Here is a 112,195-nt window from a genome sequence, read left to right as displayed (position 1 = left end):
CCGATGGTCCAAATTTTCGATGACGCTGAGGCATAATGGTGGTTCTATGCCGTTAATGTGTCGAATTATCTCATCCTTTAGCTCTTGAATTGTTGCTGGCTTATCGACGTACACCTTTTCTTTCAAATAACGCCAAAGAAAAAAGTGCAACGGTATCAAATCCCATGATCTTGGCGGCCATTTGACATCGCCATTACGTGAGATAACACGGCCATTAAATTTGTTGCGCAAAAGAGCCATTGTTTCGTTAGCTGTGTGGCAAGTGGCACCGTCCTGCTGAAACCACATATCGTCCACATCCATATCTTCCAATTCGGGTCATAAAAAGTTCGTTATCATCTCACGATAGCGAACACCATTCACAGTAACTGTCTGAGCGGCCTCATTTTGGAAAAAATACGCCCGATGATGCCGCCAGCCCACACCCTCAAAAAAAATCGCTTCTTTAACATATGTTCCAAACATATTTTGCAGGAAGCACATATATAATTGCATACTGCCGAAACATTAATATGTTTGTTTTATGTGAACATATTATATGTTTGGAAGCATTTTGAGCCAAAAATATTATATGCTTGGAAGAATTTTTCCCAAACACGATTGTGCTCATTCCCTAACATACTCGTAATTTTCACTTCCACGAAATTTTTTAGTTATTGGCACCTTTCTCTGTAATACAAATAATGTTGAAGAAATTATTCACTTTTATAATTTTTTTAAATTTTACCTTTCGCCTGCACGGAGAATCGAACCGAGGACCATACAGTTTGTAAGCCAACACACTATCCACTGGGCTACGTAGCTGTTATAGTCACCAGTAGATAATTATCGTTTTAAGTTACATTTATATAGCATAGTTTGCAGCGCCCACAAGCCCATGCAAACATAACATTATTTAACAGAAACATACATTTGTTTGCCACGTGGAGCAGTGGTTAGCATGTCTGCCTTGCATGCAAAGGGTCGTGGGTTCAATCCCTGCTCCGACCGAACATTTTTTTTTTTTTTTAATTTACACATTTATATTTATACTATATTAATTTTTTTAAATGAAACATCGAAATGTGCGTTATTAAAGATTTATAGTCAGTAACAGTGCTTGATATAAACGAAATTGAATGATTTTTGGATAAAATATAATTTTTTATTGCAAAAATAACAATCTTTAATAAAAAACTGTTTTTGTACAAAACTTTAAAATTTGGAAGGAATTCAAAAACTAACAAAAGAAGAACGTGGAGTCGAGTATAAACATACATACATAATTTTATAATATAAACATAAATTTATTTAGGAGTGAACAGTTTTTTACTAGCATTTAACACCATCGCTCTAAAATTCCTTTTATTTTTCTTTAATAATTCATTTTAAAGAAAATAAACTTTTTAAATTGTTTTAGCTGTAAAAGTCGAACTTTATGCCCGCTTTTATATTTGATGGTGTCCGTCAACTCCTCGTGGACTACTTTTTAATAAAGAGAAACTAAACTTTGTTTTTTTTACATTTTACTGTGTAATTTTTCACTATTTCCTCCTTATTTCATTTTACCGTCCCAACTCTAAAAAGAGTATAGTGCCCTTTCGTTATTTTTATGAAGACCCCTGATCTCTTTTAACGAACCAAGAAAAAAATAATGCCAAAATGATAAACAAAACACATGTCCACACATACATAAAATGCTGCTCTCAAAGTGAAAACATAAGCTGTTTGTTTTTCAAATGTCTATTCTCTTGGTTCAGAATGTATATTCTCTTTATTCAAATTAAATAATATTTAGACTTAAACATATCAAATTTTTGGCCTTATCATAAAACAGTTTTCCGAAACAACATACAAGCGATTTCACAGAAATTGTTCTCTTTTGACTCTTTTGCTGTGTTATATTGATATCTTTCGTCAACTCTCCCGGTTTCCATCTCTATTTCTCTCTATACTCTCTCTGTCGCTTTGAATAAAATATCACAACATATGTATGTTTAGTTGAAATTTGTAAATTTATATATGTTTGTATTCACACATATGATTTTTATGAAACATTCATGCCCCAAACATAATATATTCTAACATATTAACATAGATGTCCCAAACATTTAGTGTTAGTTTAGGAAAATTACATGTTCGCACTTAAATATATTGTGGTTTAAAATCGTGCCCGAAACACATTTTGTTTATATCGGAACATATGAAAAACATATTTTTCTAACAGTGCATAAACCGCACCAAACAGTCACTCTTTGTGGGTGCATTGGTTTTTCCACAATCACTCTTGGATTCTCATTCGCCCAAATGCGGCAATTCTGTTTTTTGACGAATCCAATGAGGTGAAAATGTGCCTCATCACTGAAGAAGATTTTCTTCGAAAATTGATCATCCACTGTTGCCATTTCTTGGAACCATTTAACAAGTTGTTGGATTGTGTATCTCTCCATGGTTCCAATTGAATAAGTCTGAAATAGAGAAATGTCAAATAAAATTCGGAAAAAAATTTGGCGTTTAGGTGTGGTTCACATTCAACATCGACCCTTTATAACTTCGGGAACTGTACCATTTGAACCTATGTCCTTACAGGAGTATGTTTATTCAAACCAACCTGAAATGCCACATATTTTCATTTAATCTGCTATGACGAGGTGTTCTCAAAGGAATATATTATATGTGATCCATATTGGAGGGAATTTAAAATTCCCTTTTATACTTTTTATTGGTACATTTCAGATATTAAATTGCTTTTGTAAATAACGGTAAGTCATTGTTTTTTAAAGCTTTGGTAATACTACGGGTAGTAAAATTTTTATTACTGGTATTAATAAAAGTAATACATACTGTGTAGATAACACAGTCTTACACAAGTTTACATACGGTTTAAGAAATTGTATTTTCTTTAATTAATAAAATATAATAAAATATGCATATATATGCTTTAGATTTTGTAAATTAATTTGAAAAACAAAGTGTCTGTCAATTTTCAAGAAGATTTTTTTAGTCCGGATTATAAACAACAACAAGAAACCTGTTTAGTTATAAGGTAAAAACCTCAAGGGTATGTAAACTTATGTGAGACTGTGTACATAGATAAGTTATTATTTTTATATCCCATGTAATACTGCAACTAGTAAGTTTTTGATTACCGGTATTACTGCAAGAATCACTAGTGCTTACCCAGTTTTTGCGCGATGTGACGAATGGTTGGAATTGGTTATTTTTTCCCTAAAAACTTTCAAATATAAACCTACATTTTCTTTCTTGTTTCGTTTAAATTATTTATTGTTTATTCGTGAAAATGTTAATACTCACCTTTAATTTAATTAATTGTTTTTGTAGATTAATTCCGTATATAGTAGATTTTGTCATTTTGCAAGTTTCTTATAGTTTTTCTCTATACATTTGCATTCAATCAAGCAATATGGCGATTTCAACCAATCACAAATCAGATATTATACAGCTTCATACGATTGGTCAACGGCAATTGGGGGTTAAACAATGGAGACTATTGTTGATGTTTTGTGAGTGTGCATACGTGTATGTGTGTTCTTTTCAAAATATTGTAACAATAACAAATGTAGAATCTTCGTGTTTATGCCGTATTCTTTCAGAGCAACAAGAATTTAGTATTGAAACGAAACTTGTTCAAATACAGACGTTCAACGGATTGCGGGAACATAATGAGAAATTAAAGTGAAGTGGAGAATATATCAGTGCAACATTACAGTTTTTTACCATATATATAATAAAAGAAAATTAAGCATAATAATAGTCTAAAAATGTCTAAATACGAAACACAAATATGCCGTGATCCATCGCCGTTTTATCAAAATGATAACATTTTTTATAACAACACAAGTTATCGAATAATGGATATGAATACAATGGAACGTACGTCAGAAATATTTCATCGTCTGTATATATTTTTGTAACTTGAATTTGAAATAAATTTATTAAATTAATTAATATGCATAAAGTGTTATTGACAGCAATTATGAAATCAAATATCAGATTTTTTTTTTTAAATATTTCCCATTGATGACAATTTTGACCGAACAGTGAAAAATTGGAAATTGTTCCAAAAACATTATTTTTTAAGTTTTTTTCCAGGGACTATCTATTCGACTATTTTCTCTATAAATTTCTTTGGAAGAAATATTAGAAAATTCACATTTGGTTTTTCAATAAAAAATGACACAAAATAAAAAAATTGGAGATGTGTACCGTCGCTGGAAATAAAAACTGCCATAATTTTGCCCATATTTGGGAGGTCTTTACCTATAAGAGGTTACATTTACGCCCATTTTCATGTAGCTCCATTAGGCTTTAACTGCCAGTTGACAGAAAGTAAATTACAAATATCTTTTCTCCGGTTAATTGTAACTGAAACCTCTTTAGCAGTTACGTTTCAAACGGGTATATGGAATATAGATATATAAAAGATGACAGATATGTCAATAGTTCGGGTTAAAAATTCGTTAGCTCACGTAGCACTAACGGAGCTTCATAAAAATGGGGGTTAATGTGTTAATACACACAAAAAAATTCACGAAGTTTTTTCCGATTAAAGTCTTAATTGAGTTTTAAAAAATATTCAATTCAATATTTAATTGACTCAACAAATTTTTTAATTGAAACAAAAATCAGTCACAAAAATTAAGAGTATCAATTAATTTTTAATTGACTTTCAATTAATTTTTTAATTGATACTATAATTTCTGTGATTGAAGACATTTCAATTAAAAAATTAATGGGTCAATTAATTTCGTGATTGAATCAGAAAAAAATTTTTTGTGCATGTTATTTTCCATTGGGTGGTCTTATAAGTGCTTAGCCTCAGCGACTTATTCAAGAGGTATTTATTACCGAGTATTTTTGTTTTTACCGCGTGGACAATCGGAAGTGTCCCCGAAGAATTCTTGTTTTGCTGACCACCTATCTACCTTGAATATATAAATTTAAAAATCCGCAGCTGCATCCTCAAATTATTTCCAGATCATCATATAGTACAATTTGAAGAGCGAAATCGCCCCTTTGGAACATATTAATTTACGGCTCTAAAAAACTAAAATTGGATGTTGACTGCGTCTTCTAAATACTCAAGAAATTAATTGTAAAAATTTTTTTGGGCATTAGCACAATGCACTTAATAGTCAAAGTGAGCCTTAAAATAAATCGGGCTGACTCTTTTTTTGTGCATAACATATTCGAAAATTGGATCAACACCGATCGTCTTCAGTACATATTTTTATTGCACCGAAAGAATTAAATTTTCCAAGTTAGATCAAATAAGTAATCAATATTGACCATATTTACGATGCCATTTTATTTGCAGGCTGTTGGTATTAATATAGCGACTTCAATTAGTAAAATAGTGAGATTGAGATTGGAGTCGGAATCTTAAAATTTTGCTGGAGTCCTAATCCGACCAAACCAAAATTTTAAAATCCTTTTATATTTTTTTGTTAAACAATTTTAGGCAATTTTGATTTTTCAGTTCAGTTTTTCTATCACCCAAAAAAAGTGACCCCACCGTGGAAGAAAATGTAGGTTTATTTTAGAAAAATTTAACTAAAATAGTTTTCTAATTGCAACATGTTACAAATAAGTTAATACTTTTTGTCAAATTGAAGAAATTTTTTTAAAAATGATTAATTTTTTTCTGCTGTTTAAGAAAATTTCATATGTTGGAAGAAAAAGTTGGATTTAAAAATTGTTAAAATGTCTTTAGCGCTGTACGAAGTTCGAGACAGGTACAATTTTAGTAAAATTTACTCATTTGAGAGACTTATAAACTCAATTTAAGCAAACTTCTGCCATTTTAGGAAAATATGAACTATTTTATTTTTTAGTAAAATTGTGCACTATATTTGTATACAACTTTTTTTCTTATTTATAGTTCACGTCATTAAAGTTAGCAAAAAATTATTCAAATAAGGAACATTTACTCATATTGTGCAAAATTTAACTAAAATCAACTAATCTTCAAGAACTAAAATAAAGTTCGGTTGGCATTAGAGCCCCTTTTTTCTGGGTGATCGAACAATGAAGTCGTGGTCTAAAGCTACTGCCCGGCGATATAAAAACGACGGTTTGACCATAATTGTGGTGCAACTTCCAATAATGTAGATTATTCTAGAAGGTTAGACAACATAGAATATTGGCTGAATCGATCCATTTTAATACCCACCACCATAAAATTCTATTTGTAACAGTTCGAAATATCGTTTTAAGACGATATAAACCTCTCAAAAGTGGAGTGTCACGGTCGCCATAATTTTGCCCATATTTAGGAGGTTTTCACCTATAAGAGGTTACATTTACGCCCATTTTCATGTAGCTCCATTAGGCTTTAACTGTCAGTTAACAGAAAGTAAATTACAAATATCTTTTCTCCGGTTAGCTGTAACTGAAACATTTTCAGCAGTTACGTTTCAAACGGGTATATGGAATATAGATATATAAAAGATGACAGATATATCAATAGTTCGGGTTAAAAATTCGTTAGCTCACGTAGCACTAACGGAGCTTCATAAAAATGGGGGTTAATGTGTTAATACACACAAAAAAAAATTCACGAAGTTTTTTCCAATTAAAGTCTTAATTAAATTTTAAGAAATATTCAATCAAATATTTATTGATTCCACAAATTTTTTAATTGAAACAAAAATCAGTCACAAAAATTAACAGTATCAATTAATTTTTTAATTGGATCAATTAATTTTTAATTGACTTTCAAATAATTTTTTAATTGGTACTATCATTTCTGTGATTGAAGACATTTCAATTTAAATATTAATTGGATCAATTAATTTCGTGATTGAATCAGAAAAAAATTTTGTGTGCATAACACTCAAAATACAGTTTACTTTGATCCAAAGATTTGATCCAACGTTCGCTTAGGGATTTTGGTATTGATTCCGAGCCAAATATGTGACTTATTTAAGAGACATTTTTAGCGACCTATCTGGCCTTAACTCTAGGATAAATAAAATTAAAATTAGGATACAGATCTCATTTATCGAATTTCCATTCTAGTTTCGAGGATATTAATAAAGCTATTCACGTACAAAGAAATGCTGGTTTAACAATACAAATTATAACGGATACTTCAAAGTAATTTTTTTTTTCTTAATTCCAAAAACAAAACTTTATACCAAAGATGCAAAATCCTCAAAATAAGTCTTAGCCTTTATTTGAAGCGTTTTTATCTTAAATATATTTAGTTAAATCAAATAAATTAAAAAATACCTTAGTTCAAAAACATACGACTTTAACGGAGGGATAGAAATTTCCAAAATTGATGTCCTAAATTTAATAAAAAAAATTTAAATTAATGATTATAAACTTTATAATATTTAATAAAAATTTTTTGAAGCAATGATTATAAACTTTATATTAATTAAAATGACATTTTTTCAATGAAAATTTTCCTTAATATTTTGTAAATTGGGCATTCTAAAATTTAGTTTATGTAATCTTTAATATCACTTAAATATTTTTTCAGTGTAGCAAACGTCTCTCAGTGTAGCAAACATCTCACGAGGTGTCAAAGTTTGACAGGCTTCACTTTATATCTGCCACTGTCAGTAGACTTCACGCTCGAAGATAGGTCACACCGGATATAGCACTCACATATAAACCGATCTTCCGATTCGGCTTCTTGAGCGTTTAGGTTTGTCTGTTTTGCCAAAAGGTCTAGTATTTTTACCAACCTTAAATTTTCATACGATTAGCCGGAATTTGCACCGTATGTGCTAGAAGTAAAGTAAATTTTCCTTAAATTATACATCTTTGATGCAAATTTTATTACGATTCCAGCAAAAAAAAAGAGCTTCCAAAAAAGTAGTTTAGATACCCAATTTGTGAATCATCTCCAATGAATTTTACATGGGCTTGTCGTAGGATGGAGGTACTCCATTTTATTGCTTTATAAGTTGTGCCTTGGAAGTTAATTTGGATGAAGAAATTAAAAAAAAACTAAAAAACAAATTTTTTCCCATTTCACTATTTTATTTTTATCAGTATTTTTGTTAGGGCCAGTTTCTCAATGTCTTGTTATTAATTATCGTGTCGATAAAACAGCTGATCCCATACAAAAATTTTACTAACCGGAGGTCTATCCACCGGTTAAAATTAATCGGAGGATGAGAAACTGGCCATTAGACTTTTATTTTCTAATTATTTAATTTTTACAAAATGAAAAACTTCATCGCTTCTAGAACGTATTAGCTCACTCAGCCACAAACGCCATTGAATACGATGCGTCAAAATGTATATTCAAATGTTTGTGATATCAACCTAATGTGACACCACGGCATGACGTTCTAACTACTTCCTTAGATGTTCTTTATTATTATGAATGGAAAAATAAAGAACACTGGTTCAAATCTCACCAGCGGCAATTTTTTATTAAATATTTTTTCTACAAAAATATTTTTCTAATTTTTTTTATGTTATACTTTTATTTTATTTTGTTTTTTTTTTGTGGCATATATTTTTTCCATTAAAAATTAACAAAAAATTAAAAATTATCGTAACCTTTTGAGAAGGTATTGCAAATCCCAGAGGGCATATATTTTTTTATTTTTTATTATTTTAATTTACTTTTTTTGATTGATTTTCTATTGTTTTTTTGCGAAATTTAATTGTCCAAAACTTAAATTTTCACTTAAAAGAGCCTAATTCCGTACTTTCCGAGACTTGTCTAAAAGGACTGCATCGGAAGTGGAAAAAATTGGTAGGGGATCCCGGGATACGATTTAAAAGAAATCTTTGTGTACTTGTCCAAAATGACTGCATCGAAAGTAGAAAAAAGTTAATGGGGTATTTTGGGATGCGCTTTAAAAGAAATATTTGTGGAACAACTTCCATTTTTTTGCTGAGAATGTAGTCACTATATTAAATCTATTTTAGAGAAAATTAATTTCTCAAAAACATATTTTTAGGAGTATATACATAATCCGTTATTTGCATTTGTCATCACGCAGATACATGGAATACACCATCTTATTGTGCCGATACAAAACATCATAACTCTCATCATCATAATATTCATCAGCAACAGTCCCCACAGGACTGTTGTCAACCTGTCACATCGGCGACGACAACCACTTGTACATTGACAGCTAACATAAATGCAAACAATTATTATCGATCGCCTAGTTATTGCCCAGCATCTTCGTCCGATTTAGAAGGTATGTAATGCCCCAAGTATAAATGGGAATGTTTTTCAGTTGGATTGGACTATTAATTTCCAATATCATTATTTTCATTTCAATTTTGTATATTTTAATCCAAGTGGTAATTTTTCTATTGTTTTAAGATGTGGAAAGCCAATTTCATGATAGTTTGTTTACAAATGATTCACCAAAATCCCATACTATTTCTGTTCCTCCACCAGTTCGTGTTGTAAAGAAAAGGAATACAGCGAACAAAAAAGAGCGACGACGTACACAGAGCATAAATAATGCATTCTCATGTTTACGTGATAAAATACCCAATGTACCATCGGACACGAAATTATCAAAGGTAAGTGAATTCCATTGTAAACAATTGAATTTTGAGATGTTCTTTCTTTCCTTGTAACAACCCAGTACAGAACCTAATGTCTTTCTTATTTAGATAGGTCTAAGGTTTGTATTGTTGACCTTGGTTTTGGAAAATAGATGTACTCATATAATGATTAAAAAATATACCAAAGAAATCAAAAAAAAATGAATAATTGAATTTTAATTGAATTTAAAAAATAACAATTAAAAATATTTAATGACAACAAAACTAAATCACATCGACTAATTGAATCAATTAAAATTTTAAGTGGATTAATATTTTTTTTTTTGCGTCGTAATCTGTGATTTTTATATCCACAACCATAGAATGGTGACGGGGGTAAATAAGTTTGTCGTTTCGTTTGTAATACATCGAAATATCGATTCCCGACTATATAAACTATATATATTCTTGCTCAGGGAGAAATTCTAAGAAGATATAACCAGGTCCGCACCGAAAAAAAAGTGAACTGTTTTATAAGAAGAATGATCTACCACGCACGAAAATTGAACTAAATTTTACTCCACATTTTGAGATTTCTACAAAGCGTTGTTAAAACCAGAAAATTTTAATGCCCTGTTGTACTTTTTAACTACAGTTCACGAAATTACATCATCTCATAGAAGAAAAAATTAACTAAAAGTTAAGAAGAAAATCATTGGCGCCTAATCATGACCATTTTAACCATACAGTAGTTCATTCTTACTATTTTTGGGAATCGTACGAAAATTTTCATTTGTTTTAGTTCATATTGAACTTATGTGTATGGCCATTGAACTTTATACTCACGTTTAGTTCATAAAATTTTTGAGACATACTTAAAAAAAGTAAGATTTCATTAAGCTGTGGAAAATTTCGATAAAAACAATAAAATTGAACTACAAACAAATATTTTTTTTCCAATAAAAATAATTTAAATTTAGCGTTAGTTTAACTACGGAAATTTTTTCTGTGCGTCTTTCTGGCTGTCTGTCTGTTGTAATCTCGCTACAGTCTTCAATAACGAAGCAATCGTGCTGAAATTTTGCACAAACTCGTCTTTTGTCTGCAGGCCAAGTTCGAAAATGGGAAGAGGTTTTGATATAGTCCCCATATAAACCGGCCTCCCGATTTTGGGTCTTGGGCTAATAAAAACCTTAGTTTTTATCCAATTCACCTAAAATTGGAAATCTATAGGTATTTTAGGACCATAAAGAGGTGTACCAAATATAGACCGATCTACCGATTTTACTTCTTGGTCTTCTAGAATCACTAGAATCCAATTTGCCTGAAATTGGAAATCTAGAGGTATTTTAGAACCATAAAGAGGTGTGTCAAAAACGGTGAGTATCGGCCATTTTTTGGCTCACATATTGGTCCACATATACCGATCTCCCGATTTTACTTCTTGGGCTTATAGAAACCGTAGTTTTTATCCAATTTGCCTGAAATTGGAAAACCAGAGGTTATTTAGGACCATAAAGAGGTGTGTCAAATATAGTGAGTATCGGTCCATGTTTTGGTATAGCCGATCTCCCAATTTTACTTCTTGCGCTTATAGAAACCGTAGTTTTCATCCAATATGCCTCAAATTAAAAATCTAGTGGTATTTTAGGACCATAAAAAGGTGTGCCGAAATTGGTGAGTATCGGTCCATGTTTTGATGTAGCCCCTATATGGACCAATCTCCATATTTTACTTCTTGGGCTTATAGAAACCGTAATTTTTATCCTATTTGCATGAAGAATTATTTTAGGACCATAAAGAGGTACGTTGAAAATGATGAGAATCGGTCAATATGTTAGTATAGCTCACGTATAGACCGATCTAACTCCTAGAAAGCGTAGTTTTTATCCGATTTGCCTGAAATTGTAAATATACTGGTATTTTAGACTCACAAAAACGTGTATCGGATTTAGTTTTTATCGGTCCATTTGGTAAGGCCTACGTATAGACCGATTTCACTTCTGGAGGGTATAGAAGGCGCACTGATCATGAAAATTGCTTGAAACTGAATGTAAAATTTCCAGATGTTACTTCTCGTAATCATTTAAATAATGGGGGTGAAAATCTACAGATTCTAGATTTTAAATCTCTCTAACTTCTTTTTCTTGCACACTTACAAGCGATGTTTATGATTCACCTAAAACTCAAACAAAAATTGTTCTTATAAATCCATAATCTGATCTAGTTTTCATAGGTAAAATCTTTAAATTTATCTTCGGGAAGCGTATCGGTTGAACTAATCTGCTTGAGAGAATATCTGTCATCGAACCCTCCTGAAATTTTCAAAGGAAACTATTATATTTGATTCATGGTGGTGGGTATTTAAGATTCGGCCCGACCGAACATACTGCTGTATATGTTATACTTGTTATATCTAATTTGAGCACCATATTAATTAACATCCAAACTGTTCATAGAAAAAATATCTTTTTGTTTCAATTACGAAATTAATTGATACGAATTAATTGAACCAATGGTTCAATTCGTATCCAGATTTAATCTGGAATTGGATCTAGTCAAATCTCCAATTTGGTCCTTATCTAATAATATCTAATCTGATATCTGATCTGTGAGATCAAGCATACAAAGGAGGTGCAGGTTGTCGGCTGACATACATCTAACATAAGCCAGTATTCGACTTGCTGTGCGCTCTAACTTCTTCTTTCCATCGTACACTCCTTTTATTCCAGCAACTCTGCACATCTAATGCAATACTTTATCACCTTTTCATCAATATGGTTAACTCTTTAACAAGTAAAGGCAGGACAATGACAAAGGTAGTGGAACGATTATACGTTAATCTAAACCATACTTCCATTACCATCTTATTGGCATTAGAATATCACACTCTGCAGCTGCATCGATGTCCACCAGATAACAAAAAATCGGATATCAAAAAAGCAAACATTGCTGGAGGTAGAGAATACAAAAAATTCGTCCCGGCCGAACTGTTGGCCGTATTTCATTTCTTTATTAAATTCAATACAACAAGATTAAAATCTTATAATTCTAGTATAGGATTATTAATTTGAATAATACATTTGATTATCGTAATAGTTTTAAAATAAATACAATTAAAGTAAAGTAAAAGCTATTTAACAAAGGGAGAGAACAGAAGTGGCAAATAAGAAAAATATATTTGTGATATATTAACATTATGAGAAAAATAAAAAGATAAAAATAAAATATAAAAAAAGAAATAAATAATTAAAAAAATTAACAATAAGAAAATTATAGTAAATCAAAACACATATTTTTAACTTCAATTATTCTGAAAATATTCTGTAATCAGTCTTTTGAAACTGAAAGAGTTGGTGCTAATTTGCAGTTTGTTTGGCAGTCTATTCCAGAGACGTATGACCCATATGTGATAGTGCCATTCTGATACCAACGTTCGATAACTTATATGAATAATCTTTTTCCCCTGTTGGACCTGGCAAAAAGTAACCTCTCAAATAGGTATATTGGTAACTTTAAGTTTATTGTCTTGTGTAATAAAACGAGTGCCCTTGTATTATATAAGTTACCTAGTATCAACCCAATGTGGTATCACAATGGACTGAATAGTCTAAGTGAGCCTGATACATCGGGCTGCCACCTAACCTAACCTAACTTAACCTAGTGTCAACCCATATAGACGAGTACTGTACCTGGAAATATGATCAAATCGTCGGATACCATAGACATAACTAGTTATGTTATTATAAAACAATACATTAAGTTTCCGCATACTGACACTGTCACAATGGGAGAACAATTCACAGCCATATAATAAAGATGGCATGAGGTAGGTCTTTGCTTATAAAGTTCTTACACCCAGAAAAAAGTGACCCATTCTTTAAGTTAAAATGAACAAATTGTGAAGAAAGTTGAACTTCGTATAGCGCCAAAGAAATTTTTATTTTTTTGAACGATGTGAATTTCGTTTAAATTAGGTAGAATGCATTCCATATATTAGTTAACTTTTTCCTATATTTATGTACCACTATACTACAGAATGAAAAAATTTAACTGAATTGAATTCATATATGGAATGATTTTATTGAAATTTTTTCATTCATTGGGACAAATCTTACATATTTGCGGTAAACCTTTTTACTTCAAACTTAGAACTGCTTACCTTCGTTTTTAAATACAATTTTATTTATTTATATAAGCAATTTTTTTTCTATAAAATACACGTTTTATAAATATATTAAGTATACTTATTTGAAATCAACAGCATCGACTGGCCTTGAAATATTAGTTTATTATTCCACTATTTTCAATTTCCATGTAATGTCATCAACTGTAAACCGCATTTTTCCTTCTTCTTGTACATTTCACTTTTAATAAGTTGCTGCGTAACGAGTTTGTCCTCCTTTTACAATTTCAATACCTACAAATAAAAAAAATCATAAACCAATTTTTTCACAAAAGGTTAGTGTCACTGAATGTTACTTGTTAATTGAAGATTCCAAAATGAAGACGAATGAAGGGGTTTTTATTCTGTTTTCTTTGTTCATACACCATCACGAACATAGTTTTTTCTCACTAATTTAAAATAACAAATATTTTATATATTTTATTTATTTTACTATATTATTTTTTAACAATCCCTCCGTATACCATAACAACGCGATTCCAACTAAAAAACCAACCCACGCGCAAACATACCGATTACATCGATGACAGTTATAGATTACAGGTAGATAAAAGAAATATAGGAAAATTTCCTATATTCTAACAAGTGTGTCTCCTTAAGTTTTAAAAGGATTGAATACTTCTTAGTACGAATGAACTAAAATATTTTTCTATGCCAAGTGTTATTCGTATGTATGATAAGCTTTCTATAATAAAGGAAGTCAGAATTGTCATTTTATAAGAAATTTTACTAAATTTGAGGAAACTTGGTTTTAGTTCATATTTTGTTTATTTTTACGAATACTTTGTTATCAGTGAATAAAATTTTCTTGTTCATTAGTAAATTCTTATACCCAGCGAAGAAAACAGTATTAGTAAAATTCCATGCCTTATTCTAGTTAATGAACTTGTAATGAACTTTTTTTGACGTGACCTTCATGATAAATGTTTTCACCGAAATATCCAAAATAAATTAATAATACATAAAATTCATATTTATTTCTCAAAAATCCACAAAAAAATTTTGGCTTTGGTAAACTGGCTTATGGAAATAAAATTGTTTTGAATTGGTTTTGGCATCATTTATTTCAACCCTTTTGATTAGATTGAATGCATAATCGATAGCTTAAATTATCGATGGAATATTCCAATTAATTTGACAGTTAAATATACGCCTCTCCTTCTAGTTACGCTCTTGATAGGTTTCTTGCTTCGTTTAATTTCAATAAACTTCCTTTTTCTTTCACATTCTGAAGCGAACGCATCGAAGACAAATCGTGAAGTTTAGAAATATTTTTCAAATAAATTTTAAATTAATTTTTTTGGAGACAACTCGAGATCATAAGTCAATTGAAATTTATTAAGCAATTATCAGCAGTGACTGGGAATAATAAAATCACAGGTAAAGCTTAGTAGAAAAGAAAGTATGAATGAAATTTTCCTAATAAGAAAAATAATTTTTAGAAATACTTCATCCAAATTTCTGGACGGATTCTGTCCGAAGGATTTTTGCTTTGGATTAGTCCATATTGGATGAGGACATAACTACCTTGTGATTCTTGTTGGGAAATCCTCATAACATTGGGGGAGAAAGATACATGTACTGCAACACGTGGTGAAAACAACCCGAAATATACACCAAAAACATCCAACGAAGGCATTTACATCATTGCAAATTTACATCAAGAAAAGTGAACGAGCTTCTGCTTCTAAATTTCGATATAAATTTGCTGAAATTCCCGGCTTAAATTGATTTCCATCAACTGAAAATATTTTTTTTTGCGATTTTGCCAGAATCCCGCTAAATTTCCTGCGTTACCATATAGGCCATTGCAGCATAAGTATAAATTTTATATCCTACATAATTAACTAGTATTGAGAAGGGCAATTTTATTAGTATTTTTGTCATAAATTTTGAGCTAAGCCTCCTAACTATGCTAAAATTTCTTAATTAAAATTTTGCTTAATCTCCATAATCATAAACTAAAAATGTAAAACCCTAATATCCATGTTGCAATTGATCAAACATGCTGCAATCATAATGCACATTTATATGGAATATAATTCGTTGTAACATGTTTGATACCATTTGATATCTTTGCATTGATTTACACCTCTTAGAAATTGCAACATTATCGAAAATAACAACAACAAATAGTATATGTAAAGCAAAAATTGATAGAATGACAGAAAGAACATGGTCCATTTCACTTTTGATGATCTCCATTTTTGTTTTGGCATTACAGTCTTGGTTTGACTTTGAAGAGTAAGGAAGAAAGATTGATAATTTGTAAATTGAAAAAAAAAAAAACATAAAAACAACAAAGTTTAAAACAAAATGGAGAAAGTGCAAATTGATCATGTTGAAATATCTGAAGTGTCCAGGAAAATTTATTAAGAAAATATTATACACAAATTTAAATGAATTAAATTTTTTTAAACTAGAAAATGCAAAATGTGAGTAAAATTGTGTAAAAAAAAAAAAAGAAAAAAACATATATTGAATAACATAACGAAGTAAAGTGATTAAAGCCCTAATAGTAGCCAGATTAATTATTAGTGATCTTGTATGATAAACACTATTTTTTCATTAATCTTGGCTCCACAGCAAAAAAGTTAAGCAGCCCAGCATCAAACGACGTTGAAAAGGCCTCTTCAATCGACAGCAGATGTTCTGGGGTAAGTGAATTGTTTTTTGTAAATTCTTTCCACCTGTGTAAAGTGTAAAAGAAGATTAGAAAATTTAGAGAGCTAGGCTTGGTGAAAGTGTTGTAATTTTTTTGCATATTTCTTTTCGTGGAGTTTTGTACCGGTGTTCAATGATTTTGTTGTCGCACATGCATACTGGCAGTGTTCACCCTACTAAATCTAGGGACATGTATTTGATACACTAATTATTAAGGAAAACACATAATGACAGAATAAATGTTAATCGTTTCAATGAAATAATCACAATACGAGATTATTTAATAATATGCAAGAAATTTAAAATTTTTAATTCAATTTTTTCTGGCTTTAATTATTTTCCCTTCTAAGATATCATTTTCTTTATTTGATTTTTTTTGCATCTGTTCGTAAATCTAACGGTTTAAAACCAATTGAACATTTAAGTATTATATTTTGAAGTTTTGCCACATATTTTTTTTATTTCTCTGTTATTTAGATTTAAATTTATATTTAATAATTATGATTTGAAATAAACAAAATTGTATATATTTGAAAATATGGAGTTCTAAACTTAATTTTTGAGTTTTCCTATACAGATGATGGTGATGATAAAATAGTTATTTTGTTTTAGATTTTAACATGGGGGTTTTACAAAATGTACATGCACGTAAAACTCAGGAAGGGTGGGGAAATTATGCATGGAGATCCTAAAAACATCTAGGATCCGCCATTGTTTAAAGTTATTAAGCCAATACCAATTGTTGTAAATTTTCTCATTTGTTACTAAATTTATTGGGGTATTTTGTTTTTGTTACAATTTAGTAACACGGACCATTTTTCTTCTTTTAATTATTTTTTAGTCTATTTAAAAAATAGGGAGTCTTAAAATTTATTATTGGAATGTTTGAACAGGCAAACATTGAGGAAGGACGAGAACCCCCCAACCGACTGCCTAGCTAGCCTTTGTGATGACTCCCGTAGTCCTAGCTTTTGGTGTTTGTCAAAAATGAGTTTCCTGACAGGATTCTCAAAAAAGGACATTTTTCCTAAAAATGTTTTATAACACTGCAAAGTGTCATTACAATAATTGGCGCCCAACGTGGGGCCTGGAAAGAGTCCTGTATTCTTCTCGGCTCAAAACCCTTTGATTTTTGTTTTTTTTTTTTTCAAGTAGAGTAGATTTCAAAAAATTGACATTATTATGTTGTCTTCTTTTCGTAATATTTACTTCAAAATATCTTATAACGCTTCATAGGATTCTTTTAGCTATTTGAGGTTTCAGGTTCGAATAGGCTAACCATTTAGAAAGTTGTAATTTTGTTTTGTTGTTTATTGACCGAAATGGGGATTTCAGATTTTTGTCAAAGTTTAATTTCAGTATCGTTAAGATTACTATATTTGTCTTAGTTATCAGTAACCCAAGTATTTCAGGATTACTAGAATTTAGCTGCTTGCATTTTCTAGTCCGTTTTACTTATGATGTATCCTCAGAAAAAAAAAGGATTCTACTGGTTTGATAATTATTTGCTAGTTTTATGATGCAATTGTTTTAGGTTCCATAGACCGATTTGTTGAAAAGTATTGGCTTGATATAGTTTTTTTTTTGCTATTTTCTTTATCCCATCATCTGGAAGGAAACTCAATTTAAATGCATAAATTTGTTTTTGTAATATAATTTTTTTATTATTTTCGAATTTCGAATATTTTCGAAAAGTTAATCAAAACGTATAGTTTTGAAATTTTGTTGTGAAATTTTGGAGATTTTGTTTTCAACACATAAAATATTAATTGTGTACGATGTCGGTTAATCGCACACCTACTCGCGGTAATCCTTCACAGGATTCTGGTGCTGTCGGTGGCTCTGAAAATAATTTTAATTGTCCTATTTGCGGAGAATTAATGAAAGAGGGGCAAGACTGTTTGATTTTGAACGAATGTTCACATGTTTTCCATCGTCCCTGTATCGAGACTTCTTTGGCAAATTCGGCAGAATGTCCCGTTTGTAAAAAGGCTTGTGAGCTCGTAGCGCTCAAGAAATACATTTTTCTTACAGAATCTATTGTCGATGTTCCTAACACTTCTGGTACATATCAAAATGTTGGTAAATCCTTCGGGAGAGGTAAACCTCGGGGAAGCAAAGGTATGCATTATAATACGCGAAGTAGTGCTAGAGTTTTTTATCAGGACCCAAATAATTCATATAATTTTCCAACACAAGATACTCAGAACACGCCTGTTAAAAATACTTCTCAAATACCATCTCAAAATATTCCTTCAAATCCTATAAGTGTAGACTATGATCACATTAATAAGATGATAGAGCAGAATTTGACTCGAATATTAGGATCTTTAAATATTGGTTCACAACCCATACGAAATTCACATCAAGATACGGAAAATGTCAATACAACTCCTGTCAGAAGGGATGTATGCCCTCAACAGGATAATGTTTCATTTGTAAGGACATCGAATCCTGGTGGTTCTAATGGGGTTTCCCATTTATCTACACCTTCTTCGTCGTCATATTCGACCGATAAAATTAGTGCTGTCATACATAGTTGGCATTTAACGTTCGATGGCTCTCCGACTGGATTAACTGTCGAAGAATTTTTATATCGATTAGAGGCTTTAACTATGGATAACTTTAATGGCGATTTTTCTTTGATATGTAAACATTTACAAATCCTTTTAGCTGGTAAAGCCAAAAACTGGTATTGGCGATACCGGAAACAAGTTTTGTCAATAGAATGGGAAGATTTTTGCGATGCAATTCGTTCCCAATATAAGGATTTCAAAACCTCATTCGATATACGTGAAGAATTGAGGAATCGAAAACAGCGACCTGGTGAAACTTTCGACGTATTTTTCGAATCAATTTCCACAATTGTCGACCGTTTAAGTTCACCTATGGCTGAGACAGAGCTCGTTGAAATAGTCGTTAGAAATCTTCGCCCGGAAATTCGGCAAGATTTATTATATACACCTGTCAATTCTGTATCCCATTTGAGGAAATTAGTGCAAAAGAGGGAAAACTTTCTCAGTGACGAGTATGTCAGACGCAATCTATTTAGCAGAAATAATCCCATTGCACATCATCGAAGGCAAATTGCTGAACTTGGTGTTCAGGAAAATTTTTCCAATAACGATCAACCGGATTGTGATGATGTCATTCATGCAGTAGGAAACTTACCCACAAATGGCCAATGTTGGAATTGTGGTGAAGTAGACCACCATTGGGAGGATTGCCTCCAGGAAAGAAATGTTTTTTGTTACGGCTGCGGAGCCAAGAATGTTTATAAACCGCAATGTTCATACTGTTTAACAAAAAAGGCCCAGTCGTCAAAAAACTTTCGGAACAATGTTCCCAAAGTGGAACCGTAAAGTATGTTAATTTTCAACCAAAATTTTCAGATAATAGCACCCAGACTTACATTTTTCCTGAAGTAGATAATTTGACAGATTCTAAAACCATTCTAAAAAGACCTGAGGAAATAGACTTATACTCTGAAAATAAACATGAAAGAATTCTTTACCCTGTATTGCCTTATCACGTCAGATGGCAAAAGTATATGGAAAAACGTAATCAGATTTTCGGCATAGAATCTATTTCACTCATATCCACGAGAAAACCGAAACGTTCGACTCTGCGACTTCGTAGATATTGGAAATTACGAAAACTATGCAGACGTTTCTTAATCTCTGCTATAGTAACCAACCCAAAAGATAAACGGTATTATGCTAAAGTTTCATTTTTACAATTTGTGGAATTTGGACTTTTAGATACTGGGGCCAGCATCAGCTGTATAGGCTCAGATCTTGCAAATTATGAATTCCAAAAATACCAGAATTTTACAAAATGTAACTCTCTTGTAAAAACTGCAGACAACACACCCTTAAAAGTCAATGGATGGTTGGATGTCGAAATTACATTCAAGGACCGCAAGAGAAATATTAAATTATTCATAATTCCTTCTATTTCGCAAAAGTTAATTTTGGGAATAGACTTTTTTAAGGCTTTTGGCTTACTCAATGATATGATTAATTGTGTTGATATGATTGCTAGCGAAAACCCGGATCATTTACTCGAACTTGATGAACATCAAAAAATATCAAATGAGGATGATCAGGGTAATGACCCTGATAATACCAAATATCCACTTTCTGATGCTCAACAGCAACAGCTGGATATGGTGATAAAATTATTTCCGGATTTTGAGTTACAAGGATTGGGACGAACTCCGTTGATTAAACACTCAATCAACGTGGGGGATGCAAGTCCAATCAAACAAAGATTTTATCCCGTGTCACCCGCAGTGGAGAAAGTTATTTCAAGGAAGTAGATAAAATGCTATCTCTTGGTGTGATTGAACCTTCTTCATCTGCGTGGAGTTCACCGATGAGGCTTGTATTGAAACCGGGTAAAGTCAGATTGTGTTTGGACGCTAGGAAATTAAACCTAGTCACCAAAAAGGATGCATATCCGCTTCCGTCTATTGAGGGAATATTTGCAAGATTGCCTAAAGCAAACTTAATTTCCAAACTGGATTTGAAGGATGCTTATTGGCAAGTGGCACTTGATGACGAGTCAAAACCCCTTACGGCTTTTACTGTCCCAGGCCGGCCACTTTATCAATTCGTCGTAATGCCATTTGGGCTTTGTAACGCGCCCCAAACGATGTGTCGGCTAGTCGATGAAATTATTCCAGCTGACCTTCGTTACTGCGTATTTGGTTATTTAGACGATTTGATAATAGTGTCCGAGGACTTTGAAAGTCATATGGGTGTTTTGATTCGCATCGCATCTCAGTTTAGGAAAGCAAATGTTACTCTCAATATCGGTAAGAGCAAATTTTGTGTGACTAGGGTTAATTACCTAGGGTACGTGATTGGAGACGGCGGAATCACCACCGATCCAGAAAAGGTAAAGGCGATACGAGACTGGCCAGTTCCAAAGAATCTCAAACAAGTGAGAGGTTTTCTTGGATTGGCTGGCTGGTATCGTAGATTTATCGAAAATTTTTCTTCAGAAGTTTTTCCAATTACAGAGGTTCTTTCGACGAAGAAACGGTTTGTGTGGACGCCTGAAGCTCAAAGAGCTTTTGAGCGTGTCAAAGATCTTCTTACAACAACCCCGGTTCTGGCAAATCCAGACTTTTCGAAAAAGTTCTATATTCACTGTGATGCCAGTGATTATGGAATTGGAGCTGTCTTAGTTCAACTGGACAGTGACAACCAAGAACGTCCTGTAGCATTCATGAGCAGGAAGCTGAATTCCGCACAGCGGAATTACAGCGTTACTGAACGTGAATGTCTCGCTGCAATTGAAGCTATTAAGCGTTTTAGATGCTATATAGAGATGCAGGACTTCGAGGTTGTCACTGACCATTCTAGCTTGGTTTGGCTCATGAAACAACCAAATTTAACTGGAAGATTGGCCAGATGGGTACTGCAACTCCAATCTTACCGATTTAGTGTGAGCCACAGGAAAGGCAAAGAGAACACTGTGCCAGATGCGCTCTCCCGTATTCCTTGTGACGAAATTAATGACATTGAGCTAATTGAACCGGAAGTGGATCTTGACTCGCCACATTTTAATGATGATGACTATACCGAATTGAAAAGTCGTGTTAATGAAAAATTGGAAAAATTTCCTGATATTAGAATCATGGATGGGTACGTATATATACGAACTGAACATTATTCAGGCGATACTGACCAAGAGAAGAGTGCCTGGAAGTTATGGATACCAAAAGGTCTCCGAAACTCAGTAATTTCCAGAGCTCACGATTGTCCTATTTCATCCCATGGTGGAATAGTGAAAACTTTGGAGATTATTCGGCGAAACTTTTATTGGCCAGGTTTATTACGAGACGTTCGATTATACATACAATCCTGTGAAATTTGTAAGACTACCAAGGCTCCGAATTTCATTATGAAGCCTCCTATGGGAAAACAAGCGACCTCAGTACGTCCTTTTCAAAGATTGTATGTAGATATTTTAGGTCCGTATCCCAGAAGTAAGAATGGTAGTATTGGTTTGCTTATCGTCCTGGATCACCTGACGAAATTCCATTTTTTATGTCCACTAAGGAAGTTTACTTCGTCATCTATCCTTGATTTTCTTGAAAAACACATTTTTCACGTATTTGGTGTACCGGAAACGCTCGTAAGTGACAACGGAAGTCAATTTAAAGCTAATGATTTTAACGCTTTCTTGACAAGCTACGGCATTTCACATATTTACACAGCATATTACTCGCCACAATCAAACGCATCAGAGCGCGTTAATCGTTCTCTGATTGCAGGAATTAGAGCTTACTTGAAAAAGGATCACAACTTATGGGATCAACATCTGAGTTCCATAAGTTGTGCCCTCCGTAATTCTTACCATCAGGCAATCGGAACATCGCCTTACAAGGCACTATTTGGACTTGATATGATGACGCATGGGTCGTCATACAAGTTATTGAGAAATTTAGACTTGCTTGAGGAACCCTGTGTAAAATTATCTAGGGATGACCATTTACAGGTAATTCGTCAGGATTTAAGGAAACATATAAAGGATGCTTACGAGCAAAATAAGATTCGATATGACCTGCGAACTAGGTTACAGACTTACAACGTTGGCCAGGAAGTTTTCCGTAGAAATTTCGCCCAAAGTAATCAAGAGAAAAAGTTTAATGCCAAATTGGCACCAATATTTATAAAAGCGAAAGTTCGGGAAAGACTTGGAAGCCATTATTATATATTGGAGGATCTTGATGGCAAACTAGTTGGCACTTTTCATGCCAAAGATATCAGGCTTTAATTTTATTTTCCAACTAATTCTGTTGCTCAAGGAGCCAGAATTATTTGGTTTTGTAATGAACTTTTTTTGACGTGACCTTCATGATAAATGTTTTCACCGAAATATCCAAAATAAATTAATAATACATAAAATTCATATTTATTTCTCAAAAATCCACAAAAAAATTTTGGCTTTGGTAAACTGGCTTATGGAAATAAAATTGTTTTGAATTGGTTTTGGCATCATTTATTTCAACCCTTTTGATTAGATTGAATGCATAATCGATAGCTTAAATTATCGATGGAATATTCCAATTAATTTGACAGTTAAATATACGCCTCTCCTTCTAGTTACGCTCTTGATAGGTTTCTTGCTTCGTTTAATTTCAATAAACTTCCTTTTTCTTTCACATTCTGAAGCGAACGCATCGAAGACAAATCGTGAAGTTTAAGAAATATTTTTCAAATAAATTTTAAATTAATTTTTTTGGAGACAACTCGAGATCATAAGTCAATTGAAATTTATTAAGCAATTATCAGCAGTGACTGGGAATAATAAAATCACAGGTAAAGCTTAGTAGAAAAGAAAGTATGAATGAAATTTTCCTAATAAGAAAAATAATTTTTAGAAATACTTCATCCAAATTTCTGGACGGATTCTGTCCGAAGGATTTTTGCTTTGGATTAGTCCATATTGGATGAGGACATAACTACCTTGTGATTCTTGTTGGGAAATCCTCATAACATTGGGGGAGAAAGATACATGTACTGCAACACGTGGTGAAAACAACCCGAAATATACACCAAAAACATCCAACGAAGGCATTTACATCATTGCAAATTTACATCAAGAAAAGTGAACGAGCTTCTGCTTCTAAATTTCGATATAAATTTGCTGAAATTCCCGGCTTAAATTGATTTCCATCAACTGAAAATATTTTTTTTGCGATTTTGCCAGAATCCCGCTAAATTTCCTGCGTTACCATATAGGCCATTGCAGCATAAGTATAAATTTTATATCCTACATAATTAACTAGTATTGAGAAGGGCAATTTTATTAGTATTTTTGTCATAAATTTTGAGCTAAGCCTCCTAACTATGCTAAAATTTCTTAATTAAAATTTTGCTTAATCTCCATAATCATAAACTAAAAATGTAAAACCCTAATATCCATGTTGCAATTGATCAAACATGCTGCAATCATAATGCACATTTATATGGAATATAATTCGTTGTAACATGTTTGATACCATTTGATATCTTTGCATTGATTTACACCTCTTAGAAATTGCAACATTATCGAAAATAACAACAACAAATAGTATATGTAAAGCAAAAATTGATAGAATGACAGAAAGAACATGGTCCATTTCACTTTTGATGATCTCCATTTTTGTTTTGGCATTACAGTCTTGGTTTGACTTTGAAGAGTAAGGAAGAAAGATTGATAATTTGTAAATTGAAAAAAAAAAAAAAACATAAAAACAACAAAGTTTAAAACAAAATGGAGAAAGTGCAAATTGATCATGTTGAAATATCTGAAGTGTCCAGGAAAATTTATTAAGAAAATATTATACACAAATTTAAATGAATTAAATTTTTTTAAACTAGAAAATGCAAAATGTGAGTAAAATTGTGTAAAAAAAAAAAAAAAGAAAAAAACATATATTGAATAACATAACGAAGTAAAGTGATTAAAGCCCTAATAGTAGCCAGATTAATTATTAGTGATCTTGTATGATAAACACTATTTTTTCATTAATCTTGGCTCCACAGCAAAAAAGTTAAGCAGCCCAGCATCAAACGACGTTGAAAAGGCCTCTTCAATCGACAGCAGATGTTCTGGGGTAAGTGAATTGTTTTTTGTAAATTCTTTCCACCTGTGTAAAGTGTAAAAGAAGATTAGAAAATTTAGAGAGCTAGGCTTGGTGAAAGTGTTGTAATTTTTTTGCATATTTCTTTTCGTGGAGTTTTGTACCGGTGTTCAATGATTTTGTTGTCGCACATGCATACTGGCAGTGTTCACCCTACTAAATCTAGGGACATGTACTTGATACACTAATTATTAAGGAAAACACATAATGAGAGAATAAATTTTAATCGTTTCAATGAAATAATCACAATACGAGATTATTTAATAATATGCAAGAAATTTAAAATTTTTAATTCAATTTTTTCTGGCTTTAATTATTTTCCCTTCTAAGATATCATTTTCTTTATTTGATTTTTTTTTGCATCTGTTCGTAAATCTAACGGGTTAAAACCAATTGAACATTTAAGTATTATATTTTGAAGTTTTGCCACATATTTTTTTTATTTCTCTGTTATTTAGATTTAAATTTATATTATAATTTATAATAATTATGATTTGAAATAAACAAAATTGTATATATTTGAAAATATGGAGTTCTAAACTTAATTTTTGAGTTTTCCTATACAGATGATGGTGATGATAAAATAGTTATTTTGTTTTAGATTTTAACATGGGGGTTTTACAAAATGTACATGCACGTAAAACTCAGGAAGGGTGGGGAAATTATGCATGGAGATCCTAAAAACATCTAGGATCCGCCATTGTTTAAAGTTATTAAGCCAATACCAATTGTTGTAAATTTTCTCATTTGTTACTAAATTTATTGGGGTATTTTGTTTTTGTTACAATTTAGTAACACGGACCATTTTTCTTCTTTTAATTATTTTTTAGTCTATTTAAAAAATAGGGAGTCTTAAAATTTATTATTGGAATGTTTGAACAGGCAAACATTGAGGAAGGACGAGAACCCCCCAACCGACTGCCTAGCTAGCCTTTGTGATGACTCCCGTAGTCCTAGCTTTTGGTGTTTGTCAAAAATGAGTTTCCTGACAGGATTCTCAAAAAAGGACATTTTTCCTAAAAATGTTTTATAACACTGCAAAGTGTCATTACAAACTATTCCTAACTGCTTTAAGTTTAGGATTTTTTTACTGAAGCAAGTAAATTTTATTATTTTAAACAAAAATTCAACTTAATGGAAATAAATTGGCTAAACTAAATTGATGAACATATTTCCTTCAGTTCCGAAGGCACTTTTTTCTTGGTGTATATTCTGTGGAGTGACGCCCAGAGTGTTCTTAATTTGTTATATGTTATTTCAGTTACACTATTAATATGATTCGACCAAGTTAGATTTTCATTAAATATTACTCCCAGGTTCTTGCAAGACTTAACAATTTAAATCCTGTGACCATTGAGGATAATGTTGGGTTCTGCAATTTGGTGCCTGGTTCGCCCCTTAATAACAAGACACTTAGATTTATCTGAGTTCAGACACAAACCATTGGATGATGCCCATTTATGAACAGTGAGAGGGTCATCATTCACCATCTTGACCGCATCTTCAAATAGGGGTCTATCCGGACCCAAATAAATCTGCACGTCATCTGCATATAGATGAATTTTGCAATACCTTAGGTACTGTGGAAGATCATTTATGTAGCATGTAAATTAAAGTGGTCCCAATACTGAATACTGTGCAGCGGAAGAGGTTTCGAAATTTCTTTACTTAAGTATACAGTCCCCATGTTCTGAAATTCGGAATCGCAAATCGCAAGAAATTGAGATACTTTCGGACCCCAATAAATTTTAGTTTGAAATTCTCATTAAAGAGAACTATATTACCATGATTTAAGTTTAAAAATTTCAGGGTCAAGAAAATATGGCCAAACTAAAATTTTGCGATTCCGAATTTCGGAACATGGGGGAGTATAACTTATTGTTAAATAGCGTGTTTGCTTTTTATTGAAGACGACTGGCAGAACTCAAATTTGGAAAAAAATTAAACATTATTTAAATAAGAAATAAAAACAATTTTCTTATAAAAAATTTAGGTTAATTTAGGTTAAGAATCGAGTTAACCTTTTTTTATATTAAACCATAGAGTTAGACCTTTTTTATATTAAGGCATCGATATATAAATGGTGTCGCCTCACAGTTATTTATTAATTTAGCAACAATACCCAATCGAGTTAAACATTTTTAAAATTAAACCATCTATATATAAGTATGTGGGACAAATATACTTTTTTAAATTTAGGTTTTGTGGCTCCACAGATATTTTTTAAATTAGCCACAATCACCAATTAAGCTAAACGTTTTTATATTAAACCATCGATATATAAGTTGTGTTGCCTCACAAATATATACATACATATTTTTTTTAATTTAGCAACAATATCATATCGTATAAAAATTTGATTCTTAATCTCTTATATTTCAGATTAAAACGCTGAAGTTGGCAATACTTTACATACGTTATCTAGTAGATGTCCTAGATGGCGATCAAGATCCCAATAGTGGTTTTCGGGCGGACTTAAAGCCATTACATCGAAAAAATTCCCACGAAAAAAGAGCGTATATAAGAAATGAAACCAAGGTAAGTCATTGTATACCAAACTCGTAAATTGCAAACTGCAATAAACATAATAATCTACTTAGCCAAATTATTAAACAATACCGAATGCCATAAAGAATTATGGACCTGTCGGTTGTTTTTTTTTTTTTTTTTTTGAGGAATACAAAAATGTATACAAACATTTTACGAAGGATTAATGTAATGTGGGATATAAACAAACAAAAGCCATGCCATGTTTTGACACAAAACAGAGGTAACGAAATTTATTCTGAACACGGGAGGTGGGGACAGCATCAGGGAAAATTCTGCTTGATGCAAGGGGTGGTGGTAGTGGTGCATGCGGATGTTCTTGTGAATAACCGAGAGGGCAGAAACGAGATGGCTCATTAAACGACACTTAAGTAAATTGTATTGTCTAATTTATGAGCAATCCAGCAAAATGGATATCCACAATAAAAACCGCAACACTTAAATAATAATTTTCAAAGTTTAAGTAGATAAGTGTGTAATATGTTTTCAACCAAATATTAACGAGAGTTTGTGTTGTTGGGTGTCTGACATACAATAGAGAAAGTCGGAAAGTCCACATCAAATCACCAATAGGGGTTGCATTTCAGAAATCTCGAAAAATAATCGAGGGATTTGTGAGAATTCTTTTAGTTCTTTTTTTAATATTTGTATGCATTTAAACGTTGCTGCTGGTGAAATTGAAACAAACACAATGAAATTTATTTACAGGACACATCAGGATAAAAAACTGCTAAAATGAAAGAGGTAGAAAACTGGAAAGCGGTTACAGTTAACTCCATTCTCCCAAATTAATTTATTTGAAACAGAAAAAAAATGTAGGAACTACTGCAGAATTTACATTTTGAGAATATAACTTGATTTTTTTAAGAAATCTAAATTTGTTTTAAATTATAGCATAGCAGCACGCAAATAATTTTTTTCTGTTCTGGGAAATTCAAAGTTTTCTTTGGTTGTTAAAGTTGCTTCTTTCAGACTAAACAAAATTCGTTGGAAATGGAAATGTAATGGGCGTCATTTTTTGTGAAAAATTTATTCCTATAGAAAATGTTGTGAAAATTTTATTTCTATAGAAAATGTTACCAAAATTTTATTCATATAGAAAATTTTATTTCTATAGAAAATTTTACCAAAATTTTATTTCTATAGAAAATTTTGTCAAAATTTTATTTCTGTAGAAAATTTTACCAAAATTTTATTTCTATAGAAAATTTTGTCAAAATTTTATTTCTATAGAAAATTCTGTCAAAATTTTATATCTATAGAGAATTTTATACCTATAGAAAATTTTGTCAAAATTTTATTTCTATAGAAAATTTTACCAAAATTTTATTTCTATAGAAAATGTTGTCAAAATTTTATTTCTTTAGAAAATTTTACCAAAATTTTAGTTTTATAGAAAATTTTGTAGAAATATTTTTTTTTAAGAAAATTTTGTCAAAATTTTATTTTTATAGAAAATTTTGTCAAAATTTTATTTCTATAGAAAATTTTGTCAAAATTTTATTTCTTTAGAAAATTTTACCAACATTTTAGTTTTATAGAAAATTTTGTCAAAATTTTATTTCTATAGAAAATTTTGTCAAAATTTTATATCTATAGAGAATTTTATACCTATAGAAAATTTTGTCAAAATTTTATTTCTATAGAAAATTTTTCCAAAATTTTATTTCTATAGAAAATTTTACCGAAATTTTATTTCTATAGAAAATTTTGTCAAAATTTTATTTCTATAGAAAATTTTGTCAAAATTTTATTTCTTTAGAAAATTTTACCAACATTTTATTTCTATAGAAAATTTTGTCAAAATTTTATTTCTATAGAAAATTTTGTCAAAATTTTATTTCTTTAGAAAATTTTACCAACATTTTATTTCTATAGAAAATTTTGTCGAAATTTTATTTCTATAGAAAGTTTTGTCAAAATTTTATTTCTATAGAAAATTTTGCCAAAAATTTGAATCTATAAACATTTTATGAAGTCCCATGAATTCTACCAATCTACAAAACAGTAAAAAAAAACATTTTTGGTAGATTTCTTCCAAAACCTATAAAAAATGTTTAAAATGGAGGAGTTGACAAACAAAATTTTAATTTCTTTAAAATTCATTCTAAGGGAGCTCTTGACAATAATCTTTTGTTGAAATGTAGTAAAAAGTACTTTTTTGCTCAAAAAATATACTTTTTGTACTTACTTAAAAATTGTCCCTGCTGACACATCAGTCCAGGAGTATGGCATTGGAAATTCAAAGTTTTCAATTTCTATAGAAAATTTTGTCAAAATTTTATTTCTGTAGAAAATTTTACCAAAATTTTATTTCTATAGAAAATTTTACCAAAATTTTATTTCTATAGAAAATGTTGTCAAAATTTTATTTCTTTAGAAAATTTTACCAACATTTTAGTTTTATAGAAAATTTTGTAGAAATATTTTTTTTTAAGAAAATTTTGTCAAAATTTTATTTTTATAGAAAATTTTGTCAAAATTTTATTTCTATAGAAAATTTTGTCAAAATTTTATTTCTTTAGAAAATTTTACCAACATTTTAGTTTTATAGAAAATTTTGTAGAAATATTTTTTTTTAAGAAAATTTTGTCAAAATTTTATTTTTATAGAAAATTTTGTCAAAATTTTATTTCTATAGAAAATTTTGTCAAAATTTTATTTCTATAGAAAATTTTGTCAAAATTTTATTTCTATATAAAATTTGGTCAAAATTTTATTTCTATAGAAAATTTTGTCAAAATTTTATATCTATAGAGAATTTTATACCTATAGAAAATTTTGTCAAAATTTTATTTCTATAGAAAATTTTACCAAAATTTTATTTCTATAGAAAATTTTACCGAAATTTTATTTCTATAGAAAAATTTACCAAAATTTTATTTCTATAGAAAATTTTGTCAAAATTTTATTTCTTTAGAAAATTTTACCAACATTTTATTTCTATAGAAAATTTTGTCGAAATTTTATTTCTATAGAAAATTTTGTCAAAATTTTATTTCTATAGAAAATTTTGCCAAAAATTTGAATCTATAAACATTTTATGAAGTCCCATGAATTCTACCAATCTACAAAACAGTAAAAAAAAAAATACCATTTTTGGTAGATTTCTTCCAAAACCTATAAAAAATGTTTAAAATGGAGGAGTTGACAAACAAAATTTTAATTTCTTTAAAATTCATTCTAAGGGAGCTCTTGACAATAATCTTTTGTTGAAATGTAGTAAAAAGTACTTTTTTGCTCAAAAAATACACTTTTTGTACTTACTTAAAAATTGTATTTTCCATCCCTGCTGGCACATCAGTCCAGGAGTATGGCATTTTCTACAAGAATGAGATTCCATTTAGCTGCCTCAAATGGCATCTCTTGAACTTCAATTCTGCATTTCTAATGCTTCCCTACTTTCTGTTAATAACTCAATTGTACATGGTGGTGGGACATCAAGAGAGGATGAAGGGTATTTTCGTTACTCCAGCCATATATCCGTAACGGTGTTAAGTGCGTTTAGCTGTTGTTGTGTTATTTGCTGGTGTGGCCAATATCAAGTGGTACACGCCTGTTAAACGACTTAATCCAACAGCAAGTGTTTTTATCCCGACCCTCAGACAGACGTCATAATCATAAAATCCCGCAAAAACAAAAGGCATTGGTGGTGTAATTGATTCAATATCAGAGAATTATATTCAAAGTTAAAAAGCATTTTTATCAACATCAATTTAGAGACTATTTGTGCATGTGGAAATATGGATTTGGTACAAGTGCACGAGAAGACAGTTTGCCCTCTGTGCACATAAAAACACATGGCCTTTTCGAAAAATCGAATTGTTTGAAAAATCTATTTCCCTTTTCATGTGATGCTGCATTAAATGTTATCTCTGTGAACTCAAATGGTTTCTATTTGGAAATACTCCCCCTTTTTTAAAAAAGTTTGCTCTTATATATAAATACATAATCTCTCGTGTTTTACGTCAAAAATCAAGTTTTCACAGAGTTATAGTGGCGTGTGCCAAAATATTACACCATGGGAAAAGGCTTGATTGTAAGTAAATTTTGTGTACACTCAAAAAAAAAGTATACTTGAATTCAAAGATTTCGACCTTCCCTTAAGGATTTTGGTAATGATTCCGAGCCAAACATGCGGCTTCTTTAAAATATAGAGTTTTTTTGCGACATGTCTGGCTTTAAATCTAGGATTAATAAAGCTATTCACGACAAACAAGCGCCAATTTAAAAATCCAAATTATATCGCATACTTCAAAGTAAAAACTATTTGCTTAATTCCACAAACACTTTAAACCAAAGATGCTAAATCCTCAAAATAAGTCTTAGCCTATATTTAAAGCGTTTTTATCTTTAATCGAATAATTGAATATTTCAGTTAATTTAAGGACGATTCTTTAAATCAAAAATTTGTTTCTTTATCTTGACGAAAATTTGCCTCAGTTCAAGGACATACGACTCTAACGGAGAGATGTAAATTTCCATTATTTGTGTCCTAAATGTAATAAAAAAAATTTGAAACAGCGATTATAAACATTATTTTAATTAAAATTTCATTATTTTAAAGAAATTGGTCCTTTCTGTTGTGTAAATTGCGCATCCTAAAATTTAGTTTGCGCATTCTAAATATTTTTTCGGTGTAGATTCTACAATAAAGCTAATGAGAAAATGCTAAAGAAGCTTTATTAAAGAATATTTTGTGCTAAATTTTAAGATTTTAAGTGAACCCAAATTTATACTGAAAAAATATTGATCTAATTTGCAAGATTTAAGGTTAAGCAATTTACATAATTTTATGAACAATTTGTTTAATAATATAATTTTCATTACAAGAAAGTTTATATCTTTGCTTTAATTTTTTCATTGAATTTAAATTTTATTTATCCAAGATTTAAAGCTAGATAGGTCCCTTAACCCTAGACAGTCATCCTTCGTCAAAATGGCGACGAGTAATTTAATTTTCGATCTAAAATGCGTTATTGACGACTGGGAAATGATAAATTTTAGTTATACTAATTCAACCATTTTTGTTTTATACTGATTTAAAGAAATTAAATAAGAAAATAAAGTTTTGGTTCTCATTTTTGATCACAAGAGAAATTAAAAAAGGCCGTAGTCAAAATAACGAAGGATGACGTTAGTGTACAAAAAATAAGGATGACTTTCCAGGGTTAATAATGTCTCTATTTTAAAGCCGCATCTTTGGGTCGTAATCGATATCAAAATACTTACGAAAAATCAAAATCTTTGGATCCAAGTACATTTTTTTTAGTGTAATAAAATTTACTCATTTTAAAAAGTATGAACTGTTTTGTGCGAAGTTCGAATTTAGTAAAATGGTGTATTTCATTTGTATAAAACTTTTTTTCTTATTTTTGTTCACGCTATTTATTTATTTAATACAAAACAATTAATTATCATGAACTAAAATAAAGTTAAATTAGCTTTCGAAATGTTCGTTGACTTTGTCTACACTTATTGAAAAAAGTCTGCTAAAAACAGCGGTCAATGATTGTTGTTATATTTTAGGTTCAATGCTGGGGTGCCCTCCTAAAAAATCTTACATACCACCGTAAAAAAATTATATGTGCAACGTGTAAATTTAGTGTCCTAGTCTTATAAAGAACTGTTATTGAAAACATTTTTTTCTTATTTTTTTACACTTTTGTACGTTACTAAAATACATAAACTAAATCTTTACTTAACGTTGGCATTGACAGAAAATATATACTCATATAGTCATAGAAAATATTTATATGTGCAAAATTATATTTTAGCTATATGTCAAAATAAAATTAAGATAGTTTAATTAACTAATACAATATAGTACTGCCCTTGCTGTAATCGGTGAGTCATAGAACATACCAAGTTTTTCAGAGTTGCCATATCGAATTTATCCCATTCTGCCGTAATTGCAGACTTCAGTTCTTTGAGTGTTGTATATTGCTTGGACTTCGCAAATACCTTAGCGGATAATATGTCCCAGAGATCATCTATAGGATTTAGATCGGGTCTTAGCGCTTAAAAAGTTTTTTGTGAGGCGTGCAACATGGATGGGAGCATTATCATGTTGGAAAGTCCAAACTTCACCATATAACTCATCTGCAAAATCTATTAAATTGTTCTTCCATAAATCGACATATATCTCTGCGTTCATTTTAGTGGGGACAAAACATATTTTAGATTTTCCTCGTGCTCTAAAAGCTGCCCATACCATAAGAGATCCACCCCCGTGGTTGCGTTTATACCAAGTTTGACGAGGGTACCGAGAATCTCGCCAATATTTGTGATGGCCATCAGGGCCATCCAAATTGAATTTCTTTTCGTCGCTAAATATAATCGTTTCGAACCCTTCGTCACAAAACTTATATTTTCAGCAAATAAATACGAGCATTTTATGGTGCTGTGTTAACCACGGTTTAAGCATATTATTTTCGTATTTTAGCCCTATATCGTGCTTGATAATTTTCTGAATTCGTTGTCTAGTCACATTCAGACCCAATTCTGCTTTTATTTCTCTGCAGCTCATATTTTCATTGGCAGCAAGTTGGCGAATATGTCGCTTTATCCTTTGGTCAACGATTGGAATGCGCCCGCTGCGTTTAGCACAACCATAGTTTGTGGGATTTTTCCTCTGAAAGTTCACTTCCTCGAGTCATTTTTCACTAAAGATTAAAAATTTGCACTAAATTTCTTCTGAATACAAAAAAAAAAAACATAAATGTAACTATCCCACAATCTATATTTATTATTCACAACGAAACTGTAATGAGCCTCTGCACTCTTCAGCGAAAAAAATGTAAATTATGTACAATGCACCTATAACTATTTGCTATTGAACTTCTAACTTTCATTACAAATTTCATATAACGGTACATCGAATTGATGTATAGCGACAAAATCGCTAATGATAATCGTAGCATAGAGGGTGATAAACATCGTTCAAATTTTAAGTACCGTTATTCTCCAAAAGAGAAATGAAATATTTTATATATTTTATTTGTTATTTATTATATTATTTTACTATATTATTTTTTAACAATCTCTCCGAAAGGAAGTCGGAATTATCATTTTATAAGAAATTTTACTAAATTTGAGGAAACTTGGTTTTAGTTCGGTTTTTGTTTATTTTTACGAATGCTTTGTAATCAGTGAATAAAATTTTCTTGTTCAGTATACTGAAAAAATATTCTCGTGAGACCAAAGATTTTATTTCTTTAAAATACGAATGCAAATTTTGCTTAACATAGAAGACGCATTTCTCTAATATAAAGTTTTTTTCCTTGTCCAAAAGCCGATAAACTTTTCAATGAAGTCGTATTGTCCTTATAATTAAGTGATTTCACTTAAAAATGGGTATCATAACATGAAAGAAAAAATGTTTGGGCTAAGGTCCACTTGACTTTAATAATTCATAAAAATTCTTTAAATCTAATGAAATTGTCTTTAAATTTATTGTTTTTTTGCATCTTGACTATAAAGCAAAAAAAAAATCGTTCAAATATAGGACAAGTTTTCTAACACTTTTTTAAAGACGTTTTTTACTTGAAACATAGCATAATTTTTACTGGAAGTCGAGTCTTAATTTGGAAAATAAAGTTGTCGTTACCTCGTTTTTAAAAGACTTTGATAGCATATGAAGAAAAAAAGCTGAAAAGGCGAAAAATTGCTTCCTAGAAGCAAGTACACAAAACCCAAATTAAAAAGACAATTGTGTCTTAAAAGTATCCTTACTTGTATTCTCCGCTTCTTTGGCTCGGTATCAATACCAACATTTTGAAAGTAAAGACAAAATCTTTGGAACCGGGCATGATTTTTTTTTTCAGTGTAGTAAATTCTTATACCCAGTGAAGAAAACATTATTAGTAAAATTCCATGGCTTATTCTAGTTAATGAACTATTCCTAACTGCTTTCATTTTAGGATTTTTTTTTACTGAAACACAAAAATTTAACCTAATGGAAATAAAATGGCTAAACTAAATTGATCAATATTTTTCCTTTACTTTCGAAGACACTTTTTTCTGAGTGTATAACTTTATATATGCAAAAGCCTTTATTTACCGTTAAAAAAAATCTTGGATTTTTAAAGAACGGGCGAAAAAAAATAAAATTTGAGATACTTGAATTTGTGAATCGAAATAAGATTCAGATATATAAACCTGAGAGATATATATACGTGAGGAATTCATTAAATATTATCCGATGAGAACCGTTATAATTATTCTTTGAAGCCAAACAAAGTTCATTCAGGGTAAACGGGTACCATAAACAAAGATGTGCCCATACGTCCCTGTGCCTCGGTCGCGGCTTCAAGTCCTTTGAAATGATTTTGCCATTTTTCTTTCTTTCTCCTTTATTTATTCCCACATTTTTGTCCAAAAATTAAGTACACTGTAAAAATATCTTTACAGTTCAATGATTGGACTTAAAAATGGCGATCTTTACATGAAAACAAAATTTGTTGGACTAAGCACAACTTGGCTTTAGCAATTCAGAAAAAATCGTCAAAAATTAATGAAATCATCACATGAAGAAAAAATCAGAAAAAGGAGTTCATATTGGTCTCCTAATAACATGAATTCAAAACTCAAATTTAAATGTGTCATAATTGTATTCTTGCTTCAATTATCTTCCTCTCGAACTGGGAAAAATGCCAACATATTAGTGTAAAGATAAAATGTTTAGAACTGGACGAGCTTTTTTGTGTTTATAATTTTATTAATCACTGCTTTCATTTTAAGTCGAAAAATTTTATTCACTTGTCTAATATATTAAAACTATATATTCTTGGTTTTATAAGATTTACTCATTTTTGTATACTTGCAGTCTGGAAATCGGCAAACAAAAGGACGTACTGGCTGGCCACAAGATGTATGGGCTTCTGAGCTAATTCCAGAACAAGAATGAAATAAATTTGAACGTTAATTTTAAACACCGCATACATTATGTAACTTATAAAAACCTATGGATTCCTTAATTTATTATTCCGCAAAAATAAAAACCAAATCTCGTAGTTTTAAAAAAGCAAACATGCCAAATAAATAATAAAAACAACTATTTATTTACCCACTTATTCACTGATATAACCGTGTAAGTATAAGGGTAACTTTACCCTTCAGAGAAAAAATATCTCCCAACTATTTCTATTTAAAAAGTTGATTGAGGTTGAAAACGTAATCAATTAAAATTTTAATTTAGTTAATAAAATGATTGAAATGAAAATCGTAATCGTATTTTAATTTTATTTATTTATTTGAAAAAAAACCAGCGCAAATACAAGAATTTTTTTAAATCCAAAGATGAAATAATTATAAATTAATAAAAATACAATAATTATTTGATTCCTCAATTAAAATTGTTTTTTCAGTTTTGCTATAAAAACCAAGTATATCTTTAATTGAATAAATTAAAAAAATGTATTGAAATTCCGAAGAAATCAATTAATTTTTTGATCAAGTATATTTTTTATTTCTAATTAATTTTCGTTTTCAATTAAGTGGAGCAATTCATATTGTGATTAAATTAGAAAATAACTTCTGTGTTGTGCCACGTTTTTGAACTTTCTAATTATCCCTTCAAAGTGTAAAGATAACCATGTCGAATAGTGATCAAAATTAGTTTTTTTGTTTTTTCTTGTTTCCGTGTAGAAACAAAAACAGAGGAAAATTGACAGAAAAAACAAGTATATACAGCAGTAAGGCCGGGCCGAATCTTAAATACCCACCACCATGAACCAAATATTAGGGTTTCCTTTGAATTTGACCCGAACATACCTCTAGATTTCCAATTTCAGGCAAATTGGATAAAAACTTCGGATCATAGAAGCCCAAGAAGTAAAATCGGGAGATCGGTCTATATGGGGGCTATACCAAAACCTGGACTGATACTCACCATTTTTGGCACACCTATTTATGGTCCTAAAATACCTATAAATTTCCAATTTCAGGCAAATTGTATATAAACTACGGATTCTATAAACCCAAAATATAAAATCGGGAGATCGGTCTATATGGGGGCTATACAAAAACATGGAACGATACGGACCATTTTCGGCACATCTTTTGATGGTCCTCAAGTACCTCTAGATTTTCAATTTCAGGCAAATTGGATAAAAACTACGGTTTCTATAAGCCCAAGACCGCAAATCGGGAGGTCGGTTTATATGGGGACCTTACCAAAACAAGGACCGATGCTCACCATTTTTGGCGCACCTCTTTACGGTTCTGAAGTACCTCTCGATTTCCAATTTCAGGTAAATTGAATAAAAACTGCGGTTTCTATAAGCCCAAGAAGTAAAATCGGGAGATCGGTCTATATGGGGGCTATACCAAAACATGGACCGATACTCACCATTTTTGGCACACCTCTTTATGGTCATAAAATACCTCTAGATTTCAAATTTCAGGCAATTGGGATAAAAACTACGATTTCTATAAGCCCAAGACCCCAAATCGGGAGGTCGGTTTATATGGGGACTATATCAATACCTGGACCGACATAGCCCATCTTCGAACTTGACCTGCCTGCATACAAAAGACGAGTTTGTGCAAAATTCAGCACGATTGCTTCATTATTGAAGACTGTAGCGTGATTACAACAGACAGACAGACAGACAGACAGACAGACAGACGGACATCGTTATATCGTCTTAGAATTTCTCCCTGATCAAGAATATATATACTTTATATAGTCGGAAATCGATATTTCGATGTGTTACAAACGGAATGACAAACTTATTATACCCCCGTCACCATTCTATGGTGGTGGGTATAATAAAGTAACGGCCAATACATAAAAGCCAGCCAGACCGAATTTTATCCTCCACCATAGACTGAGTAAATATTGTCATCCATCCAGAGCCAAATTTCAAGCGGATCAGATGAAATTTGATTCTCCATGAGGCTCTAGAAGTCACATTTTGGGGGCTGTATATAATTATGAACCGCTCTGAACCAATTTTTGAATAATTAGCAGAAAGACAATACATTACGTACCAAATTTCAATCGGTTCGGAGCTTAAGATGATCGGTTTATATGGGGCTATTTATAATTATAGACCGATAAGGACTAATTTGTGCATGGTTCTTAGAGGCCATATATTGACATCACGTACCAAATTTCAACCGGATCAGAGTAAATTTGTACCCACGTAATCCAGTGGATAGTGTGTTGGCTTACAAATTGTATGGTTCGCGGTTCGATTCTCCGTCCTGGCGAAAGGTAAAATTTTAAATATCAATCGGATTGGATGAAATTTACTCTTCCTGGAGGCTCCGTAAGGAAAATCTGGGAAACGGGTTCTTGTGTACACATCTTTTGTATGTATAGTTAGAAGATTTTTAACACAAATAAATAACAGATTCTGAAACTTTAATGTATTTTTTTCCTGCTATAAATTTATTTTATAGAGCAAAATCGCTTGCGTATGGCACGAAATAGGATTAAAAAATATCTAAAACACGTTCTTCTTCAGAAAAAATTTTGGAATTTTAACAACAATTTCTTCAATAGTCTATGGTAATTTTTACCGAAAAATAGGTTTCGTGTGCAAATAAAATGTATTGCAAAATAAAATCAGTTGTTTTTAAATATGACGACGTGTGAGTCAGAACAACTAACTTTTTGAGACGTGTTAAGAATGTGCGTTGTGTGGTGTAAAGTGCCAAGTTTCAAGTCGATAGCTTGTTTCGTTCGGAAATTTGTGTGACTTCCACAGACGGACGGAAGGAAATCGCTATATCAGCTCAGAATTTCACCACAATCCAGAATATAAATACAGTGCACTCGCGGTAATGAACTAATTAAAACCAAGCGAGTTCACGTTAGCGAACTTCAGCAACAAAATATAGCCATATTCGGGAGTTGTACACGTTCTAGCGTGATAGTCTTTTATTTTAGTTATTAGTAACATTAAAAACTTAATTTCATGAAAAAAAAGAGATCGGAAAAAATATCAGTGGGTATGGAATTATAAAGCAATTTAAATTAATAATTACAATTCACGAAAAAAAGCCAAACTAGATCACTAAAAAATTCCGTATGTGTATTTGAAATTGTACTTGTCATTGTGAACCTGCTTTTAACGTCAAATTTCATGTTTTCAGCGTTACGGAGTAGTTAGTGTATGAAAAAGCGTGTTCACGTTATGCGGTGTTCACGTTACCGCGAGTGCACTGTATATACTTTATGGGATCTGAGACAAATATTTCGATGTGTTTAAACGGAATGACAAAAAAGTTATGGCATGTTTTGATTTTGTTTGTACACACAAAAAACTAATTCATTTATTTTATGAATAGTGTTCAGAAAAATTTTCCTATGATGGAATTGCGTGAACAAAATCATAAATTAAAAAATACAGATTTTGAATGATTACGAATGCATACATAATGTTAACGATTTTTTAATTATAAACGAATTATACATATTCTTCGACAACGGAAAAATAGATTCTTCTACATAATATCTACAAAAATACGTACTCTTGTATTGTTTGTATGGTATACACACAAAAAAATTTCACGAAAATGTTTCCAATTAAAAATTTAATTGATTCAACGATTTTTTTAATTAAAAAAAATCAATCACAAAAATGAATAGTATCAATTAATTTTTTAATTGGACCAATTAATTGTTTAATTGGCTTTCAATTAATTTTTTAATTGATCCTATCATTTCTGTGATTGAAGATATTTCAATTAAAAAATTAATTGGAACAATTAAGTTCGTGATTGAATCAAATTTTTTTGTGTGTGTACACATGAGAGTAACACTATGTGGCGCTCTCACGCTAAGAGAATACCAGTATTTGTGGAACACTATATTTGATGGCTCTCTCATACCAATGATTTATATGCAAATTTTTAGAAAACAATATATTATGTAAATGTTCATATACTCTATGAAAAGGTTCATAAATTTATAATAATATGCAAATTTATGTAAAAATTTCATATTTTATTTTATCTTTGCAAGATATTCTCGTAAAACATTTTCCTCGGCAACTTCCCAGTCATCCGGAGGCTCGCTATATGATATCTTTATTTGTTTCTGGAAAATTTCCTTTGATGGTTTGTTCCGCATCATCTGAGCTACCATTTTCTGTCTTTTTCTGTCGATGTTGAATGCTTTCTCCAATTCTTGAAAAGAGAATGGATAGTGAGCCCTACACAATATTTTGGATTTTTTCAGATTTTGTTTATAGGAAGAACGTTTATCAATTCATATAATATTTTGCTTAATAAGAAGACAATTGTGTGATATCACTTCATTGAAAAAGTTGTTAACATCGTAATACCTTTTTGGTGAAGAATTATCTATTTCTCCCAATGTGTTAGTGCCGTTGATCGATTTTTGTGCACATTCATATACTTATATTTTCTTTCTTTCTCAATCAATTTTATATTGAGTTCACCTTTTCCTTAAAGAAGATATAAGATCGTCTCCTTAGATATACAGAGTAAATTTGTTCATGGATGTAAACAAAAGACTTTATTGTTCGTGATCTTTGTTATTGTACGTTTTCCAATTAACAACAACTTCATCTCTTAATGGGAATGTATTTTACTGCTGCCTACAAATATACAATATTGAGTTTTTAGAGTAGAAATAAAAAATGTCGAAATGTTTAAAAATACTTAGAAATTTCATTTGTTTATATTAGAGCCGCTTGTACGTCGCCCCTTTGCCTATGCTGAATCTATATATTAGGTATTTATTCAGATTCTGAGTTGTAATGTTCATCTGATTGTGTGAACGATATGTGTTTGTTCCCCATGACAGTGGTTCATTTCTATCCAAAAGGCAAATGCATCACAATAAACACAATTATGAAAAATTTTAAAATGCAACACCATTCCAATTAGAGATAAAATTCATTCACAATATAAATTCAACTGGACTTTCAGGTTCTTTGTGTTCTAATCAAATTGGTGATTATCTGAAAATTTCACTGAAAATATGCAGCACATAAAAAACCATGGTTCAAATCTCACCAGCGGCAATTTTTTTTATCAAATATTTTTCTAAAAAATTATATTTTTTATGCTTTACACTGTTTTTATACCAACACCACAGAATGGTGAGGAGGGTTTAATATGTTTGTCATTCCGTTTGTAACACATCGAAATATCGATTTCCGACTATATAAAGTATATATATTCTTGCTCAGGGAGAAATTCTAAGACGATATAGCCATGTCCGCACCCCCAAAAAAAAATCGCTTCTTTAACATATGTTCCAAACATATTTTGCAGGAAGCACATATATAATTGCATACTGCCGAAACATTAATATGTTTGTTTTATGTGAACATATTATATGTTTGGAAGCATTTTGAGCCAAAAATATTATATGCTTGGAAGAATTTTTCCCAAACACGATTGTGCTCATTCCCTAACATACTCGTAATTTTCACTTCCACGAAATTTTTTAGTTATTGGCACCTTTTTCTGTAATACAAATAATGTTGAAGAAATTATTCACTTTTATAAATTTTTTAAATTTTACCTTTCGCCTGCACGGAGAATCGAACCGAGGACCATAAAGTTTGTAAGCCAACACACTATCCATTGGGCTACGTAGCTGTTATAGTCACCAGTAGATAATTATCGTTATAAGTTACATTTATATAGCATAGTTTGCAGCGCCCACGAGCCCATGCAAACATAACTTTATTTAACAGAAACATACATTTGTTTGCCACGTGGAGCAGTGGTTAGCATGTCTGCCATGCAAAAATATTATTTTTTTATTGCAAAAATAACAATTTTGTAACAAAAAACTGTTTTTGGTACAAAACTTTAAAATTTGGAAGGGATTCAAAAACTCTAACAAAAGAAGAACGTGGAGTCGAGTATAAACATACATAAATAATTTTATAATATAAACATAAATTTATTTAGGCGTGAACAGTTTTTTACTAGCATTTAACACCATCGCTCTAAAATGCCTTTTATTTTTCTTTAATAATTCATTTTAAAGAAAATAAACTTTTTAAATTGTTTTAGCTGCAAAACTCGAACTTAATGCCCGCTTTTATATTTGAAGGTGTCCGTCAACTCCTCGTGGACTACTTATTAATAAAGAGGAACTAAACTTTGTTTCTATACATTTTACTGTGTAATTTTTCACTATTTCCTCCTTATTTTATTTTACTGTCCCAACTCTAAAAAGAGTATAGTGCCCTTTCGTTATTTTTATGAAGACCCCTGATTTCTTTTAACGAACCAAGAAAAAAATTGTGCCCATAATGCCAAAATGATAAACAAAAAACATGTCCACACATACATAAAATGCTGCTCTCAAGGCGAAAACATAAGCTGTTTGTTTTTTAAATGTCTATTCTCTTGGTTCAGAATGTATATTCTCTTTATTCAAATTAAATAATATTTAGACTTAAACATATCAAATTTTTGGCCTTATCATAAAACAATTTTCCGAAACAACATACAAGCGGTTTCACAGAAATTGTTCTCTTTTGACTCTTTTGCTGTGTTATATTGATATCTTTCGTCAACTCTCCCGGTTTAAATCTCTATTTCTCTCTATACTCTCTCTGTCGCTTTGAATAAAATATCACAACATATGTATGTTTAGTCGAAATTTGTAAATTTATATATGTTTGTATTCACACATATGATTTTTATGAAACATTCATGCCCCAAACATAATATATTCTAACATATTAACATAGATGTCCCAAACATTTAGTGTTAGTTTAGGAACATTACATGTTCGCACTTAAATATATTGTGGTTTAAAATCGTGCCCGAAACACATTTTGTTTATATCGGAACATATGAAAAACATATTTTTCTAACAGTGCATCTGTCTGTCTGTTGTAATCACGCTAAAGTCTTCAATAACGAAGCAATCGTGCTGAAATTTTGCACAAACTCGTGTTTTGTCTGCAGACAGGTCAAGTTCGAAGATGGGCTTATCGGTCCAGGTTTTGATATAGTCCCCATATAAACCGACCTGCCGATTTGGGGTCTTGGCAACCGTAATTTTTATCCAATTCACCTGAAATTGAAAATCTATAGGTATTTTAGGACCATAAAGAGGTGCGTTGAAAATGGTGACTATTGTCAATGTTTTAATATAGCTCCCATACAAACCGATCTCCCGACTTAACTCCTAGAAACCGTAGTTTTTATGCGATTTGCCTGAAGTTGTAAATATACTGGTATTTTAGACTCACAAAAACGTGTATCGGGTTTTATCGGTCCATTTGGTAAGGCCTACATATAGACCGATTTCACTTCCTGAGGGTATAGAAGGCGCACTGATCATGAAAAGTGCTTGAAACTGAATGTAAAGTTTCCAGATTTTAAATCTCGTAATCATTTATGTTAAATAATGGGGGTGATTCTAGATTTCAAATCAAATCAAGTTATTTTATAATTTTCTTGCACACTTACAAGCGATGTTTATCATTCATCTAAAACTCAAACAAAAAGTGTTCTTATAAATCCATAATCTGATCTAGTTTTCATAGGTAAAATCTTTAAATTTATCTTCGGGAAGCGTACCGGTTGAACTGATCTGCTTGGGAGAATATCTGTCATCAAACCCCCCTGAAATTTTCAAACGAAACTATTATATTTGATTCATGGTGGTGGGTATTTAAGATTCAGCCCGACCGAACTTACTGCTGCATATACTTGTTTTCTTTTTTATTTTCGGCATATGTTTTTTAATTATATATATTTTTTTCATTAAAAATCAACAAAAGTTAAAAATTATCATTTGCAAAACCTTCTAAAAAGAAATTCCAAATTTTATTGATTTTCTATTTTTTTGTGAAATTTAATTGTCCAAAACTTAAAATAGCCAAATTGCGTACAATTCTAATACTTATCCAAAAGGACTGCATCGGAAGTGGAAAAATTCGATGGGGGATCCCGATATGCGCTTTGAAAGAAATGTTTGTGGACTTATCCAAAAGGACTGCATCGGAAGTGAAAAAATCGATAGGGGATTCCACGATGCGCTTTAAAAGAGGGTACAAACACAAGCTCAAGCAATTTTAGATTCGAAAGTATAAAGGGGCTGTTGCCCGAATATTTCTGAACATTATGTTTTTTGATGAAAATTTTTTTCCAAGTTAAGCAATTTGTAATCTCTCAAGATGACTGTGTTTTCTTAACCGAACCCACATAGGAGAATATAAGACTGCGAACCTTATTTTTCGTTCGATCTAATTGAAATTGATATTATTACATATATAGAAAATATATTGCTTAGTTTGAATCACGAAAATAAATTATTGGACAACGAGGTGCAATGGTTAGCATGTCCACCTTGCACACAAAAGGTTGGGGGTTCAATTTCAGTTTCGATTGAACATCGAAAAGATTTTCAACGATTGTTTATTCCTTCTCAGTGATGCTGGTGGTATTTCTGGGTGTATCAAAGCTTCTATAAGTGGTTTCAGCGTAATGTAAAAATCCGTCCGGACACGGCTATACGAAGCACGTAGTGTGTCAATGTGACTAACATAGAGTCGGGCAGAACAGCATTGATCAGAGAGGACCCAGCATAAAATACTTCAGCAGTAAGAGTTTAGTTGCGCTTTTTGGTATAGGAAAAAGTAGGCAGTGCATCCACACTGCACGAATCGGTGGCAATAACGTAAACGAGTAATCAAACTAGTTTATGATCATTCGTTTACGTTATTACAACCAATTCATGCAGTATATATGTATGAAAGGTAGTGCTGTTTTCCTTCACGCCAACAATGCTATACTCAAGATTATATATCATTTCTGAGCAATATTTCTTTTAAAATGAGCAATTATATCAGCGCTATGTAGAAGTTGCTCTAAATCGGAACATCGCCCACAAAAATCAGCGCCGATTCGGTTGTTTTGTAAGCAGTTGATACTGCCTCTGTCCCTTACAATAGTGCTCCATTTTTTGCTGGGGAGTTTACTACCTGTAAGCCTAAATATAATAAATAACAAGTATAAACGGCCGTAAGTTCGGCCAGGCCGAACCTTTTGTACCCTCCCCATGGATTGCGTACACGGATGAAAAAGACTGTTTTTCATATGTTTGGCTATAAACATTATATGTTTGGAACACAAATTTTTAAACACAATATTTTTGAGTGCAAGCATATAATGTTCATAAACTAGCATAACATGTTTGGGACATATATGTTAATATGTTAGAACATATTATGTTTGGGACATAAAATGTTTGTAAATATAATATGCTTGGATGCAAACATATATTAATTTAGAAATAGCCTATAAACATATATGTGTTTAGTAGCTTGGAGCGCTATTTAACAGGGAGCGATATTGAATTAAGTTGGTGGTTGTTGCTTGTTATTACAAAATTAACATTTTATTTTTCCTTGTGCAATTGATCAGCTACTTCTTTGATCCTTACAAACTGTGTGGTCCGCTGTTCGAATCCCCGTCCGGCAAAAGGTAAAATTAAAATAAAAAAATTTGAATAATTTCTTCTACAATGTTTGTATTACAGAATAAGGTGCTAAGAACTAAAAAATGTCGTGGAAGTGAGAAAGATGTGGGGGAATATACAATTAGGCAGAAACAAAATTTTGAGCATTCAGGTCGAAAACCTATGTTGTTAGCACCTATGTTACCTGTTTATTTTCATAAATCATTATGATTGTAAATATATAAATAAATAAATAAAATTTTGAGCACAATATTGTTTGGGAGAATTTTTTTAAGCATATAATATTTTTGGGTGCAAAATGCTTCCAAATATATTATATGTTCACAAAATAACATATTGTTTTTTGGAAGACAACATTATTGAATTTGGATGCAAAAATACAAAATGTTTGGAACTTAGACTACCCAAACATATATTGTTTAGACCAATATGCTTTCAAACATATTATATATTGGAAAAGATCAAACATATAAATGTTTGAGCAATACCCCAAAATGTATATTCTTGAAGCAAAATATGTTTGGGAGTATATGTTACAGAAGCGATTTTTTATGAGAGTGTAGAAACTTCTGCAAAAGACTGTCATCGACAATCGAATTACTTGGGTTGTGTTATCTTAAAACTTCTTAACATCGTTTTCTAAATTGTGAGTTAGTCCATACGTGGTATGTATTAGACAATACGTAGAGAGCCAGAATTGAAATATGGGCGTCGCTTATATGGGGGCTATATACAATTATGAACTTGATATGGACCAATTTTTGTGTGATTGGGGATCGATTTATCTGATGGCTATATATAACTATAGACCGATATGGACCTAGTTAGGCATGGTTGTTAACGGCCATATAAAGGGTGATTTGTTAAGAGCTTGATAAACGCATAAAATTTGCAAAATCTCATCGGTTCTTTATTTGAAACGTTAGATTGGTCCATGACATTTACTTTTTGAAGATAATTTCATTTAAATGTTGACCGCGGCTGCGTCTTAGGTGGTCCATTCGGAAAGTCCAATTTTGGGCAACTTTTTCGAGCATTTCGGCCGGAATAGCCCGAATTTCTTCGGAAATGTTGTCTTCCAAAGCTGGAATAGTTGCTGGCTTATTTCTGTAGACTTTAGACTTGACGTAGCCCCACAAAAAATAGTCTAAAGGCGTCAAATCGCATGATCTTGGTGGCCAACTTACCGGTCCATTTCTTGAGATGAATTGTTCTCCGAAGTTTTCCCTCAAAATGGCCATAGAATCGCGAGCTGTGTGGCATGTAGCGCCATCTTGTTGAAACCACATGTCAACCAAGTTCAGTTCTTCCATTTTTGGCAACAAAAAGTTTGTTAGCATCGAACGATAGCGATCGCCATTCACCGTAACGTTGCGTCCAACAGCATCTTTGAAAAAATACGGTCCAATGATTCCACCAGCGTACAAACCACACCAAACAGTGCATTTTTCGGGATGCATGGGCAGTTCTTGAACGGCTTCTGGTTGCTCTTCACTCCAAATGCGGCAATTTTGCTTATTTACGTAGCCATTCAACCAGAAATGAGCCTCATCGCTGAACAAAATTTGTCGATAAAAAAGCGGATTTTCTGCCAACTTTTCTAGGGCCCATTCACTGAAAATTCGACGTTGTGGCAGATCGTTCGTCTATTCATGATGAAATGTCAAAGCATACTGAGCATCTTTCTCTTTGACACCATGTCTGAAATCCCACGTGATCTGTCAAATACTAATGCATGAAAATCCTAACCTCAAAAGAATCACCCTTTACTAGCACAATGTACCAAATTTCAACTGACTCGTATGAAATTTGCTCCTCCAAGAGGCTCCAAAACCAAATCTCGAGATCGGTTTATATGGGGGCTATATATGATTATGGACTGATATGTCCCACTTTTGGCATAGTTGTTAAGTATCATATACTACCACCACGTACCAAATTTCAACCAGATCGGATGAATTTTGATTCTCCAAAAGGCACCGGAGGTCCAATCTGGGGATCGGTTTATATGGGGGCTATATAAAGTTAGGGACTGATATGAACCAATTCCTGCATTGTTGTTGGATACCATATACTAACTTCAGGTACCAAATTTCAACCGAATCGGATGAATTTTGCTCTTCCAAGAGGCTCCGGAGGTCAAATCTGGGGATCGGTTTATATAGGGCCTATATATAATTATGGACCGATTTCGACCAATTTTTGCATGGGTGTTTGAGGCCATATATTAACACCACGTACCAAATTTCAACTGAATCAGATGAATTTTGATCTTCCAAGAAGCTCCGGAGGTCAAATCTGGTGATCGGTTTATATGGGGGCTATATATAATTATGGACCGATGTGGACCAATTTTTGCATGTTCATTAAAGACCACATATTAACACCATGTACCAAATTTCAGCCGGATCGGATGAAATTTGCTTCTCTTAGAGGTTCCGCAAGCCAAATCGGGGGGTCCGTTTATATGGGGGCTATACGTAAAAGTCGACCGATATGGCCCATTTGCAATACCATCCGACCTACATCAATAACAACTACTTGTGCCAAGTTTCAAGTCCATAGCTTGTTTCGTTCCGAAGTTAGCGTGATTTCAACAGACGGACGAACGGACGGACATGCTCAGATCGACTCAGAATTTCACCACGACCCAGAATATATATACTTTATGGGGTCTTAGAGCAATATTTCGATGTGTTACAAACGGAAAGACAAAGTTAATATACCCCCCATCCTATGGTGGAGGGTATAAAAAATTTCATTAAAATTGAGCCAATGAAAATTTTTATTGAAGTAAAGAAAATTTTTCATTAGCACAGTAAAAATTTTTAATAATAGTTCGTATTTCATTATTTAATGAAAACATTTTTCGTTCAAATAAGGACAATTTTCGTTAAAACTACGAGCCTTGTTTTGCCTGTGTTACATAATCACGGAAATGATAATGTCAATAATCGGAATAAATTAAACAATTAATTGATCCAATTAAAAATATAATTGATTTAGGTAATTTAAAAGGTTGATTTTTGGCTTAAAAATATACCTGTAATATTCCTATACAATTTTCAATTGAATATTTTGTCAAATGCAATGAAAAAATGAATTGAAAAAATTGGTAATATTTTTTGCTGTGCTGTCACAAAAAAACGTTCATAAATGCATACACAGAAACCAAAAATTTTCTGATTTGTTCACGAAATTATTTTTTAATTGAAAATTTTTTAATCATAAAATTTGTACTATCAATCACAAAATTAATAAGAAATAAAAATATGCTTCGTTATAAATTACTTAATTTTTTTGTCCTATTCATTTAATTTTTTAATTAAAAATTTAATTCATTTTGGTTCTCAATTAATTTTTTTAATTGAAGCAATCACTTTATTTATAATTATTTTACCTTTGGAGGAAATAATTTTCTTATAACTTTATGAGAGTTTATGAATGAATTTTCCGAACCAAAGTTCTTGTATAAAAAACTACATGGACAAAAAAACGGTTTTTCATACGTTTCGGTGTAAAAATTATATTTTTGCAACTTAAATTTTTACCACATTATTTTTAAGTGCAAACATATAATGTTCATAAACAAGTATAACATGTTTGGGACATATATGTTAATATGTTAGAACATATAATGCTTGGGACATAACATTTTCTTAAATATAATATTTCAGCATGCAAACCTATATCAATTAGAAAATTTCAATTTGTACAGCGCAAGGTTAGGTTAGGTTAGGTTATGTGGCAGCCCGATGTATCAGGCTCACTTAGACTATTCAGTCCATTGTGATACCACAGTGGTGAACTTCTCTCTTATCACTGAGTGCTGCCCGATTCCATGTTAAACTCAATGACAATTTGTACAGCGCAAACAATTTTTTGTTTGAAAAAATTCTGAAAATATTTATGTTTGAAGCAGAATATATATGGTATGCTACAGAGGCGATTTTATGAGGGTATAAATATGTCCCAATTACTACATTATTATAAATTATTAAATTCGAAATTATATTTTTGAAAGTTGAAATTGAAAGTTTTTTTATGTAATTAAAATGTTAATTATGATAAATAATATTTGAATAAAAATCGAAAAAACATCAATCTTATTCTTACTGACTTTATTTTTAATTTGATTAAAAAGGTAATTGTGTAAGTTAATCTTTTAATTGGAAATATTTTTTGTTGTGTAGCCATAGTAACCATATAATCCGAACTCCATAATTTTTCCGATCTACTGGGTAGTAACGCTAAATGTGCCCCTATAAGCCACATATTAGATATAACCTCTCCATAAACATATTCGAAGGTTTGACTTCCTGACCACCTGAAATCGAAGTTTTCGTCCAATCCCCTTGATATTTGAAATTGTATTCACATTCTAGAAACCATACAAAAATTGCTCGACATCGGTAATAAGAAACACATTTTGCTGTCCACGGGTAAGTTGACATAATGAAATTAGTCCCTTTATTGAAATTATTAATTTTAAATTTGGAAAAACACACTGTGCATTGTGCAAATATTTCATTATCAGTGTGAGTCACTGTATAATTTTGTGTGCTATATTTATTTATATTCATCCTTGTAACAAATGTAATTCAAACCTTTTCTCCAATCCTTGCCAAAGAATGGGACTATATACTAGATCCAGAGAATGAAGCCGCCGAGTCGCGCCGCCGATTTTAGCCGTCGCCGACCCGTTTTTAGCAGTCGACGCCGCCGCCGAATATGTCGACTCATCTCGACTCAAATTTAGCCGCCAATTAATCTAAAATATTGATTTATATCAGAAAAATTTAATAATATTTGTTATAGTTTTTGCCAAAATTTAGAACTTTCCACATTCAATCAATTAGTATCAAGTTGCTATAATAGTTTTACAAAAATTTTGCTCAAAAAATTTGAATGAAATGTAAATTTTATTGTATGATTGGTTGTACAACTAATCTCATTACAATTCGAAAAACTTCAAATTGATTTTATAATAGATTATTTTGCGCCGCCGAACAGATAATTTTTTATCGGCTTAGCCGTCAAGCCGCCGCCGCCGGAGGCAAAAATTTAGTGGTAGCCGCCGCCGACAAAAATGGGTCGGCTTCATTCTCTGACTAGATCATTTCCTCCAATTAACCTCTGTTCCCCACAAGAGAAAAAAAAGAAACACAAACATTCAATTGGTAAAGAAATTTAAAACACATATAATATAAACAATTAAATGTGTACCTATTTCAACAGCATCGTTTGTACTCGCAAAGAGTATGAGTAGACATGGCGGCACATATTCAATAGTTAAAATTTTGTTTACTCTATTCGACTAAAATCAAAGAATTCATGGTAAAATACTTGACAACTAAGTACTTGTTGTGATCACGGAAACATAGCGGAAACGTATAGTTAATGTCAAACGGAAACATTTAAAGGTGTGAGCATTTCAAATATTCAATTCTATTTGTATCAAATTATATGTTAGAGAACATTTGTCGATTATATATGATATTTGTTTACATTGTTAGTTCATCGACCATGCCCTAATATATATTATAAAAAGTCTTTGCTTAAGTCAGAAATAGGAGTAAAATCATCTACAAATATAAAATGATGCTCAATTAATTTGTGTTGAGTGGTGGGTGGTAAAGCAAATGTTGTTTTTCAAAAGTGCAGTTGTCAAGGTTAAAACTTAAATCGAAATAAAATAATATTTGTAAATTTTGTAATTAAAACTATTGGATTTAAGTTTCCTTAAATTTGACATCTGGTGGTGTATCATTAGTTTATGAACATTTTATATTACATTTGTCACACGATGCATTCCCTTGGTCCAAATGGATTCCAAACGGTCCAATAATGCCATGTAATACAAAAACTATAGCAACCATTAAAAGATAAATTTATTATTTGTCTCTAATGACCAATATAATATTTAAGTTTTTAATTCTTTGTGATGGGCTATTTTTAACCAATTTTTTGAAGATGCAAATAAAACAAGTTTAACATATTTCATCATTTCCTGGACGTTTCGTCTTCTTTTTCCGACTTTTTCAACAGGGGTTTTTATTGATATATAATTTTTTGTTCCTTACATCCCAACTATTTCACTTATTTTATTTAAAAACTTGACTTCACGACAATTAAAATATAAATAAATCAATAATTTAATATAAAACGTGTAAAATCAAACTTAAAAATTATTATCACAGAACTGTACTCTAAGTTATTGCAATGGAATATTCATCTTTGCATCTTCAAAAAATTGACCAAAAATAGCCCATCACAAAGGGATAAATTTATTTATTTTTGGCGAAACTTGCGTTAAAAAAAGTTTCCATCTGGTTTGTGCCTAGGCTAAAAACAGCATTTAACTTCACACCTTCAATGAATTCATAATTTATACCATTTCCTCCAATTTATGTTAGGTTTTGCAAAGATAAGCTCTATTTTTATTGTTATTTTGTACTTGTAATTTTAGTTTCCACTACACTCAAAAAAATTTGTTATTCATAAAAACAAAAAGTTTGCTAAAACAACTGTTTTTTTTTTACGGAAAAAGGGAAAACTGTAGCATGTAGTTGTTTCAGCAAACATACGCTAGTTGAAAGAGCAAACTTTACGTCTGTTGAAATAGCAAACAAATACGGTTGAATTAGCAAACCTGTTTGCTAAAAGATCTTGCCAATCATCACTGCTGAAATTGTAAATAGAAATAGCTGAACTTTTTTCTACTAAAACTAAAGAAACTAAAACTAAAAAAATTAAGAATTTGAACAAAACGTCGATTTCCAAACAAACAACAATAACTGGACTACTATAACAATCATAAATGCCTATTGTCCTAGCAATGAAATGGCTTTTCATTATTAATGGCATACTTTCTGCTGTCCCTACCACATTGTCCAAATTAAAAAAGCACTAAATGGTGACACCAAAAAGCAGCGACTTGTTGCTTTTTTTGAAAAGGCACTAACACTACATTCACAGCAGTCACGAAATCTCGATATTTAGAATTAAAATCTCTTTACAAAATCTCAAGTGTTCGGACTGGCAAAATAACGAGATTTCGTTGATTTGAGGATTTAACAGCTGTTTGTTGTTTACAAGTAGAAAAAGACATTGGGATAATTTATTATTATCACAATGTCTTGAATATTATGATTTTAACATAAAATAACCATTGAGCTATTAATTTCTTTTTTTTTTTTAAGATAAGTTTGGAGCAAACAATTGAGTTCCTTTCCGTGTTTAGCCAACAAAAAATTTCTTAAATATATCAAAATAAACCCCGTTTTGGTGCTAAAAGCACCAAATTGGCATCACTGTCCTTTTCTCACATATTTTATGAAGTTTGAAAATAAATTTGAAAACATGTTGAATTTAAACCTTTTTCACATTCTTATGTTTATTGGTAATTATTACAGTACGCACACGGAGATTACAAGGCACGTTACCAATCTTTGCTAATTGTCCGAAAATAATACGTTACGATACGTTTTTCGATCAATAATCGGATCGTAGCGCTACATTACTTTCGCAACTAATTACTCTTCATTACTCATTTGTGATATTTTGTTGGCAGATGGCAGAGTCCTCTGGTGCTTCAGTTTTGCTATGAAAAGACTGCATCTTCTTCTCAATTATCTTTGGGCAGCTCTGGTTATTGTTACCATGCGTTTTTTTAATCGTCAAAAAGTATAAGTTAAAGGTATAGTACCCACCTTTAACTTATACTTTTTTTTTCGAATTGAAAATCACTTTATTTTAGCGATTACTTTTCCTGAAATAATCAAAATTATAAATGAAAACAAACATATTCCTGTAAAGTCATGCCACAATCTAGAGGAACAAAAAACTGCGAATCAAAATCACTTTATTTTAGCGATTACTTTTCCTGAAATAATCAAAATTATAAATGAAAACAAACAAATTCCTGTAAAGTCATGCCACAATCTAGAGGAACAAAAAACTGCGAATCAAATGCGTTAAATTATCTGTTTTAATAAAGTAACCGCGAAAATATCAATGTGAAAAACGAATATAGTACTGACCTTGAGGTGAGTACAATGTTCAGTTGTCAAGCAGAAAACAAACACAATTTTCTCTTGTTCATATGTGTGTTTGGCCGTGTGTTTTTGGTGTACTAATTTATTTAAAAAAATAACATTAATTTTTGTTTGTTTTGATATAATCAAAACATGCCAAGCCTAGTGACGTCGTAATTGTCACGAATTTTCACCAAATGTCAAATTTCTTGCTAGCCCCCTGGGCTAGTGAAATTATACTGACCTCGATTTACGTCAAATTTTTTGCCAATGCCAGGGATGGAAATGCAGTACTATAGTACTTTTTCGATACTTTTTCACTCAGTTCAGTACCGTAGTACCCCCGCGAATGATTTAGTACCTTTGTGTAGACATTTTTGAGCCGATATCAGATTTATGCTACAATAGTTTTGACAAAATACTTTAATATTTTGAGAAAGTCTTTAACAAGGTTAGGTAGGTTAGGTTATGTGGTAGCCCGATGTATCAGGCTCACTTAGACTATTCAGTCCATTGTGATGCCACAGTGGTGAACTTCTCTCTTATCACTGAGTGCTGCCCGATTCCATGTTAAGCTCAATGACAAGGGACCTCCTTTTTTTAGCCGAGTCCGAACGGCGTTCCACATTCCAGTGAAACCACTTAGAGAAGCTTTGAAACCCTCAGAAATGTCACCAGCATTACTGAGGTGGGATAATCCACCGATGAAAAACTTTTTGGTGTTCGGTCTTAAGGCCGGTACTATGGTTCATTCTTGCGAAAAATTTTTATGGAAACCATTATTTCGCACATAGAAAGCGGCGTTTTTTTAGGTAGCTTGGAGCGCTATTTTACAGGGAGCGATATTGGATTAAGTTGGTGGTGTTGCTTGTTTTTACAAAATAACATTTTTTTTCCTTGGGCAATTGATCTGCTATTCCTTTGATCCTTTGTATAGTTTCGGAACAAAAATATGGTCCGTGTTTGATTTATAAACCCGCACAAATAGTTTTTAATAAATAAATTATTTCTTAATTCACATTGCAAATGGCGCCGTGCTATAAACGTCAGTTTTTCAACACGAAAAAACAAAGTATCACAAATGGAAAAAATTTCGCAAATTTTTCGCATTTTTTGGTTTTGTATGGAGTTTCAACGCGAAAACCGAACAGAGTACCGGCCTTTAGCAGGAATCGAACCCACGACCTAGTGTATGCAAGGTGGGCATGCTAACCATTGCACCACGGTGGCTCCCAGTCTTTAACAAAATAATAGTCTTTTACATATTTGGCAAAACAGACAAGTTCATGCGGGAAGAAAATCTCGATTTTGTTAAAGTCATAGTCAAAAACACGATTTTATCGAATTTAAAGACTGTTTTAGTCGAAAAAAGCATGTGATTCTATATTGCGCTTCTACTTCTAGATAAGAAGTTATCGATCGTGTACTAAAATAATGCGAAACATTACAGCTACAGTCGAAACTTCTATAGAAAATTTTGTCAAAATTTTTTTTCTATAGAAAATTTTGTCAAAATTTTATTTCTATAGAAAATTTTGTCAAAATTTTATTTTTATAGAAAATTTTTTCAAAATTTTATACTATAGAAAATTTTGTCACAACCCTGCAATCATTTTTTGAATTTGGGGGCGCTTCTGAGAATCCCCACTACGTTGAAAACAATCATATACGACATCAAAAACTCGTCGGAAAAGCGCCGTCACTATTGAGAAGTTGTACCACGCCAAGTTACTACGAAAAAGTTTCTCATCAGTGCAATTATTAGGTGCCTATTTAGATCAATTTCGAAGGACGCCATTAAGAACCCCTGCAAACTATCAGAAAAAGTGCATTTTAAGGTAATTGTAGAAGAATCATTGTGGTCAAGTAAAACACGATTGTGTAGATATTTATTGATTTGATTAAACATTTATAATTTCTTATAAATATAACATTTTTCGGTTTATCTCATCACATTTAACATAATTTTTTGCATTAATAAAAGAATGATGTTGAGTTTTAAGTAGCAAGTTACATATTGCAGCGTCTATCAGCCAGTTTGTTTATTTTCGATGGAGACACCGTGCCTGGAAAAATATGTGTAAAACGATCACTTTATTCTATTTTGAAAGTCGAAAATTGTTCACCATATACCTTTCACAATTTTAAGCGTAATATCTATATTTTCAGAACTTTATTTTCGTTTTTATTTAAATAAAATTTAACAAGCTGGTTGCGCTTGGCGTTTCACAAAAAATAAAATGGCTCTTCTAACAGTAGTGATGGCAAAATACTTTCATGTACATTTTGTACTTTTTGATATGCTTCCCCCATCACAGTTCGCGATGGTTGTGGTGACATTTACGAGTCTGTGGTAGCGATGAGGATGAAATGGAACTTTGAAATGCTGGCAGGGAAAGTTTATACTGTAGAAAATTTTGTCAGAAAGTTTATTTCGATAGAAATTTTTGTCAAAATTTTATTTCTATAAAAAATTTTGCGAAAATTTTATTTCTATAGAACATTTTGTCAAAATTTTATTTTTATAGAAAATTTTGTCAAAATTTTATACTATAGAAAATGTTGTCACAAAGTTGATACTATAGAAAATTTTGTCAGAAAGTTTATTTCGATAGAAAATATAATTTTTTTGCGAAAATGTTATTTCTATAGATTTTCTATTTCTACAGAAAATTTTGTCAACATTTTATTTCTATAGAAAATATTGTCAAAATTTTATTTGTATAGAAAATTTTGTCAAAAATTTATTTTTATTTATCTACAGTCTAAATGTGCTCTTGACAATAATCTTCCAGTGGAATTTTGTTGAAATTATTGAAAAGTACTTTTTCGCTCAAAAAAAATACCTTTTTTGTACTTTCTTAGAAATTGTATTTTCCATCCCTGACCAATGCTAGTAAAAAGTTTCGGTTTCGAACAGGCCCTCAGTGTGTTAATAAAAGCATTGAAATCAGCTGGCTTATGCGTAGCATTTCTATTTTCCTGGTTATTTTTTTATAATGCGCTTTACAGACTATCAGTTATTCCGGACGGAATGTCGGTGTGTGTAAAGAATCTTATAATGTGTCGGATTGATACGACTTGTCGGCGATGACTAAATAATCGGGAAATGTGTTATCGATCCCATAAACATGCTGCAGTATCGATTATGCCTTCGGACTTAACTTATAATGTGCACAATATATGGGATATGTTCGACACGAGCACTGTCGTCCGGAATAACTGATAGTCTGTAAAGCGTATAATACTCATTTTGAGTTCGTTAAGTTTTTTATAATGGAAAACTTTAATGCAATTTTAAACAAAAAATTTGCTGAACATTTTTCACAGCGTTGATCATTTTTATATGTATTTTTAGTGAACGATTTTAGTACCTGCTTTTATATTTAATTTTAGTATAAAGGTGGGTATTAAGTTCGAGTTTAAGGTGAGTACTATGTTCGGTTTTTTCACCAAAACCCCAAATTAAAAGTACAAATATATTTATGAAGACGATTATATTTTGATCGAGTCTTGCCAAATAATGGATGGAAAAGATCCTAGGAATTGATTGCAAATTATTTTATATTTCTAAATTAGTTAATTAAAAAAGTAACCGTGAAAACAAGTTGGTTTCAGCTTGAAAACTGAACATAGTACTCAGCTTTAAGGTGAGTATTAAGTTCGAGTTTAGCCGCTAAAATCGCTAAAGTGAAAACTAAATCAGTAAGATTAATTTCACAACTACGGTAATCATCTGGATGTGACAGAAGCAATTACAAACAAACACATTGACAGTTGTTGTTTTTGTCCTAGTGATTTTACCTTTCTAAGTGTACACTGGGTTTCTATAAAAGTTTTTCGCAAGAATGAACATAGAACCGGCCTTTAAGGTGGGTATTAAGTTCGAGTTTAGCCGCTAATTTTCACTAAAATGAAAACTAAATCAGTAAAAAAAGTTATAAAATTATACGTATTTGTTGCAAATTTTATTATAACTTGATGGGGAAAAGCCCAAAGCAAATTTTCACAAAGTTTGTATTCCTTAAAATGGATTATTAAAGAAAAGTAATCGTGAAAAAATGACTTTTTAAGGTGGGTATTAAGTTCGAGTTTAGCCGCTAAAAACGTAATTTTTTCACGATTACTTTTCTTTAATAATCCATTTTAAGGAATACAAACTTTGTGAAAATTTGCTTTGGGCTTTTCCCCATCAAGTTATAATAAAATTTGCAACAAATACGTATAATTTCATGCATTTTTCTTACTGATTTAGTTTTCACTTTAGCGATTTTAGCGGCTAAACTCGAACTTAATACTCACCTTTAGCGGCTAAACTCGAACTTAATACTCACCTTTAGCCGCTAAAATCGTCATTTTTTCACGATTACTTTTCTTTAATAATCCATTTGAAGGAATACAAACTTTGTGAAAATTTGCTTTGGGATATTCCCCATCAAGTTATAATAAAATTTGCAACAAATACGTATAATTTTATAACTTTTTTTACTGATTTAGTTTTCATTTTAGTGAAAATTAGCGGCTAAACTCGAACTTAATACCCACCTTAAAGGTGGGTATTAAGTTCGAGTTTTTTCACTAAAGTGAAAACTAAATCAGTAAGAAAAGGCATAAAATTATACATATTTGTTGCACATTTTATTATTACTTGATGGGGAATAGCCCAGAGCAAGTTTTCACAAAGTTTGTATTACTTAAAAAGTATTATTAAAGAAAAGTAATCGTGAAAAAATGGCAATTTTAGCGGCTAAAGGTGAGTATTAAGTTCGAGTTTAGCCGCTAAAATCGCCATTTTTTCACGATTACTTTTCTCTAATAATACTTTTTAAGGAATACAAACTTTTTGAAAACTTGCTTTGGGCTATTCCCCATCAAGTTATAATAAAATCTGCAACAAATATGTATAATTTTAGGCCTTTTTTTACTGTTTTAGTTTTCACTTTAGTGAAAAAAGTCGAACTTAATACCCACCTTAAACTCGAACTTAATACTCACCTTAAAGGCCGGTTCTATGTTCATTCTTGCGAAAAACTTTTATAGAAACCCAGTGTACACTTAGAAAGGTAAAATCACTAGGACAAAAACAACAACTGTCAATGTGTTTGTTTGTAATTGCTTCTGTCACATCCAGATGATTACCGTAGTTGTGAAATTAATTTGTATTTGTATTGTTCTTTGAATGATAACATCCTGCATTTAAACCTTCGATTGCAGAAAATCTTGAAACATTGATTGCTTTATTCCCATATTATGCTTCTCTAAGGATTTCTACCATGAAGGTAATAAAAGTAAGCTAATGTAAAACCTTGATTGCACATTTAGTAATTTTGTTTTCTTTCAAGCTTTGCACTGTGAAGTCATCCAATAAGAAACATAAACGGCATAAAAAATCAAGAATTATAAATCCTGGACAAGTAACAACGACTGAAATAAATACGGAAATTAAGCTTTAGTTGAAATTGGAAACCGAATCTATTTTAAAAGCCGAAACGATTAAAAGTCCCAACATCATGGAAAATTCTACACCCTCAATTAAGTCCACATCAAATGAATAGAATACTCCAAAGGATACTGAAAGACTCGAGAACAAATAAGAGCTGAACTTGAATCAAAAAAGTTGGTCAAACAAGCAAAATCAAAAATACGGGAATATCCGAAACATTTGTAGAAACAAGTAAAGTAATCTCTCTGTGCCTGAGACACAAAATAAGGAATCGACAACCAGTATGAAATCGCGAGAACAAATAAAGGCTGATCGAGAAATTGGCGAAACAAGCAGCCAAAGCTGCAAAATCGGGTGGTGGCGCAACAACGGTTGAAAAGGTTACAGGACAAATAACAAATTCTATAGAAAATTTTGTCAACATTTTATTTCTATAGAAACTTTTGCCAAAATTTTATTTCTATGGAAAATTTGATAATCTAAACCAAGCGTTATTTTGGATAATGGGGTCCTTTCTAGATGTCTGTGGTAGTGGTCTAAGGATTAAGTAGTAAGTTTATATTTTACGATATGATTCAATACATAAATAAAATATGTGCGTGCAAAAATGTTCTCTAACCTATAAGCATGCAAGATGTATAGCATTTTTGAATGCAATGAAAATGGTAAGATGTGTATAACCACCTAAAGGTAAGTACTATGTTCGCTTTTCGATTGGAAATTTTCGCGGTTACTTTATTAAAACAGTTCAAGATGAAGCAGATAAATTAATTCAATTGATGCGCAGTTTCTTGCTCCCCTGGATTTCGGCAAGAATTTACAGGAATATTTTGGTTTTAATTTATAATTTTGATTTTTTCAGGAAAAGTAATCGCGAAAATAAAGTGATTTTCAACTCGAAAACCGAACATAGTACCCACCTTAAAAAGGAATTCGCCCGTAGTTTGGAATCACTATTGAGTAATGGTGAGGTTTATGCCTATAAAAATTTAAAACAAGTACTTATGCAACTGCCACATGATCAACCCGAATCTGAGGTAATGTTCATATAAATATTCATAAAAGCACAACCAAAGGTCATGTTACCAATGAGCTATTTTTTATTGTAATTGCAGCTAAAGGAAAAACTTTTTATGTTCATCAATCTCACATTGAGAATCAAATTGGAAAGGCTGTCCAAGCCATAAATTCTATCCCCCCATGTTCTGGTTTATGATTGATTGAGGGCGTTGTGCGTAACAATAAGAAAGCTGATGTTTTGGAACCTGCCGTGTCGAAAATCAAATTTTTTAAATTTGTCACAGAAGCCGCCATTACCATTTTGCGTATTGACGATATGATTAAATTGAACCCAGAGGAGAAGGCTGTATTAACTCATCACCAAATAAAATACATATACAAACTCTGTCTAAGAAGGCGCAAGAAGCGTATTTACATAGATGATATGAAGTTGCGCCAATATTATACTCAAACACTAAATGTTACCAACGAAAATCCCGTTGATGAGCTCAAGGAATCGGTGGATCTTCATCAACGTCGTCGGTAACGGAATGTGGTAAGCGTTGCCAAATTTATCTCCAATTGCTCTGGATAAATTTGATACTGAATATGCTCATTGTCACGTTTTCATAGCAGCTTTTTTTACCAAAGTCGTAAATACGTAGTATGCGGCCACATCCAGTTAGTAATGAAAAGCACACAAAGATCCTGGAACTTCATCCAATGCGGTGCGATACATAAACTCTAACGACGAGAATACCCACCTAAAGGTGAGTATTAAGTTCGAGTTTAGCCGCTAATTTTCACTAAAGTGAAAACTAAATCAGTAAAAAAAGTAATAAAATTATACATATTTGTTGCAGATTTCATTATAACTTGATGGGGAATATCCCAAAGCAAATTTTCACAAAGTTTGTATTCCTTAAAATGGATTATTAAAGGAAAGTAATCGTGAAAAAATTACGATTTTAGCGGCTAAACTCGAACTTAATACCCACCTTAAAGTAAAAAAAAAATGCAATCAGCTGGCTACTAATTCTACCTTTTAAGTGTACACTGATAGAAACCATTATTTCGCACATAGAAAGCGGTGTTTATTTGGGTAACTTGGAGCGCTATTTTACAGGGAGCGATATTGAATTAAGTTGGTGGTTGCTGCTTGTTATTACAAAATAAACATTTTATTTTCCTTGGGCAATTGATCTGCTACTCCATTGATCCTTTGTATAGTTTCGGAACAAAAATATAATCCGTGTTTGTGTTATAAACCCACACAAATAGTTTTAATAAATAAATTATTTCTTAATTCACATTGCAAATGGCGCCATGCTATAAACGACAGTTTTTCAACTCGAAAAAAACAAAGTACCACAAATGGAAAAATTTCGCTAGTTTTTCGCATTTATTAATTTTGTATGGAGTTTCAACGCGAAAACCGAACAGAGTACCGGCCTTAAGGTAAGTACTATGTTCGCTTTTCGAGTTGAAATTTTCGCGGTTACTTTAATAAAACAGTTCAATATGAAGCAGATAAATTAATTCAATTGATGCGCAGTTTCTTGTTCCCCTAGATTTCGGCAAGACTTTACAGGGATATTTTGGTTTTAATTTATAATTTTGATTATTTCAGGAAAAGTAATCGCGAAAATAAAGTGATTTTCAACTCGAAAACCGAACATAGTACCCACCTTTAACAGGGGAACAACACAACGCACACACAAGGCATATTAATTAAAGGTAAAGTCACGAGCAAACGTGTGTACACCCCATGATATTTAGAAAGTCAAACTAAAATGGCAGGTCACTTAAGTTGACATTTTGTGTATGTGTAGTGTTGTTGTATTGTAATATTTATGTACACAAAGAATGTAAACAAACCTACTAAACGTAAACAAAGCCTTTGACAAGATGAATGTCGATATTAGTCACCTGATTGCATGACTTTACCTCTTTAATATGCCTTGACGCACACAAAAGGTTTTCAACAAATCATTGGTGTCTTAACGACCCATTATATGGATGCGTTGCCTTCGTTTTGTCGTTCTCCCATTATCTTTGTATATTGGCAACACTAATATTTCATCTGTGAATTTTACAAACACTGAAAGCATAAAATCATAGGATACACGGATACACACACATCTGCAAGCTAAAAATAAATTACAAAAGAAGTCTAAAGCAAATAAAATCTGAAATTTTTTACATAATTGTGTTATTTAAATAAAGTTACGAGAATGTATTTATTACGATTATTAGCAAATATGTATGATATGGATTTTGAAGAACGTTTATAAAACACGAAGTGTTTGGAAGAGTGGAAAAAAAATAAAAGCCAAAGTGACAAGTACAGTGTTTTCGATTTTCAACCGACGGAAACACAAAAAACTGATAAAAAATTATTTATTATTAAACAAACAAAGAGAACTAATATCAAAGCAGCCCAACAAAAAAGTATAACAATTCTGTGGGAATTTCCTGGTGGATATAGATCGTTCAACTACTACTCATCCAATTAAACTCTGAAAGGTGACGCCATTTTGAAAAGCTACCACCACCACTTATAGAAGAAGAAACAAGATTTTCCAAATCAGAATTTGTAATAGATATATTCCGGTATATACGGGTGTGTTGTACTAGTGTAATGTTTACTCAGCAACAACAACTCAAACTACAACAACAGGCAGCCAACAAAATTTACAGCGTGAATAGAGCCGGAGTGAAGAAAAGAATCCTTGTCCATCCCTCGACCATGTTCAGAAACTTCAATAGCCAATTGACGTCTTCAGTAGCCACAATAACGACAAGAACGGCAATGAATTTCAGCTGTGCTCCCAGACAGAGAGTTATTTGCCAGCAACCGTGGTTTATATGCCTCCTTCAGGCTTAAGAAGTGTGACAGCGACCTTAAACTTCAAGTTTAATTGAAATTTAAACATAATATCTCAGATATATTAACCTCTAACAAGGTCGTCGTGTCTCTTCTTAACTTAGGATTGTTAAGTTATATGCATCGTACAAACAAACTAGATTTCAAACAACTACAACAACAAAAATACTAATATATATACATTTTATCCAGCCAAACGATCGTCAATAAGGAAATATCTCAAAGCAGGCTTGATAAATATAAATCTGTTTGTTTTATATCAACATCCAGCAACTTTCAATCTTCTTGAATCACCAAAACAAAAACAAGGATACTTACCTGGAACGTAAATATTCTTGCTAACTGAATATTAGTTTTTGGAAACGTAAAAAGCTTCAATCACAATGAAACTTTTGGAAAGTTCACGCTTTGAAGCGATCAATAATGCTCTGTCCATTGGTTCGGGCAGTAGCACCATATTTGGACGTATTGAGTCGTATTCATGTAAGATGGTTGCTGCCGACAAAACCTTGTACAAACGTTTTACGGCCGAAACTCATGGTTATGGTCCACATGATCTACAAGCCCTTTCACCTCCACAGACTCTGGCTGATCTCTCTCCAAATTTTCATCGAAACAATAGTCAGTCTGGCGATGAGGGAGTTATTTTATGTGATACTATTTCACGTAAAACTTTGTTTCACTTGATCGCTACACTGAACGCTTCATTTGAGCCAGACTATGACTTCTCGGATGCAAAGGTAATTGGATTAAACATTTTAGGATAATAATATTTAATAGCACAAAAGTAAACCCTCATGTTGCGATATTCGGAATCGCAAGAAATTATTTTTCTTGTAACGAAATTATAGAGATACTCTCCGACTCCGATAAAATTTTAATTTGAACTCCCCATTAAAGAGAACTTTATTACCAAGATTTAAGTTTCTATGTTTCAGGGTAAATCTAAACTAAAATTTTGCGATTCCGAATTTCGGAATTTTACAAAAATCAAAAAAGAATTCGTCGCTACAGCCAAACCAGGAAACATTTTTAGTTCATATTGGGTAAATAACTTCACGATAGATGTATTTTCCGAAAACGGTAATCAGATATTTCGAAAATCGTCCTGGTCAAATATTTGTCTAGTGTGAACAATCGGACGCGCTTTTCTATATCGGATTATTTCCATTTAAAAAAAAATATTCATATAATCTCATGTGTAGAAAATTTTATTTATGCATAGGTATGTATACAATATTTAATATTTTTATAATATTAAATTGAGCCGACGGGCTTTTTGGGCAGCAAATAAATCAATGACTTCTTCAGTCGGCACATTTATTCGGCGATGAACCGACATTAATGCCAATCTGTTAAGTCTAGTCTTGCTAGTCGAATTTCTAAGATACGTCTTTAATCTCTTCATTGCTGAAAATGAACGTTCGGATGAGCACGTATTAACTGCAGGGATGGAAAATGCAGTACTATAGTACTTTTTTCAATACTTTTTCACCCCGGTCAGTACCGTAGTACCCCCGCGAATGATTTAGTACCTTTTGTATAGACATTTTTGAGTCGATATCAGATTTATGGTACAATAGCTTTGACAAAATATTTTAATATTTTGAGAAAGTCTATCAACCTTATTTGCTAATAGTCTTTTACAAATATGGCAAAACAGACATGTTCATGTGGGAAGAAAATCTCGATTTTGTAAAAGACATAGTCAAAAACAAGATTTTATTGAACTTCAAGAATGTTTTAGTCGAAAAAAGAATGCGATTCTATATTATCGATTTTTTATTTCGGTAGAAAATGTCAAAATTTTATTTCTATATAGAATTTTTGCAAAATTTTATTTTAATAGAAAATTTTGTCAAAATTTTATTTTCTTTAAAATTCAGTCTCTTGACAATAATCTTCCAGTGAAATTTTTGTTGAAATTTAGTAAAAAGTACCTTTCCGCTCAAAAAATACCTTTTTTGTACTTTCTTAAAAATTGTATTTTCCATCCCTGAGTAACTGGCAAAGTGACCAAAATTTTTAAAATAATATGCACGTTTGGAAATATCTCTTTATTGCACTCTCCAAGTGTTTCCATCGCTGAATTAGGCAGGTTCTTTTCGCAGGTTTTGCGCCATTTCATTTACAAAAGAACAACAAACACGCATAAAAAGCAGTAAGACATTTTCCAAAAATGAAATTTGTGGTGCGAGAACAATTTGTTTTTTTCGACCGTCGTTTGACGGGCTTTTCAACTAGTATTCTATGATTTGTGCAAGTTTTATAGGTAAGCGTTTTTCAAAATAAAACCTCCAGCTTTTCTTCAACATCTTCGATAAGATTTTTCTATGCAGCTAAAAATATATATTTATTTATATAAAAATATTCATTCATTTCGGGGGGGATTTGATCCCCCTAATCCCCCCCCTGCATACGGCCTTGACCCAAATAAAAATGTCGAATAATCGATTTTAAATTTTATAGAAATGCGACTTTTATAGAAGTTTGAATATAAAATGTGATATTTTTGATTTAAATATCATACGAATTCCATTTTCCCCAGAACAAAAAATCGTTCCCAAAAAAAATTATAAATTTGGTTCTACTTCTTATAAAAGCATTTAGCTTTTTTCCGTTTCGTGTCTGACGAAAAGTTTATTTGTATGTTTACTCCAATTGCTTTGAATGTTTTATATATGATTCATTTTACTTGATATTTAAATATTATACTCACGTACACATGCACTTTGTTTATTTCTCTGCCCACAATCGTGTGCGTTATCTTTACGTTCTTTTTCGTCCCAACCTTTCATAATCTATTTTTGAGATTTTTAACTCTTACCTGTGAAGTAATGACCATCGGATGTATATAAATTTTCTTTGTTATAGGTACAGTTGAAATTTGTTTATACTTTTCATTGTTTTGTGATAAGAAAATAAAAGTTCGATTCAGTACTTACACTGGCGATGAAAAATATAATAAACGTAAAGAATTTCACTAAAAATATACTGTTTGGCAACCAATGATACGTTTTGTACTCGAAATGGTACCATCTAATAGTTATAACTGGTTGCTTCAACTTTGATAAATTAGTGAAATGCATATCCTATGCGTTTACAGAAGTTTCATACGTTTAGTGATATTGCATGATTATGGATTTCGAACTCTTTCTCTTATTGGATGTTTGAATTTCTTATCCAAGGGTTTGTAGGTCGAATGTCGAATTTTTATTAATAACCAAAACAGTTTTTTTTTCCAAAATTTTAGGAAGTCGACTTATCCAATTGTCAAACAAGTTAAAAAATATATTTATTTAAATTTTGAAAAGTCGTGAAGCCAATACGCGATAATTTAAATTTTTGGAAACGTAGTACATATTAATTAAACAAACAATAGCTATTTATAATGCCTTAAAAGTTAGGTGCTTTGCATTTCAAAGTAAAAATCTACATTTTCTAATCATTTTTTACGTTCAAAGCAAGAAAACTTGCCGAGTTTATACTTTTGAATATTCCGCACAAAATTTAATGGTGTTTGAAAAAATATAAATGTTCATGATTTCTTTCATTCCAATGCCAAACAACACAATCTTGGAGGAGCCTTATTTATCCTTTAAATCAGCATCGGTTACATAAGTTACATCGGTCCAATTTTTCAATTACGGGAAAATACAATAGAAATATAGTATAATTGTCTTTTTAAGTGATAATTAAGCTTACACCAATAACATACAATGATAAAAACAAAAATAAACAAATGAAATTTAAAAACAAAAATCTATTTACGTAACCACAAGCGTAAACAAGAATATTGTTTGGAAAACAAAACATTTGCCCGTCTGCCAAAAATTTACCTACATATACATACGAATATAAATTTATATTATGTACGTATGAAATAAATTTATATTCTTCTACACATTATTTAGTATTCAATGTCGCTGTGTGCATCATATGGACGACACATATACTCTTTTCAGATTAAGAATCAAAACACATTTTATATGGTTTGTTTTGAAAGTTCCCACTTGTTCGAATAGTTGGTGGGGGGATGTGTGTACATATGTTTCAAAATTTAAATAAATTAAAACGATAATGGAAAACAATGTATTGGGTTGTATATGACAAAAAGAAAACTAAATCGTTCACGCACCTACAAACTTCAGTGCCATAACTAAATATCATACTTTTTAATTTTTGTGCGCATTATAAATTGGCTCATTTAATTGTAGGTACTTTTTTATATATGTTTGAACCTATAACGTTCACAGATGAAATCTCTGAAAGTATTTTCGCAAATCTCTAGTGTTCACATGGGCAAAATATAAAGATGTCCTAATAAAGTTGAGGTTAAACAAAAAATCGATATTTCCCCATTCAAAATCTACTCCATCTCATAATAACTTCAGCAAAGTTTTATTTGGCTTAAATTAATTTTAAAAGGAAACGGGTTAGACCCACTTGACTTCTTTTCAATGCGGAAATCCATCAATGCAAACACTATGAGTGATCTCAGAAGCGGTTCAGGGGGTGTAGTTTAGGTTCACTTATATATGTAAATAGTCCATTATGCCACCTCTTTAACTATTGTCAATTTTTTCCAAATCTTACATCTAACCATTTATGTTTTATTTTACTATTTTTCAAAAAAATGAAAAAATCGACTTTTGGGTAATCTCCACATTCGACTTCAAAGTTTTCGAAAATCGATTCTGTTCGTCAAAATCAACTAATCGATTTTCAACAAAAATTTTGCTTTAAATTAAAAGGGGAATGTGACGTATTCATTTAGAAAATGTTTAAAAGTCGACTTTTCCCAAGTAACAATCCACGGTTGCAACAGGTGGTAGAATTCAATAAAAAATGTTAGATTTTTTACTGTTTGGTAGATTGTTAGAAATTTTGATGTTTTGGTAGATTTTGCAACAAATGTATCTCCAACTAAAAGGTACACAGAAAAAAATATCACCAAAATATTTCCAATTAAAAAGTTGTTGAAGTTCAAAATGTTTTCAAATAATAAATTAATTGACACAATTAACTTTTTAATCAAGATGGAAACATTAAGTTAATTTGTCAATGATTGAAAATTTTAAAATTTTTAATTAAAAAAATTAATTGATACAATTAACTTTTTAATCAAACTCGGAAAAGTAAAAAAAAGTGATGTAATTTTTTTTAATTTTAACTAAATTTTGATTTCAAAAAATCAATTTTTTAATAAAACTATAACCACTAAGTCAGTTAAGAAAATTATTGAAAATAGTTACGTTTTTAATTAAAAAAATAATTGAGTGTTGCAATCAACATCAATTAAATTTTTAATTGAATCAATTAAAAAATGAATTGAAATTTGCTAATGAAATCAATTAATTTTTTAATTAAGTATTTTTTTAATGTCCAATTAAAAATGTTATTGATACTATAATAATTGGATCAATTAATTAATTTCGTGATTGAAAGAGAATTTTTTTTTGTGTACTTTTACTTTACTTTTTTTTTGAAAATAAAATATTTTTGATAAAACTTCCTATAGAAAAGATTTTGAAGTCTATGTTCTATAGAAATAAAATGTTGATAAACGATACAAAATAGAATGAAAATTTTGACAAAATATGCTATAGAAATAAAATGTGGATTTCTATTGAAATTACAATTGATTTGAAGAAAATTTTTTTGTAAAAATAAAGTTTTGGGAAAATTTTCAAATATCATCTTTGACTATTAAGACAATATCTTAATTTTCGTGCTAGGTCATTTCTATATAGACCCAGACTATCAAAGTTCATTGTAAGTTCTCCCTTTTTGTATAAGTAACAACTTAGACTTGTAGGTTTTATAAAAATAACGTTTTGGGAAAATTTTCAAATAACATCTTTGACTATTAAGACAATATCTTAATTTTCGTGCTAGGTCATTTTTGTACAGCCCGAGACCATCAAAGTTAATTGTAAGTTCTCCCTTTTTGTATAAGTAACAACTTAGACTTGTAGATGCAAGCTAAAATCGTTCAAGATGTAAAACTTCGACACATTTACAACTCAAGGGATATTTATTTCTACACTAAAAAAATGTCGCTATTAGTAAAGATTATAAAATAATCGCAAATATAGAAATAAACTTCTAAAATAAAACTAGAAAGCATATATTTGGACAAAAAATGTTTGTCATACCAACAACAAAAATTTGATCAAAAACTTCAAAATGAGTTTTTTAAAATTATTATTTAATTATTTAATTTCTTGAAATTTTGGTAGATTGTTTTTATGGCACGAGTGGCAACCGTGCTACTATCCCAATTCCCACAAAAGGAAACGTCGAATTTAACGACTAGACTTCCAAATTTTTGATTATTTCAACCTAAAAACATCATAACATTCCTCTTCAATTCGATGTGTTCGTTAACAGTCGATTAGTTGATTTTGGTCACTTTCCATTATTCGGATTTAACTCGATCCAAAATACCAAAAGTCGTTTGAAGATTACAGAAAGTTGAAACCCGATTTTCGACTTTGGTATCCCTAAGATGTAGTCTTTGGAGATCAGCAAATGACGGCAACAAAGGGTTTAAGGCTATACGACAATACGTGCCTGCTAAACTATGTGCCCATTAATTGTGGGATATGCAGCTTCACGATCGACAAATAAATACGAGCTGAATTTCGATGTAAGAATACATTGAAAAACGGATAGATGGATATTAGGCATTAGACCCAGGGAGTTATAATGAGACGAGTTGCCCTTATGTATGCTACATATTTGACATAGTATACGATAGTAGTGATGGAGGACATGATGAAATTCGATCACTTAGAGAAGTAATAACAAATAACCAAAATAATACAGCAAAAAGTGATTTTCATGGATCATGGGAAGTCATTATTACTTAAGAAAATCTTCATAGATATACTATATTAATAAATTATGTATATGTATTTTTTTTTTTTAATTTCAGAGTCATGAATTCAGCAAAGAGCCTTCGTTGCAATGGGTTATGAATTCAGTACATTCAAACTTATCTGCATTGGCTGGAGATCAATATCAAGGCTTACGCCAACCGCTATGGTCAGCTATTGATGATGAAATCAATTTACAAGAATGTGACATCTACAGCTATAACCCAGATTTGAGTTCAGATCCGTTTGGTGAACCTGGTTGTCTCTGGTCATTCAACTATTTCTTTTACAATAAGAAATTGAAGCGTATTGTATTCTTCACGTGTCGCGCTGTCAAGTAAGTTAAATGCAAATGTTTAATAGCCTTACCGCCATTTTCATGAAGCTTCGTTAGTGCTACGTTAGCTTATATCTGTCATCTTCCTTATATGTCCCACATGCCAATTAGAAGCTTAACTCCTGTAGATTTTTCCTTCCTTGGTGCAATTAAAGCTTGGATGGACATTATAGACCACGCAAATCAAGAATAGCTTTAAATTGCGAATGAGAGATGTGAAACTAGAGAGTTTCAGAGAGTTTTGAATAAATACAATATAAAAGCAATTTGTACATCCCTTTTATCGAGGAGCCAAACTAAATTAATTTAAAATATATTCACAATTTCGCTTCTTTTTTTAAATATAAATATAAATAAAAATAAAATTAGGTTTTCTCATTGGGTTTACGACTTTTGCGACAGGCCGACCCGCTGAAAAATGTTTTGGTGTTCGGTCAAAATTGGGATTGAACGCACGACCCGCTGTATGCATGCTAAGCAATCACAATTTTAACCCTTGTGCACTCCTTGGGTCAATTTGGCCCAAAATTGATTTTAAAACGTAATTTTTAATCCTTTATTTCGAACGATCCCATATTTTTTTGAAATTTTTATTTATCCATTACCGGGACTTCTCCAAGGAGTGCACAAGGGTTAATAAAAAATAAATTGATTTCATTAGCAAATTTCAATTAATTTTTTTAATGGTTCATTCTAAAATTTTATTGATGTTGGTTGCAAAAATTAAAAACGTACCTATTTGATTTAAAAAATTATTATTTGAAATATTTTTTAAATTAAAAATTTGTACCAGAAATGTCAACAGCATCACTGAGAGGGGATAATCCACCGCTGAAATATTTGGTGTTCGGTCGAAATTTTACACTTTTACAATGTGATGTCCTTTTTTAAACTGTATATGGCATAGTTTATAACTTTTGTATCTTACATTAATTTTTTTGTAATTTTCTATTTTTCAGTTCACTTTATGCTGGAGACACCTCGGACTTTTCTATGGAAGAAGAAGTATACTAAATCAAGGCCTTCAATAAAATTGTTACGATAGATGCGCCTACCAATGAATGACAATGTTCAGACATTTTTTAAAAATGTATCTCTTTTGTGTGTATGTGTTGATCGTTCCTCTTGGTTATAGCCCATCATATATCGTCGTGAATCATTTGCTGACAGAAATGCAAATGTCTAGAATCCTTAAGGAAATTAAGCAATTGAAGAAAACAAAGAATAATCCCATATGTTTGAAATCTATAATTTGTTGGTGTATTTATGGGGCCCGAAGGCAGGTGAGAGCTGCGATGTGAGAATTCGTGCTTCTAAGTACACGCGATGCCCATTGAATTATTCAATATTATAAACTATATACCTATAAAACAATATTAGTTTTTAATGACACTTTCTGTTTTAAATTTACTTCATCATAAACAAACAAGCAAAAACCTTAAAAAAATAGGCTTAAGATGATATTTTTTTTGTTTAGTAATCGTAAGCAAGTTGAAAGCTTGTATTTTGGATAGGCGCCGTAGTAAACTTTTTTAGTAGACCGGATATAAAAATCGTTTGCAAATGATAACCATAAACTAAGCAATAATTCATTTGATTTACAGGTTAAATAAAGTTGGAAAGTAAATTTGTTGACTTAAAATGGTTTCCACATATTGGTTAAATATTTTTCTCATATTAATGACACACCCAAATATTCTACATATTATTAAACTTAAACGTTCTTATAGGGATGCATTAAAAAGCTCTTAAATGATACTTTAAAAATACTTTAACACAACATGTAACCTAATAAACATGAAAACAATTTTTTTTAATAATGTTGCATATTCATTAATATATAAAAATCAAACAAGAACATCATTACTTACAATTTTACAATTTTTTAATCTATACTTTAATTTTCTAAACAGTTCTAAGAATTAAATAAAAATAACAATTTCCCTGTGTTTCTATATTAATTTAAAACATTGATGATTAATTTCCAAAATTATGTATAACCGCCATTGTTAGATTTTGTTTTTCAGATATACGATGGACTACTACTCGCTATAATTAAAAAAAAAACAATTGAATAGTGTCACAAAGAAAAAGGAATGTTCTAGTTTTATTTTTGATACCTCTCGTGAGTTTTCAACCTAAAAAAAACTATGGAAAAAAACAATGAAATTTTGATGTTGACTTTTTGCAATCTTTAAATCGTCTAATCGAATGTTGATTGATTTTTATTAAATTCCAACTAATATTAGTTTTCTTTTGATAGTGTCCAAAGTTACCTAGTCGACTTTTAACGACAAGAAGCCAATATCAAATTGAAAGCATTGGCATTTCTATTCAATCTTAACCCCTTGACTGCCGATTTAAACCTACTGTCGATATCTATTTTTTTATTTTACTCAGCTTGAAGATTTTTTTTGTAATTTTAAGCTGAGTTCTTTAAAAAAAATCAATTACGACAAAATTATCCCTAGTTAGGAAAATTACTTCTGGACCTAGGCAGGTATTACCAGTATAAAAACATTTTGAAAAATAAGCTGTAGTAATATCACGTACATTTTCTATATATTTATTATGGGCATACAAAATAGAATACGATCTCAAAAAAGTATGATTGTTTGGCAGATGAAAATATCGACCAATATAACTAATATGATGTATAAGAGCATCGGTAGTCATAGGGTTAATCTATATATGCTTAAATTTGAAAAAAAAAAAATACAAAAACGTTGGTCGCATCGAAAATAAAATAGGAACATAGTTACAGATTGTAACCTATAATTTTGCACTAAGAAGATAGAAATCAAATTTATAAGTTGAAATAAAAAGTGTTAAACAAAATTGGAAATTATGATTCGGTGTATTTACTATTTACGATTCAATTTTTTTATTATCATTATGTAATTATTAACAACTTTGTATAGTTACCATGATTTGTTTTGTAATGCTTGTATTTAAAAATTGCAAAGCAACATCTGCTGATTATCGAACAATGTATCTTTAAATATTATTAAAAATATCGAAATGTGTATGAAAAAAATATATTAATAAAAGTAGTTACATTTCACAATACATAAATTTTCATTTTTTCTAGGAAAAATACAATCTGAAAATTAATAGCAGAACCTGATCGAACATACAGAAGCCTACGGGTAACTCCACCCGAGCATACATTTATATATTTTAATTTTTTCATGCTATAAAGGGCGATTTTTTATATAGGAAATTAAAAAAAAAGAAACATAAAATTAAGAAAAAAGATGATTTCTTTATTCGATGTATTATTAATGTAATTTAATGGTCGACGATTATGCAAATGTTGAACGCGACTGCCCCTCAAAAGGTCCATCCGCTTAGTCCATTTTTGGCATACTCTTTGCAACATTTCGGCCGGTGTCTCACAAATAAATACTGTTGTCTTCCTATACATCAATTGGCGAGGGCTTGTCTGTATAGACATGACCTTTAACATAGCCAAAAAAGCAATAGTCTTTTAACCGCACCATCTAGACGGAAATTTGACCGGTCCCAAACGTGAAATAAAATTTTCATCGAAATCGCCCTTCAATAATTCTATTGTTACGCGTACTGTGTAGTATATGGCACCGTTTTGTTGAAATCACATGTTATGCTAGTCAATATCTTGCATTTTGAGCAGAAAAAAGTTGAATATCATCTCACGGTAGCGATCATCATTCACAGTTATGTTACGATTCGCATCACAATGGAAGATATACCAGTCCGTAAAACTTACAAAATTGTGACATTTTCTCTATGTATTGGTAGCTTTTGAAATGATTCTGGCTGATCTTCACTTTAAAATCGACAATTCTGCTTTTTTACGTACCCATTTAGCCTAAAATAAGCTTAATCGCTGAAACAATTTTTCGATAAAAAAGTGGATCTTTGGCTAAAATTTCCAAGAGCCAATATTCCACGTGGAGTAGTAGGTTAGGTGGCAGCCCGATGTATCAGGCTCACTTAGACTATTCAGTCCATTGCGATGATTGGTGAACTTCTCTCCTTTCACTGAGTGCTGCCCGGTTCCATGTTAAGCTCAATGGCAAGGGACCTCCTTTTTATAGCTGAGTCCGAACGGCGTTCCACATTACAGTGAAGCCACTTAGAGAAGCTTTGAAACCCTCAGAAATGTCAACAGCATTACTGAGGATAATCCACCGCTGAAAAACTTTTTGGTGTTCGGTCGAATCAGAAATCGAACCACGACCTTGTGTATGCAAGGCGGGCAAACTAACCATTGCACCACGGTGGCTCCCACGTGGATTAGTAACCGAGGTCCAATTTCTGCGAACAGCGACGAATCGATGATTAAGGGTCATCATCACCTCTAGCCGATTCAGCTGCGCTATTTTCTTCAGTTTTTCTAGGTAAGCGTGTTGGTGGTCCAACAATGCAAATTTAATCACAAAATCCCAAATAGCCACTTCAGTGGGTCGATTAAACTGGCCACCAAAATGGAAGAACCGCGCGGTGAACTTTCTTGGATCACGCATTTTGACAATAAAACATAATTATTTACATGCGTTGTTCGTTTGTGATTCATGGTTAAATTATAGACCAAACTGAAATGTTTGACAGTGAACCAAACCACGAAACGTGCGGCAGTATTAGTTATCAGTAATCTATTCGCTGACGACAAGAAAAGTCTAATATAAAAACACACATAATTTCACAAAAAAAAGTATTTTTCGTCATTTCTTTGTTTTTTATTTAATAAAATGTAAGTATAAAACTTATAAAACTTTGCTACGCCCATGTACATAGTCTATACATAAACCTTCTACGCTTCCTACTATCTTCATTCATATATTCTAAATGGTTTACTATTATTCACTCATTAAAACATTATTTAAAATAAAAAGCATATGTTTATGTCTCATCGTTTAGATATGCATTGAATTGAGTACATTTTCTTAAAACACTTGCGCCATCCTTCGTATTGATGATCATATGCAAAAATGAATTGAATTGTTCTTTATCTGCATGGGCCAAACATAACGCTATATACTGCAAGATAAAAAAGATATACATGAAATGTTAAAAACTGTTTAATATTTTTTCTTAATCAGGAATTTATTTAGTAGTTGTAACTTAAATCCTCATTTTCTGGTTTATGAATTCGCTAATCCTCAGTTTTTATTCAAAATTTTTGAATTGTGGTTTCGATTATTTAGAATGGCGAAATTTTTGCGTTTTGCAAATTCGATTTTCAAATTTGCGACCATTGAATAGGCCAACAACAAAACGTTTAATTTTTACTGTTTTTATGCTCATAACATAATTAAAATTTTTTTTATTCGATAAATATGCATATAACATAATTATGCATTTTTTCTAACCGACTAAATTTGGCACTTCGTTGTTATAGATTCCACTTAAAATTTTATTATTGGAAAGTTTTGGCTAAGGCTTTGGGATTTAGATTCCCTCACTGAATTAACGATGCCTTTAGAATGGAACTATCATTTAGACGATACGACAATGATAGGAAAACTACCCAGCAAAATATTTTGTAGTTGTTCTAAAGACATAACTTTAAAAGCACTTCCAAACTATCCTCCTGGATAGGTTAGGTTTAAATTGCCAGCCCGATTTACTCACTTAGACTATTCAGTCCATTGAGATACCACATTAACTAAAAGTACCTATTACATATGGGCACTTCTAGTTTTAACCGTGGAACCTTCTCGATTATTTCCTTCTTTTGAACCAACCATATCGTTGAGATATTTGCAGTAGTCGATGGCCGTTTTCGAGTTAAGGAACACAGAGTCCAAGAATCTTATTGGAGCGTTCGGTGTAGAAATCTTTATAACGTTTATTCCCCCAAGATTGTGACCAATTGTGATTGAAATAAATTTAATTTAAGTTGATTATTAGATCTTTTTGTAGTTGCTGGACAATATTTCTTCTTTGGCTAATTATTTTCCTATATTTTCATCGAACTAATCTTTGAAAAAAAACAATATAATTTTCATTTCATTTTACCACTCACCTTTATCAACAGCGAAGAAAGAAAAGGCCTATCAACTGCCTCGACTGCTATTAAACTTAAGATTTTGGCCAAGTTTGCCCAATCTCTTCGTACTAAAAATTGTCGTGCATATTTAAATTTGAGATAAATTTCTCCACATTTTTGCGGACGCAAATAACGATGAATTGAGGTGAGACAAGATGTATTCTTTTCCTCCCAAATGGGATCATCAAAATTGTTTAACTTATTTAGAGAGTCTTCAAGACATTTCCTTGGTATATGTCGAACAGGAAATATGACAGATGATCCATTCACTTTCAAGATATGTCTTGGTTCTTTTGAATTTCCTATCAGTCTTCTTGGCTTCTTGTGTTTTCGAAACATTTCCGAAAAGCTTTGATTTCTGAACGGACGGTGATTCTCTATTTTCTGCTTTTGTTTTGACCCTGTGAGACGACTTGACACACGGGTTTCGTTATGGTTTTTAAGTTGTGTTAACGCATCATTATAGATTTCACCTTCCCCGTTGCCACTTTTTGATATGTTAATAGTGTCATTAATAGTCTGATTTTTCCTTGGCCGACCCCTGCGTTTCTTTGGCGATGCTTCTTCACTGTTTTCGGTTTGGAGTTCTAGTGAATCGTTGTTAGATAATAAGGGGTTTGCAATTGTTTGAAGTCTTACAAATTTTCGTGGTCTTCCCCTTTTCTTAATTTCTGGAATATCTGGTACTGGTTCAATTTGACCTTCTTGAACATCAGGGTCACTAGCACACCCACCAATACCGCTTATACTTTTCTCATCTAAATTCTTGTTGACATTGACCATACTCTCCGTGACACTTATAGATGTAGGGCTTTTTTCCATATGTACTCTTTCGAGCTGGTCCATTGCAGATTGTATATTATCAACGTTTAGTGTAATTCTACTTTTGTCAAAATCATTCGAACTTTCGGTATTTATCGAGTCTATGCCACAAATCGTATTTCGTCTTGCCTTGATTGGTGATTCTGTAGACAAACATTCCATATTTTATATATATATATATATATATATATTTATGCTATTCTTTTTATCTCAACAAACCTATACATTTCCTAGGTCTTCCTCTTTTTTTCTTCTGATCGCCAATTACAGATTCCTTATTTTCGGCTTCAATCCTTAGAGACTCAAAAGAAACCTCATTATTCTCATTTTCGGACATAGTTTGTCTTATTTGTATATTTATTCCATGTTTAAAATCTAATAGATCTGGACATTTTCTAGGTCTTCCTCTTGTCTTCTTCTTATCGCCAGAAGCAGATTTCCGATTTTCCGTCTCTACCCTTTGTGAATCAAATGAAACCGTATTGTTCTCGTTTCCGCACATTGTTTTTCGTCTTTTTGTGATCGATGGCTTTGGGGATTCATCATCCTGGGACCCAAACGTATCATTTTCCACGTTTAACGAAATTTTAGTATTATCCAAATCATTCGAACTTTGCGTATTTAACGAGTCGATGTCACATATTGTGTTTCGTCTTGTTCTGTTCGGTGGTTCTGTAAACAAATTCCATACTTTATATATACCAATACTACTAATTTTTAAAATTCACAAACCTGAATATTTTCGAGGTCTTCCTCTTTTTTTCTTTTGATCGTTCATTCCCGACTGCTTATTTTCGTTCTCAGTCCTTGGAGACTCAAGAGGAAACCCATCATTCTCTTCGCAGGGCATTGTTTGTTCATTAATTCCATGTATCAAATCTAATAAAACTGGGTATTTTCTAGGTCTTCCCCTTTTTTTCTTCTGATCGCTACTCTCCGATTCCTGATTTTCGTTTGGCCACTTTGGTGAATCAAAACAATTATTCTCATTTCTGCATATTATTTTTTGTCCCTTTGTGGTCAATAGCTTTAAAGGTTCATCAAAGCTATCCTGGAGACCTAATGTATCAAATTTTGGTAAATTCATACATTTTCGAGGACGTCCTCTCTTTTTTTTACCACCCTCTTCATAAACTCCTCCGTGAATTTTAGGTACACTAGTTTCTAGCACATTTCCTTTAGCTTGGTAACTTAAATCCTCCATTCCACATATAGTTTTACGTCTAGATATGGTTGATTTTCTAAGTTCACCAAATGAACCATTACATACTGTTCCTCGTTCTCGAAGGGATATATTGCTCTCGATAAGTGATCTATATCCGCCATAATTTTTTGATCCCAATGGGCGACCTCTGCTCCTGTTTTGTTCCATTCCACCAATGTTATTTTGTTTAATGGAAGCTCCCTTATCCCTTGAACAGCCTTTCAAATTATGTTGCTTGTATTCGAAACAACACACATGTTTTCTTGCAACAAGTTTGCGGGCAGCTCTGGTTATTGTTACCAAGCGTTTTTTATAAAATCGTCAAAAAGTAACTATCAGTTATTCCGGACGACAGTGCTCGTGTCGAACATATCCCATATATTGTGCACATTATAAGTTAAGTCCGAAGGCATAATCGATACTGCTGCATGTTTATGTGATCGATAACACATTTACCGATTATTTAGTCATCGCCGACAAGTCGTATCTATCCGACACACTCTAAGATTCTTTACAAACACCGACATTCCGTCCGCATTAGCGATTACTTTTCCTGAAATAATCAAAATTATAAATGAAAACAAACATATTCATGTAAAGTCATGCCACAATCTAAAGGAACAAAAAACTGCGAATCAAATGCGTTAATTTATCTGTTTTAATAAAGTAACCGCGAAAATTTCAACGTGAAAAACGAATATAGAACCCCTGCCAGCATTTCAAAGTTCCATTTCAACCTCATCGTTACCACAGACTCGTAAATGTCACTTCAACCATCATGAAAAGGTACATCAAAAAGTACATGCAAGTAATTTGCCATCCCTACTGTTAAAAAAGCCATTTTTTTTGTGAAACGCCAAGCGCAACCAGCTTGTTATATTTTAATTAAATGAAAACGAAAATAAAGTTCTGAAAACATAGATTATACGCTTAAAATTGTGAAAGGTATATTGGTGAACAATTTGGTGATTTTCCAAATGGAATAAAGTGATTGTTTTTCAGATATTTGCCTCCATGGAATAAAAACACTGGTTGATAGACGCAGCAACATGTAACTCGCTACTTGTAACTCAACATCATCATTAATGCCAAAAATTATGTTAAATGTAATGTGATAGTGGTATAAATGTTATATTTTTAAGAATTTGTAAATGTTTAATCAAATTAATAAATATCTAAACAAACGTGTTTTACTCGACCACAATGATTCTTTTACAACTATCTTAAAATGCACTTTTTCTGATTGTTTGGAGGGTCCCTTATTGGCGTCGTTCTAAATTGATCTATAAAGGCACCTAATTGCACTCATGCGAAACATTTTTGTAGTAACTTGGCGTGGTACAACTTCTCAATAGTGACGGCGCTTTTCCGACGAGTTTTTGATGTCGTATATGATTGTTTTCGACGTAGTGGGGATTCTCAAAAGAGTCCCCAAATTCAAAAAATGTTGGCAGGGACTGACCTTGAGGTGAGTACTATGTTCAGTTGTCAAGCTGAAAACAAACACAATTTTCTCTTGTTCATATGTGTGTTTGGCAGTGTGTTTTTGGTGTACTCATTTCTTTAAAAATTAAAACTAATTTTTGTTTGTTTTGATTTAATCAAAACATGCCAAACTTAGTTATGTCGTAATTGTCAAGAGGTCAGTATAATAAAAGTAAAAAGTTTCGGTTTCGAACAGGCCCTGAGTGTGTCAATAAAAGCATTGAAATCAGCTTTCTATTTTCCGGGTTATTTTTTATAATACTCATTTTGAGTCCGTTAAATTTTTTTATAATGGAAAACTTTAATGCAATTTTAAACAAAAAATTGGTGAACATTTTTCACAGCGTTGATCATTTTTATATGCATTTTTAGTGAACGATTTTAGTACCTGATTTTATATTTAATTTTAGTATGACAGGGGAACACACAACGCAACATCAAAAGGTTTTCAACAAATTATTGGTGTCTTAACGGCCCATTATATGGATGCGTTGCCTACGTTTTGTCAAGTTTACTCTCACTGCTCTCACATTATGTTTGTATATTGGCAACATTAATATTTCATCTGTGTGTAATTATATTTTTCTCAAGTGAATTTTACAAACTCTGAAAGCATAAAATCATAGGATTAAAAGTATTATGGAATAGATAGAAAGCATTTTACAGGTAAGTAATTTGTGGGAAAATACGGTATGGTATATACTTCCCAAACCCCTCCAATAAGCAAAACTATGTTCGCAAAACAAACTGTCCTATTCATTGTAAACAGACTAATTTCCCAGGTCTAATAAATAAAAATATAGAACAGGTTAATGTGGATGGAGAAAAGAAAAAACAAAACTGTGGTATATACAAAAGTTTCTGAAATCATTTTTAAAAATATAACAATTGCTAAGGACATGATTGAATAAAACATTTATTAATAATTGATACTGTATGTTTTGCAGGACCCCTATCTGGAAACTCGAACATAATGGACCAGGAATCGGAAAATAATACATTGGGCTTAGCACTTAATTTGGACGAACAGAGTTCCATCAGCTGTCTGAATCCCTTTGATCGGCCACCAAATATTATGGACGATGAAATGAACAGTGTCACTCAAGAGGAATTGGAGGCAAATCTTTCAACAGATTGTCCTGCAAGTAGCGCTGCTGATAATGCTCCCACTAGCTGGGAACAATTGATACAAAGTGTATTTCGCGAAGATACATCAACTCAAGATGCAGAATTAGAACAACAAGATATTAGCGAACAGGTAATATCGCAAACTATACAAACGGAGGAAGAAGTGCCTCAGCAAGAAGATACTTTTCAACAAGAAGACCAACATATAGAAGCGCTGGAAATGTTTAAGAAAGAAATAAATGAAGAAATTGAATCTGGTCTTATGGATTGGTGCCCAGAACAACAGAATTTGAGAAATGTGGACCTAGATGAAAATGAGTCAAAGGATGACCAACATGCTGAGGGTCAAGAATTACACGAAGAAAATATTAGAGATAATGAAGATGAAAAAACAATGCCCTCCGTTGACGAAGAATTGTCTCCAAAAGATGAGATATCAATTCATAGTACCGCCATATTAACTCAAGAAGAGGACGTGTTCCAGTGTTATTATGATGATACTATAAATGAAGAGGATATTCATAATGATCTGTGTCAAGTAGAAGTCTATGCCACAGATGATTTGAAAGAGCGTGATGGGAAATCACCCACAAATATGGACATCAATGAAACACAAATCAAAGACGAAGAGTTGGATGAAACCGATGAACTCCTAAGTGATGCCTCATCAGTTTCAATAGGTCATATAGAGGAAGCTATCAAAAATGACGACAATCAAGAAGAGAAAAAGAGTGTTTCCCAATTGTCGATTATAAACAGTGATCACTGCTATTCACAGGAGAAAATCACACCAAAGGAGAGGGACACATTAAAGCAAAAATTAATGAATTACGTTATTCAACAATGTCTCACCAAAGATCACGAAAAGATATGTAATTTAGTAAATAAACTTTTCCACGGCTTGGACAACAATAAAGCCGATATGATATTTGAATCAATAGAAAAACAGGAAACTCCAGAAGACGATACATCAATACATACCGAACAAAAAGAATATCAAGATACAAGTGAAAATGAAGTTCAAGAAATTAAAAATATCAACGAAGAAAATTCTACGATTGAAGAAGAAAAACAGGAAACTACAGAAGAGATAAAAAATCCTATAAATGATGAAAATGTTAGTGAATTTGATAAGGAAACAAAACAAGAAAGCACTGCAGAAGAATCTGAGATAAACCACTCAATAAATGAGGAAAATGAATCTATCAGAGAAAGTTTGCTGGATGAAAATAACATAATGGCAGATGAGAAGGGCAATGAAAATAAAACTGAAGAAGAAGAAGATAATAAAAATCACGATGTAGCTGATACAGATGCAAAGACTGGCCTATCCTTAGAGGAGATAACTCCATCCTCTGAAAACATTATTGCTAACTCTAAAAAGGAAATGGTCGAATCCAAACCATTAACAGAAATATTTGCGGATAATTGTTCAGAACCACTAGAACATCATATGTTTGAGGAAGAGTTTGCCATTTTATGTAAAAATGGAAATATAGCATTAGAAAAAGCCAAACATGACCAATCAAGTGATCTTTTGTCCAAACTCATAGATTTTGCCGCACATATACAAAGAGATTGCAATTCTTTCTACTCGGCTTCAACAAATATAGAACAAAAGTTGCACGATTATATTCAACAGCAGTATAAATATTTTCAAGAGCAATTTAAAGCCTATTGCCAAGATCAAAAATCTAGAATCGCTGTAGAGACGCAGACTGATTTCAAGAAAGTAACAAAGCGACATAGGAATAAACTAAATTTGGATTCCAAGAAATGCCTTATGAAGACATCGGATAAATCATCACAATATGATTCGTCTTCTTCGTCTTTGTCTGGCGATGAAGACAGTAAGACCGTGATATTCGAATCTCATAGAAAGAAACGTGCAACAAAACGATCTCTTAAAAGTACGACCACTTTGGATAACGAGGGTAACAATGAGAGAGACGGATCATCACAATCACATCATCCCATAACACATTTTCAAGAATACGATGATGGCATTGACTTGTCTAAGTACGTTCAATCAGAAATATTCGAAATAGAATCCCAACATTCGTCTGTGTTAAGTTCCGTTGAGGATAGTGCTTCAGGAAAAGAAGAAGATGGTGAAGTACCTAATAACTATATACAAGATGATGGCGATGATAGTGATACCGCAATATTCTTTAAGCCAAAAAGGGATAAAAAGATTAGTTCAGAAGATGGCACACCACTATCTGCGACGGATTCTAAGAGATCTCGGAAAAATCGAGCCGATGAAGCTTCGGTTAATAGTGAAAGTGACAAAGAAAACCAGATTTCTAAACGTTTGGAAAGGAAATCGATGGACGAAGAAGAGAAAACCGAAAAAGAAATAGAAAGGTACGTTACAGACGTGCTAAAGAATTTTCAATATTTTAGTATTTAACATCGCTTACAGATTAATTAACATTGGAGGTTTAGTCAAAAGAAGTGTGGCCAACGCTGGTAGTTCGACGAAAAGCAGTGACAAAAGTAAAGCAAAATCGTATATAGCCAAAAACACGGATAATCGTTTTGACTTTATGGATGTTGAGTTTGGATCCGACGATGATGTTAAGAGTGAAGTGAGTATGTAGCTACTATGAGTAACGAACGAAAATCGATTTAAAGCTACAAACAATTTTTGTTTTATATTCACTGTATAATAACCTTATTTTTTTATCTTTGATTATTACAACACTAGGCCGAAGAAGAAGTGATTACGGAGAAACAATTTCTAGAACGTTGCAATGAAGATATTAAAAGGCAAATGTTGGATGAATCTAGCACAGATTCGGAAGAATTGGACGATGAAGACGATGAACTTCTCAAGGTAGAATCCGAAGAAGATGAAGAAAGTGGAAAAAATTCACCACTAGTGGACAAATTCCTTAAGACTTTCGTGGTGGATGATAGTGATAACGATGTAGTAGATGAGGATGATGACCTAGATTTAGATAGTGATAAAGAAATTGCTGACGGAGGAGTAGCGGCGTTGACCAAGGAGGATAATAGTGATGATCAACCAGCTGATTTATCTCTTAAGGAGAAAGAAGGTGAAGAAACCGCAAAAATATCAGACACACTCAACGATATGGAAGGTGAAACACATTCCGCCTCGGAAATGGAATTATTAAACGATAATTTATTATTCCGAAAACGTGGCGGTAATCGAAATCAAAAGTTGGACAAGATGTTATCGGATGCGGAAAAACGTAAAAGAATTAGTAAAATCGATGAAGAGCTTATTAGTCTAAGTTCAGAGAGCGAAAATTCTGATGTCGAAGAAATTGGCCTTGATTCTAATCAATCAGCAAAACCAAGAGCTATCAAGCCTATGTTAAGACCAGATCAGTTAGCTGGTGAAACTATAAAAGCTCAAAAACACGAAAACGAACGCATCTCTCGTCTAGAAAAGAAACATAACATGTTGGACAAAGTGATAAAGGAACAAACAGAATTGGATAAAAATAAAGATCTTATCCTGGATTACATTAAGGACACAAAAACATTCATAAAAGTCCATCCTGCAATAGTGAAATATCTCAAACCCCATCAATTCGATGGTGTACGATTTATGTACGATTCGTGTTATGGCGGCGTAGACGCCTTAAAGAAAAGTCCTGGCTCTGGTTGTATATTGGCGCATTGTATGGGTCTGGGAAAAACTCTGCAATTGATTGCTCTCTTACATACTGTGATATCCTATAAGGAGCTAAAAACTACTAAAGTTTTAGTTTTATGTCCGAAGAGTACGGTAATGAATTGGGCCGATGAGATAATAAGATGGTTGGGACCCTTGAGACAGAAAAATTTAAAAGTTTACACCTTTAATGATACCTCAGATATCACTGAAAAATTAAGCATTTTAAAAGAGTGGTCTCAATCCAATCACACTCGTGCTGGATGCTTATTAATTGGCTACGAAGCTTTTCGTACCCTAGTATTTTACCATTCCTATAAAAATCGTGGTAATATTAGTGCTCACCGTCTGGAGGAGATACGTAAAAATGTTAATACCTATTTATTGCAGCCTGGTAAGAAAAAAAATAATGCTTGTGATTTCAGTTTTTAAGTTTATTGTTCTGTGGATTCTTTGTGTTTTAATAAAATTTAAAGGTGCTGATCTTGTGATTTGTGATGAGGGACATATTATAAAGAATAGTAAATCGGCTATTAGTATGGCTGTGGCCCAAATTGTTACACCACGGCGAATCGTTCTAACTGGCACTCCTATACAAAATAATCTGAAAGAATGTAAGTACTACCTGTGATCTCTTGATTATCTACGATGTGTTATGAATTCCCCCTTTTTATTTCAGACTACAGTATGGTTAATTTCATAAAACCTTTATTTTTGGGAACTGAAAAAGAATTTGCCAATCTCTATGCAAATCCAATTAAAAATGGCCAACATAAGGACTCGGGTAAAACCGATATCAAAATTATGAAACAACGATCATTTGTATTACATAAAAAGCTATCGAAATTCGTACAGGTATTGTAGCAATGTTTGATTTATTACTTTAGCCAAAATGTTCAATATCCACATTAAGAAAATTGAGTATCTCCCTGATATTTGTTTAAGAATAAGCCACCTATGCTATGTAATAATTTTCTTTCACGCTTTCGATATTTTTTACTCACATTTTTGTTTATCTTAAACTGTTCATATTTTTAATCGTGTAATAGGTCTAAAAGTAACTTTATTATTATGAAAAAATGATTCAAGTAGAAATTCTTACAGAATACTACGAAAATTTGGATTGACATTATTCGAACATATATAGCTAAATTCTAAATATTCCGAGGGGAATGCGTTCCCTGGGAATTAATTTTCCCCGCGAATAAAATCTTCCTATTCTAAACAGTAGGGTAAGGGAATAACTAGGGAGAAATATTTTCGAGTATGCTAAGTCAGGGGGCTAATCACGGCATTCGATATCGAATTCATAATCGTATCGAACAAATTGTCGATACGATTAAAACTTTGGATCACGTGATTCGGTCGAAATTTGATGCAATTTCTTAAGCGTTGCCAACAGCAAAAAACGAAGCAGAACAAAATGAAATGACAAAATTAAGTTAGCGTCACAAAATAGAATGTAGAAAAAAACATACTTTTGGAGGTTTCAAAGTAAAAAGTAAATTGTATTGCATTATATCTTATGGACCCATACATTCCTCCGAAATCCTTCCTAATTGGAGGATGAGATGAATATAAAATAATTCGGCGACAAATAAGGAATAAAAGTGCACATTGTTATTGGTGTAAGTACATGGGTTTGAAATGGTGTGCACTGTTAGAAAGTCACCTTTTGCAGGCTCAATGGACGAGGCGTTCAAATGGAAAATAATTTTTGGTGGCATGTCAACGTCAATTCTATCACTTTACAATTGTCTGCCGTCTTACAATTTTTTGCGAGTGGAAGCCTTCATAATTCACTATTCTTACAAGGTGGTCCAGAAGCGTTATGTTGTCACGGAATGGTACGGTATTTGGTTGATCACAATCTCTTGGATATCGATCTAGCATGTGCACTTTATATATGGTTCTTTGCCAAGCTAGGATGCTCGCTCCCGAACTCGACTATGACCAATTTTTGATTAACATTTATTGGAGTTGCATTAGTCCTAAATATTCAAAATATATTCATTATATGTAAATTTACTACAAATTAGCAACAATTCGAACTAAAACTAATATATTTACTATTCCTATATGGCGAAAACAATGTAAAAAACAAGTGAAAATGTTTTACGATTGCAATTTACCAATCGAAAAAATTGTCGATCAAAAAAACTCGATATCGACTCCCGTGATCCGAAAAATGTAGATTTCGATCAAAAGTTCTCGATATCGAATGCCGTGATTAGTCCCCATCTGTTTTTTTGGAAAATATTTACATACACCCAGAAAAAAGTGACCACTTTAAGTTAAAATGAACTCATTGTGAAGAAAGTTGAACTTCGTATAGCGCCAAAGACATTTTTATTTGATTGAACGATGTGATTTTCGTAGAAATTAGGTAGAATGCATTCATTTCATTTATTAGACTTGTAATACAAAAGCCTTCGCGGCCAATAAATATATTACATAGAATTCTTAAAACCTGAGTATACAACTGAATGATAATTTATTCTAATATTAACAATAATAATATACAAAGGAATGATAACTTATTCCAATATTAACAACAAGGAATGATAACTTATTCCAATATTAACAACAATATCTCTTGTTGAATGTTTGGTATCAAGTCCATCGCGCCTTGATGTTTAGTCTTGAAAACCTTTTGCCGCTAGATCGCTTGGAGGTCTGTTGGGATCGTTCGTCCGTCGCGCCTTGATGTTTAGTCTTGAAAACCTTTTGCCGCTAAATCGCCTGGAGGTCTGTTGGGATCGTTCCTGCTGTCACTAATGCGGCTTCCCCCGATACCGTGCGGTATGCTGAAGTGATTCTCAGAGCTGCCGTTCTCGTTCTGAAAGCAATTTTTCGCTCTAGTCCATCTCTGTAGGTTCGACGCCCGGATCTCACATCCATAGAGGAGTATAATATTAGTCATCTCCATGTGTATCTTTCTTCTGCTTGGAAGAGGGCCGCCTATGTTTGCAATCAGCCTGCTCAGTCGCAGCTTTATCAGCTTTCTCCGTTGCGTACTCTATCTGTTTGGAGTACGTGTGTTTCGACTTCAGCCTTAGTCCCAAGTACGAGGGCGGTTCGGAAACTTCTTAGCTTATCAACGAAAGAGAATAGTTCGTTTTTCAAAAATATTTTTATTTTTCAATATAATCTCTTGAAACTTCAATACACTTGGTCCAACGCTTTTCTAGCAATTCTATCCCTTGATTAAAATAGTTTTCCTCAAGGTCTTCAAAATAGTGGTTTACAACTGTTATTGCATCTTCATTTGAGGTAAAACGCTTGCCAGCAAGGATTTTTTTAGATTTGGGAACAAGTAAAAGTCACTGGGAGCTAAATCAGGAGAAGAAGGTGGGTGGTCAAGCAACTCGTGTATTAATTCGTTGATTTTAGCCATTGTTAAAACACTCTTGTGCGCTCGTGCGTTGTCTTGATGAAAAAATATTTTTTTTTTCGTGTTGTAAGCCAGGACGTTTTTCTCGAATTTGCACATTTAATTGATCCAAAAGGTTTCAATAGTACTCTGAATTTATTGTTTTACCCTTTTGCATATAGTCAATCAATAAAATGCCTTTGAAGTCCCAAAAAACCGTTGCCATAACCTTACCAGCCGACTGAATTGTTTTTACCTTCTTTGGGGCACTTCCTCCAGCTTCAGTCCATTGTTTGGATTGTTCTTTTGTCTCTGGAGTATAGTGGTGGATCCATGTCTCATCAACATTTATGAAACGACGCTTAAAGTCCATTTTATTTCGCTTAAAACGATCCAAACAAGCTTGAGAAATGTTCATTCTTATGCGTTTTTGATCGACTGTTAACAAATGCGGCACCCATCTTGCAGAAAGCTTTTTCATCTTTAGTTCTTCATGCAAAATTAAATGGAATCGATTATTTGAAATGCCCATGATATTAGCAATTTCACGCACTTTTATTCGTCGATCATTTAATACCATATCACGCACTTTGGCTACAATTTCTGTTGTTGTTGCTGTTTTTGGACGTCCACTACATGGTTCATCTTCAATGCTTGTACGACCACGTTTAAATTCAGCAACCCAATTTTTTGCATATGAAGGAGCACTTTCACCTAATACATTCACCTTATCATTATTTCTTGTCCGATAAACCTTTTTTATGTAAATATTTAATGACAGCACGTATTTCTAATTTTTCCATTGTAAAAAAATTGCGGATGCGTCTTTTTTGAACACCTATTTCTATGTGAAGAAGTTGCCAGATCGAAACAAAATTTAACATGTGTTCATAACAGAGATGGAAGTTTCCAAAACACTTAACTTTTTTCTGTTTATACCGCGCTTTCTGTGCTAGGCTAAGAAGTTTCCGAACTGCCCTCGTACATGATTGTCTTCTTTGTTAGGATTACCATGTCGCCTATGTGAATCTCTATTTCTAGAGGCAGATACTGTCTCCTTAGTAGTGACAGTTCGGTCTTTTGCATGGCTAATTGTATATCATGCTTCTCTGATTTCATGTCTTGGGAATAGAGTTTCCACGAAGTTCCGCATTTCGTATTCGTCCATCTTGCCCATGAAAAAGATTGTATATTTAGTTTCTCCATAACTATTTGGTATCCTAGTCCCAAGGATTATTGTTTATATCGAATCTTATCTCTTCCCATTTATCTCTCTTACTTTTACTTTTACTTATACTGTACTCTTACTTTTACTAATACTGTGTTCTGCCTCTGTGTCACCCATGCGCCTCGCACTGGTGTATTTCTTTCTGGTCTCTATACAATTACGTCTGCATTCATCGATGCCGTTATTTTACCAGTACACCGCCTTGTGGCCAGTATTATGCTTCTTATTTGGCATGGACTTACTGCATCAGGCCTTTATTGTTGACATCGTATGATTAGCAGTCTGCCTTTCGTCCCGTCTATTCAGATTCTCCTCCGAGCACTTGTCTAGTTCAGAGATTAATGCATTCCTTTCGAGCTTGTTGACGTTCCATCTCCTAGAAGTCTCACCAGTTTCTCTTCGTCGTGTAGCAACTTCGCATTGCAGTCGGAAAGAGATGTATTGATGGTCACTTCTTGTGTATGTCTCTAGGAATCTCCATCCTCTGACATTTAGTTAGGGCTTCCTCTTCTGATTTTCTCATTTCCATAATGAACTCATGTTTCGGCGAGTTGTAATATGAAAAGTTCCCTCCGATTGGGGGTATTCTCCATTTCCGCTGGAATTGCTCGGATTTTGCGTTCCTTGTGGTTGGAATCTAATATAATTCCTCGTGGTGTATCTCTCCAGCCTCTCCTTCATTAACCGGTACCATGCCGGTGGGACACGTAGATTTTACCGGCGACCTCATTATCTTAGAGCTGATTCTAAATATCGATTCTAACTCCCTATCTCCTGCTCTCCCATCAGTCGAATTGTTAGTCGGTGTATTCTTTCGATATGTGTAACAACTTGAGCCCCGACGGACCCTATATAAGCATTGAATTCCTCGCAAGACTAATCCGGATGTCGTATCAACCTATGCAAGCATTGAGATCCTCGCGAGGGTTGACACAAGACATTATGGTTATTTGAGTTCAGAACTTGGTCGGGGACTAACCTGGATGTTTACGTGACACAGGACGTTCCCCAAGCCCTATTGTGACATTAGCCTAAAAGCCATGTCCCTGAGATGTCGCTCCTCAGGTACTCATCTAATAGAATGACACAAATGCCGACTCCATTCTGATCCATAGTTCAAATTATAGTCCATATGTTATCGTAATTCCGTGTCAATACCATTCCTATATTCTCCATGTTTAATTAGGGAGTTCACGGGGGCATCACTCCCTTTACTGTACCCTATAGGGTATCCTTGTGGGTGGATGCTTATTGAACTGTCGACATCCGATCGCCATGTCGCAATCATCCTGCCTGTCTCCAAGTATTCGATACTTATTTCGCCACTTCCAAGTTTAACTTGCATAAATTTCATACGGATATTGATGTAAGGCGTATTAAATTCAGAATATAGGCGGCTGTGACAGATGCTTTTGCCCAAAATCTTTCATCCGAATGAATCAGCTCAAACAACTCAGTTGTCCGTTGACCATCCTCCTTAAAGCATTTCAGGATTTCTTGCCTTGTATGCAACATTTCACATTTGTCCGAACATATTCTAAAATCAAGTTCATTCGTGTCTCTTATCTTGCGCAAATTATCATCACAAATGTTAGCAAATCGCCTGTGCCACAATATCACACTACTATTTAACCAAAATGATTTGTTTACATTCCTAACAAATATACCCATCTTCCATACATCGGGTGTAGTGAGTGATTCCAAGGACAAATTGAGGAGTTTGGTCAGGTACTCAACTCCCAGTGTTCTCAGATGCAAAGAAATTCCATTGGGGCCCAGCGCCTTAGGTGGTTTCGCGCTGTTGCTGACACTGGTAACTTCGGTAATAGTAACTGGTGGTGTATCATCGACTCGAAGGCCACGAATGCGACAAGTGGCTTTCCTTTCCACTCCTGCTAGAAAAGCTGTCGGTTGATAAATTTGGTGCATCTTCTCGGGTCAGTCACCGTCACGCCGCCAAACGTGACTAAAATCCCATCATCCCTTGTAGCGGGGTTCGAGTTGGGTGTCGGTTGAAAAATCTGGTGCATCTCTTCGGGTCAGTCACCGTCACGCTGCCAAACGTGACTGAAATCCCATCATCCCTTGTAGCGGGGTTCGAGAGGCTCTCACTGTTGACCACAACTTACGTGTTCCAGTGCCTAGGTTACATTGTTTAAGGTACTTAAACCATGTGTTCCGTTTGTGCTCATCGATTATCTTACTAATCTCTAGATTCAGTTCCCTGATTCTAGGGTTTGCACGACGGCGTTCACCACGCTCGTCTGCGAGTCCCGCTGCCTCTCCTGGGAAGTTGCACCTCACTTGGACAAGTCGACCAGCTGGTATAGAGCGAGCGGCTGCTGCGTTGATGATGCCCCGGAATACCCTCTGGGCAAAATGAACGTAGGAGGGGGACGGGAGCTGTGCATTATCTTAAGCCCTTCCAGTTGGCTTTCTTTTCCTTGATAAACGTCTAGCGTTCAAAGGTTATGAAATAGGAGGGTCGGTTAATGTTGAGATTTCGTCTCAGCTTCGTCTCTTGGATCGCCGCGACCCTAATTCCCTTCCGATTCATAAAGTCCACAATCTGACAAATCTTACCTCGAAGCTCGTTGCAATTAAATTGTAAAAATGATGCACTTTCCGGAACTGGTACAATAATATTGGGTGTCAGATGCTGCGGCGGAGAATATTGTTGTGCGGGAGATGTTGGGAGGTCGCATAGTCTGATGACCCACTGTTGCTGTCGTTGGCACAGCATCCTACCACGTATTCAGTATGACTACACTCCCGCAGCGATGTTAAGTCGGAGCAATTCCGGAAGTGCACCCATTCTAAGCACCGGTAACATCTCACCGATGGTGAATTTTGTTTCGGCAGTCTGCACAGTAACATGGTCCGGGGTTTCTCTCTATCCCTGCTCGGACCAAGGGCAAGCGGAGAAGGCTCCCCGGGATGCACCTTCTCCAACAGAAAACACGAGCGAAACAACACGTACACTGATGTGAATGGGATCCATCAGGACAATCCGATACAAAGAACCCGCCGCAGTGAGATTTTAGTCGTAGAGGTCCTCGCAGCCGATTTTAGTCGTAGAGTTCCTCGATCTGGATAAAAGCTGATGTAGGTTAGGTATGGTGGCAGCCCGATATTTCAGGCTCACTTAGACTATTGGCGATACAATAATTTCTGTGATAGATGTAATTTAAATTAAAGTGTAATTTCGTGATTGAAGATAAAAAATACGTTTTTTTCTCTTTGAGACACGGCTCAAGAGAATTGCCCTGATTTCCGAGAATATTCTTGAACGTGAGACTTTGTAATTTGTTCATGTATGGGTACGGCTTCATTAGGGAAATCTTTCTCGCAGATCTCTACTAGGAAATATCATCAGCATAGATGAATAGAAAGGTTAAAGACTTGCTCACAATCTTTTGTAGTTTCTAATCACTTCTCTACGATGGTCCCAAAAAATGTATACTTGATAAATGATAATATTAACTCTCTCTCTCCCTCTTTCTCTTTTTTTCTAGCGCAAAGAAGCAGAACTTCTCAAAACATTTTTGCCGCAAAAATTCGAATATGTATTATTTATACCAATGACTGATGTACAGAATAACCTGTATCAACATATTTTAAATGCTATAACAAATAGAGATGAAACCTATCGTGGCAAGGGTTTGATTACAGACTACACCTGTCTGCGTAAGGTGAACGCGTTTAATGGATTTTAATTATATATTCCACTTAACTTTCATATTTTTCCTAATAGATTTGGACACATCCCAAAGTATTAGAAGATGCTTGGAAAAATGCTGTCAATGTATGTATTTACTTAAAATTTACTTAAAATTTTTGTAAAATTGTTTATTTTTAACCAAAGCAACGCAATAGAAAAGAAGTGCGTCAAAAACAGAAAGATCATAACTCTGATGATGACCAACCTGATGATATTTACGACAGTCAAACTGGTCAGATGTCAGTAACAAATGACTGGTGGCGTAGCTTACTTACAGAGAAAGATTTGGAATCAATTATGCCCAGTAATAAATTAAGGACTATGTTCAAAATTTTGCAAATGTGCGAGGAGAAAGGTGAAAAATGGTATGCCCCAAATCTTTAACATTGAAACAAACAAACCCACAATGTTATATTTATATATAATTTTTTTTTTAGTTTGATATTTTCTGCATTTGTGGCCGTTCTAAATGTTGTAGAATATTTTTTTAGAAAAATAACTGATAATGATGAAACTATACGAAAAGAGCTAAGTAAGAAAATGTTCAAACATATTTTTGTTTGTTTTAATTTATGAATATGTATATTTTTTAAATAGATATTAACAATCCAACTAAATGGGAATTGGGACATGACTATTATCGTTTAGATGGGAAAACGCCTAAATCTATGCGCCACGCCATGATAAATGAATTTAATAATGTTCTAAATAAACAGGCAAGAGTTTTCCTGATATCAGCAAAGGCTGGAGGACAAGGAATTAATTTAATTGGTGCAAATAGGGTTATTATATTGGATACGTCATGGAATCCCTCAAATGACCAACAAAATATTTTCCGCGTTTTCCGATTGGGACAGAAAAGAAACTGTTATATCTACCGTTTGTTGGCTATGGTAAATTCAAAGTTTTTGTTGATTTATAAATCAACAAAAAAAAAACATTAAATACATTTTTATTGTTATTAAAGGGTACTATGGAAGAGAAAGTGTATTCCCGTTCGGTTACCAAGCAAGCTATGAGTTTCAGAGTGGTGGATGAACAGCAAATTGATAGACATTATAATATGGCTGAACTTGCAGAATTATATATGTATGAACCATCATCATAGTCTTCGATCATATAAATATAAACTAACACAATTTCAGATTAACAATACCAGACAAAAATAATCGACCTACACCGATTTTGCCACAGGACAGCGTATTGGCGAGATTGCTACGCTCGTTTCCCGATCTCGTTTATAAATATCACGAGCATGATAGTTTACTAGAAAACAAAGTGGAACAGGAACTGAGTGAACAGGAAAAGAACGAAGCGTGGACTGCTTATGAGAGGGACCTGCAAATGAATTCAGAGATGAATGAAAAACCGAATATTGAAGAGTAAGTCTTAAAGTTAATTGAATAAATTAATGGCGTGATCGAAGGCAATGCCAACAAATTAATTGATTAATTTTTATGATTGCATTTTGTTGATGAACAGATGAACAAATTATTTTAATATTGTTTTTATTGAATATTTGTTCAAATTTAAATACAATTCTACACGAAATCTTAATATTTATTTGAAATAGTTTCAAATGCTAATAACAATCACCGACGTTTTAAAATTGATCAATATTATATTCGAAATTTATTTAGACTTTTTCAATTAATAATTGTTGATAAAAACGAGCTCGAGGTCTGTATTTTTAATTTATATATAACCTAACCTAATATTTCGTCTTTTCGTTGAAAGACTTCAATTTTTGTACGTGTAAACATAAATAAAATAAGTATAAATATTGAATGTATTGTGTAAATATTTTCTTTTTGTATGCGTAGAAAATTTATCCCTATAAAGTCTTTCAATGAAGATGAAATATTGAATAAATATAAATTACAAATACATACCTCGGGCTCGCTTTTATCAACAATCTTTTCTGTAGAAATGAGGCATTTTTATTCATCTTTCTCTATACGAATTTATGTGGTATTTACATTAAATAATTAAAAAAAATAACTTTCAAACATTAACGTTTATACTACATTGGGATCATTTAATGGCCCATGTCTTATTTTTCATCACCGCATTTCATACTGTTGGAATATAATTAAAAGTTCTTACTATTCAGTTTATGAATTGTTGACGTATTCATGCTGAGTAGAAAGAAATGTTAATTATATTCCAACATTAAGAAAAACAGTGATGAAAAATGCGACTTGCATGATCAAATGTCCCCAACGTAGTATAAGGATTAATTAAGATTTATCTACTACATGTTCAAAGCTTGAGTACTTTTATTTACTATTAACATGGTTTAATTTTATTCACATATCTTTGGTCGTTTTTATTTTCAGTTTTCAAAATAAATTTAATCCACCAATACCAAATTATATGTCACCGTTTTCTGGTATAGACGTGAGTACATCTAATACAAATAACAATAATAATAGTAAAAACGTGAGTATTATTTTTATTTTGTTTTTTTTTCTTTAAGTTATTGAAGTTATTTTATTTTCTTTAAGTTATTTAATAAGAAGAAAAAAATGTTTATTGAAATACATTTTTACAAAAATAAAATTTTCTATAGAAATAAAATTTTGACAAAATTTTCTATAACAGTAAAATTTTGACAAAATTTTCTATAACAATAAAATTTTGACACATTTTTCTATACCAAGAAAATATTGACAACATTTTCTATAACAATAAAATTTTGACAATAATTTCTATAGCAATAGCATTTTGACAAAATTTTCTGTAACAATAAAATTTTGACAATTTCTATAATAAAATTGTGACAAATTTTTTTATATCAATAACATTTTGGCAAAATTTTCTGTAGCAATAACATTTTAACGAAATTTTGTATAGATATAAAATTTTGGCAAAATTTTCTATAGCAATAAAAGTTCGCCAAAATTTTCTATAGCAATAAAATTTTAACAAAATTTTGTATGAAATACAATTTTAACAAAATTTTCTAAAGAAATATACTTTACAAATAAAATTTTAATAACATTTTCTATAAAAATAAAATTTTGACAACATTTTCTTTAGCAATAATTGACAAAATCCTTTTTTTGTTTGGTATTTTTTGGTAAAATTTGCTTCAAATTATGGTAGATTACTTTTGGCTCGAATGGCAAATGTGCTGGAAAGCCTACACATAGACATTTGACAAAATTCTCTAAAGAAATAAAATTTGGACAAAATTTTCTATAGAAATAAAATTTTGACAAAAATTTCTATAGAAATAACATTTTGACAAAATTTTCTATAACAGTACAATTTTGACAAATTTTTCTATACCAAGAAAATTTTGACAAAATTTAAAAATTTTTTTAAAAAAATTTTGTATAGAAATACAATTTTACCAAAATGCTTTGATAAAATTTTCGAGAGGAATAAAATTTTGACAGAATTTTCCATAGAAATAAAATTTTGACAAAATTTTCTATAGAAATAAAATTTTGACAACATTTTCTATAGAAATACAATTTAACAAAATTTTCTATAAAAAATAGAAAAAAAAATCTATAGAAAAATAGTTTTGAGAAAATTTTCTATAGAAATAAATTTTAGATTTGTTTTTTTTTGGAAATGGAATTTTGACAAAATTTGCTTTACAAATAAAATTTTAATAACATTTTCTATAAAAATAAAATTTTGACAAAATTTTCTTTAGAAATAATTGACAAAATACTTTTTTTGTTTGGTAGTTTTTTGGTAAAATTTTCTTCAAATTATGGTAGATTATGTTTGGCTCGAGTGGCAAACGTGCTGGAATGCCTACACATAGGTAACGTATAGGCTTGGATTTCTTCCTTCCTTTCGACATTTGACAAAATTCTCTAAAGAAATAAAATTTGGACAAAATTTTCTATAGAAATAAAATTTTGACAAAAATTTCTATAGAAATAACATTTTGACAAAAATTTCTATAGAAATAAAATTTTGACAAAATTTTCTATAACAGTAAAATTTTGACAAATTTTTCTATACCAAGAAAATTTTGACAACATTTTCTATAACAATAAAATTTTGACAAAAATTTCTTTAGCAATAACATTTTGACAAAGTTTTCTGTAACAATAAAATTTTGACAAAATTTTCTATAACAAAATTGTGACAAAATTTTTTATAGACAAAATTTATATTTTGGCAAATTTTCTATAGCAATAAAATTTTAACGAAATTTTGTATAGAAATAAAATTTTGGCAAAATGTTCTATAGTAATAAAATTTTGTGAAAATTTTCTATAGAAATAAAATTTTAACAAAATTTTGTATAGAAATAAAATTTTGACAAAATTTTCTATAAAAATATACTTTTGATAAAATTTTCAATAGAAATACAATTTTGACAGAATTTTCCATAGAAATAAAATTTTGACAAAATATTCGATAGAAATAAAATGACAACATTTTCTATAGAAATACAATTTAACAAAATTTTTTATAAAACTATTGGAGAAAAAATTCTATAGAAAAAATAATTTTGAGAAAATTTTCTATAGAAAAAAATTTTGATAATTTTTTTTTGGAAATGGAATTTTGACAAAATTTGCTTTACAAATAAAATTGTAACAAACTTTTCTATAAAAATAAAATTTTTCTTTAGAAATAATTGACTTTTTTTGTTTGGTAGTTTTTTGGTAAAATTTTCTTCAAATGATGGTAGATTATTTTTGGCTCGAGTGGCAACCGTGCTGGAAAGCCTACACATAGGTAACGTATAGGCTTGGATTTCTTCCCTCCTTTCGACATTTTGCTGAGCGCTTGAAAGCCGTCCGATGACTTAAAGCTACATTGTATATTATGTACTATGGACTTTTCTAAGTTTTGAAAAAGTCGGTAGGTCGAAAAGTCGACCTTTTCATTTTGACTACAATCTCTAATAACAGTGTGATGGTAACAAATTATGAGAACTACCATGAAAGGAGATAGGAGAACTCGTCCATTTGATTTTTTGTCGGATTTATTCTATTTAATGTTACCATAAAGTATATTTATTTATATATAGTATTATTATTTATTTATTTACATTTTTTGTAAATATTGAAAAACGGTGATTTTTGGCATTCTTTTTATTTATGTGATTATTTAAGTATTTTATTGGTATATTTATACATATATTTATACCCAGCATCACTCTGTAGAACACACAGACGCCCAATCAAAGTCTAGTTTTTTGAAATTTGGCACAACTCATTTTTATTTCTGATAAGAATCTAAAAACATCACATACACTCGTTTGTGACGACATTTTTCTCCAATTACACCAGTTTACAAAAAAAAAAATTAATGTACACTTGATGAAAAGCAACTTTTCTTATGCATTTTGAGCTGCTGATTTCAAAAAAATTTTTAAAATTTCGCATTGATATTTTTTAAACCACTAAACTTATCACAGATCCAATTACACACGATTATTCGTCATCTTATTACCTTCCATTTAAGTACCAACAGCGTTATAATCGGACATTTCTAACTCGAAATATATTGTGTTTAGTGAAAAAAGAGCGAAAATTTAAAAATAACGGGATATCTCAAAAAATGTTCCATAAAGAAATTTTAAACATTTTCTTTAGAATTCAGCAGCTCAAAATACATAAGAAAAGTTGATTTTCATCAAGTGTACATTTTGAGTGTAAACTAGTGTTATTGATATGTTGCATAGAGAGTAGATTTAACCACCTTCCTAATGCTAATTCTACAGAATGGTGCTTGTCGTGTTTTTATTTATCATATCGTAGATTTTCATCCACACACTTGGTTATACCGCATATAAGATATTAAATTTTTTGAATATTTTTATAATATTTCATTTCAATATAGATTTCGAGCTTCTTTGGTAATAGAGGTTTTAATCAACCTTTACTACAATCCCTTTTGGGTCCAAACAGTACACCATCGACTGCTCAACAATATTTGGATATGTTTAATTATTATAAAAATCTAAGTACATACAGTGATCTCAATTCGTATTCAGCCCTTTCGGCAATGGGTGCTGGTCGAATGCCTGTGGGACCATCAACATCGTCGGCCTCAAATCCATTAGCAGCATTAGGAGATTTGAGTATGTATGGCTTATCTTCATCGGCTTTACAGAGTCTTGGCGCATCGTCAGCGGCGAACAGTATGAGTTTGGCTAACAGTGTTTTAGCTGGGGCGTTACCGCCAATGCCGGTCGCATCGTCTGCTCCATCACCCATGTATACTTCGCCAGCTCCTTCATCGATTTCCAATGTCTCCCTTTCTTCAGCTGGTTTAACAAATACAACTAGTGCGGCAGCAGCATTAAATACATTCGAGCAGTATCAACAATCGCTAAGAAACTCATTTCCAAATATGTATAGTTATGCTGGGGACTTTGGTATAGGATCGTCGGGCTCTACAATTTTGGACAAGTCGAAGTCGGGCAAAAATACAAAACATTCTAGCGGTGGGAGTAGTAATAAAAATCCAACAAATTTACCAGGTGGTTCTAAAACTGGTATTAATACAATGGGCCTATTTCCAGGATCTTCTATGTATCTGCCCCAGCAGCAGCAACAACAGCAACAGCAATCTAGACCCAGTTCGAGAAATACGCCTAATGAAGTATCTAACAAGTCTAAAGCTCCAACGCCTGCACCATCGAATTCTCTGCCCTCTTCGACACCAAACACAACATCGACTACCAACTTAACCACAACAGCCAATGCATCTTTAATGTCAACATCATCACAAAATGTAACGAATGCATCAAAAACAAATACCAATGGGTCATCGAGTAGTCTAATTAACTACCGTCGATCAGAGTCCACCAGTAGTAATTCAAGTACGACAAAATCTGTTGCTCAATCTTCAAATCCAAAAATGCCAACCCAAAAACGCAGTAATGTCGAGCCAAGTAGCAATGACAATGTAAACAATAGAGCTACATCAGCCTCCAGCAGCAATAACTCATCCAGTTCTAAGCAATTTCCACCCAAAGGTGTTAGCTCTGCAAATACTTTACAACAAAGTCCACATCAGCAGCAACAGTCTCAAAGTTCTAAATCTACTCCATCCTCAATATCTCTAATACGACAAAATTCCCCTAATCCGAAACCCTCACCGAAGCCCTCATCAAATAACAGTGGAACGAAGGTTCCCTCCAACCCAGACAATAGTCGAACAACGAATATGGGCATTTTGTATCCTAATAGCAAAGGCCAGGAAAAACCAAGTGGCACTAAACCCAATTCACCCATGAATATGGGTATCGTTTATCCTAGATCCTCAACAAAAAATACATCATCAGAAATGCAAATTATACCCACCTCTTCACCACCGGGAACAACAAGCATATCAAAACAATTAAATGATTTATCGCCTAGTATATCATTGACAGCAGTAAAGAACTCCTCTGGTTCCCAGAAAGCCTCTAAATCTAACTCTGCAAGCCAAAATATACAATTAAATAAAGTTCTTCAAAATAACACAACCATTAGGAGAACAATAAGCCCGGTTACAATAACAGGAGTAAATTCATCTAAATCATCGTCCAGTGGTAATAGTAATGCTAATTCTGCTTCATCTACTTCGAATCCAAGTAATCTACTTGCTCGATTTAAAGCTGCTAGCAATAAAATGTCTTCCAATAATGGGAATAACAATACACCACCTCCATTGCATAGAGCAAATACAAGTTTGGGAATAACAAAAGGATCTGCAATCAATGTTACTCCAAAGTCTACACCAGGATTAACAATAACAAACATTAAACCACCAATGAAGACCTCACAAAATCTTCCCAATAAGGCAACCAACGTTAGTTCTTCATCAACGTTAGTTGCTAAACAGCAGGCAGCTGCATCTGTTGCCAAATCTAATATACAAAGAGCACCCTCATCCACTTCAGGTGTTAATAGTAGTCCTATTACAACATCTTCTTCATCTAATTTACAGAGATCCTCAACGTCCGCCTCCTTACCGTCTGTTTCATCTATTAAGAGAACTATAATTAAAAGAATGCCAACCAATACACCCAACACTGTTCCGAATAACAAAATGCCCGCCACCCTATCTTCTCCTTCCGTAACTGTAACTTCAAGCAATAAATTACCCATAATCAGTAGCGTTAAATCGATATCTCCATCAATGGCCACCATAAGCAAAAATATTTCCAAAGGCAATTCGTCTGGAAATGCACAAAGTAAGCCAACTATAAATACAGTCTCTAATATTTCGAGAACACTTACAAATGCTGCTGCAGCATCTTCGTCAAGGAACATGTCTAGTACAGTGCGAAATGCAGTTAACATACGACCAGTGGATAATAAGCAAAATTCATCAAATATAGGTGGCGGGGTTTATATAATTGAAACAAATATCAATGATAAAAAAGTCGCTATAGGAACTCCGACGAAAAGGTTAGTACTCAAAATGATTTACAATAATACATACATATAATCTAAGAGTCGTAAATTAAAATATTTTTTTGAAATTAAATACATAAGTGTTTTTAATTAAATTCAATGTCATAATACAATTTATTTCTTTTAGTGGCGGAGGCACAACAGTAACCAAAGTTCCCCAACAAAATCCAAATAAGCGGAAAAGTACAGATCCTTCATCGAAAGAATCTGCCATCGAAAATAAACGCATAAAAAATTAAATAATATTATGTATTTATATTAAGGAATTCAAACTTTAACTTTACATTTTTAGATTAAGAAAAGCTATTGCAATTCAACTAAATTGGATTTTTAATTTATTTTTGTACTTTTGATAACTACAATGTAAATAGTACATGCATAGAAATTTTAAACTCTGTTATAAACTGTAAACAATGATTTTTTTACAGTCGAGAAATAATTGGTGTCTAAATATTTCTAATATATACATATAATAATAATAATAATAATAATAATAATAATAATAATAATAATAATAATAATAATAATAATAATAATAATAATAATAATAATAATAATAATAATAATAATAATAATAATAATAATAATAATAATAATAATAATAATAATAATAATAATAATAATAATAATAATAATAATAATAATAATAATAATAATAATAATAATAATAATAATAATAATAATTACTATATTATAAGGGTATTTTAAAATTATAATTCGAACATCTATTTTTTCGTTGCAAGTTATGTTTTTTTTTTATTTTCAATCACGAACTTTCTAATATAAATATTGGTGAACCAATTCTTTTTTATATCATTTAATTATGTGCAAATACTAAATATAAAAATCTATGTTAGTGCATGATCGATGAAATATATTGCTAATGCAAAACTACTATAAAGTTAATAAACAATTGCATCGGCCAATGTGTAAAAAAAATGAATTTAGTAAGTGTGCCTTTTAATGGAATGATGGAATTTAACAAGCAAATAATACGCAACAATAAAGGTATATGGGCATATGGAGATTACATCTTTTTGTATCTAATGGAGTCGTTTTGGTAAAAAACCAAGAAAAACGAAGACGAAATAAAAGTATGGAATTAAAATAAAAAATATATTAAAATGTTCATATCCGACACTCAAATAAAAACTTGCATTCTTTCACTAAAAATGTATGCAACAAAGTTCATGGACAAAATACGTTTAATTGGTAAGAAAAATTGATAAGTTATATATAAACTTTATGGACGTCGCTAAACCCAATTCTTTTCGAGTGTTGCAAACAACGAGTATTAATTGGATGTTCCAGAATCATAATGACAAAATTCTTTCGGCATATTGCATCGATTTGAAAAATGTTGATGGTAATGACTGCATCCAAAGATATTTGTTAGTACACACAGCAGAAAGTCTGCTGAAAGAGGGAAAAGCAGTAACTGTTTGCTGAAATAGCAAATTTTGTATCATTGAGTATAACATTTATACTAACTTTCAACATTTTTCAAATTGAAAATTGTTTGCGAATTTGAGGACCAGAATCTTAATTTGTGGCATAGTTTGAGAAATTGCTGTTATTGTGTTGAATTCTGCTGTTTTAATGTTATGTGATTCTTTTTCCAACAACTTCTAATGTTATGTGATTCTTTTTCCAACAACTTCTTAACTCGAATACTAAGCTAACTCTTCGAATGTGAGAAAGCATGTTGAATTAGAGCATTTTTCAAGCATGTTCAATGAAACATGTTGCCAACGTTGATTGGCAACGCTGGCAAAGTTCTACATCAATATTCGGTTGTACACCAAGAATGAACGGCCGTATAAATGAAAGAATTTTGCCGTCGGTCGAAATGTTGTCAGCTCCCAGATGACAAAATAGAAAGAATGAATAAAATCTTGTCCTTATTTACGCAAATTTTTTCCTCTAAACTTCTTAGCATTTACTTTTCTCCTCTCACCGAGTACTTGGAATAGGTTTGTGTTTATACACCAACCGACCTATTAATTTATTCACTACGTCAGTCTACGTATTCACTAACCAATGAACACTAAGAATGAACGGCCAGTATTCGGGATTTTTCCCTAAATTGGGGATATTTTTTCGTGAATGAGGACGAAATTTCTGAGTAGGGCACTTGGGGATTTGTTGGGGATTTTCCATTAATTTGGTGATATTTGTGGAGGTTTTTTCGAGAAATCGATTTAATCTTCTTTAACAAATTTTTCTTCATTAGAAAATTTTCTCGAAATTTTATTTCTATAGAAAATTTTCTCAAGATTTTATTTCTATAGAAAATTTTGTCAAAATTGTATTTCTATAGAAAATTTTGTTAAAATTTTATTTCTATAGAAAAATTTCTCAAAATTTTATTTCTATAGAAAATTTTATTTTTATATAAAATTTTGTCAAAATTTTATTTCTATAGAAAATTTTCTCAAAATTTTATTTCTATACAGAAAATGTCAAAATTTTATTTCTATATAGAAAATTTTGTCAGAAATTTATTTCTATAGAAAATTTATGAAAATCTACCACAACATCAAAAATTCAACCAATCTACCAAGCAATAAAAAATCTACCATTTCTGGAATTCTACCAACTTTGGCAACGTGTTACCATCCAAATTTACCACTTGAATATTTAGAAGTAAATTTTCGTTCATAAATACAAGGTGACCGAACTCCCATTTTCATATCTCCAGCATTTGGAAGACGATCATCAGTTTCTTGGTGTTGTGGTTCGAAATCTTGATCTTATCGCAACTTGCTGGATTTGACAAAATTTTAATTTTTCAAGTATTACTGATTTTCTACAGCAGAGCCTTTTGCTTTTTTTTCAAAAAAAAACTTGTCAAAAGTGTATTGGGGATTTTTGTGAGGAATTGAAGTTTAAATTGGGGATTTTTGGGGACGAAAACACCATAATTTGGGGACAATAGCCACAAAAATACTGGCAACGCTGGCCGTATAAATGAAACGTCAACAAAAAAAATTAAAAGCAACAATTGAAAACAAACATCGCAGCATTCGATAGAAATCTCTCAGTAAGTAAGGAAGCAAGCTGCGTTTAAACATAAATCTTGGAAAGTATCTAGTATCTGTAAGTATATATACAAATCCATTTTAAAATATTTTGAATACATAAATTGTGTTGCATTTATATGATTTAGAATTCTCCTTTGAAGCCGGAGCCGGGAATGACAAGCTAAAACCTCAAACCATCAGTCGTTTTGTTTAATTGCTCATATATACTATATATTCGTCGATCATTACTGCAAATCTATACCTTCATCTATAATGTCTCAACAACCTGTTGCCTATCTAACGCGCAAAGAGACCTTCAGTGCCTGTCATCGCTTACACAGGTAAGGTATTATTATTATTGTCCGCGGTAAAGGGAGTTTGTAAATTGATTTCCTGGTATTTAACTCTCCACAATTCACTTTTTTTCAATCATGTTTCTGTATGTGTATTTAATGCATTCACTTGAGTTGAAATAGGTGACCAATTTCAGTGAGTTTGATTGAGAATATAGATTTCCAACACATAGGGAAAGCTGGTACAGAGTAGAACGCGTATTGTTGTTGTTGTAACAGTTTATTGTGATTTCATCCATTTTATGTTATACGCTTTGGTACTTCAGCTTGTGGCCAGATCGCGGAACTCTGCGACTAAGGTGGGGTGTGTCCAGAGTGATATGGTGGTAAGTCGGGTTGGTTTAGCTGGGCAAGAGAAAAGATGACGCGTGTCGTGTGGCCCTTGGTTGCAAATTGGACATACGTCAGTTACGCTGCTATCAATCACTGACAAGTAGAAATTGAGGCGTCAGCACTTGCCTGATTTTAATTGGGCTAAAACTACCCTAGTCTGCCGTGGGAGGTCTCTTTCCTCCGGTGCTATGGGCGGTGGTCGGACTCCGAGAGCAGGATTAACCTTATAGCTTCTCACCGCTTCAGCTACAGTATCCTCATGAATCCTGTTCAAACCTGCGTGGTACGCTGCTTGATCTAGAGGCTCTCTTTTGTAGCGCTGGATCTCGCGCTCTAAATGATGTATATCAACCTTTACGTTCCTGGGTGGTGGTTGTGTATCCATGAGATGGTAGTTCGGATGATTACTGCGAAAACAATCCAGGAGATACTGCTTTGACAACATGTAATTCTGCCTTCGCACAGGGATGATCTTTGTCTCCACATAAAGGTGATCCAGGGGTGTGCTGCGGAGACATCCAGTCACTTCCACTGCGCATCACTAGTCTGCGGTGTCCACACTGGAGCTGCATAGTTTACCACTGACCGGCCTTATAGGTAGGTAAGAAGGTTTCTTTGTCCGCACCCCAAGTACTGCGGGCAAGTGACTTGAGGACCTTGTTCCTACCACTGAGCTTATTACAGATTGCAGTGGCATGGGCAGACGACCGGAAAAGGCTGTCGAATGTGACCTCAAGAATCTTGGGATAATTTGTGGTCGGAATTATTTCACCATCGACACTAATATTCAACTGCCTGCGCACTTCTGCCATCCAGTGAAATAACTGGTAAGATTAGCGATGTAGACGTTTAAACGATCGCAGATGTCATAAACATGCAAATATTGTACAATCGTCTGTGTATGATACAATCTCGATGCCGTCTGGAGGGTGTGGAATAGAAGATAGAAGATGTTTCACTCTACGTGGTCTTGATTTCCTATCCCTAAATTCTACATACGACTGGCGTCCGCACAGATAAATTGTAACACAACGCTTGGTTCCAGCCGGCAGGGACGTGTTCTCAATGTCCTCGAAAAGTCTGGCATGGTTGACCGTATCGAATGCCTTCGATAGTTCAAGCCCCACGAGGACCGTCCTGTGACACGGCCTGGGCTGATTGTAAATTGTGGTGTGTCATCGGCTCGGAGACCACGGATGCGACGAATGGCTCTTCTTTTCGCTCTATCGCTCTCGGGGTGCTCGACAAACAGTCGGTTGAATAATGTGGCGCACCTCTTCGTCGCCAAAGGTGACTGAAATACCATTATCCCTAGTAGGGGGTTCTCACTGTTGACCACTATTTACCTATTCCTGTGCCTAGGATATACATTGCTTCAGGTGCTCTAACCCAGTGTTCCGCTTGTGCTCGTCGACTATCTAATCTCTCTACTCGTCGACTATCTAGTCTCTCTACTAATCTCTAGATTCAGTTCCCTGATTCTAGGATCAGCAGGGTTAGCATGACGAAGTTCATCACGCTCGTCTGCGAGTTCCGCCGCTTCGGCTGGGAAGTTGGGCCTCACTTTGGCAATTCGACCAGCTGGAAATAAGCGAGCGGCTGCTGAGTTGATGATGTCCCGCGTATTAACTTTGTTCTATGATGCTCTCTATATTAAGAACGAACATAGAAAAATATTCAACAGAAGATTGGAGGGAAATACGACTAGGTTCATAAACTATACAAACATGGTTAAAAATAGGAGGATGATATTAGAACACAAGTCTTAATTTTACCTTGATCGAAGAAACAACTGATTAAAGTACATCAGTTCTCTACAAGTATAATGTGCGCAACAATTATAATAATTAATAATAATTTAGATGTTAATTGCACACAAAAACAAAAAATTTCTTCAATAGTATAGAAGTATCTATAGATGAGAGGTTTCAAAAGAATGTTTTTAATACATATATTCTATTTCAATAGTATAATAATATCATGATACCCAAATTAGTCTGGATTATTATGGATTATCAAATAATAATAATAGTAATAATGGAAGTCTTACAGCCCAAATGTCACGCAAAAACAAGTGATGCTGTATTCTACTAAAAGTTGAAATTACTTAAAATGCCACAAAATATTAACAGGTTGGCTGATAAGTCCCCGGTCTGACACATAGATGGCGTCGTTAGTATTAAATGCATATTATTTTTATATAGTACCAACCTTCAAATGATTCGTGTCAAAATTTGACGTCTGTAAGTCAATTAGTTTGTGAGATAGAGCGTCTTTTGTGAAGCAACTTTTGTTATTGTGAAAAAATGGAAAAAAAGGAATTTCGTGTTTTGATAAAATACTGTTTTCTGAAGGCAAAAATTACGGTGGAAGCAAAAACTTGGCTTGATAATGAGTTTCCGGACTCTGCCCCAGGGAAATCAACAATAATTGATTGGTATGCAAAATTCAAGCGTGGTGAAATGAGCACGGAGGACGGTGAACGCAGTGGTTGCCCGAAAGAGGTGGTTACCGACGAAAACATCAAAAAAATCCACAAAATGATTTTGAATGACCGTAAAATGAAGTTGATCGAGATAGCAGAGGCCTTAAAGATATCAAAGGAATGTGTTGGTCATATCATTCATCAATATTTGGATATGCGGAAGCTCTGTGCAAAATGGGTGCCGCGCGAGCTCACATTTGACCAAAAACAACCCGAGTTTTTCGGTCGGCTGGGTTGACAGCGACCGGTGTACCGTCTCCGAAGGGTGGAAAGACTCAAAAGTCCGCTGGCAAAGTAATGGCCTCTGTTTTTTGGGATGCGCATGGAATAATTTTTATCGATTATCTTGAGAAGGGAAAACCCATCAACAGTGACTATTATATGGCGTTATTGGAGCGTTTGAAGGTCGCCAAGGCAACGCCCGTGCCACAAGTCATTGAGAACGATGACAAAAATTCATGAATTGGGCTTCGAATTGCTTCCCCACCCACCGTATTCTCCAGATCTGGCCTCCAGCGACTTTTTCTTGTTCTCAGACCTCAAAAGGATGCTCGCAGGGAAAAAATTTGGCTGCAATGAAGAGGTGATCGCCGTAACTGAGGTCTATTTTGAGGCAAAACCGAAGGAGTGCTACCAAAATGGTATCAAAAAATTAGAAGGTCGTTATAATCGTTGTATCGCTCTTGAAGGGAACTATGTTGAATAATAAAAACGAATTTTGACAAAAAAAAAATTGTTTTTCTTTGTTAGACCGGGGACTTATCAGCTAACATGTTGCATGTGGTAGTCTCCCAGTGAGAAAATTGTCCATAAAGGTCCTTGCGTTTGAACTACATTCGTTACCTACTATAAGAAGGAAATCCCTAATCTCATAGTAAAGATGTGAAAGGATAGGAAAGGAGTGGGTATTAAATGAAATTTGACTTTTTTCTTGTTTTCACAATCAAATGTCGTTCTTGCATACGGCTTTTGTTTGTTTTCGACGAGAACTTCATGTCTGTGCCATAATTGCACTTATTATCAACAATATTTATTTATTTGATACTGCTAATTTATATGTGTTAAATGTCGATTAGTCTAATTTGGTCGACACCAAAAGCCGATTTGTCGATTTTGTCATACATAAAAAAGCTATTCTGATTCAATTTATAGAAGCATCATAAATCCATTAGTCGAAGTTGACGATTGCCAAACGTGAACTTCGGTTTTTCGATTTATGTTAGACAAAAATAACAAATATTTTTGAAGCTAATTTAATTATAATTTTATCACCCACAGTAAACATTTAAGTGATGCTGAAAACTTAGAGATATTTGGCAAATGTAATAACCCTAATGGCCATGGACATAATTATACGGGTGAGTAAACACCAAAATATTTTATGAAAATAAAAATGTTAAGCCACAAAAAATTATAAACAAACCATCAAACATTTAAATAAGTACAAACCGATATTACAGAAGTTTAATTCTGAACCTAGATCACTTGACGCATGATGGTGTAAGGGTGTGAAAATAATTTCTCGCCTACAAAAATTCACATTTTTGTGGAAATTATATTTTGTGCCTTAATTTATTTTATAAATACAGATTTATATATTGAGGGCTGCGATGCCTGCCAATGTATCCAGAAGTTATGTAGTATGTAGACCAGTAATGTAAAAAAAAAAACTAGGAGATCGCAAACAAATTGTGGCTTCTATATGGATTATATCCTCAACTCGAAAAATGCTATATATTGCCGCAAATCTCTCAACGATATTCATCTAATATGGGCGTTTGGCCACAGAAGAATATCAGATAAAAATAAAACATGTGTGAGAATAACCGATGGAAAAAAGCAATGGTCTTGAAGACATTAGAAAATGCTCCCCCAATGAACTTAATACGAACACCAATTTTACTAATCGATCAGCCCAATTTATAATTCTTTGCTGCTAAACTAACACCATATTTCAAGTCTCAAGCAATTTGGATGAGAGTTGGGTACACACAATTTAAAAAATTGTGTTAAATTAAAAACTCTTTTTAATTGTACTTATTTTGATTTTCACCCTCGTTAATTTTTTGGTGATTTGTGCAACCCAGCTGATTGGTGATAAGTTCGAAAAAATCCGTGGAGCGTTCGTAGATTTGGCGGGAATAGCAAAAATGGTATTATAGTGGATACCCGAACATGGACGTAAAGGCCCAGATAAGATCTTCAGATGCGCAAGTTGTAATCTGTCTTTATGCAAAATGCGGATCCGAATTCAGACACATCCACGCAGAATGTCGGAAATATTGTCGGAATTTTTGACTAGTTACGAAACGAATGGTGGAGAATATAAAATCGAAACGTCTATGCGATCTTTGCTTGTTTTGTTTTTTGTTTGTTTTTTTCATTAACTCAAAGACATCACATTCATGCTATATAATATTTTATCATTCTCTAAAATATCCCTACTACAGTTGAAGTTACCGTTCGCGGCCCAATTGATGTACGCACTGGCATGGTTATGAATATAACGGATTTAAAAATTGCCATGGATGGAGTTATTTTTAAGCAACTGGACCATAAAAATTTGGATAAAGATGTTGACTACTTTACAAACACAGTAAATACAAACAAAAAAAAAAACATTTACAACAATATTACTATTATTAATGAATTTTATTTTAGCCTAGTACTACAGAAAACCTGTCAGTATTTATATGGGATAATGTACGTCAAGCTTTAAAGCGTCCAGAACTATTGTATGAAGTTAAAATTTACGAAACAGACAAAAACTCTGTTATATATCGTGGACCTTATTTACAAAATGGACAATATATGAGCAATAAACGTTCAGAAAAGACAAATTGCACCAATATTTCTTCGGATTCAGATTAAAAGTTAACCAAACCAAAAAAAAAAAAAAAATAGTAAAACAATAATTGATTTGGCTTTATAGTAGAATCTTGCGTTAAGAATTAATATCCGAATTTATTGCTGTCCCCATTACTTTTACTTGCAAATCTTTAAACCTATTCTTGTTGATATTATTTGAAATAGCTGCTAAATATGGAAATTATTTTCATATGATCCATTTGTTATGGAAATATTTATGCGCTATGTATAATTATATGTAATAACTGTATACGTAAGTCGTAGACACTTGTGAAAACTTGCTATTTTTATAAAATCGTAGTTATTAAATAAATTACCTAGTATATGTGCTAATGAGAACTTGACTTTTATTTTTGGGATATTTAATGAAAAATAAAATTTCCAAGACAGGCTAAACTATAAAACTTAACCTTCTAATGACAAAACCGGCCTCTTTGCAGGTTTCTGTTTTTATTCATATGACCTCAAGCCGAACTATACAAATATAATTAACAGTTTAAAGGTCAACTATCAAACAACAACAAACAAATAAAAAATAGTTAAAACGGTACAAGAGACTTTACACCATTGCCGGGGTCAGAGTTGAGAGGTATATTTTTAGATAACCCATGATGACCGGCATTGGTCATCACCATTCAGATTGTTCTTGTTGTCGTAAAATTCCCCCAGAGCATTACTATGTGACAAGCCCACCCTTTGTTGCATATTTATTAGCGCCATTCATTAAACTTACCTCAAAAAAGGAATTAAAACAATTTTGTAACTAATCATTGAAATATGTGTTTCATGTCTATATTATTGTTAAAATATTGCATAACTAACTATATAATAACATATAATCTATATTTTATACTTTATTATTGGTTTGTTGAACATTTTAAAGCTATTATTTCGTTTGCATTATTTTTTATTTTATTTCTATTTGACTACTTTTTCATTCATATAGTGAAGGCTAATAATATTCTATTTTTGGTCTGGAAACAAGAGAGCGAAATTCAATAACAGTCCAAGTTTTATGTTTTATATTTACGCTTTTTTATTAACAATTTCTCAAATCTACGATTTTTTGGGAAGTTTTTATACTAAGGTGGGTACTAGCCTGGCAAAGTTCTCGATTTTGGGTTCGACTAGACTTTTAAGTGTAGCCTGCTTTGATGTTCTGTGGAAAAGACTAAACAAAATTTTGTCAAAATTTTATTTCTATAGAAACTTTTGTCAAAATTTTATTTCTATAGAAAATTTTGTCAAAATTTTATTTCTATGAAAATTTTGTCAAAATTTTATTTCTATAGAAAATTTTGTCAAAATTTTATTTCTATAGAAAATTTTGTCAAAATTTTATTTCTATAGAAAATTTTGTCAAAATTTTATTTCTATTGAAAATTTTGTCAAAATTTTATTTCTATAAAAAATTTTGTCAAAATTTTATTTCTATAAAAAATTTTGTCAAAATTATATTTCTATAGAAAATTTTGTCAAATTTTTTTTTCTATAGAAAATTTTGTCAAAATTGTATTTCTATAGAAAATTTTGTCAAAATTTTATTTCTATAGAAAATTTTG

At 32.2% G+C, this 112,195-nt stretch overlaps 5 protein-coding genes and 3 long non-coding RNA genes across 9 annotated transcripts; 6 read left to right on the top strand and 2 right to left on the bottom strand.

Annotated features, from left to right (window-relative positions):
- The first annotated feature begins 3,617 nt into the window (after positions 1-3,617).
- On the top strand, positions 3,618-36,570 carry Hand (heart- and neural crest derivatives-expressed protein). The gene is made up of 5 exons (XM_075294083.1): positions 3,618-3,873; positions 8,973-9,179; positions 9,308-9,513; positions 27,351-27,506; positions 36,343-36,570. Exons 1-5 carry the CDS (start codon positions 3,762-3,764, stop codon positions 36,421-36,423), a joined length of 762 nt encoding a protein of 253 aa, XP_075150198.1. The 5' UTR covers positions 3,618-3,761; the 3' UTR covers positions 36,424-36,570.
- On the top strand, positions 14,959-16,320 carry LOC142227527 (uncharacterized). The gene is made up of 3 exons (XR_012719882.1): positions 14,959-15,043; positions 15,106-15,482; positions 16,250-16,320. It is a non-coding gene; the product is annotated as an uncharacterized LOC142227527 (long non-coding RNA).
- Positions 23,541-24,941, top strand: LOC142227526 (uncharacterized). The gene is made up of 3 exons (XR_012719881.1): positions 23,541-23,661; positions 23,724-24,099; positions 24,871-24,941. It is a non-coding gene; the product is annotated as an uncharacterized LOC142227526 (long non-coding RNA).
- Positions 36,571-55,860: 19,290 nt separating the features above from the next.
- Positions 55,861-56,228, bottom strand: LOC142224428 (uncharacterized). Its single transcript, XR_012719157.1, has 2 exons — positions 56,121-56,228; positions 55,861-56,053 (listed from the first exon to the last, which is right to left on the bottom strand). It is a non-coding gene; the product is annotated as an uncharacterized LOC142224428 (long non-coding RNA).
- Positions 56,229-62,529: 6,301 nt separating this feature from the next.
- Positions 62,530-73,609, top strand: Maf1 (repressor of RNA polymerase III transcription Maf1). Its single transcript, XM_075294081.1, has 3 exons — positions 62,530-64,056; positions 70,257-70,534; positions 71,494-73,609. Exons 1-3 carry the CDS (start codon positions 63,700-63,702, stop codon positions 71,546-71,548), a joined length of 690 nt encoding a protein of 229 aa, XP_075150196.1. The 5' UTR covers positions 62,530-63,699; the 3' UTR covers positions 71,549-73,609.
- Positions 73,610-75,236: 1,627 nt separating this feature from the next.
- On the bottom strand, positions 75,237-78,926 carry udd (under-developed). Its single transcript, XM_075294080.1, has 4 exons — positions 78,126-78,926; positions 77,613-78,065; positions 76,548-77,536; positions 75,237-75,559 (listed from the first exon to the last, which is right to left on the bottom strand). The coding sequence occupies exons 1-4, from the start codon at positions 78,763-78,765 to the stop codon at positions 75,422-75,424; spliced, it is 2,220 nt and encodes a 739-aa protein (XP_075150195.1). The 5' UTR covers positions 78,766-78,926; the 3' UTR covers positions 75,237-75,421.
- Positions 78,927-80,617: 1,691 nt separating this feature from the next.
- LOC142224305 (uncharacterized) lies at positions 80,618-102,026 on the top strand. Of its 2 annotated transcripts, none has more exons than XM_075294079.1 (16): positions 80,618-80,748; positions 81,030-83,577; positions 83,636-83,801; positions 83,921-85,253; positions 85,336-85,473; positions 85,539-85,714; positions 92,976-93,152; positions 93,215-93,265; positions 93,326-93,546; positions 93,619-93,713; positions 93,779-94,074; positions 94,149-94,270; positions 94,327-94,563; positions 95,521-95,581; positions 99,005-101,565; positions 101,699-102,026. In XM_075294079.1, the coding sequence occupies exons 2-16, from the start codon at positions 81,056-81,058 to the stop codon at positions 101,808-101,810; spliced, it is 8,268 nt and encodes a 2,755-aa protein (XP_075150194.1). In that variant the 5' UTR covers positions 80,618-80,748; positions 81,030-81,055; the 3' UTR covers positions 101,811-102,026. The 2 variants fall into 2 exon arrangements, with proteins under 2 accessions (XP_075150194.1, XP_075150193.1); XM_075294078.1 differs by having other exon boundaries at positions 95,521-95,623.
- Positions 102,027-104,512: 2,486 nt separating this feature from the next.
- On the top strand, positions 104,513-110,972 carry pr (6-pyruvoyl tetrahydrobiopterin synthase purple). Its single transcript, XM_075294077.1, has 5 exons — positions 104,513-104,670; positions 104,741-104,935; positions 109,044-109,123; positions 110,216-110,361; positions 110,427-110,972. The coding sequence occupies exons 2-5, from the start codon at positions 104,868-104,870 to the stop codon at positions 110,634-110,636; spliced, it is 504 nt and encodes a 167-aa protein (XP_075150192.1). The 5' UTR covers positions 104,513-104,670; positions 104,741-104,867; the 3' UTR covers positions 110,637-110,972.
- The last annotated feature ends 1,223 nt before the right edge of the window (positions 110,973-112,195 follow it).

Source organism: Haematobia irritans, chromosome 2 (genome assembly GCF_050003625.1).
Source record: "Haematobia irritans isolate KBUSLIRL chromosome 2, ASM5000362v1, whole genome shotgun sequence".
Taxonomy (NCBI): domain Eukaryota; kingdom Metazoa; phylum Arthropoda; class Insecta; order Diptera; family Muscidae; genus Haematobia; species Haematobia irritans.
Note: the sequence above shows the minus strand (reverse complement) of the source record. Positions and strands in the feature narration are given on the sequence as shown.

Excerpts from the sequence above, each read along its gene's own strand:
- LOC142224305 (XM_075294078.1), top strand. The coding sequence starts at position 81,056 with ATGGACCAGGAATCGGAAAATAATACATTGGGCTTAGCACTTAATTTG. Across the intron at positions 83,578-83,635 it reads ACCGAAAAAGAAATAGAAAG|ATTAATTAACATTGGAGGTT; the intron begins GTACGTTACAGA and ends CATCGCTTACAG. Across the intron at positions 95,624-99,004 it reads ACAATAATAATAGTAAAAAC|ATTTCGAGCTTCTTTGGTAA; the intron begins GTGAGTATTATT and ends ATTTCAATATAG.
- udd (XM_075294080.1), bottom strand. The coding sequence starts at position 78,765 with ATGGAACAAAACAGGAGCAGAGGTCGCCCATTGGGATCAAAAAATTAT. Across the intron at positions 78,066-78,125 it reads AAGACCTCGAAAATATTCAG|AACCACCGAACAGAACAAGA; the intron begins GTTTGTGAATTT and ends ATTTGTTTACAG. Across the intron at positions 77,537-77,612 it reads AAGACCTAGGAAATGTATAG|AATCACCAATCAAGGCAAGA; the intron begins GTTTGTTGAGAT and ends GTTTGTCTACAG.
- pr (XM_075294077.1), top strand. The coding sequence starts at position 104,868 with ATGTCTCAACAACCTGTTGCCTATCTAACGCGCAAAGAGACCTTCAGT. Across the intron at positions 104,936-109,043 it reads GCCTGTCATCGCTTACACAG|TAAACATTTAAGTGATGCTG; the intron begins GTAAGGTATTAT and ends TATCACCCACAG. Across the intron at positions 110,362-110,426 it reads TTGACTACTTTACAAACACA|CCTAGTACTACAGAAAACCT; the intron begins GTAAATACAAAC and ends ATTTTATTTTAG.
- Hand (XM_075294083.1), top strand. The coding sequence starts at position 3,762 with ATGTCTAAATACGAAACACAAATATGCCGTGATCCATCGCCGTTTTAT. Across the intron at positions 3,874-8,972 it reads GGATATGAATACAATGGAAC|ATACATGGAATACACCATCT; the intron begins GTACGTCAGAAA and ends GTCATCACGCAG. Across the intron at positions 27,507-36,342 it reads ATATAAGAAATGAAACCAAG|TCTGGAAATCGGCAAACAAA; the intron begins GTAAGTCATTGT and ends GTATACTTGCAG.
- Maf1 (XM_075294081.1), top strand. The coding sequence starts at position 63,700 with ATGAAACTTTTGGAAAGTTCACGCTTTGAAGCGATCAATAATGCTCTG. Across the intron at positions 64,057-70,256 it reads ATGACTTCTCGGATGCAAAG|AGTCATGAATTCAGCAAAGA; the intron begins GTAATTGGATTA and ends TTTTAATTTCAG. Across the intron at positions 70,535-71,493 it reads TTCACGTGTCGCGCTGTCAA|TTCACTTTATGCTGGAGACA; the intron begins GTAAGTTAAATG and ends TCTATTTTTCAG.